Source organism: Sorex araneus, chromosome 5 (genome assembly GCF_027595985.1).
Source record: "Sorex araneus isolate mSorAra2 chromosome 5, mSorAra2.pri, whole genome shotgun sequence".
NCBI lineage: Eukaryota > Metazoa > Chordata > Mammalia > Eulipotyphla > Soricidae > Sorex > Sorex araneus.
The window spans coordinates 3,995,030-4,108,135 of record NC_073306.1 but is presented as its reverse complement, the minus strand read 5'-3'; the positions used below and the strand labels follow the sequence as shown (position 1 = coordinate 4,108,135).

At 59.2% G+C, this 113,106-nt stretch overlaps 1 protein-coding gene across 1 annotated transcript; it reads right to left on the bottom strand.

Annotated features, from left to right (window-relative positions):
* Positions 1-2,375: 2,375 nt before the first annotated feature.
* UBE4B (ubiquitination factor E4B) lies at positions 2,376-89,530 on the bottom strand. The gene is made up of 27 exons (XM_055138596.1): positions 89,020-89,530; positions 64,569-64,755; positions 56,563-56,698; positions 55,065-55,152; positions 53,619-53,763; positions 50,458-50,686; positions 42,990-43,131; positions 41,612-41,712; positions 40,004-40,118; positions 38,067-38,150; positions 34,265-34,321; positions 33,730-33,846; positions 33,536-33,634; positions 33,121-33,234; positions 28,979-29,177; positions 27,021-27,159; positions 23,002-23,101; positions 19,734-19,861; positions 18,177-18,275; positions 17,108-17,343; positions 13,241-13,367; positions 11,670-11,814; positions 9,599-9,733; positions 7,262-7,453; positions 5,054-5,228; positions 3,915-4,061; positions 2,376-3,700 (listed from the first exon to the last, which is right to left on the bottom strand). The coding sequence occupies exons 1-27, from the start codon at positions 89,041-89,043 to the stop codon at positions 3,639-3,641; spliced, it is 3,522 nt and encodes a 1,173-aa protein (XP_054994571.1). The 5' UTR covers positions 89,044-89,530; the 3' UTR covers positions 2,376-3,638.
* Positions 89,531-113,106: the final 23,576 nt, after the last annotated feature.

Below are 113,106 nucleotides of genomic sequence, written 5' to 3'. Positions count from 1 at the left end.
CCAGAGCACTGCCAGGTGTGGCCCCAAATGACAAAATCCAAACAAATGTGCTCCAGAGAAGACACGGCTTGGTGGCAGGCCAGGCTCTGCGCGTCGGTACCTGTGCTCTGTCCTAGGAGCTGACGGCTGACCCGGGGCAGGTTCTCAGGGCTCCGTTCCCGCCCGTCCATCTGAAGACGCAGGTCACAGCGCCACCTTCAGGCAGGAAGCACAGGGACAGGAGCCTCTGGAAGGCGCCCGGTGCTAAGAAACGTCTTTGCCGTTATTCCACGAGCAGCAAGAGTTATTGTCAAGCAAGGAGCTAAGGCCAGAGAGATGGGACGGGAGTAAGGCCACTGGCCGTGCCATGGCCAACCTGAGTTCGACCCCTGGCACCCACTTGGCTCCCCGAGCACTGTCAGGGGCTCTCAGCACAGCCGGGTATGACCCATAGCCGGCATTTTAGAGAAGGAAAGAAGGCGAAGGGCCGGGGGAGGGGCAAGCGATCAGCACACACGGGTGGGCCACGACACTGGGCCAGTCTGGCCCCGGGCCGCGAGGAGCGGGCAGGGCTCTGGCCCTCTCGGCCCTCCGGGCACCTCGAGGCTCCTGTGGCATATAGGGTTTGGCCTGGGCCACGCCCTGCATGGCACCCTGCTGCGGGACGGTGGCGTGTACAGCACGTCTGTAACTGCAGGACCGTGGCGTGTATGACACATCTGTAACCGCCCTGGGAAGCTCAGTGTGCATTCCTGGCGTGTGAAGGCACTGTTCAAATGTGATGCCCGGTCCCACGTGGTGCCCTGCCCCCAGGGGCTTGGGACTCGCCCGCGAGGCCCCGGGCACCGAGCTGCATGGCCAGGGGTCACCCCTCGGCACCCAACACCAGCCGAGGCTGCTTCAAGACTCTCACCGGCCCCAGCCCCACTGCCCAGATACTAACCAAGCAGTCTGGGGCCGGAACCGCTTCGCTGGCACAGTGGAGACCTGGGTTGGTCCCTGGAGCACGGCCAGGAGTGACCCTGGGCATAAGCCAGGATTGGGCCCTGAGCACAGTCTGGTGGCCCAAAACCAAGCCCCCCAAAATAATTTAAGGGGCAGAGTGATAGCAGTTGGTAGAGCCCTGGCCTTGCACACCACAGACCCGGGTTTGATCCCCGGCATCCCTTGTGGTCCCCTGAGCACCGCCAGGAGTATTTCCCTAGTGCAGAGCCAGAAGCAAGCCCTGAACATCACCGGGTGTGGCCCCCAAACCAAAATAACATCAAAAAGTGAAAAATGGAAAAGGAAATGTTGATGAAATGGTTGAGCTTAAGACAGACCAGACGCTATTTTTTTTTTCTTGCTTTTTGGGTCACACCCGGTGATGCTCAAGGGTTACTCCTGGTTCTGCACGCAGGAATTACTCCTGGCGGTGCTCGGGGGACCCTATGGGATGCTGGGAACTGAACCTGGGTCGGCCACGTGCAAGGCAAACACCCTCCCCGCTGTGCTGCCGCTCCAGCCCCTGACACATTTCCCCCCTCCCAGGGCCAGCAGCCACGCCCATGGCTTCCCAGAGACGAACGCTCTGCTCGGCAGTGCTCCACATGGCAGGCTCCTGGGCGGAGACCTGGGCCCCCTCAGGACAGCAGGGAATGAGCTGGAAGGAATCCAGTTCCCCCAAACAGCGGCAAGTTGGGAGCCGAGCTCCACCAGGCTGCCGCCCACACGGAAGGTTTTGTTCTTACATTTTAAAATTTTTTGGTTTTGGGGTTACGCTCGGTGTTGCTCAGGGGTACCTGGCTCTGCACTCAGCAATCACTCCTGGCGGTGCTCAGGGGACATACAGGATGCCAGGGATGGAACCCAGCACGTGAGGGCAGTGCTCTCCCGGCTGTGCTCTCTCCAGCGCTGGAAGTTCATTTTGTTTTTTTGCTTTTTGTGTCACACCTGGCGATGCACAGGGGTTACTCCTGGCTCTGCACTCAGGAATTAGCCCTGGCAGTGCTCGGGGGACCCTATGGGATGCTGGGAATCGAACCCGGGTCGGCTGCGTGCAAGGCAAACGCCCTACTCACTGTGCTATCGCTCCAGCCCCTCTGGAAGTGTGTTTTAAAAACAGCAGGTAGGCCGGAATGACAGGACAGCGGGGAGGGCGCTTGTCTTGCACGTGGCCGACTTGGTTCAATCCCCGGCATCCCACAGGGTCCCCTGAGCACCATCAGCAGCGATTCCTAAGCGCAGAGCCAGGACTAAGTAAGCCCTGAGGACTGCCAGGTGACCCAAAAAACCCAAATGATAAAACAACAACAACAAAACTGGCTCAGAAATGACACTCTGCTAAGGCGCACCCGGGGCTTGTGATCTCTGGGGGGCCCAGCCCTTATTTTCCACAAAAAGACAAGACTCGAGAGGCTGCTTCCGGGGGTGTCCCACCATTTATTGGAGTTTGGTCAGGAACTGAACAGAGCACATCGTCTGTGAGGGCGGAGAAAGGGAAGGGAAAGGGGGCTGTTTCTTGTAAGACTTCATTGCTTCGGAACACTTTATGGTTTATTTTTTTTTTCCCCACCCCAAAGGAAATTCAAAAATTCAAGTATGTGACATAGGCAGCGGTAATACAAAAGTCTCCCGTGTGTGTGTGTTGCGCGTGTGCGTGCGTGTGCGCACACGCCGAGTCTCCTCCCGGGACGCGTGCACCGTGTATTTGCTTTGGTCAGGCCCGTCCCCGGGGGCTCAGCACAGCCGCGGCTCCTGCCGGCCCAGACTCCGGCCGAGGGACGCGTCACCCTCAGAGGCCTCCCACTGTCCTTGAGCGTTAGAAAAACCACCCCCCGCCCCCCCGACCATCGTGGCTCGACACCTGAGTGCCCCTCGCCCCCGGCCGTCTGCTCCTGCGCCCTGGGCGGGCTGAGGACGCGGCCCCGCCAACACGGCTCTCTGCGTCTCCTTCAGAATTAAAAAGAAAAACAAAAAAAACAAAAAAAATAAAACCAGGACCAGGGACATTTCAAAAGGAGGGGGGAAAACAAAACTGAAATTCAAATTCTGAAAATATCTTGCCTTTTTTATTAATCATGTCATCTAACACCAATTAAAAAAACAAATACGTGAATATGATATAAAAATACGACCCCGGGATTGACACGCTGTTGCAGGCACAGTTATCTCACAGAATATGTGTTTGGGGGGGCGGGGGAGGAGGAGTTTATTTGTGTTTTTGCTTCTCTTTAAAAAAAATCCACAGCAGTGCAAGTAGGGCCCGGGGCGGGGGGCGGGGGGCGGGGGGCGCAGGGGTGGGGAGGGGGGAGATTCTTTAGCAGCAAAATGTCCAAGGCTCTCTAATCACCACCAAATCAACGGATACTGGACTGGGGGGGGGGACACAGGGGGGGTGCTGCCCGCCCGCCCACCTCGCTGCTGCGGCGTGTGGACGGCCCCGAGGTCGCCGGGAAGGACGTGCTTTATTACAGAGGCGACGCGGGGCGGCTCCTCCAGCTCTCATCACGCTGTCATTAAATATATGTACAGGAACCGGCTCCTCCTGGCGTGTCCTCGCGGCCCACTGCGTGGCGGGGGCGGGCCGGGCGCTGGGCAGGGCCCCAGGGCCGCCAGCGGGAGCGGCGTGGTCACCATGGGGGCTGCGGCTCCCGGCTCGGCGGTCGCCGCGGGCCGGGCTAGTGGTCACTGTTCTGCTTCTCTCGCATCCAGGCGTGGATCTGCTCCTTCAGCTCTGGCACTGCGGGCGGGAGGGGCGGGAGGGGCGGGCGCGTCACGGGGACGCCCGGAGGCGGGGCTGCCCGGACATGGAGTGGCCAGCCAGAGCTCACCGGCCTGCTCCGGCCCAAGGCCGCCCGCCGCCCCAGGTCACGTCTGGTGTCACAGACCCCCTGGGCCTGCACCCCTCCCCCGTCCACGCCCCCCCACCCGGCCCCGAAGGCCCCGCGCCCTACCCGGCTCCAGCATGCTCTCAGTCAGCGGCTGCCGGTTGAAGGGGTCCGTGGGGGAGTTGAGCAGGTGCCGCAGGATGATGGCGCGGTCCATGATGGTGCCCGAGGGCAGCCGTACGGGGTCCGTCATCAGGGTGTCCATCAGCGGGTCTGCGGGACAAGGCCAAAGCCTCAAACAGAGCCGCGGCCGGGTCGGACACTGGGGCCCTTGGAACAGAGGACGCTAGCCAGACCTCAGGGGCCCGTGCCCCGCGGGCGCTCCCGGGAGCAAGAGCAGAGAGCAGAGCTGTGACTGCTCAGCACTAGAAACGCCACGTCCCACATGCAGAGGATACGCAGAGGACACGCAGAGGACACGCAGGGGACACGCAGGGGACACGCAGGGGACACGCCGAGGACATGCAGAGGCAAAGGGCATGTGGCCTCTGGGCCCCGCAGGCGGGCTCTGCTCTGGGGTGGGGCCAAGGACTGTCTTTCGCGTGAGTCGGGGTGGGGGGCTGTGGTGCTCAGGAATGAGCCCTGGCCGTGCGGGCACTGGACGAGGTGCCGGGACGCGGAGCAGCGTCAGCGGGAGGCGAGGCTGGCGCTCCCCCGTCTGGACTGTGTGTTTGTGCTATTTACGATGAGTGAAAATTCAGGTCAAAAAGGCAAAAGCAGAAGGTGTCGCACAGCGACTGGGTCCCCCAGGGAAGGGCAGCGGGCACAGGAGCACCGTGGAAGGCCCCGGGAGGAAGGTGAAACCCGCGGGGGTGGCCTGAGCCAGCCAGCCAGGCCCGGTGGCCCCTGCCCCGGCGGACAGGAGGGTGCGGGCGACAGTCACGGCCGGGCCCACTGGCGTGTGGAACGCCCGTCACTGGGGCAACTGCAGAACTCAGGAAATGACGCCTCAGCTCGAGACAGCGAGGGAGGGAGGGTCGCGGAGCGGGTGGGGCGTGTTGGGGCGTGGGGGGGGTGTGGAGCTGGGTCCTGGACCCCTGCTGGGAGTGCAGGGGGGCTCGAGAGAGTGCAGGGAAGCGGCACCGCCGGGGGGCTGGTCCCCCCCAAGCAGAGCCCCGAGTGCCACAGGCCCTGGCCGAGCGCCCCCAGGGGGAGCGCCCCAGGGCCCCAGAGGAGGGCGGGGAGCCCCGGGCGCGGCCACTCGCCTCGGAACTCGTCGGGCGCGTCGCTGTAGTCGATCTCGGCGCGCGCGTTCTGGGCCACGATCTCCTCCACCTTCTCAGCCAGCAGCTTGAACTTCTCGATGGCGATGGTGGACTTGATGCCGGCCTTGCGCATCTTGGAGATGACCTCCTCGAACAGCTCCTTGCTGTAGGACCTCTGCGGGGAAGGGCGCACTCCTCAGGGGGCGAAGCCGGCTGCGGCCCCCCACAGCCGCCCGCCCCGACGCCGGCTCCACTGCAGACCGGGGGCAGAGGCGAGGCAGTGCGGGGCGAAGGTGTCGCCTGCTGGTGACCCCGGCTCAAGCCCCTGTACCGCAGGGTCCCCGAGCAGCACCCGGCCTGACCTCGAGCCCCCCGCGACCAACAGACAGACCCCTCTGACAGCTGGGATGTGCCGCCCCCGCCCCGGCCCCCCGCCAGCTGTGTGGGAACGTCACGCGGACCCCCTCGGGTCTACGGCAGCAGCACCGAGCACGTGACCGCCGTGACTGTTCCAAACACCAGGGGAGCCGGTTTGGTCACGGCTCCGTCACGCTTGGACCTGCACCGTCAGCTGCAGGAAGGACCCGCTCAGCCCTCGGCGCCATGGCCTCAATCCACCCACCAGACGCACAGGCTGACCCACTGCCCCCACGCTGGGAGGGGCCACAGCACACGCAACTCTTCACAGTAACACAAACACAAAGTTCACTCTTTTGGGAGGGTGGGACCCACACCCGGTGCTGCTCAGGGCTGACTCCCGGCTCTGTGCTCAGGGCTGACTCCCGGCTCTGTGCTCAGGGCTCACTCCTGACTCTGTGCTCAAGGCTCACTCCTAGCAGGGCTTGGGGGACCATATGGGGAGCCAGGGATGGAACCCGGACTGGCTGCCTTGCAAGGCAAGTGCTCTCCCTGCTGTATTATCTCCTCGGTCCCCAAAGAATCCACTTTTTCCCGATAAGACACGGGCCGACCAAGAGGCATCTCCAGAGACGGAGAAATGCCAGCAGCAGAGCAGGCTGGAGTGAGCATTCGGCGAGGCCCCGGGCCCGCCAGGCCGTTGGTTCTCCTGCTTCGTGCTCGGGGCTGCTCCAGGCTCCGTCCCTGGCCGCTGGTACCGGCAGTGCTCAGGGCCCGAGTGGCGCTGGGGCGCAGCCTCCCCTCCGCCTGCTGCAGTCGAGAGCAGAGGGGGCAGGGCGGGCTGATCCCCGGCACGGCATATCCCACCGAGCACAGAGCCAGGAGTAATCCCCCAAGCACCAGGATCCCCAAGCAAAAAGGAAACAGAACAAACAAAACCACCAAACAAACGCCGTGGCTGAGGTGCACAGGGCGGGAGCCAGGCTCTGCACACAGGGGCCACACGGCCCCAGGGCCCCGTCGGGGTGAGCCCCCTCCCCTCCCATCCACAGAGACGCTCACGGCTCGGGCCCACGCTCTCCCCCCAGTAAAAACTCCGAGGCGGGAACAAGTAACGGTAACGGCGGGACGTGACCAGCAGGGCCTCCGGGAGGCCGTCGGGCAGTGACAGGAGCACCACAGCGGCAGTGGCCAGGCGGGGTCCCGGGTTTAAGCAAAAACAAAACAAACAGATTGGAGCCGGGGGTCAGAGAAGCAGCTCAAGGGCGGGCCAGACTGAGGGGCTGGCACCGTGCTGCCGGCTGGAGCCACACGTCCTCCTGGCACTGACCCCCAGACCCGCACAGCCGAGCCGAGCACTGACAGGAGAGTCCCCTGGTGGCAGGATCACTTCCGGGGTGGCCTGTCCCCTCCCACTGAGAACTCAGGCTGGAGCTGGGGCTCGGCAGCAGAGCCCGCGTCCACGTGTGAGGGCCTGGGGCTGACCGCCAGCACCGAGGGGCGGGGAGAGAGTCAGCGGGAGACAGACCGGGAGCCAAGGCTGCACTTTCAGCCCCAAGAGAACTGGGGCCCTGCAGAGCTCCAAGGGCTGGAGCAGGAGCCCGGCCTGAGCCCCCACACCATGAGCACCAAGCCGGGAGACGTCCCTGAGCACTGGGCAGCGAGTCCTTGAGCATCTGCAGAGCTGGCGCCACAACAAACCAAAACTCACAGGCACATCCAGGCCTGCCACTCTGGGGACACGACCCGGCCACTCCCTGTGGTGTCCCCTCTTGGACGCCAGGGCCCACCAGGCACAATGGACGCGGCTCAGGGCCAGTCTCCCCAGAGGCGCAGGGTCCAGGCACTGACCTGGTCGTCGGCGATGGCCTTGGCGAAGCGTGCGCAGTCCAGCTGCAGGTAGATGTCCGTCAGCTGGTCCAGCAGCTTCTTGGGCTCGAAGCCGTATTTCTCGGGGTTCTCGACCTTGAGGTCTCGGCACTTGGGGCCGCAGAGCTGCTGGAGGTTAAAGTTCAGCATCGCGGCCAGGCGGGGTCCGAGTTCCTAGGAAGCCACAGGACAGCACAGGGCAGTGAGGCGCTGGCCGGTCCCCGCGGCCACCCGCAGCGCCCCTGCACAGGCCTGCCCGCCCGGCACTGCCGGCCCCACAGTCCTCCCACCAGGGCGACGGTGCCGGGACAGGCCGCCACGAGCGCCAACCGCAGGCGGACACCCCCCCTTATCCTTCCCGGGCAAAAGCATCCGCTCAGCGTCACTGAGAAGGGGTCGGGGAAAGCGACTGCTCGCCAGGTCACAGCCGCAAAGCTCCTGAGCACTCTCAGCCGTCTCTGCGCACCCGCCGCCGGCAACCCCCAGGGGCCGACGCCCCCGTCGGTGCGGGCCGACCCCACTCAGTTATGGCGAGAGGGGGCGGACAGCAGGACGTTAAACGTAGAGTCTTGGGCCAGAGTGGCAGGAAGACAACAGAGATGTAGAGGGCGTCTGCCCCTCCGCCCTGGACGACCCCCGAGTTCAGAGAGCAGGAAAGAAACCAGGGGGGTGGGGGGGGAAGAGAACAGGAAGAAACGGGCAGACAGGCATCGGGGCAGATACCCTGGTGACGTGGGGAGTGGCAGCGCCACAAGCCCCAAATATGGGTGACACCGGGAACAGGAGGTCTCAGCTGCAACCACTGGCCTTTGTAATGTGCCTGTCAGGGTGACAGGTGTGGGGGTGGGGAGAATCTGGGAGCACTGGGGGAGGGACTAGTGTTGAAATACCAACAGGCCTAAAGCTCAGCTCTCAGCAACTTCGTAAATCACTGTTCTTTAAAAAATAAAATTCAAAAAAAAGGGGGAAGCAGATAGGGAGCGTCTTGCACACTGCCAACCTGGGTTCGATCCCCAGCCCCGCACACGGTCCCCCAAACTCCGCCAGGAGTGAGCCCTGAGCACAGAGCCAGGAGTAAGCCATGAGCACTGTTGGATGCAGCGCCCCCCCCCCCAGCAAATTTTATTTATGTGTCTTATGGTCTAAATCTGGCCAGTGAGACAGGGGGACGTTAGTTGATAATCAGAACAAGCAGGAGCCCCGCAGACGAGACAGAGAGAGGGGGGGGGAGAGAGGGAGAGACAGAGAGAGACAGAGACAGAGAGAGAGTGGGCAGCTGGCCTTCCCGAGCAGAGTCGGGGACAGCGCAGGCGTCGTCAGAGCAAGTGGCAAAGGCCTCGGGTGTCCGAGGAACCTGGGAAGAAGAAACTGCCCGAGACGCACCAACGTCAGACTCCGCCTCCGGTGCCTTTTGAACGGAAGAATCTCGGTCTCAAACGGCCTTTGTGCTAAACCGGCCTCCAGCCAGCAGTTTCCTGCCCGCCCGCACCAGAGAGCCAGCCACGGCACCTGGCATGGCCCAGTGTCCACTCTGGGGTGGGGTGGAGCCGGGTGCGGCCACTTCCTGCCGAGCGTTCACGCCCAGACGACCACACGGAGGCGCCGAGGAGGAGACTCGTTCTGCAGCGGGGCTGGTGGCTGTCGGCCGGGGCGAGGAGGTGCCACGTGGGCTCCCCTGTGTCCCGCATCGTCCAGTCCACTGAGCTCTCCGCTAACAAAACACTCACAGTGCCAGGACAAGGGAGGGCGCTTGCCTTGCACATGGCTGAGCTGGGTTCGATCCCCGGCACCCCATAGGGCCCCTCAAGCACCATCCCGGTGTACAGAGCCAGGAGTAAGCCCTGAGCATCACCGGGGTGGCCCAAAACCCTTAAATAAGTAAAACGCTAGAAATAAAAACAAAGAAAGTTCTACACTGAGGACTGGGTTGCCCAGTCTCAGTTTTGTTACTTTGTCTCTGGGCCACACCCGGCGATGCTCAGGGGTCACTCCTGGCTCTGCACTCAGGGATCACTCCTGGAAGTGCTCGGGGGACCATGTGGGCTGCCGGGGATCGAACCCGGGTCAGCCGTGTGCAAGGCAAACGCCCTCCCCGCTGTCCTGTCTCTGCGGCCAACGGTCTGAGTTTGGAAAAAGGGACCCGGGCCCTCCAACTCTCGTGGAGGCCGGACACAACACCCCCACCACCCCGCCCGCCGGCTCCGTGGCCATCCTGGCTCCTGACGCCTTGGCCACCAGAGCCGTCGTCAGGGGCACAAAGCCCCGCCCGGGAGCGCCCGCCCCTACCACCCCCCCGTCACTGGTGCCGACAGCACTCACCGGCCTGAGGAAGGGCTTCTGCACCTGCTTGGTGAGGATGTGGAACATGTCCACCGTCTCCGTGGCCAGGGCCAGGTAGGACCGCGACACTCGCTCGTCCTGCGCCAGCTGGGACTGCCGGGCCTGCTGCTGGTCCTGAGGGCAGGGGACAGCGGTCAGCCGTGGCCAGCCCGTCCCTGGGCTTGGGCCTGCGGACCGTCTGGATGAAGGAGCCGGTTCCTTCCACTGACGCCTTGGGGGTGGGGTGGCTGGCCCTGAGCCTCACTTTGCTTCCAAGAGGTTCAGTGTCCCCGCCAGGCCCCGCAATGCCACGCCCTTACGGGCTGGACTCAGGGCGCTCACGTCCTATATGACGGCGCACACGCATCCTGGCTCACGGCTCCGTGTGTCTTCCCCGCTAGGCTTTCTGGAACTTTCCAACTGTTACACTGCTACCCCGGTGACGCCCAGAGGCCGCCTCGGACGGGGGCGGGAAGCAAGACAAAGCCAGAACGCGAGGGGCTGTGGGGTGAGTGAGCCCCCAACACTGGTGAGGACGGAACCGCCTCGGACCTATGACATGCGGCCGTGAAGGCAGGGAGCCGGGGCAGCTCGGTGGGGCCGGGCCGGGCGGGGGCTGCAGAAGATGCCAGGCGAGCCGGCTGCACGCGGGCCGACCCCTCGGGTCGCTCAAGTGTTTGACCAGAGTCTCCCAAAGGCGGGCGGTGCCCCCGCGGGGGTGCTCCCCCATAGGCTGGCGCCCCCGAGGCTGCAATCCGCAGGCACCGAGCCACGCGGGGCAGCCTGGAGAGAAGGTGGGCTCCAGGGCCCAGCGCCGGCCGTGAGAAGGGCTGAGAGAAATCTGGAACCCGCTGGGATTTTTCTTGGTTTTGGTTATTCTTTGCTTTTTGGGTCACACCCGGCGATGCTCAGGGGTTCCTCCTGGCTCTGCACTCAGGAATCACTCCTGGTGGGGCTTGGGGGAGAGGGGATGCCGGGGATTGAACCCGGGTCGGCCACGTGCAAGGCTGTGCTATCGCTCCAGCCCCAGATCCGGAACCCTCTGCAGGAGACAAACGCCCCTGGCCCCCGCCACAAGCCTGAGTGATGAGGAAGAAGCAAACAGGGGTGGGGAGAGGCGGGAATGGGGAGCCCCAGCGTGGAGGGGAGTGGAAACAGCTTCCACAGAGGCCTGAGCGCGTACCCAAAGCGCAGTCTCACGCCAACACAGGGGAACGGGAGCGGGGAAGGACCTTCTGGCCGCAGGGCAGGAGGCGGCGACGGACGCCCACGGGTGGGGAGTACAAAGCAACCTTGGCCCTGACCGAAAACGCTTCTGAGGACAAGAACCTCAGGAACCGAAACGAAGCCACCAGCGCTGTCCCAGAGCTGAGCCCAGGGACGCAGGAGGCGTCAGAGGGCGCCAACGCGGGTGGGCTGGGCCTGACAGGGACCCCCCCATTAACCAGCTGACAGAACAGCCAAGACGGGGCAGAGAGCAGTGGGAGGGCCCCACCAGTAGTGCTCCCTGAGCACTGAGGCAGTAGTACCCCCAGGTGTGGCCCCCAAACCAAACGAAAACAAAAACCCCAAAACCAGAAACAGAACCAACTCAAATAAAAGAAGCCAAGTGGGCGGCTGGAGAGAGGACGGGGCAAGGCCCCAACCCGGCCCTGCCAGAGCCGAGGGGCAGCCCCGGGCCTCGCTGACCGTGAACCCCCCCCCCCCATCAAGGACAACACAGCAAAGGAAAAGCCAAGACGGGCTGTGAGCTAAAGGGGACCCTGGGGGTCGCAGAGCCAGGGGACGGCCCCAAGGCCAGAGCACTGGCTAGGCAGGACGGAGGCGCCCAGCTCTGGCCCCGGCACTGCCACCAGGGGCCCCCTGAGCACTGCTGGGCACGGCCCCCAACTCAGACGCAAGACAGACCCCGGAAAAGAAGGCAGGGTCAGACCGTGGGCGCGGCTGGCAGCTCCTCCGGCCCCATCGGACAGGAACCGACTCAGTACCGGGAAGCCGGTGCCCTGGGCTGCCACGGCCCCCTCCCCCTCTCCCCTCACCCCTCCTCCCTCCCCCTCCCCCCGACCCTCACCCTTGGCAGCTGCTCCCACTGCTCCTTGTTCTTCATCTCCTCCTGCACCTCGTGGATCCGCTTCAGAGACTCCAGACTCTCGTCCAGCAGGAAGGTCGTGTCGTTGATCAGCATGTTGATGTAGCGGACGAACTGCTTCCCCGAGCTGCCGGGGCAGACACATGGCCGCGCTGCCCCACCGGCCGCACCGCCAGACACCCCACCCCGTGCCGCACCCCGGACACGCAGCAAACGTGGACGGGCTCCTCCCCCGCCCCCGAGAGGGGCTTTCTCGGCACACCTGCGCTCTCTGGTGTCCGGGGGCCACTCCTGCAGTGCTCGGGGACGGGACCCCGAAGCTCGCACACAGCCGGCGCCCTCAGGCCGGCCCCCGCGGTGTGGGAGAAAACACTGCCCAGACAGGGACAAGCCTCACCCGCAGGACACAGAGCACAGCCAGAGCTCCCCGCCGAGAGCGGGCGCCTCTGAACCAGCGGGGGCAGGAGGGAGCCCCAACATGGCAGGGCTGCCCGCCCGGCCTTCCCTCATGGAGCCCAGCCATCTCGGCCAAAGAAGGGCGGAGGTGAGTTGCTCCGGCCGGCAGGCTGGCCTCGGGTTCCACTGTCGCTGCTACTTTCTGAGCGACGCCCAGGGCTTACTCCCGGCCCTGCACTCAGGAATCACAGGCGTGCCAGGGATAGAACCCATGTCGGCCCTGGGCAAGGCCGACGCCCTCCCAGCTGTGCCCGGCCCTGGCCCGGCAGGCTGGCCCTGAGGAGGGGGCTCCAGCCCCTCCCACGTCGCCTGGGGCGTCTGAGACGGGAATGTTCAGGAAGAGCCGAACACCCGGCGGGCACAGCACAGACCAAGCCGGGGCCAGTCTGCTCTCTCGTGTGGGCGTCACGCGGGCACAAGAGGCCTCCAGGAAAGAGAAGGACCCGCCCGCCCCGCAGGAAGCCACGGGGCCCCGCAGCTCCACCGCCAGGAGACCAGGGCCGGTCACCTGGGCCGGTCACCGGGATGGTCACCTGGGATGGTCATCTGGGCCCGCAGCCTGGCCCCAAGACCGGACAGTGGGGGTGGGGGTGGGGGTGAGGAGGCCGCAGGGCTTTCATCCTTCCTTCCTACCCTGCTCTTGGGCTCGGGGCTGCTCCTGGCGGAGTGTCGGACGCGCCTGGCCCCGCACTCCCTGCGGCCCTGCCTTGCCCCGCCCAGCGGCACCGCCTCTCCGGCCCTCTGCTCTCCCTCCGGAAGCATCTTTAATTTTTGTTTTCTTTCCTTCAGGGGACACCCCCAGCGTACTGGGGTGGCTCCCGGCCCTGCTAAGTAAGCCAGATGGGCCGCGTGCAATGCTCAACACCCCCCACGTGGGGGCGCCGATCTGAACGTCCCCCTGAGGTCTCTAACTCGGGAGCTTGACCGGGAGCACCTGGGTCACCCCCGGCCCTTCCCTAATGCAGCTTCGGGAGGAGCCCTCTGGACGCCACGCGCCTCGGGGTCGCCACAAAGCAGCCTGAGCCATCTCAGACTCAGTGACGCTTCCGAGCGCAGACACTCGGGGTCCCGGCAGCAGTGCCCGCGGCCACACTCACTTGAACTCCTCCATGAAGGTGCCGTGGTGTGCGATGTTCTGCCACAGGCTTTTGAAGATGGTGCTGATGTGGTAGCGGATGGTGAACTTGTCGTAGAACTCGCTGGTGGCACCGGTGTGCTCGACGTCTGGGGAAGGCAAGGGGACAAGGGGCTCGGGCGTGCGCGCTGCCACGGTGCCCACACGGGGCCGGCCCGAGTCCCCGCGCCACGCTGAGCGCTCAGGACGGCAGCCAGGGCGGCATGTGTGTCCAGAAGCACCCACCCCGGCTGGAGCCAGCCCCTGGCCCTCGAGGCGGTTCTGGAAACCAGTTTTCACGGTGGAGACGCTGGGCGGCATCGAGGGCTATGTCACCCCAGCACTGTCACCCACAGGGAATCCGGGTGGCGCGAAGTGAGGGCTTCCCACGCCTGGCCCCTGCCTATGCCCCCGTCACCGGGCGGCCCCTAGGCTCGTACCGTGGCCCCCTGGTTGAAAGATCCGGCTCTAAGTGAGTGGCTTGAACACGAGGAAGGGGGCTCAGCCTTACGAAGGCCCATCATGTAACTGTCACTTTAAATGCGTGTGCACTAGTGCACAAGAACATGTTTCAAAGCACAACAGCGGCCGCGGAGTCCCCAGGTCTCCGTCACCCGCCAACCCCACACCCCAGCGCCGGGAACGGAACCAAGGCCAAACGGAGTTCGCCAGGGCAAGCAGTGCGAGCACCGAGACCCACTCCCACGCTGGACCCGTGTCTGAGAGCAGGACGGCTGTCACGTACGAGGAACGGAAGCACGTTCGCCCCACGCAGGGCCCGGGGCAGCCCGTCAGCACTGCGGGCGCAGCCCACCCGCATCACGGGCAAGCTTGCACGGGGCACACAGCAGGCGTGCCCACCTCCCACGGGGCAGGAGGGGTAACTCCGGCCAGGCGGAGACCACGGGTGGTGGAGACCTGCTGGGAAACGGCCCCCAAACGCCTCGAAGGACCCGGGGGAAAGCCGGGAGCAGAGGCCGGGCACACGAGCCTGCCGCGGCTTGTTCCACTACCCAGTGGACACGCTTTGTGATGAAACAAGGGGACGGTCCTTTCCCGGGGGAGCGGGTCCTGCGTGGGGGCTGCACGCAGAGGGAAATGCAGGCGCCCAGCAGCAGTCAGGACCCCTGTCCTGGCCCGGTGCCGGGGGCCTGAGGACCTCGCCCCCGTGGAGTGCACGCCCGAGGCTCCCGGGGTCCCCCACGCTGGCAGTCTCTCCCAGGCCCGCCACACGGGCCCTGCTCTTCCGTGGGGTCACTGCTTTGCACTGTGTGTCCAGTCACTGCTCCGAGGCCTTCGAGTGGTGGGGGATGGGGGGTGGGGGGGAGAGGGCCGGCTTGGGCGCCAGGGCCGGGGTCAGTGGCTCGGCTGTCCCCAGCCTCAGCGAGAGGCCAGGGGAAGGGTCCTTCCGCCGGGTGGCCCTGTGGGGTGGCTCCAGGTGCCCTGGCTGGCCTGGCCCCCTCAGGGAGCCCTGGTCAAGGCCCGTCCTGGGGAATGAGCTGTGGGGACACACCGGGCTGGCCCCCGAGACGCGCCTGCACGGCCCGGCTCTCCTGGGGCCCCCTCTCGAGGCCCGAGCCTTCCTCGGCCGGCTCCTGCCTAGCCCCAAGGTCACGGCCCAGAGCCAGCCAGTCTGGGGTGGGGCCTCCTTCCGCAGGTGCTGGGGGAGGGGTGGGGCCCCAGCGCAGGGCAGGGCGAGCTTCCTTTTCTCAAGCTCCGGCTTCCCGCGGTATTTATAGCCGGGGCGCGAGGCAGCTGTGCCGGAGCGAAGGGTCAGCGGGACCCAGACGCGGGTGTTACTGGGACGGCGTCAGCCATCCATGCTGGGGCCGGGCCTGGGGTGGGCGAGGACGAGGGCGAACGACCCCCACCACCAGCTTGCTGGGGGCTCCCTGGGCCGCCAACACCCCCCCTCCACTGCTTACCCACCTGATTCTGAGAGCAAGGCAGATAACCTGGGCGGCGGGTCACCCCAGCAGTGCTCAGGGCTGACTCCTGGCTGTGTGCTCGGGGTCACCCTTGATGAGGCTCAGGGCTGACTCCTGGCTGTGTGCTCGGGGTCACCCTTGATGGGGCTCAGGGCTTGTACGAGGAGCCGGGGACCAGCGGGGACCTCACTGCACTCTCTCTCTGGCCCCCAGATAACTTATTTTGGTGGGGAGGTCACACCCAGCAGTGCTCGGGGGTCACTCCTGGCTCTGTACTCTGGAATTACTCCTGGCAGGCTTGGTAGCCCATATGGGGTACTGGGAACTGAACCTGGGTTGGGGTGAGGCAAGCACCCTTCGCTCCAGCCCCATACCCTAATTATTTATTATTATTATTATTTTTTTGGCTTTTCGGGTCACACCCGGTGATGGCGGGGCGAGGCCTGTAGCATAACATGGGGTTTGTCCTTTCAGCCTGGCCGCAGGGAACTTACTTTACCTTAGTGCAATGTCCTTTCTGCAATAGCACAGCGGGTAGAGCATTTGCCTTGTATGCGGCTGACCTGGGTTCGATTCCCAGCATCCCATATGTCCTGCAAGCACTGCCAGGAGTGACCTCTTTGTCACTGGGTGTGACCCCCCCCCAAAAAAAAACAACCAATGTCCTTTCTATATGGACACAGGAAGACTGTGTCCTTTATGCTTTAACTTGGGAGCTGATTGACTCCAATAGTATTTACTCCTGGGCATCTGCTTTCTTGACTCAGTTGCCCTCAGTTCCTAGCACCCCAAAAGCAGGGTCCTGATGAGGGACGGAGTGGACCCAGGGCAAGCTGTGAGCTACCCTGGCATCGAAATGGGCCAGGCCAACTCGCCACAATACTCAACTACAAGTTGAAAGCATGGTCATAAACAAGTGCTGTCATGATCCAAAAGTAACGACGAGACTAGGACCCTGCTGGGGTTAGTAAGACTAACCTGGCCTGAGGACTGTGGTCTGGAATATACAGTGAACGTCCTCAGGAAGAAGCAAACTTTAAGTCTGATACATCTCTTACTGTGCTCATACAGAATGACACTGCTAGAAATATTAGAAGTAAATTCACTGTAACTATTTAAGCAGACTGAGCATGGCTGTGGCTAGTCTCCGGAGGTCTTCGGCTGCCGGGAGCTCTGCTGGGGTGGGGAGGGAAGCTGGAGCCCATCCCCTCCGAGGAGGCCCCGGGAAGACAGCCAGGCACTGGGCATTCTGGGTGACGTGACCCCGAGGGCCAGGCACGAGGCTCACAGGTGGCCCACAGGCCCCAAAATAAATAGATAAAACGGGTGGGAGGGGCCTGGGGAGTTGGGAGTGGGGGTGGGGGCGAGGAGGGGGCGGTCCGAACTGCCTCCAGGGCACCCAGGTGGGGGCCGTCAGCCTAGGCCTAGCCCCCTGCAGGACGGAAGCCGACCACAGACCACAGGGGACACGTGTCCCGCGTGGGCAGCTGGCGGGCCAGGGGCGAGACCGCACGGGGGAGCCTGCGGGTCAGCATGTTGTGTTTTTTTTGAGGGGGCGGGGTCCCACCTGGCCGTGCTCTGAGGCTGAGCTCAGGGGTCCCCCTGATGGTGCCCCGGGGACCCCGTGCCACGCTCGAGACGGAAGGCGTCTCACCTCCCACACTGTCTCCCACCCCCAAGAGCCACCGTCACAAACTGCCCGTCCCCTCCCCGGCTGAGAGCGCTCGCAGGCCAGCGCTGGGGAACAAAGGTCCCACGGCCGCGTGAGCCGGTGGCCGCAGCCCAAACCCTCAACTCGGGCTGAGAACACAGACCGGCTCGGTGGCGGCCACCAGAGGTGGGGGGCGCCCCCAGAAGCCCGGGGCGTAGGCAGAGGCAGGGGGGAACCCCAGTCCCCGCTGGGCCGCCCCCGGGAGCCGCACCTGTGTAGAACTTCATGAGGGAAGGGACCAGCAGCTTGGTGGACAGAGGATGGTTCTCGATCATCTCGAAGAACTTCTGGGTCCGCGGCTGCACGGCCGGGTTGCTCATGAACATGACCTCGACCAGCTTGGCCACCAGGTACGGGTTGCGGATGTAGTTCTGGTTGCACAGCATGACCACGAGAAACATGACGATGTCCTGAGTGCAGGGCTCGTAGAGCGCCTGGGGGGAGTACCTGCGGAGGCCACGGGAGCAGGGGTGAGGCGGGGGGGAGGGAAAGGTTTGCACCCAGGACCTTCCCTACCACAGAGCCTCGGAGTGCCGGATACCAGCCCTGTTGTCATTTCTGGTCTGTTTGGGGGCCACACCTGGAGGTGCTCAGGAATCACTCCTGGCGGGCTCGGGGGACCCTCCGGGGTGCTGGGAACTGAAGGCAGCTTGGGTGCGAGCAAGGCCAGGGCTGAGCTACCCCCTGGGCACACTCTGCAGTTTTAAACTCTCAGACGTCATTTTAAAAACGCCACCCGGCCCCTGGAAGCGTTCTTCCATTCCCGAGCTGAGAATGTGGTCACATTTTCTTCTTTTTTCGGCCATACCTGGCAGTGCTCAGGGCTTTGTCCCGGTTCTCTTCAGGGATCACGCCTGGCGGGGCTTTGGGGTGCTGGGGAAGGCACCTGAGTGGGCTGTGTGCAAGGCAAGTGCTTTAACCCCTGCACTGTCTTTCTGGCTGCCTTGAGAAAGATTCTGGTGGGGAAAAATCTGCCGATGTGGGTATTTCTCCGGCTATGCAATGTCCACTCAGACATTCATAATCTTCCTTTTGTTTATCAGAAGCAGACTCCAGCGCAGTGTCCCAGGACACGTCACTGTCACTGCCAGCACCGCCAGCCTCGCCTCTGCCTCTGAGCTGTGGCTGGGCTTGGTCTGACACCTCAGCCGCCCTGATTTTCCAGGAACCCGCCGACCCCGACCCCGCCAGTATCTAGAGCCTCAGGCCCCGACACCGTCGGTAATATGGAACAAACACCAAATAGCAGAAGCAAGTGTGTAACGTGCTAAGGTACTCACTGTACAATGAAAAATAAAAATTCAGCAACATCTTCTACATAAAACTCGGGCAATGCTGCGAACACCTTGGGGACGTCTGGGTTCAGGGGCAGTGTCACACTGTGGGAAAGAGAGGCAGAGTCACACGACGGCGCGCGCCCCCGACGGCCGACCCCGACTGCCGGGATGGAATCGGGGCTGGCCTTACCCGCCGTCTTATCTCCCCGGCCCCCCGCTTTCCCTTTGCGCGACCGCCTGCTCAGGTCACTGGGATAAGTGAAGTGGGAAGGGAAACTCAGGGGACCTCTCTGGTCATGTGACATTTGGTCACTCGTGCAGGTTTCTGCTGACCTTAGCGACTCTGGTGACCCGGAGATCTCGTGGAAAGAACAGTGAAGTGCAGCAGAAGCGGCTGCAGAGATGCCCGCAGCGCGGCCAGCCCGAGCCCTGACTGCGTCCAGCCACGCGAGGCCAAGCCCCGTCTCCCGCACTTTCCTCTGACACGCGAGCTCTTTCCGAGCAAAGGGCTTGTCGTTCTTTCCTTTATTAAGCGATGCTGGTCACAGCGGCTAAGGCGTTGCACTGTGGGTAGGGCATTTGCCTTGCACACGGCCAACCCAGGTTCTATTCCTCCGTCCCTCTAGGAGAACCAGGCAAGCTACCGAGAGTATCTTGCCCGCACAGCAGAGCCTGGCAAGCTCCCCGTGGCGTATTCGATATGCCCAAAACAGTCACAGCAAGTCTCACAATAGAGACGTTACTGGTGCCCGCTCGAGCAAACTGATGAGCAACGGGAGGACCGTGATACAGTGATACTGGGTCACAGCGGCCAGAGCCTGGGAAGCTGGACCAGCCAGGCCACTCTCTAGCCCCAACCTCATTTCAAATTTTATTTCATCTATACTAATGTGTGTATAAGTATTTAATTAATAAGTTATTTTGGGGAGATTTGGGCCACACCTGACGGTGCTCAGAGCTTTCTCCTGCCTCTGTGCCGAGTCCAGTCCTGGCGATGCTCAGGGGACCATGTGCAACGCCGTGTTTCGAATCAGGGTCGGCGGCACAGATGGCAAACACCTTTTGTTCTGGCGAGCAGGCACAATGGGTGGTGTTCGAGGGACCAGAAGTGGTGCCAGGATTAAGCTGTTGTTGTGGGCCCAGCGGAAGGCGAGGGAGGCCTTGGGCCAGTCTGGCCTCTGCAGCCGCCAATTCTTAACTAGCCCCGCCAATAATTCTTTTATTTTAAGCTTTTTTTGGCCACACCCAGTGATGCCCAGAGGGTTCCTCCTGGCTCTGCACTCAGGAATTCCTCCTAGAGGTGCTTGGGGGACTCTGGGATACTGGGACTCGAACCTGGGTTGGCCGCGTGCAAGGCAAACGCCCTCCCCGCTGTGCTTTCGCTCCAGCCCTGGCCCCGCCAACTCTTAACTAGCCCCGCGTCCAGATCTGACCCCCAGCAGGGACTCAGCACTGTGACTAAGGGCAGGTTCCGCACACGGGGACCTGGGCCGGCCCCCGGCCCACTGCCCGCCCCCAAGCCACAGGCCCACTGAGGAGCGGAGAGTGGGCGCCACTCACTCGGGGTAGGCGGGGTCCAGCACGCGCAGCAGCAGCTGGATGACGAGGCCGTAGAAGTTGAGGCACCGGCGCAGGAAGCTCTCGTCGAGCAGCCCCGCGTCCGCACAGGCCTTGCATCGTACCAGTTTCTGTGGAAGCAAGGGGGTGCCCGGGGATTAGCCTCTGAGGGAGCCCCTCAGGACAGCTCTCGATGCCGCCTGACAAAAGCTGGGTAAGCGTCAGTCTTCGGAAGGTACGGAGACAGCCCGAGTGTGCAAGAGCCGGGGAGGACAGGGACTTTGGACTGTCTACACAGTGGAAAACCACTGAGCTGCAAGGAAAGACGGAATCGTGCGTTTGCTGTGAGGAGGGGTCCGAAGCGTGGCAGGCGGAGTGAGGCTGGGCGGGGGAGGGGCGGTCACAGAATGAGCTTTCTGGCTCTCCGCCGAGATACGACCCGGGTGCCCACACGTTTGTGTGGCCGCTCTGTGGCTGACTGACCATGATCCGGAGGCCAGCTAGGCTACTTTTGGTACCAGCAGGTGCTTGCAACGATGTCTCTAGACTGAGAACTAAGCCATAGCCCCATGCTGCCCCAGGAAGGGAAATGATGAAATTTCTAACATAAATCTCCCTGGACTTAGTCACTAAAATACAGAAATGTCAAACCGCGCAGCCACTATTGCGGCTATGCAACTTCATATCTCTTCATTCTCAGCAATGGAAAACTTAATTATCAAATGCTTCCTTTTCAGCAGGACTGTTTTTTTGGGGGAAACTCCAACAACAATAGTGAGTTTTGTGTTGAAATATAGAATATAATCAAGGTAAAGAGAAAGTGAAGTGAAATTTATCAGCTACGCAGGCGGGGGTGGGGGGTAGGGAGGGGTAGGTATACTGGGGTTTTTGGTGGTGGGATATGTGCACTGGTGAAGGGACGGGTGTTCAAGCATTGTATAACTGAGACTTAAGCCTGAAAGCTTTGTAACTTTCCACAGGGTGTTTCAATAAAATAAATAAATTTTTTTAAAAATGAGCTTTCTCTTGTACCGGGGGCGGGGGGCCTGTAAGTATCCCCCAAGTACAGGGGAACAGCAAACGCCCAAAGGTAACAGAAACAACTGCTCGGAGTGATAGTACAGCAGGCAGAGCATTTGCCTTGTATGTGGTGACCCGGGTTCGAAGGCCAGCTCCCCATCTGGTTCCCCAGTGATTCCTGAGTGCAGGGCCGGGAGGATGCCCTGAGCATCGCCAGGAGAGGCCCCCAAACAAACAGACAGAAACAGAACTGGTTTCCAGTAGGAAGGTTGGGGGTGGGCGACAGGCACACAGACCCTGGGGTCCGATGCGTCGGGGGGGGGGGCAGCGGGCTGTGTCATGCACGAGACCCTACACTGTTAGCATCACAGCAGGCTACGGTGCCTAAGATGAAGCTTAAAAAGGTGATGTTACAGGGAGAGCCAGATACCCAAACCCAAGTCGCCAACGCTGACCTCAGGAGACCCAAAGGCAACGACCCAACTCAGAGAGGTGCCGGCCAGAAGCCCGTATGCCTAAAGCTCAACTACCCGTGACTCCGTGTTACAGCACAGAGCTCTGATACAATTAAAATAAATAAATAAACAGATGGCCTAAGCTTCGTTTTACTAACAGCCCAGAAAGGCATTTTGCAATAAAGATTAGCAGGTCAAGAGATTTTGCTTTTGAAAATCATGTCTCTGTTGAAACTCAAGGAAAACTGATTTGGATTTTTAAGCACTGATCGTGCTTCTTGTATTTTGGAAACTTGTTCTTAGTTCTGAGGCCACAAGCAGAATTTCTCAATGAGTATTATATAAATATGAAAAAAAAAAAAAAGAGCTGAAGAGGCAGTTCGTTTCAGACCCAGCAGCAAAGAGCATCTGACTGGAGCATCTGCTTTATCAGCCCACACCCCGGGGGGCACGCGAGAATCTCTCAGGCAAGGGGAGGCGTGAGTGGGCAAAGGCTGGGTCGCCCGTGCGTGCCTCACGTCACTGTCACCTCGGGCCGGGGGTGTCTGCAGTACCAGGGTATCAGGGATGGTCAGAGGGACACAGCCAGACAATCGGCCACTGGAGCCCGGGTCACCCGCGGCCAGCCAGGAAGAGCTTTATGGGGCGAACACGCCTTTCCACCGGGGCCCTCGGGTCCCTCTCCCACTCACACCGTCACACAGTCTGCACAGTCAGGGAACTACAATCCTCAGGGAAGACGGTTCCTTTAGTCAGAAATAATGGCAGTGGTGGTGGGATTAGCTGAAATACTGTCGTCATCACCGTCATCCTAATTAGCTGAAATACTACACGCCCCAAACTCAACTACCAATAACTTTGTAAATCACAGTTCTTTGATCAAAAATATATTCAAAATCTTAAAAAAATTAATCACTGTATCACTGTCGTCCCGTTTTCATCAATTTGCTTGAGCGGGCGCCAGTAACGTCTCCACTCGCCCCTGTCACATTCAGGGTCAGGGGAATGAGGCCCATTGTTGTTACTGTTTTTGGCATATCAAATGCACCACAGGTAGCTTGCCAGACTCTGCAGCGTGGGATTAAGAAAAATTAAAAAGCTGGGGCTGGAGAGAAAGAACAGCGGGTAGGGCGTTTACCTTGCACGCGGCTGACCCGGGTTCAAATCCCAGCATCCCAGATGGTCCCCTGAGCACGGCCAGGGGTAATTCCTGAGTGCAGAGCCAGGAGGAACCCCTGTGCATTGCCAGGTGTGACCCAAAAAGAAAAAAAAAAATTAAAAAGTAAATAAAAATAAAATTTAAGGAAAAAAAATTAAAATAAAGGAATAAAAAAGATAAAAGATGGTTCCCTGGCACCGCAGAGCTGCTCAGCCTGCTGGGGTGATGCTCAGTGGCAGCGCAGGCCAAAGGGTCCCTGTGGGCGTCCTTGGGACAGGAGCGTGACCGGCCACCCCGGCCCCCGCACCAGCCCCCACACAGGTGAGGTGGCAAGTCTCAGCTGGGCTCCGTGGGCTGGGGAGTCCCGAGGAAGCACGAGGAGGAAGGGGCCAGGGGCAGCGCCGGCCACCGCTGCACAGCCACGGCCACGCGCCACGGCCAAGAGGCTGGGCCGGGCCTGATCCCAAACACAGACCTTTAGCCTGGCCTGACTCGGGCCACAGGTGGTTCTGGAAGGGGTCCCTCATTCTGTGGTGGGGGGTGGTAGTGGAGGGAGGTGGGGGCGGGGAGCAGAGGGACAGCGCGGGGCAGGGAGGGCAGGGCGGGGCCGCCCGCTCGCTGGCTCCGAGGGACGCACCTTGAGCTGAGTTTTGCAGCGCTTCAGCATCTCGCGGTGCCGCGTGGCCAGCGGGGAGTCCTTCCACTGGCTCTCGTTGTTCTTCAGGTCCTCCACCGTCCTGCAAGCACAGGCCCGTCAGAGAAAGGCGCCTGCCGCAGTACCCCTCCCCCGGCTCCCCGCCCCCGAAACCAGAGGAGCCGAGCACGCGGCCCCCGCGGCCGGCTGAGGAAGGGGTCCTGCTCTCTGAGCGAGCAGCCCCCAGTGCCGGGGCTTTACACGGGACGGGCCACCAGCATGCCCGGAGCAACACACAGCTCCGCTCCTTCTGGGCGGGAGGGAAAAGCCGGCTCCCACCTATGTCCACTGACCCCTCGGTCCCTGAGCCAAGCAGCCACCCACCCGCCGGGCCCCCCGCGCTGCCCAGGCCTCCCCGTTGCACGCGGAGCCCCATCCTGACGCCCTCCTCGAGGGCTTCCCGGGCCAACGACGGCCAGCAGTGCCCGCTCCCACCAGGAGGCCGGACCCTGCTGAAGGCAGAAGTGAGGGGCGGGAAGCAGCAGCCACAGAAGCTTCCAGAAGCACGGGGAAGAGGGCTGCTGCCCGCCGCGGCCTCCTGCCGGGCCACGCACGGAGGGGGGTGTGCAGGCACGTTCTTTTCCTAGCGAATCCAGGCAGTCGGCGTGGCAGAGGCGGCCTTTAACAACACCCTTGTTATTAGGTGAACTGAGGTTTAGAGAACACCGGGGTCAAGCTCAGGCCTCACACAGCCTGGCAGGTGGGGCACCACGTGGCCCCTGCACGGCTCTGTCCGTCCCTTGGGACGTGAGTGGTGTAGCCCCACGCGTGTCCTTCCGGGGTGCAGGCTGAGTGGGGCAGGGGGCCCGGGAGAGGGCGCGAGTGGCAGCGGGGCGAGGGGACGCGCAGAGCAGGGGCCGCCGTGGGGCCTCGGGCCAGTCCTCATCTCAGGGCTCTGCGCCTCAGGACACGACTCGGGGGCGCGGAGGCTGCAGACACCGCGACAGAACCGGTGGCAGAAGCCACAGCCCAGGGGCCCGGGCACCGGGGCAGCTGGGACGGCCGCGGAGACAGAGCGGCGAGCCCGCGTGTGGCCCGGGATGAGGCGGTGGAGGCTCGCGGCGCGAGGCCCAGGACGCCAGGACTCAGAGGACCCGCGGGCCTGACCCCCAAGCCACGGCCGGCGGAAGGGACATGCTCCTTCTGGAACCTTCCTGGGGCTCACCGGCCCCCATCATTCTGAGCTCTGCGCCTGCCATCCCAGCTGTCTGAGTCTTACTGGGGGAAGGGGTCGCACCCCGCTTGGTGGTCGGGGTCGCACGGTGGCGCGTGGGGTCAGGGCAGGCCTCCCCACGCAGGGCACGGGCTGCAGGCCTCCGAGCCTTCTCCCTGCACCCCACAGCACGCCTCCTTCTCAGGGGCACCCGCTGCACTGCCATTTGGGATCCCCCAACACGGCTCCGGGTGGGGTCCCCCGAAAAGGTGGAGTGACGGGTTTTCAGCATCACCCCACCCCGGGGTGAAGAGACGCACCATCGGGGGCCGGGGAGCGGTCCCAAGGGCTCGCGCCCACGCCGCACAGCTGGAGGCCTGGGCACTGTCCCTGGTCCCTCACCTCCGAGCACCTGGCAGGAGCAGCCCAAGGAGAGCTGCTGTGGCCCCAAAACAAGTCAAAGAAACTGACAGATCTCGAGGCAAGTGGCCGCCCACGAGCTGCGTCCCGGGTGAGAGGCCCGTGGGGCTGGCCAGGGCTGTAAGGCCGACACGGGTGGACCGAAGGGAAAGTCTGGGAGAGAGAGGAACAGGCTCGGCTGGACGGCGGCCCTGGGCCGCACCCCACCACCGGGAGACACTGTCTTCGGCCAGCCGGGCCTCTCTCGGCAGAGTCTGAGCGCAGAGGGTGAGGGGCCCCGGCCGCCCGGCGCCTCCTCGCTGGAGTAACCGGGGCGGGGACGGCAAGGGCGACACGGGGGAAGGGCCAGACCAGAACAAAGCGTCTGGCTGCAACCTAACTCAGCGAGAAATTATTACCGGAGCGGAAACAGATCGCCTTGAGAATCCGGAGTGTAAAGGCTATGCCCGGAGGTGACCCAGGGTCAGGTAGGAAATCACGAAATACTCTGAACTGGGGAAGAAGACGGACGTGCCCAAGCGCTGGGCCGGCAACAGCCCCGTCTCGGGTGAAACAGGCTCCAGTGCAGATGTCAGGAAGGCGGGACAGGAGCGATTTAAGGATCTTTGTCACACCGTCCCCTCGGGCTGCGGGTCGCCAGAGCACACGGCACTCGCCAGGCACCTGCTCTACCGATTAGCGACATCTCAGACTCCTGAAGTGTCTCGCCTTCAGAAGCAACAGAGCAGGAATTAAAAGGCAAATTAAGCAAAAGGGAATTTGGGGACAGCGATTAATCTACAAAGGCTAAAAGGAGAATATTGTATAAACCGTGTGATTCTAGCTCTTGTGAATAAAAACTGCCTGAGATGAAATCAGCATCCAAACAGTCCCCCAACAAGGGAATAAAATGCATTATGAAAAGCCTCCCTCGGAGAAAGCCCTAAGCTCAGTTCCAAAGGTGAACCCCCCCGGTCATTCCAACAAACACTTCTTACAGGAGAGCTCTTCTGGAGTTCAGTCTGTGTGGCACGCAAAGTGTGGATGCCACATCGGAGAGTTAAGAAGAAATGAAAGTCACTCTAAGATTTTAAAATCCTAAACAGAACATTATTACGCTGAACAGCAAATGATACAGAGCAATGATACAAAGGCTGAGTTTAAGGCCGACGCCACTCCACCACAAAGAAGGGTGGGGCCGGGGGGACCCTCACCTAGTAGAGCTCAGCCCAGTGAGGAATAAAAACCAGGCAGCGGTGACAGCACCCGGGCCGTGTGCCTGCTTCACACGCGGGCGACCCCGGGGCCCGCATCCTGGGTGTGGCCCCCAAAGCATAAACCACTAACACTGGGCGGCGCCCACACAGGATCACACAGCTAAGTGGGGGGTCATCATACATTTGTCTTAAAATATATTTTGTGATTCATTTCGATCTGCCCACCTACTGTGCGGGCCAGGAGCCAGGGCTGTGGGAAGAAGAGGGGGGTCCGGGGAACCCTGAGCACAGGACCACCCAGCTACCAGACACGGCGGAAACCGGGCCGAGCAACAGGGCCACAGGGCGGGCACTGGCCTTGCCACGGCTGACCCGGGTTCCGTACGGTCCCCCAGGCCCCGCCAGCAGTGAGCTCAGAGTCAGGAGTCAGCCCTGAGCCCCTCAAACCAGCCCCTGCCAGCACAGAAGGTGAAAACTAACCTCTCCCGACAAGGTCACTGAGGTGCTCACGCTATGGGAAAAGCCTGGCGCTGAAGAACACAGGCGCCAGGGACAGTTCAGGGGGCGGGGCCCGGCACTAGAGGGTCCCGGCACGGGGGGGGGGGGGGGGGAGAGACAGAGACAGACACGGAGAAACAGAGAGGGGAGAGAGAGAAGGGGAGGGAGGGAGGGAGGGAGGGAAAGAGAGAGAGAGAGGGAGAACAATGCGCTGGTGCAAGTCTTTCTCGGCTGGGAAAGCTGAGCCAGTGGGGAAGTCCTTCCATCACAGGCCAACACGGTAGGGGCAGAGCAAAAGAGAGCAGAGGAGGGCAGGGAGGGAGGGAGGGAGGGATGGAGGAAGGAAGGAAGGAAAGAAGGGAGGGAGGGAAGAAGGAGGGAAGGAGGAAAAGATAAAAGGAAGGGAGGAAGGAGAAAAAGATGGAAGGAGGGAGGGGGGAAGGAAGGGAGGGAGGGAGGGAGGGAGGGAGGGATGAGAGGGAGGGAGGGAGGAAGGGAGGGAGGGAGGGGGGAAGGAGGAAGGCCGCCTGGGAAGCACAAGGCGCACCCCCCCGGGGCCCAGGGCCCTGGCTGTGCCCGCGTGTGTGCTGCACTCGGGGCCCCGGGCTCGACGCCCTCCCGTACTGCAGGGCCCAGCGCTGCCAGGACTCCCCTGAGCACAGCAAGCGGAGCCCGGGCCGGCCGCGGGCACCCACCTGTTGAGCTCTCGGATGGCGCGGAGCCTGCGGATGTAGCGGCGGCAGCTGGGCAGGACGGAGAGGTGGTGGGCGTGCAGGGTGAGGAAGAAGCACTCCGTGGGGAACTTCGGCTCAGAAAACGGAGGCTGGTCTCCATCTGGGAAGACAACCCCGTCACTCAGTCCCGGGACCAAAGCAGAGCAGAGAGCACCGAATCCTGAAGCACAAACTCCCCCTGGCCGTGCCAGAAGCTCAAGCTTGCGCATCTGTCCCTGCTCCTGGACTCAAGTCACACTGAGAGGGACGCTGTGGGCGCCGCGTGGAACTGGCCTGGGTGGCCGTCGCTCGTGGCGGGCCTGTGTCTGCCCTGCCGATGCGTTTCACACGGCCGTTTTCACATTCACACAGACCTCGGGCGTTTCCAATGTGGCCTTGGGTGACGGGAAGAAACTCCCCTGGGCGTTTCCTCCCAGCACCAGTGTCCGCTGCTCTCTCCCCACTACAGCTGGGACCCGGAGGGGCTTTATACAAAACACAACACCCCTCACCTTTCAACTTCGGAAGCACATTTCATAGAGTGGAACTATTGACAATGGTAACATTACTGTTTGTCGTGGGGCCACCCCGGTGGTGCTTAGTGCTGACTCCTGCTCTGCACTCAGGAATCACTCCTGGAGGTTTCGGGGACCCATATGGAATGCTGGGGATGGACCCCAGGTCAGCCACCTACAAGGCCAACGACTCTCCAGCCCTGAGAATGACAGCAGCATAACGGCTGCGGATCAGCAGAATCCTTCACTCTGTCGTCCGTGTCTTCATAAACTTACTTTAACAGATAATTTGCAGTTTAATAATGACAATGTGAACCATTCTGTATCTAATTCCTCCATGTGCTCTTCCCCATAAAAATGCTCATTTGCTGGGACATACGCTGCTAACAGTGCCTCGGTGATGGGCCCTACAACTTATAGATTTCATTTCCAGGTTTTGCTTGGGCCTTGCCTATTTCCAACAGCTCTGCTACTGCACACCACAGCATCTGCTACGTCTTTGGCACAGGGATAATTACATCGTATCTTAGGAATGTGGCTAAATAACATGGATTATAGTATAGAAGAGAAGATGAACATTTCGGATTCCTTTAAAATAATCCTACTTGAGGCTGAAGCGACAGTAGATAGCACAGCAGCTATGGCGTTTGCCTTGTAGAGGCCGACCCCGGTTCAACCCCTGTCAGCCCATATGGTCCCCCGAGCACCGCCAGGAGTAATTCCTGAGTGCAGAGCCAGGAGCAACCCTGAGCATCCTGGGTGTGACCCAAAATACAAACAAACAAATAAATAAAATAATCCTTTCTGGGGGCTGGAGAGATAGTAAAGGAGTAAGGAATTTGCCCTGACAAGGCAGCCGGACCCGGCCCTGGACAGCTGACTTCTGCCAGGGGTCACTCCTGGACACACAGCCTGGGACAGCCCCTGACCACCACCAGGGGTGGCCACCTCCGTCCCAAATTACAAGTGTACATAAAATGATGTCTTCATATTTACAATTTATCAAGAAAATCCACATGAGCAAACGAGAGCACAGCAAGCAGCTTTGGCCGATGTCTGTGTGTGTCCACACACACACCACACCTGTACCTCGCCCGTTTGCGCCGCATCTGTTTGGTCTGGGCTAACCTCAGCCACTCCTGTGGTATTCACTGTGTCGTGTGTCTCTGGCCTACCCGTCCCCTTCTGCAATGGCGGAGCACCAGCACCCGGAGAGAGACGTAAGGGGCTGGAGCCAGGGGACAGCAGGGAGGGCGCCTGGCTTGCAAGCAGCCATCTGGGTCCGACTCTCTGGATCCCATATGGTCCCCAAGCCCGCCCGGAGCCAGGCAGGCCCGAGCACCGCCAGGAGCGGCCCCCTCCACAAGGGAAGGTCCGTCTCCCGGCGCGGGAAGGCGCCTCTCCCACGGCCCCAGCAGCACTCACAGAGCTCGGCCAGCCACTCGGTCACATCCTCCATCGTGGCGTTCACCCGCGTCTCGTCGCTGGGGAGCACGATCCGGCACCGCGGGTGGAATATGTACGTGGGGTCCACGGTCTCCAGCTTGATCTTGGTGCTCAGCTGCTGCAGCGCCCAGAGGAAGTTGAGCATGAAGCCGTCCGTGGACACGAGCCGGTCATCGGCCTGCAGAGAAGGGAGAGGCGGCTTCGGGGTGAGGGGCTGGGCAGAGACGGAACCCAACTTTACAAGCAAGGTGAGGGCGCCTTGGAGGACAGGCTGTACTCGACAGAGATACCACAAGAAAGGAAAATTACAGGCCAATACCCCTGAGGAACACAGATGCAAAGATCCTCAACAAAAAAATTAGCAAGTAGAATCCAACAACTCATCAAAAAGATCATACACCACGACCAAGCAGGATTCATCCCGGGGAAGCATTCGCAAGTCATTCAACATAATCCATCATATCGATGAAAGCATGATCATATCAATAGACGGAGAGAAAGCATTTGACAAGTTTATGATGAAAACTCTCAGCAAAATGGGAACTGAAGGAACTTTCCTCAATATATTCAAAGCCATTTATCACAAGCCCATGGCAAGCATTACTCTCAATGGGGAAAAACTAAAAGGCTGCCTTCTAAGATCAGGGACAGAAAACGGAGGCCCCCTCTCGCCACTTCTATTCAATATAGTACTGGAAGTACTTGCCATAGCAGTTAGGCAAGAAAAAGATATTAAAGGTATCCAGATAGGAAAGGACGAAATCAAGCCCTCACTATTTGCAGATGATTATGATACTATACTTAGAGAACCCTCAAGCCTCCACAAAGAAGCTCCTAGAAACAATAGACTTGTATAGTAAAGTCGCAGGCTACAAAATCAATACCCAAAAGTTCCTGGTTTTCCTATATGCAAATAATGAGAGAAGAAAGTGATATGGAGAAAAAAAAAATCCCGTTCACAATCGTGTCTCAGAAAATCAATTACCTCAGAATCAGCTTAACTAAGGAGGTAAAGGACCTGTACAGAGAAAACTACAAAATGCTACTTCAAGAAATAAGAGGACACATGGAAACACATCCCCTGCTCATTGATTGGGAGAATTAACATTGTCAAAATAACAATACTTCCCAAAGCATTATACAGATTCGATGGATTCTATAAGGATACCCATGACATTCTTCAAAGAAACTGATCAAACACCCCTGAAATTCATATGGAACAAAAAGCCCCCATGAATAACTAAAGTAATTCTTGGGGGAAAAAATGATGGGAGGCATCACCTTCCCCAACCTCAAACTGTACTTACTACAAAGCAGTAATAATTAAACCAGCATGGTATTGGAAGACAGACAGATCCACAGACCAATGTAATAGGGTTGAGTATCCTTACAAACACCCTCAAATATATAATCATCTAATCTTTGATAAGCAAGAAATACAAAGTGGAGCAAGGAAAGCCTCTTTAACAAATAGTGCTGGGAAAACTGGATGGCTAAATGTAAAAAAATCATTCAGACTTCTACTTAACACCATGAACAAAAAGTCAGATCAAGATGGATTAAAGACCTCAACATCAGACTAGAATCCATAAGGTACATTGAAGAAAAGGTCGGCAAAACCCTCCACAACATTGAAGCTAACGGAATCTTCAAAGATGAACTGCCACTGACCAAGCAAGTGGAAGCAAAGATAAACAAATGGGACTATCTTAAACTAAGAAGCTTCTGCACCTCAAAAGAAACAGTGACCAGAATACAGTCTACAGAATAGGAAAAGACATTCATCCAATACCCTTCTGATAAGGGGCTAATATCAAGGATGTACAAGGCACTGTTGAACTCTACAAGAAGAAAACATCCAATCCCATCAGAAAATGGAGCAATGAAATGAACAGAAACTTTCTCAAAGAAGAAATTCGCGTGACCAAAAGGCACAAGAAAAAATGCTTTTCATGACTAATAATCAGGGAGATGTAGATCAAAACAACAATAGATATCATCTCACACCAGAAACTGGCCCACATCCAAAAGACCAAATGCAACCGGTGTTGGCATGGATGTGGGGAGAAAGGGACTCTCCTTCACTGGTGGTGGGAATGCCGACTGGTCCAGCCTTTTTGGAAAGCAATATGGACATTTCTGAGAAAAACTAGAAATTGAGCTCCCATTTGACCCAGCAATACCAATCTAGGAACATATCCTGAGAGTGTAAAGAAACACAGCTGAAATGACACCTACACCTGTACATTCATTGCAGCACTGTTCACGGTAGCCAGAATCTGAAGACAACCGGAGTGCCCGAGAACAGGTGACTGGTTAAAGAAACTGTGATACATCTACACAATGGAATACCATGCAGCTTTTACAAAAAAAGTCATGAAATTTGCTTATAAGTCGATGGACATAGAGAGTATCATGCTAAGCAAAATGAGTGAGAAAGAGAGGAATAGATATAGAAGGACTGCACTCATTTGTTGAATATAAAATATCATAATATGAGGGGCCGGAGCGATAGCACAGCGGGTAGGGCGTTTGCCTTGCACTTGGCCAACCCGGGTTCGATCCCCGGCATCCCATATGGTCCCCCAAGCACCGCCAGGAGTAATTCCTGAGTGCAGAGCCAGGAGTAACCCCTGAGCATCGCTGGGTGTGACCCAAAAAGCAAAAAAAAAAAAAAAATCATAATATGAGACTAACACCCAAGGACAGTAAAGACAAGGGCCAGGAAGAGTGCTCCACGCCGGAAAGCCTGCCGTATGAGCTGGGGAGAAGGCAGCTGGGATGGAGAAGGGATCACTGAGTCAGTGACGGTTGAAGGGATCGCTCGGGATGGGAGATGTGTGCCGGAAGTAGGGAAAGACCAAATGTGATGGGCTCTCAGTATCTGCATTGCAAATTATAATGCCCAAAAGTAGAGAGAAAAAGGGAAATTGTCTGCATAGAGGCAGGGGGAGGGGGGGCTGGGAGGAGAGGGATGCTGGGGACACTGGTGGTGGAGAATGTGCATTGGTGGAGGGTTGGCTGTTCCCTCATTGTATGACTGAAACTCAAACATGAAAGTTTTATAACTGTAGCTCACGGTGATTCAATAAAAAAATTTTTAAAAAAGGGGCTGGAGCAATAGCACAGCGGGGAGGGCGTTTGCCTTCAACACAGGCGACCCAGGTTCGATTCCCAACATCCCATATGGTCCCTGAGCACTGCCAGGGGTAATTCCTGAGTGCAGAGCCAGGAGTAACCCCTGAGCATTGATGGGTGTGAAACCCCCCCCACACACACACACAAAAAAAAAATTAAAAAAAAAAACAAAAACAAAAACCAACAACCTGAAGATAAAAGAAGTACAGGCTGTACCAATACCAGCTCCTCACTGGCAGGGACGAGCCCGGGCGGGAAGCCTGCAGCCCTTTCTGGTCGACCCTCCCGGGGCCCCGACAAGGCGCAGGTCACGCTTTACCTCCAGGGCAAACTCCGAGAACTGAAACGGCCAAGGCCCCCGAACCAGCAGAAACACAGCGAATGTCGAACGTCACTTCCTTCTCTCTCCCCCAGCTCAAGAGTGTCAGAATTATTTGCACGAGCTGCCGGGTGCCCCTCACAGCCAGCCTGAGAGTCCTAACGCCACCGCCCGACACCAGGTGACAGCCTGACGGAGGGTCCCTCACAGACAAGGTTCGCTCCCCCCACTGGGCGAGCGGGCCACTCCACAGGACACCCGGAGACTTGGCAGGAGCCGGCCAGGTCCTACCACCCGAGATGGGGTCCAGGCTGGGGACAGTCACACCGGGACCACAGGAGCACACGGGCGCCCCGTGCAGTGCAGACACTCACCCCAGTGCTGGCCACGGCGTCAGTGGCCCCTTGCAGAAAGTCCTCCCGCTCCAGCCCGTGGCCCGCTCTCTCTCCTGCCCACGGTCCCGACCCCCAGACAGCAGGCGGGCTTGTCCCCGGCCCACTCCTCCCCCCTTCCCGCTCATACAGCACCCCGGAAACGCAGCGTCCAGCTTCGCAACACGGAGCCCAAACGGCAGCTCCTCAGCGGCCCGGGCCCTGGCTTCAGCCCCTTCCCTCCGGGCAGGAGAGTGGACGCCCCGCCCGCCCGGCCGCTTCCAGCCCCCTACCTGCATCTGGGCCTTCTTCATGTTGGCGTTGACCACGGCCGCCATGTAGCTGAGCGCGGCCTCCCGCGTCTCCCCGTTGAGCAGGATGCTGTGCAGGATCTTGAAGAGCTCTTGCTAAGGGCGGGAACACACGGGACGGCTCAACGCTCACAGCGCGTCACTCCTGGCCCGAGAACAAGCTCGCTCGGGCTCCTGGGCTCGCTCCACCCCAGAAAGCTGCCCCTCACGACAGAGGGGAGAGAACGCGAGGACGAAAGGGACAGACGCGACAGGCAACGGTGGAGGGCGGAGTGGACACACGTGGTCAGGGGTTCTGTGCAGCAGCTGCTGCTACAAAGCCGCCCCTGTCCTGGAAGCGACCTGCACTGGCTCCGACCCGCCCGCGAAGGCGCCAAGGGCAGCCCCGTGCTCTCACCCTTCCCAGCTCCAGGTAATGCTGCAGCGACTGGCTGACCACGCGAGTATTTTCCAGGGTAATGGCCGGCCCTGAGAAATATTTTTCGACCACTTTAGCCTGCAGGAAGGAAAGAAAACCCAGTGAGCTGGAACGAAGGGCCGGGCAGGGAGCCAAATGCTGCACGGCCAAGTGCAAACGGTCACGGTACTTACGTCATCTTCCGCAAAGACCGAGAAGCTGAAGAAAGCCCCCAAGTAAGACAGTCTCTGCAGCTCCCGCCCGGAGCCGGGGCTTAAGGCTTTCGGCAACCACAGCGGCAAAGAAGCGACCTAGGCGCAGAAACGAAACGGAAACAGAAGCGGGGGAGGAGGGTCAGGCCAAGCTGGTGCGGCAGACTGCAACGCAGAGGTGGCCCTGACCAAGGCTGCGCCCGCTCCAGCCCCCACCCGTGGCTGAGACGACCCCCTCACTGTACAGGCAGTGTTCCTTATTCGAGAGGACCTTCAGGCCACGGGCAATGGCCACTGAGCTACATCCTGGGCCCCAGGATATTCTTTCAGGCTGAAATGGGCTACTAGGGCTCGAGGAAACAGTCCCCTGGATTTCCCTGGGTGACTTGTCCAAAACACTGTCACTAAAAGTAAACAATAGCCTCACCCCAGGAAAGGCCCGCACGGTCCTCGGAGACACGCGAGCACTGCTGGGGCCCCCTGCCCCGCCTGGCCAGGGACTCGGGGAGGTGCTTACCAGATTGCACACGGGGTGAGTCTTCCCAAACTTGGTCTCACACAGCTCCCCCAGAGCCTGGAAGAAGGGGAGAGGGCGTCAGCGATGCCCGCCCCACCTGTTAGTAAAAACGCTGACGCCAACTCCGAGGGCTAGTGGGGAAGGCTGGTGCCCGGCACGAGTGTCTGGACAGACGAATGGACAGACAGACAGACAGACAGACACACACACACACACACACACACACATACACACACACACACACACACACACAGGAGCTGTGGGAGCAGATGGTCCCCCAGGCACCACGGCTTGGCTTGAAGGCCCCGACAGCCATGGACCAACTCCCCCCGGGCCCCCCAGAATGCCAAGGGCTCCGGGGCGCCTCTGGTTCACCAACATACGCTCACACACCACGAAACGCTTCACACCCTAGACACTCGGAACAGAAGATCCCTCTGAGATAAGCTCAAAGGACATTTCAGCTACCGGCTCTCCAGACACGATTTTAAAGAGAGACCCCACCCCCACCCCGTGGAGATCAAGGAGCCTATTTGAACCTATAAATGGGTTTTCCCGAGCATCTCCCTCTGTCTGAAACACGCTCCCAAGCTCCGGGTGACTCGTCTCGCCAGTGCTCCCAGGGACATAATTACTCCGCTGAAGCTCAAGCATTCAGCACCCCAGGGCGCGTGCCTGGTCCCCATCTCTGGGTTCAGGGCTCCCCTTTCCTCCAGGGCAGGTCCCCACCCTCCGGGAGAGAAGCCGGGGAAACGCCCCTGCACGTCAGCCCCCGAGATGTGGCTGCGGGAGGTCCAGCCGGGCCCACGCGAGCTGCCTGTGAATAATACAACTGTCCTGGTGGCCTGGACGCTGCTACGGCACGGGGCCAGCCTGAAGCTCGGGAGTGCTGCACGGGGGGCAGGACACAGGCCTGAGACACCGCAGGGCTCCAGAGAAGGGATGCGTTCGGGCGCCAGGTCCCAGCCCAGAGCACAGCGGGGAGGGCGCTTGCCTCGCACGCAGCCGAGCAGGGTTCAATCCTCAGGATCCCATACGGCCCCTCAGCCCTGCCAGGAGTGACCCCTGAACGCTGAGCCAAGCCCTGAGCATCACCCGTGTGGCCCCTAACCAACCACCCCCGGGGGCGATTCCAATGCCATCATCACAGTGTCATCGGGCCCTCGCCGCACCGCAGGCCGCCGATCTGGACCACGAAAGCCTTTGGCTTCTGACAGAGGATGCTCTGGGGACACCCGACACGCACATGAAGCAGGACTTGGGAGAGTGACAATGACAGCCTGGACGCGGGCTACCAGGCTTCCCCCGTCTGTCACGCAGCAGGGCTGGAAGGTTCTGTTAGGGAACACTGAACCCCAGCCCCTAGAAGGCCTTCAGGACTGGACTCACGGGCCCTGCTCCCCTCCGAGGGACCCCGCTAGGGATGCTCACGGGCCCTGCTCCCCTCTGAGGGACCCCGCTAGGGATGCTCACGGGCCCTGCTCCCCTCCGAGGGGCCCCGCTAGGGGGCCTCACCAGCTCCTGCTCCCCTGACTCCCCCGCTGGGGTGCTCTCTGCTCTCACGGTGCCGGCTGACCCTCTGGCGCCCAGCCTGGGCATCTGCCACAGGGGACCACTGGACTGTGTCTCCGTCGCTCTCCCAGCTGCCGTGCAGCACCCCGAGGGGAGGCACCCTGTCCCTCCAGTGCCCGTGTCCCCAGGCCCCGCCCAGGGAGGGGGAAGTCAGGGACTGGAGGATGGAGAAGGCAGCAGATCCAGGACAGAAAGGGATGGGGACCCCCCCCCCGACTCTGGGTTCCAGGCCCACAAGTTCTGAGTTTCGCTGTCAGCCTGTGGGTTTCTGAACCACCTGTGATACCTGAGGGGAGTTTTCTCCTGAATTTCAGTGAGGCAACTCGAGAAGGAAAGAGCCGAGTGCCTCGTGGGTCCTAAAGTCTCCGTAAGAGCTGCCAGCAGGCCAACCTGTGCCCGCGGGGCGGGGGCATCAGCAGCCTGATGGTGCCTGCAGCCTTCCTGACACCCCAAGTGCCTCTGGCTAGACCCCAACAACTTGGGACCAAGTTTCCCGGAAAATTAAACAGCCAAAAGTTAGGTATGTGGGAGTCATGCCCACAAACCACCTCCAGTACATACAAGCTCAGTTATGGGCCTCGCTTCAGAGACCCATAAATAAATCTTGAAAGAGATCAAAATCAGAGAATCTCAGAAAAGAGCAGCACACTGCAGAGATGTCCCCCCACCCCGTGCCAGGCTTACTTCACCAGGGCACCTGGGATGGGGCAGGTGTATCCCGGCAAACGCAAACCTCCAGAACCCAGTCGCTGCCACGCTCACAGCCGACCTTCACAGGCTCGTCCCAAGCCCCAAGTGTAAGAGAATGAACCTGCTGGAAAACCCACATATGCGGAACCAGTGACTGACAACCCCAGGCTTCGCGCAGTCAGGGATGGGCAACCTCCCCCCATCTCCCCGCCCTTCCGGTTCCCTGGCAGTCCAGCCCACAAACTGCCTCTGGGCGCCATTTAAGCACATTAACCACCATGACTCAGACTCACAAATGAATCTTGGAAGAGAGCAGCATGCCACAGGGATGCCTCCGGACCCCAAATATTTAAAAATTTTAGAATTCCAGGAGCTTTCCTCGGCCATGCAACATCTTATACCATTCATAACAAGCAACACAAAACAAACTATTTAGCATCTGCCTATGGGGCAGGCTTGGGTAGTGGTGGGAAATTTTAAAATACCGGTAGTGGGAAGGTGTAATGGTGGTGGGACTGTGTTTAAACGTAAACAATTACTGTGAACAAATTTATGAAAATAAAATATAAAAATTTTTTTAAAAAAGCCGCTGTTCCTGAGGACATTCAGGATGGACTGTCCTCTGCCCTGCTGGCCCCAGCCTGCCTGAAGAAAACCCTCAGGAACCAGGACGGCAAGCAAGAAAACCACCGTGAGCCTCCTTCAGAAAGTCACGACAAAAAGATGAATAATAGGGGCCGGAGCCTAGTACAGCGGGGAGGGCGCTTACCCTGCATGCGGCCAGCCCAGGTTTGACCCCCGGCATCCGACAGGGTCCCCTGAGCACTACCAGGAGTGACTCCTGAGTAAGAGCCGGGAGCAACCCCAGAACACCGCTGGGTGTGGCCTAAACCCCCTCCCCACACACACACACATACACAAAGGAAAAGTAAAAATGTACACCTGCATTTTTCACATGCATTTTTCATCTTTAAAAAAAATAATAAATTCGGGACTGGAGCAATAGCACAGTGGGTAGGGCGTTTGCCTTGCACGCGGCCAACCCGGGTTCAATTCCCAGCATCCCATATGGTCCCCTGAGCACTGCCAGGGGTGATTCCTGAGTGCAGAGCCAGAAGTAATCCCTGTGCATCACCGGGTGTGACCAAAAAAAAAAAAAAAATTCTGGGCCAGAGGGTGAAGCCAGGTGCTAGAATGTAGGTGGGAGCCCCAGGCCCAATCCCTCGCGCCATGTAGTCCCTGAGGACCGCCAGGAAGGAGCCCCCTGCACCACGCTGGGAGCAGCCCTCGCCACTAAGTGGGGCCCAAACACTCACCCCTAAAGGAGAAAAACAAAACCCATCTCAGAGGGCAGGGCACCAGGATCCTGCCAGCAAGATCGCCCGCAGGCGCTCCCGGGGAAGTCCCGCCCGTCCCACTGGGACAGAGGCTGGGGCGCCGAGGGGCCGGGCCAAGCCGTCACCAAGGCCTCTCCCAGCACAACCCACACCGACACGTCACAGCGGGCACCTGCCGACTGGGACAGCGTCTGCCGCCTTACCATGAGGGGGTACTTGAAGTAGTCGCTGTCCAGGGAACACTCTTTGGCAGCAAGAGCCAGGCCTTGTAAAACGGGGATGAAGATCTGCAAGACAAGACAGCAGGAACAGCGGGGAGGATGAGGAAGGGCAGGAGCCACGCGACACGCGCTGTGTCCGGACCTCGTCGCGTCCCCGCAGCCCGGCCGATAAAGCTCCGTCACATAGAGGGGTCCGAACCCAGCCCCTGCTCATGGCTCTGCTCTCCTGCAGGGCCCCGAGGTCCTACTGGAAGGACTCAGGAACTCACAGACTTGGGGTCTGCTGTGGGCCCCCAGAACCCAAACAGCACCCACGGCCAGCCGCTCGCTCAAGACTACCAAGAGCAGCTTGTTTGTGAAGCAAGTGGACATGATGCGCCAGCATTTTCTCGACCCGATCAGTTTTGAAAAAATAATTCTTCTTATTTTTCCTCTAATTCTAATTCCTCCCACCTCTAATTCTTTCCTGTGTTCCCTGTTTAGTGTAAAGAGAATAAGGGGCAGAATACGTATGATTTTTCACTAATTATGGGAACAAAGAGACAACTGGTGATGTTTCAAAAAAGGATGGGGGGGGAAGGCTTTAGGGGGCTGTAGCGACAGCACAGCGGGCAGGGCGTCTGCCTTGCACACGGCAAACCCGAACCCGGGTTCGATTCCCAGCATCCCATATAGTTCCCTGAGCACCGCCAGGAATAATTCCTGAGAGCAGAGTCAAGAGTAACCGTTGAGAATAGCTGGGTGTGGCCCAAAAAGCAAAAAAGAAAAAAAAAAGGCATCTGTCCAGCATGCGACAGACTCCCGTCGGACCCCTGGCACCCCACGTAGTCCCCTAACATCCCTGAGCACAGAGCCGGGAGGAGTAAGTCCTGAGCACTACTGGGTGTAGCCCAAAACACAAAAAAGATAATTGGGAAAAAAAAAAAAAACCCTGAAAAACTGTCTGGACAGTTTGGGGGCGGTGAGGTAACTCTGGACACCAGGACCACAAATGTCAACACTCCAGCACGTGACCTAAACTATAATTAAAACAAACACAATGAGGTCAGAGCAACAGCACAGTGGGGAGGGCGTCTGCCTTGGAGGTGGCCAACCCGGGTCTGAGCCGAGCCCCGCCCGCCCGGAGTGATCCCCGAGTCAGCCCCGAGCACCTCCAAAAATAAAGCAAACCCAAACCAAAATATCAGCCCCGCTGCTTACGCTGGAAGGAGCCTCTGGACCAACCAACCAGCCTGACTACCAGGGGCCGTGTCTGCGCTGGCCCTTGTGCCTACAAGATGCCACACGTGAACACTCGACTCAACGGAGGAATCACGGCGTGCGAGCCAAGACCAGGGCCGGCGGGGAGAAGACACGGAACTCCGGCCGCCAACACGCCAGCGGCAAATGCACGTCCCGCCATAGGCTCGGCCCTGGGTGCTCTTGGGTGAAACTCCCTGCTGGGCCTGCAGGGGGACAAGGTCCCAGCCGGGGTCCAGGCCACAAGTGACCCTGAAGCACCGAGCGAGCAGTAGCCCCGAGCACCCCAAACCAAGAATAGCCACCCAGGGGGCTGGAGCGACAGCACCGCGGGGAGGGCGTTTGCCTGGCATGCGGCCGACCCGTGCTTAATCCCAGCATCCCATAGGGTCACCCGAGCACCGCCAGGAGTGACTCCTGAGTGCAGAGCCAGGAGTGACCCCTGAGCATCACAGGGTGTGACTCAAAATGACAAAAAAGAAAGAAAGAAAAAAACAAACAAACCCCACCCCAATGAAGAAGCTCGCCACATGCCTGGCCTGATGGCGCATGCGTGGAAGAGGCAGCTGTCATGGGCATCTTCGGGCCGGCCGCTCTGCAGGAGCCACACTCAGATCCCGAGGCAGAAGCCTGCGGGACACGCCTGGAAACCCGCCCTGGCACCATGGTGGCAGACTCACCTGCTTGAACACGTCTTCGTCCTGGTGAGTGGTTCTCACAAGCTCCTGAATGAAGCCGTACGGGAGATTCCGGCAGAGCATGTAGGGCACCAGGAAGGAAGGCTGCTGCGGGGACCTGGGGCCAGGCGGGGACAGCGGTGAGGGCGTGCACACGCCAAGGCTCTCCAAAAACCGCCCAGGCCTTCGGCGACCTCGCCCGTCCCAGCTCTAAGCACCACTTTTTTTTTTTTTTGGTCTGACAGAAAAAAAATGCTAAGAGAAGTTTCGAAGAATGGATCTTTCTAACTGCAGCTGTTAATAAAACACAAAGCAATCTCCTTCGGGGCCTGGGAGGCAGCACAGAGGTGTGCCTTGCACGTGGCTGACCCGGGTTCAATCCCCGGCATCCCACAGGGTCCCCGAGTCCCGCCGGGAGTGATCCCCGAGCACCACCTGGGGAGGCCCCAAAACCACCAGTGCCAAGCAAGTCTCTCCAGTTTTTCTGCCTCATTCAACTGATAAAAAGGTCAGCAGGGGCTGGAGCGATAGCACAGCGGGTAGGGCATTTGCCTTGCACGCGGCCGACCCGGGTTCGATTCCCAGCATCCCATATGGTCCTCTGAGAACCGTCAGGGGTGACTCCTGAGTGCAAAGCCAGGAGTAACCTCTGTGCATTGCCAGGTGTGACCCAAAAAAACAAAAAACAAAACAAAAAAAAAGGTCAGCAATGGCTAAGGACTGAAGATTTCCATTCTGTGGTACATACATATCATTTTTCTTCTTGATTACTTTCAAAACCCCTGGCTACGGGACAGAAAATGATAGCGGAAAAGTTACAAAAGAAAGGCTAAAAGCTTACCACTTCTCCTTTAAATCATTTTGCATACAAGACATGAAATACACAAATAACCTTTTTCTGAAACTTGAAACCTTTACTTGTAGAAACATTTAAAACCACAGTACTTGGACGTGTGCTCAGTTATCTGACCCGTGAGTGCTCCTTAGCAGAGCCAGGCTCAGACTGGCCGCCTGTGGGCAGAGAGACCTGTGTGCTTCTGTGGGCCCCTTCTCCGGGGCTCAAGCAGCTGCTTTCCCCACCCTGGTTTCTGGGTCAGACCCAGCTCAGCAGTTACTCCTGGCTCTGCACTCAGGAATCAACTCCTGGTGGCCTTGGGGACCATAAAGGATGCCAGGGATTGAACCCAGGTCAGTGGCCAACCTGCTATATCGTCGGTCCCCAAAATGAGTTTGATTTTTTGTTTTGGGGTGACACCTGGCGATGCCCAGGGGTCACTCCTGACTCTGCACTCAGGAATCACTCCTGGCAGTGCTCAGGGGGACCATAGAGATGCCCAGGATCAAAACCAGATCAGACACGTGCAAGGCCCTACCCACTGCACTATCTCTCTGGCCCTCAAGTAGGCGGTTTTAAATGAAAATACAAATGTGCTGCCTCGGTGTCTACCCACGTCAGCAATGACGTAGCTCCACGGAGGAAAAGAGAGGACAAAGAACTCAAACAGCACCACGTTCTTCTCAGAGAGGGTTTCTGCTACCTTAGGAGCAAAGCGGGCTGGGTACTGGAGAGAGGAGGCCAGGAGTGGCCAGACGGCGCGGGGCGGCCCCTACCTTGGCTGCGTGAGGGAGCCCTGGAGCACGAGCGCCGTGTGCGAGATGCACTGGGAGCGGATGTTGCTCAGGAGCTGGCTGACGGCGGGCTGGCTGCACATCTGTAGGGGAGGGGACGGCAGGTCACCGACACTCGGTCCGGCCGCGCGACACGCCCGCCTGGCTGCAGCCTCAGGCGTCCCCAGCACCCCGCACACGGGCACAGGCAGGAAGCAGTGCGGACGGAGCGGCCAGGGGCGCCGCCAAGATGCCCACAGCCTTGGCTTTTCTCAGGCTCGGGCGACAGGCCCCGAGAGGCGAGGGAGTGGACGGGGGACCCCAGATTAGCTCCTAAGGGAGCGAGAGGGAGGCACGGGACAGGAACGAGACGAGCGAGTCGGGAGTCAGCAGGAAGAGCGAGACGGGGCGCTCCCACCTCGGGCGCCGGCTGTGCCTTTCAGTATCTCAGTGGTTCTGGCCATGTCCCCTCTGCCCCAGGTTCCTACTCATTCGGGGAAGAAATACTACAGTTTCCCGCTCACACGGGGAGCAGCGAAGCAACCGAAGCGGCTCAGCACTGGGCCTGGTGAGAACTAGGATGATGGTGCCACGTCGGGGTGACAAGGGCCCGCCCACGGTCTCCGGGGGCAACGCCACTGGGCCCCGGGACTCCTCCCTCCACCCAGCCTGGGGCCCAGAAACTGTCCGCTGGTCTCTTTCTAGTTAAATCAGTACACGGACACTCCACGGGGAAGGGGAATTACTGATGGACCACTAACAAGGGGGGGGGGGGGTGTGCGCGTGCGCACACGCACACACGCACTATGTCATACGGATACTCCACAGGGGTGGGGAATTACTGATGGAACACTAACCAGGTGTGTGTGTGTGTGTGTGTGTGTGTGCGCGCGCGCTGGCGCTATGTCATACTACCTTTCTTTTCTGGCGTGAGGTGAGGAGGGGTTGGGCACACCTGGTGATGCTCAAGGCTTACTTCTGATCTGCACTCAGGAATTACTCCTGGCAGTGCTTGGGGAACATATGGGCCGCCGAGGACCAAACCCTGGCCCGTGTCCGACTACCTTGAGGGGGACAATGGATAAGTTGCCAGACTTGTGTGCATGTGAAAGAGTGGGTGTGCACTGGATGAAAGAATAGTGTGCGCACTATTATCCTGAGGAGGGTTATTGGTCACTAACAGGGTGTGTGTGTGTGTGTGTGCGTGTGATGAAGTTTTATCACGTTACTTTGACAGGGGTTACTGATCACTACCCAGGCTGTTTAGTCAACGACTGTGTGTCTGTATGGAGCTATGTCCCGTACCTGGAGGGGGGTCACTGATCACTAACCAGGAGAGTGTGTGTGCGTGTGTGCGTGCGCGCGGAGCCGTGCGCGTTACCTTTGGTGCTTTCTTCTCCTCTATCCCCACTCGGTCGAAACACTCGATGAGGTAGTTGAGCATGTCCGTCTCCTTGCAGGTGTCGATGGTGAAATGGTCGCTGTAGGAGTCCCAGGAACTCGCCCCACCAGAGGCTCCCAAACTTTCGGGGAGAGAAGAGAAAAGGGGTCATTCTCACCTCTCGCTCGCTCACCCCTCGGGACAGACGGACGTGGCGGCAGCACACCTGTTAGAAGGCCCGAGCAACGGCCCTGCCCCGGCCCCGCCGGCCGCCCCCCTTGGCAAACACGCTGCTGTTAGCAGAGGCCGCCAGCCACACAGCACCTGCCCGCCAACCAGGAAGACAAAGGCCGGGTCCAAGTGCTGGCCCGGGAAGGGTGTGCCCACACACAAGCCACACTGGCCGCTGCACGCAGGGGTGTGGGGGAGAAGGGCAAGACCAGGCCCCAGGGAGCCGCCACAGCACACCTCCTCTCCCGGCCACAGGCTCAGCACGGAGCACACTGCACACACACACACAGACACAGACACACAGACACACACACACACACACACACACACCCCTACCTCAGGAAACACACACCACACACACACACACACACACACACACACACCCTGGGCAACACACCACATGCACACAGACACAGACACACAGACACAGACACAGACACACACACACACACACACACACACACCAGCACTTTCTGCGAAAAATCCATCAAAGGCCTGCGTGCGGGGCCGGGTCTCCCCAGGTGGCAGGAAACTTCTCGACCAGAGCCAGACACAGTTGTGGGAGGGGGAGGCGACACCAAGTCTCAGTCACCGTAGCCCAGGGGCTCACTGGGTCTGAGCCACGAGACACAGACTCATCTCGGCACCGGAGGAGCCGGCTTTGGAGCGAAAAGGAAACATGTGGAGAGAAACTTCCAAGGTGAGAGGCGAGGAGAGGGCTGGGAGGGCACGGAGCCCGACTCAACCTGGGCGCACGCAGAGGCGGACGCGGGCAGCAGGCGGGGAAGGACAGGGAGGCGCCTGCACCACGGCCAGCGTGGGCTTGGTCCCCAGCGCCCCGCGAGGTCCCCCGAGCCCGGGGCACCAGCCGGCACAGCAGCGGTAAGGCCAGGTGCCCGACACAGGCGCGGGGAGAGAGCCCGGGCGGCAGGGGACACTCATGACTCACTCAGGGACGCAGGAAACCCAGCGAGCTCGAGGCTGAAGGAAACCTGGGGCGCGGCCAAGGGGACGGGACGCCGGGTTTCCCGCCCGGCTTTCAGGTGAGACCCGGACACTGGGATTCCTACGACTTAACTGCAGGGGCTGGCAGAAGGGAAGGCCCACGTGCTCCTGCTGGCGACCGACCAAGCACCCCCTGCCCCGCCAAGGCAGTGCAAGGACAGGCAGCACCAGGGGGAGCCCTCAAGAGAACATCCGGAGGAACAGTACCGCGGGGGGGCTCCTGCCTCGCAAGGGGCGGGCTGGGTTCGATTCCCGGCTTTCCAAATGGTCCCGAGCCAGGAGGAAAGGAGGAGGAGGAAGGGGGGGAGGGGGGGGAGGAGGAGGAGGAGGAGGCGGCGGCGGCTGCTCCCAGGGCTGGAGCACGGATCTGCATGTGGGAGCCCAGGTTACATCCCATGGCCCCAACAGCAACCCAAGAAAGCCGCTGTGGCTGGTTCTGTGACTCGGGAGCTCAGGGTTCTGCCTGCCGCTGGAGCTGACACCCGCGCCCGAGGCCCAGGCCCGAAGCTGCAGCGAGGAGCGTCACGGGGTCACGAGCCACTGCCCCGTGGGCAACGTCGGGGCCGCTGGAGGCGCCCGCTTGGGAGGGAGACTCCGCCCCACTGCAGCGAGGGTGTGGCCAGGGACGGGCTGGCGGACGGGTCCTAGGGCTCACCAGGGCTACTCCCGGTGGGTGGCGGTTGGGGCAGGGGTCCTCACACGCCAGGAAACGGAAACGAAAGGTCGCCCACACGAGAAAGGCCGAGCAGAGCCCAGCACTCGGCCGGGAGAGACCAGGCCGCCCCGGGCCGAGGGGAGGGCGGGCCCCGGGGCCCCAGCAGACAGGGAGGCGGCACGCTCCAGCCACACACAGGCGTCAGGGTTCTCCTTGGCGAGGCCACGGCCAGCAGCGCCCAGGGTGACACCCGCGGCGCCGGGCGGCAAGGGTGCGAGGGATACACTCGGGCCACAGTGTCGGTCTCCCCAGACGCACAAGGGCTGACGCTGTGAGGGCAGGAGGGACAGTCCAGCGGGGAGGGCACTTGCTCGGCACCTGGTGGACCCTGACTCGATTCCAGGCACCCCATATGGTGCCCTGAACCCTGTCAGGGATGATTCGTGAGCACAGAGCCAAGAGTAACCCCCGAGTACCACTGGCTGTGGTGCCCCTTCTCCCCGAAACAGGTATTCGGATTCTGCCTCTGAAGCAGTAAGTGGCAAAGAACCAAGACACGAGACTAAGATGCTTCCGGGAAACTTTTGTTTCTGATCTTGAGCCGCAGCCAGTCGTGCTCAGGGGCTATACACGGGCTCAGGGCTCAGTGCTCAGTACTCAGAGGTCGCCAGTGGTGGTGCGTGGGGAACCCTATGGTGAGGGCCTCACACCCGCACAGCCCACAGCACATCATTAGCTGCCACCCACTGAGCTATTTTTCAGGCACTCAATAAACATTTTGATACACTTTTTTTTTTTTGCATTTTTTGGGGGGTAACACCTGGCAATGCACAGGGGTTACTCCTGGCTCTGCACTCTTAAGTTACTCCTGGTGGTGCTCGGGGGAACATATGGGATGCTGGGAATTGAACCCGGGTCAACCACGTGCAAGGCAAACTACCTGAGCACTGTGCTATTGCTCCAGCCCCTTTGAATTGGTACAATTCTTTTCCCCTTAAAATTGGTACAAAATCCGTGTCACTTTACTACTGTGACATGTGGAATATCAGAAATATGGCAAGGCTGGGGCTGGAGTGATAGCACAGCGGGAGGGCACTTGCCTGGCACACAGCCGGCTCAGGTTCAATCCCAGCACCCCACAGGGTCCCCCAAGCACTGCCAGGAGTGATCCCTGAGTGCAGAGCCAGGAGAGACATGGAAGCATCTCTGGGTGTGGCCCCCGAACAAAAAAATAAATTAAAAAATGGGGTGGGGCGTCTTCCCAAAGGCAGAGGGTCCGAGGGCCATTCCCGTGACACTGGCTGACCAGGCTGAACGGCTCATCCAGCCCTGGGGCCCAGTGACGTGGCGTGCTCGGGCCTGGCACTGCTGAGGTCACCAACGGGGCATGGGGTCCTGCCAGGGGCCACAGCCCCAGAGGCGTCTGTGCACCCCTCCTCCCGGGAGAACAGAACCACGTCCCAGTACCAGCACCAAGTCGCGTTTATAACGCGTATCTGTACAAACTGAATTCCTCCCTGGGCCACGCCTGGCGGGGCTCAGGAATCACTCCTGGTGGTGCTCGGGGGCCACATGGGTGCCGGGTCGGCCGCGGGCAAGGTAGGCGCCCTCCCCCCGTAACGCAGCTCCAGTCCCTGAATTCCGTTTTAAATGTGCCAAGAAAACTTGTTTCTTGCACAATTTCCCTGCAGCTTCTTGGCTGCTGCCACAGAACAGTGACTCCCTCTTCTCGGTCGCCCTTCCCGCACCGACGCTGGGGTTTCGCGCCTCCCCAGCGACGTGAGAGCGGTGCAATACTCCGTGGCGTCAGCGCCCCAGCCCCGCGGGCGGGTGGGGCGTGGCCCCCAGACGAGCAGGGCGGCCTGTCCCCGGGCTCTGAAGGACAGACAGACCAAAGAACACGAAGTGCCTGGAAAAACCCAAACCAGAAAGTCTTTGCCTGTTTCCTGTGCCAGTCACCTCGATGGGGTCTGGGCACCCCTCAACGGCGGCAACCTGAAGAACGAATCCACAGCGTGTGGGTGCGCGTGTGTGTGCACGTGTGTGAGTGTATGTCTGTGTATGTGTGGGCATGCATGTGGGTGCCCCAACAAAGGAGGTGTGTGCATACTGTGTGTGATGTGTGTGTGTGCACCAGCTAGAGGGTCATGTGGAACGTGTGTTGTGTGCATGCATGCCCACAAGAGGGCGGGGGTCGCAGTGTGCCGTCTAGAGGGGTGTGTATGATGTGCACGCATGCGTGAAAGTAAGGCGCACACCAGGTGTGGGGGGTTGCTGCCAGGGAGAGTCGGGACGTGACCCCGACATTGCACCAGGACGCCCCCACCTGGTCGTGCGTCTCCTGGCGGGAAGCCACCGAGCAGGGTGCAGGAACACGCCGCACTGGCCCCTTCCTCTCTGGGGCGCGTGACGCTCGGCTGTCTGAGCAGGAAGAGAAAAGCCAATTTCCTGGGAAACCGCCCGTGACCTCTCTGGAGGGACTCTCGCTCCTGTCACCTCCACGGAACTTGGAGAGGTGGGGCAAGCCGTGAGCTTTCCAGGGAAGGACGCGGCACGGCGCGTCTTCTCGAAGGTTCCCCTCCGAGGGCAGAACTGCTCGCGTCAATGCCAGCGACGCTCTGGGAGGACGAGCCTGAGGGGACGCGAAACCCGCCTCTCGCCCCCGTGACCGAGGGTCTCTGCGCTCACCCTGCCCCGCACGTGCCTCGGGTCCGAGGGTTTCCCGGCTTCACATGCCTTTCACTCAGCATCTGCAGAACCCGGACCCGAGCACCTCCTTCAGGTCAGGACAGACAGACAGCCTGGCGTCGGGGTGAGACGGGGCCCTTCCTCACCAAAGACCAAGGAACGACGCGGAAGGAAAAAGGTGATGAGAGTCCCCCAGAACCAGAGTGTAGCAGGAAGGTGACACAGGTGGGGGTGCAGGGGCACACTGCGAGTTCCAGGAGTGACCTGGGGTGCAGGGGTCAGAGGGGTGACCTGGGGTGCAGGGGTCAGAGGGGTGGCCTGGGGTGCAGGGGTCAGAGGGGTGACCTGGGGTGCAGGGGTTAGAGGGGTGACCTGGGGTGCAGGGGTTAGAGGGGTGACCCGGGGTGCAGGGGCGAGCGGGGTTTATAGGAGCAAGCTGGAGTTTAAGGGGTGACCTGGAGGTGCAGCAGTGACCTGCGGGTACAGAAGCTTCAGGTTATGGGGTGACGGGGGCAGGCCAGGTAGGGTGCAGGCTCTGGGGGGCTCAGCGGAGCACGCATTCTGCGCCTGCCACGCTGCTGGGCGCCCAGCACGCAGGAAGTGCAACACTGTCGCTTCCTGATTCCACGATGAGAGTCGGTTTCTGCGCAGCTGCAGGCGCTGACTTCTAGGGCGAGTCCGGAGAGGGGAGTGAAGCTGAGAACTCTCTCCCTTAGGAACAGCCAAAGCCGGTGGGGGCTGGGAGATCCCGCACCCCAGCCAAGCCAGCCTGCCCTGGAGGGGGCAGGGACGGCACCGCCACAGAGTGTACCACCAAGTCACACGCAGAACAGGCAGGGAGAGCCCGGGGTGCTGCAGACACTGGCCGGCGGGCACCGACAGCCCCTGCTCGCCCGTGGCCATCCACCTTAATGAGGCACCGACTCCCGCCGCGCGCTATTTATAGCCAGGAGCTATTTCCGAACAGAGCAGGCACAAATACCAACGGGTCCGAGGAAATTTCAATTTAAGAGCGCATCCGAGACAATGAGTCAGCACGAGGAAGAAGGTGCTATTATTGTAAGCTCTAAGCTCAGGTCAAAGTCACCTGGGAAACCTCGGCGCCGGCCTGCCCAGGGGGGCTTCAGCTCCGCCAAGGTCAAAGAGGAGATGCTGAAAACCCAGGTCAGCCATGGAGGCCCGGCCCCCGCCTGCCCTGGGGACTCACCCCCACACGCTCTCCCTGGATGGGGGCGTGAGTCTGGCCCCAGCGGGTGCCCCCGGCCCCCTCCCGCCAGCCTCTCCTACAGCCCGGGGGAGGAACATGGGCGTGTCCCCGAGCACCAGGCACTTCTGGGAGAGGGGACAGGGGGTGACCTGCTGGCTAAGGCTCCAGCCGATGCTCCTGCCTGGAAAACCACCCGCCTCAGCTTCCCTCCACACCAGCGCCCGTGACCACAGACAAAGGGTCTCCCTGCTTTGGGGCACGCCCGGCTCAGTGCCTGGGGGCGAGGAGAGACCACGGGGAGCGGGGGTGCAAACCCGCGGCCTCCGCATGCGAAGTCTGCGCTCCAGCATTCTGAGCCCGCCCTCCGCCCTGCTCCTTCCCTGGCGACACCCGGCCACCTCTCTGCACCGGGGTGCTGAGCACCCCCTAGCCAGGGCGCAGACGTTAGTTTCTAAGCGCGGAGGCACATGCAGGCATCACACTCCTCGGATACCTGGGCCCAAACTGGACACAGGCAAACTCATCACCACCGCCTTCATCCTCTTCTGCGCCATCTTCATCACTACTGTCCCCAGAAAGCGCGAGGAAGAGGAAGGAGTAGGGGCTGTCGTACAGACTAGCGCAACAGAAGCAGAAAAGGTCATCAGGGCACAGAGGAAAACCCAGGGCAGCCTCCCCCCCCCCCTTAGCCAGAGTCCCCCAACCCAAGCACACATGCAGCCAAGCACGGCCCGGCGTGGGGCTGAGTGGCGGGTGGGTCACCAGGGTATCTCTAAGAGGCGGACAGCACAGCACCGGGAGAGACGGGGCCCACCCAACCAGAGCCAGCAGGAACCCCCCCCCACCACCACCACCACCACCAGAACTGCATCCCATGACCTCTGGCCACAACGAAGTAAAACACCCAAGTGTGGTTCTGTGAGCCCCGACCCTCCAGCTTAAGGCCCTGCCTTGGCACGTACCTCAAGGGGACAAGGTGGGGCATGAGGGGGACGACGGGGACAGGTGTGGCCGCAGCAGCCCCCACCCCCCCAGGTTATACGGAAGCTTGGCCGAAGCAGCGAGCCGGGCAGCAAGGTCAGGGTCACACACTGGGGCGCCCGGCCAGTGCTCAGCCCCTTTCTCCGGCGACCAAGTACCTCGGGGCGATCCTCAGGGAGGGCCGTCTGCCGGCGGTGGCGGCCGGGAGCGGGGGCCCGCCGTCGGGGCCCGTGTGTGTGGATGGGCCAGCCAGGGCGGGCAGGCTGGAGGCGCCCGGGGGCCGGGGCGTGGCGGGGGCACCCCAGGGGTGCGAGACCGTGTAGGGCCGGTACCGGGGCGAGGCGGGCTGACTCCCCGCGGCTGTGCCGGGCCAGGGGGCGGCGCGGGCGGGCGAGGCGAGACAGGGGCAGGCACCCGGGCTGGGGGTGGGGCTAGTCTCATAGAGGCTACAGTGCGGAGAGAGGGGGGAGAGAGGCTGAGGACAGAACTGCAGTGCACAGCGTCCGAGGGAAGCCGTGGCGTGAAGGCCAGTGCCGCACTGCGGGGGGCGGGCGGGCGTGTGGAGCCCCCGCGCTGACCGGGAGGAGCCGCTGACGACTTGCCGGAGAAGAAACCTGCCCCCGGCAGAGCGCCAGCAGCACCCCTCCCCGGGCCGGACGAGAGGGAGCTGGGGCGGCCGCGCCCTGGCCGCCCGCACTGACCTGGACAGGGAGCCGGCCCCCAGCGAGCCGACGCTGCAGAGCATGGGGCTGCTGCCCGGGTTGGAGCCGGCGTTGAGCAGGAGACTGCGGTCCGGGGACCGAGCGGCCGCCGTGATGGGCTGCGACGTGGCCGTCAGACTGGCAAATGGGTTTTCATCTCGAGTCTGGGTGGACATCATTAGCACTTCCATCAAAATCTGGCCGATCAGATCCTTGAAGTCGGAGAACACTGGGGAGGGGCAGGAGAAAGGCGGGGTCATGAGCAGTCGGGCCCAGGGGGTCACACGCAGCCCTGAGCAGTCGGGCCCAGGGGGTCACACGCAGCCCTGAGCAGTCGGGCCCAGGGGGTCACACGCAGCCCTGAGCAGTCGGGCCCAGGGGGTCACACAGCCCTGAGCAGTCGGGCCCAGGGGGTCACACGCAGCCCTGAGCAGTCGGGCCCAGGGGGTCACACGCAGCCCTGAGCAGTCGGGCCCAGGGGGTCACACAGCCCTGAGCAGTCGGGACCAGGGGGTCACACACAGCCCTGAGCAGTCGGGACCAGGGGGTCACACACAGCCCTGAGCAGTCGGGACCAGGGGGTCACACACAGCCCTGAGCAGTCGGGCCCAGGGGGTCACACACAGCCCTGAGCAGTCGGGCCCAGGGGGTCACACACAGCCCTGAGCAGTCGGGCCCAGGGGGTCACACAGCCCTGAGCAGTCGGGCCCAGGGGGTCACACAGCCCTGAACAGTCGGGCCCAGGGGGTCACACAGCCCTGAACAGTCGGGCCCAGGGGGTCACACAGCCCTGAACAGTCGGGCCCAGGGGTCACACAGCCCTGAACAGTCGGGCCCAGGGGGTCACACAGCCCTGAACAGTCGGGCCCAGGGGGTCACACAGCCCTGAACAGTCGGGCCCAGGGGGTCACACAGCCCTGAGCAGTCGGGCCCAGGGGGTCACACAGCCCTGAGCAGTCGGGCCCAGGGGGTCACACGCAGCCCTGAGCAGTCGGGCCCAGGGGGTCACACGCAGCCCTGAGCAGTCGGGCCCAGGGGGTCACACGCAGCCCTGAGCAGTCGGGCCCAGGGGGTCACACAGCCCTGAGCAGTCGGGCCCAGGGGGTCACACGCAGCCCTGAGCAGTCGGGCCCAGGGGGTCACACGCAGCCCTGAGCAGTCGGGCCCAGGGGGTCACACGCAGCCCTGAGCAGTCGGGCCCAGGGGGTCACACGCAGCCCTGAGCAGTCGGGCCCAGGGGGTCACACGCAGCCCTGAGCAGTCGGGCCCAGGGGGTCACACGCAGCCCTGAGCAGTCGGGCCCAGGGGGTCACACGCAGCCCTGAGCAGTCGGGCCCAGGGGGTCACACGCAGCCCTGAGCAGTCGGGCCCAGGGGGTCACACGCAGCCCTGAGCAGTCGGGCCCAGGGGGTCACACGCAGCCCTGAGCAGTCGGGCCCAGGGGGTCACACGCAGCCCTGAGCAGTCGGGCCCAGGGGGTCACACGCAGCCCTGAGCAGTCGGGCCCAGGGGGTCACACGCAGCCCTGAGCAGTCGGGCCCAGGGGGTCACACGCAGCCCTGAGCAGTCGGGCCCAGGGGGTCACACGCAGCCCTGAGCAGTCGGGCCCAGGGGGTCACGCAGCCCTGAACAGTCGGGCCCAGGGGGTCACGCAGCCCTGAACAGTCGGGCCCAGGGGGTCACACAGCCCTGAACAGTCGGGCCCAGGGGTCACACAGCCCTGAACAGTCGGGCCCAGGGGGTCACACAGCCCTGAACAGTCGGGCCCAGGGGGTCACACAGCCCTGAACAGTCGGGCCCAGGGGGTCACACAGCCCTGAACAGTCGGGCCCAGGGGGTCACACAGCCCTGAACAGTCGGGCCCGGGGGTCACACAGCCCTGAACAGTCGGGCCCAGGGGGTCACACAGCCCTGAACAGTCGGGCCCAGGGGGCCACACAGCCCTGAACAGTCGGGCCCAGGGGGTCACACAGCCCTGAGCAGTCGGGCCCAGGGGGTCACACAGCCCTGAACAGTCGGGCCCAGGGGGTCACACAGCCCTGAACAGTCGGGCCCAGGGGCCTGAGCAGGGAGAGGCGCTGACACAGGGTCAGCCCAGATTCAATCCCCGGCAGCCCACAGGGTCCCCCAAACCCACCAGGGATGACCCCTGAGCACAGAGCCAGGAGCGAGCCCTGAGACAGGCAGTTGACAACGTCCCAAAAGAACGGAATCCGGAGACTGATCAGACACGGCCATGCAGGCTGCGGAGCTGCTGCCTCCCCTGGGCTCTGGCCCCGGGCTGTGGGAGACCCCGACCACGCGGTGCGGGAGACACGCCTGGAAGCACCTGCCGAGCTGGGGCGGTGGAGGCGCCCATCACCCAGCTCTCCCCGCTGCAGCACAAGGGCACCCGGCCCTTCTCAGGCCCGGCGGGGCGCGGTGAGCCGAGCCCGGGGGCCCCAAAGGCGGGGGGCGGGGGGAGCTGTCCATTCAGCCCCCCCCCCCGGGCACTGCGGCCACAGACAGGGCAAAAAAACACAGCAACGCGTCCACCTTGAGAAGCCGTTCAGTGAGATTCCCTGTGCCAGGCGCTGGGAGGGGGTCACGCGGCCAGGGCGGGGGCCCCTCCGCGCTCCAGGCAGCACCCTCCTTAAGAGAGAGTCCCGGGAGAGGTAGGGTGGCGGGGATAACGCCCTCGCACAAGGCTGGCGCGGGTTCCAGCCCCGGCCCCCCACTGTGCGAGTGAGCCCTGAGCACTCCCCGTGTGGCCCCCAAACAAAAGAAAAACAAAAAGGAAAATAAAGGTCTGGGGAGGGACAGGACGGCGGCGCGTATGCGGGCCTTGCAGACGGACGACCCCGGTCACCCCATACATGCATGCCAGGAGTGGCCCCAGGCACAGAGCCAGAAGGAAGGCCTCAGCACCGACCGGGTGCGGGCCAAAAAAATAAAAAGAAAGAAAAATAAACAAAAAATGGAAGGGAGAATTCTGTGAGGGGAGGAAAACGGGAAAATTTCCACCTGGAGACATTCACATATGGATGCAGTTTTCCTTGACGGAAACCAGGAAAGCCCAACAGTGTCTCCCGGAGAGCAGGGTGGGCCCCCCGCCCCCCTAGGGCACTGGCTCAGGACAGAAGCCCCACGGGGAAGACGCCCTCCCTGGGCCCCCGACCCACCTTCTTTTGGGTTCTGCTTAAACTGCGCGGAGAGGGAGGAGAGGAAGATGACGTCCCGGTCGCGGTCCTTCCAGGAGACGCGGAAGATCTTACAGACCAGCTGCAAGGCTTGTTCCTCGGACACCTCGGAAGCCGAAGGGGGCTCCTTGCGAGGAAGAAGAGAGCGGGATTAGCGTCGAGGAGCGGGCAGTCGGGGGCAGGGACGGCGGCAGAAACAGGGGCCCGAGCTGACATTCGGGGTCATGACCTGCTCCTCCCGTCACTTCTCCAGGACCCAACACTTCTTCCGCCTTGCACCCAGAGGAAATCACTTGATGAACGCACACAGCCTTTTCTCTAAACACGGGGCGGCGAGCTCGGAAAAGACCTGAGGCCTGACCTTGCCCCAAGCTTCCCTCTGCCCCGGGGCCGCCTCCTCTCGCCCGGCTGCCAACCAGCCCCGGGCAGCCAAGATCTGCGGGCTTGCCGGCTTGTGCGAAAGGACAACAGAAAGACTACCCAGCTGGAGGGGATTCCTTATAAAAGCATGGCCCCGGACAAATACGACTGAAGGTTTCTCGGCGCCAGGCCCGAGGGGGAAGTAGCGCCACACTGGAGCTGACCCGGGCCAGCGCCCACCCATCAGCACCGAGAGCTACACACGAGGCCTCCCGCCCACCCACAGCCCGGGCCGGCAGAGAGAGATGCCAACCTCGACCACCCAGCTGTGCTCAAGAGAAAGGGCCGGAGCCATAGGACAGTGGCCGACCCGGGTTCCATCCCCAGCATCCCATACGGTCCCCCAACCCCACCAGGAGTCATCCCTCAATGCAGGGCCGGGAGGGAGCCCTGAGCACTGCTGGGTGTGGCCTAAATATGAAAGAGAGCTAGGGAGAGGAAGGTAAAGAGAGAAGGGGAGGGGGAGGGAGGGGGAGAGAGGAATGGAGGGGGAGGGACGAAGGGAGAGGGAGTGAGGGAAGGAGATGGAGGAGAGGGGGAGAAGAGAAGGAGAGAGAAGGAGAGAGAGAGGGAGAGAGAGAAGTAGAGAGGGAGAGAGAAGTAGAGAGGGAGGGGGAGAGAGAGGGAGGGAGGGAGAGAGGAGAGAGGGGGATAGAGAGAAAGAGAGGAAGAGAGAGGGAGAAAGAGAGGAGGGAGAGAGGGAGAGTGAGGGAGGGGTAAGAGGGAGGGAGGGAGGGAGGGAGAGGAGGGAGAGAGGGAGAGTGAGGAAGGGAGGGAGGAGGGGGAGAGTGGGGAGGGAAAGGGAAAGAGGGGAGGAAGTGGGAGAGAGAGGGAGGGAGGGAGGGAGGAGGGGGAGAGTGGGGAGGGAGACGGAAAGAGGGGAAGTGGGAGAGAGAGGGAGGGAGGGGGAGGAGGGAGGGCTCTAGAGCTCCCCAGGCAGCGGCAGGGCGGTGGGGAGGCCTCTGGCGATGGATGGGGTGGGGGGGGGCAGGTGCCCGCATCACCGACCTTTTCCCCAAGGCTCCTTTTCTCGCGTCGATCGCTCTCCTCCACCTCCATGTTCTCGATCCCTGAATCCACGTCCACCTGGGACATGCTTAAGACATAAAGAACAACCGAGTCTTGCACCTGCCCGACTCCACCACCCAGCGCCCACCGCTGCTGGCTGGGTGAGCTGCAAGACACTGGCACTGCACCGTCGCCAGAGCAAACTGCGCCAAGTTCATCTCAATTTTACACCCGGCGCTTGAGAACACTTGTCCCACGCTGGCTTCTTTTGAGGGGTGGAGGGGGCGGCTCACCACCCATCAAAGCATCTCTCCAGCTGCTGATGGCTGGGGGCCTCCAGGAGGTGCTGGAGGTTGGGGGAGGGGCAGGTTGGGGGGCGGGGCTGTCGGGAACATGCTGGCGATGCTCACGGGGAGGTGCTCTCCCCCTGCCCCGTGAGCAGGTGGGCAGGTGGACCCGGGACCAGCCATGCTACTGAGTCGTCTTTCGATTTCCTTTTGTAAATTAGCTTTGTTTTGTTTTTCCCTCGTGAGCCAGGTGTGCTCAGGACTTGACCCCAGCCCTGCTCTCGGGGATCACTCCGGTGGGCCCCGGGGCCAATACGGGGAGCTGGGGGTGGAGTCCGGGTCAGCTGCCCCACGCTAGCGCCTTCCCACTGTGCCGCCTCTCCAGGCCCCGACGCCCTTTGAACTGTATCTAAATGTATGTTCCTCTCCCTGACTACTTCCATATCCGCAATCCCAGACCCTCACACCTCCGAGTGCACAATTCTGCCCTGACCTTTTTTTTGCTTTTGGTTCTTGGGCCACACCCGGCAATGCCCGGAGTTACTCCTGGCACTGTGCTCGGGAATCACTCCTGGTGGTGCTCAGGGGACCATGTGGGATGCCGGGGATCTAACCCGGGTCAGCCACCACGTGCGCTTGGCACCTCAGCCCCAGGGCGCCCTCCGTACCGGGGCAGAGCTAACTCTCGGCAAGCTGCCTCTAAGTGGGTCTCCTGACTCCCGCCTGTGCCAGCTTCCTAAGGCCATTGCCTGGGAGGCTGGGGCCTGCCTTGGCCCGAGGGTCTGCAGGTGGCAGCAGTGCTGGCCCCTAGAAGCCACCACCCGGCCCTGAAACCCGACCTGGACTGGCGGCTGCGGAGACGTTTCTGCAGAGCACAGCTAAGAGGAGCAGCTGGACCCCAGCCCCAGCGCCAGGGGGCATCCTCACCCCTCAGGGGGCCTCGGTTGGGGGTCAGGGACTGGGGTGCCAGCCCAGCCCTGCCACATCCTGGCATGTCGCGGACACTGCGCTGGCCACAGAGGCGGGCCCCAGGCCCAGTTCAGACAGGAGGAAGGGGCGCCCCGGAGCCCCGCCAAACCGAGCCGTTTCCCCGGCGGACGCGTGCGGGGACCGCGGTGCCCGCCAGCGTGGCATCTGCACGTGCCCTGCGAGGGGCCCCGACGGCTCCCGCATCGGGGAACCGGGGCTCCGACGTGCGCGGCTGCGCTCACCTCTTCTCGCAGGAGACGCCGTCGATGTCCATGCTCTGGGAGCGCGACAGCGACTGAGACTGGGTCTCGAGGCTGTTGGACGGCGAGCTGCTGAGCGAGCTGACGCCTTCGCTGCTCTGGCTCCGGTGGGCCACGCCTGCGGCAGAGACAGAAAGGGACGTGGCAGGGCGGGAGGCAGGGAGGCGCTGCAAGCTGCGCTACAGGTGGGCCGGGCCTGGACACCACCCCGGGTGGCCAGGAACAGCCCTCACCGCGGCCGGGGCGGCCGCTGACCGCCCGGCACCTCCTCGCCCGTTCCAGCCCCAGGCACCAAGGAGCTTCCTGGGGGCCCCCAAGGCCGAGACACGCAGGGCCGGGGACGGGACAGCGGGAACCACACGCAAGTCAGGCGCGGGAGTGTTCGCCGATGCTTCGCCATGCCGACAGACCGCTGACCCGGGCCCGCGGACAAAGGCCGTCTACACGTGGGCCAGACGCTTCTGGGTCTCTTTTGGGGTCATACCTAAGTGGTCACTATTGGCGGTGACCAGGGGACCACACGGGTCTGGGGTCTCCGACATGCACGGGAAGTCCACTATTGGGCTACGTAACTTCTCTGTGATGCTTCGGGGAAACCGAGTCACAGAGCCATCCCTGCTGCCAGCGAGACAGGCTGCTTCTGCGAGCAGCTGCTCAGCCATGCTTTGAGGATAACGCTTCGTGCGCAATGAGAAACTGAATTCACCCTGGAAGTATCTTCCTCAGAGGAGGCGGGGAGGGAGCGCGCGCGAGCACACACTTCACCCGGGGCCCGTGAACACTTCCAACAACGCTGAGTCACGGCGTGGCCCTTCCCCTGGCGGAGGGAGGAGTCGGACGCCCGGTCCCAGGAAGTGGAAGAGCCACGCACACAGGATGCAAACAACAGCGTGGGGGGATCGCACTGGACAGGGCACAGGTCCGAGACAGGGCGGGGGAGAGGCACGCAGAAGGAACGCTGCCTCCACACACACACTGACAGGCCGGAGGGGAGAGCCCACGGCACACCCAGTGAGGACTGGCCGCGTCCCCTCCGGAACAGCCCGCCAGCAGGGCCTCTCGGACGTGGCGGCCTTTCGTGAAAGGGTTAAAGGAATTCCTGCCCCTGGAGCGGCCCTCCCAAAATGACCTCGGGGGCTTCTGTGGAAGAGAGCTCCTCTGGGGAGGGGAAATGGGCCAGGCCGGGTGGCTCCTGGCTCTCCCGCCCGCCAGCCGCCCGTTCTCAACTGCTGTGTTTCACATCTCTTCCCCACCCAGGGCTCCATTTCTTCGGAAACTGAGGGCGTGCAGCGCTGCTCGCTTCCCTGTGGGCGATCACGGCACTGTTCAGAGGACAGGCTTGCCTCCCTCGCGTTGCCACATCAACCCACCACCCGTGACCCAGGGACACAGACGGGGCGAGGCAGGTCCATCGTGGGGTCACAGCGAGCCGCTCAATCTCATTCCTGATACTGGGAACTTCTCTCGGTGTTTCCCATCTCGTTAGCGGTTTGTATCGGGTTTACTGACCTTCTAAAAGAATCCTCTGGTGTCACTGATTTTCTCTGTTGTTTCTCTGCGTTCAATTTTGCGGATTTCTCTGTGCCTCTGGACTTTCTTTGTGTATAGTTAGTGGTGTGAATATGTGGATTTCTTTGTGTATAGTGAGGTTGGGGGGGGGGGTTCCCAAAAAGGCCCAGGGAGCCCCTTGTGGAGATCCTCAGCAGCAGGCTGGCAGCCGCTCGGGCACTGCCGGGGCCCCACCGTGCCCGGTGGGTGTGAGTTTAGTCGTTCCTGCTCTCCACTTCCTGTTCCACTCCTCCGTTTCAAGGGCCCTGCTGTGCTGCCCTTTCCTCGGTTCCTCACACGGAAACTCAAGATTTGAAACTGCTCCCTTTTTAAAAAAAAATAGGGGGGCTGGAGTGATAGCACAGCGGGGAGGGAGTGTGCCTTGCACGCAGCCGACCCGGGTTCGATTCCCAGCATCCCATATGGTCCCCTGAGCACCACCAGGGATGATTCCTGAGTGCAGAGCCAGGAGTGACCCCTGAGCATCGCTGGGTGTGACCCAAAAAGTGAAAAAAAAAAAAAAAAAAGGTACTGGGGCCAGAGACGAGCGCAAGCATTAAGGTGCTGCCTGCACACGGCCAGCCCGGGTCCCATGCCTGAGCACAGGGCCAGGAGTCAGCCCTGAGTACCCCCAGGTGTGGCCCAACACTCCCCCCAAAAAAGGCATTTCAATTATAAAAAATTTTTCTCCAAAACTTATTTATATTCTTTCAAAATATTTTCTGATTCCTCTTGGCAATTTTTGTTGTTGCTTTTGCGCATAGTGTACTGTTTAACGTCTAAAAACCTGCAAATTTCTGCAGCATTTTTCTGCTAATGAAACTTATAAAAAATGTTCCCACGTGAAATTGACCATACTGGACGCAGGAGCTCAAACCCAGGTTGTCTGCTCGCAAGGCAGATGCCCTACCCGCTGCACTACCACTCTGGCCCTTGACAAAATTTAAAAACAAAACAAAAAGTTCATGGGCCAGAACAGTAGTACAGTGAGTAGGGCACCTGCCTTGGGCACGGACATCTCAGCTTTCATCCCTGGCACCTCCTGGGGTCCCCTAAGCCCTACCAGGCCTGACTGCCGAGTGAAGAGCCAGGAGCAAGCCCTGAGCACGGCCAGGCACGGCCCCAAAACAAGAAGGAAACAAATCCGCAGAAACAGGGAAGGAAGGAAAGAAGAGAGGGAGAGAGAAATCGAGGGAGGGAGGGAGGGAGGGAGGGAGGGAGAGAGGAAGAAAGGAAGGAAGGAAGAAAGGGAGGAAGGAAGGAAGGAAGGAAGGAAGGAAGGAAGGAAGGAAGGAAGGAAGGAAGGAAGGAAGGAAGGAAGGAAGGAAGGAAGAAGGGAGGGAAGGAAGGAAGGAAGGAAGGAAGGAAGGAAGGAAGGAAGGAAGGAAGGAAGGAAGGAAGGAAGGAAGGAAGGAAGGAAGGAAGGAAGGAAGGAAGGAAGGAAGGTTGAGAGACTGAGGGGGAGTGCCTGCCAGAGACACCGTAGGAGGGGGCGGGAGGGACGTGAGGACGCTGGTACATCAGAGGTGGGAATCCTACACTGAGGAGGGGTGGGTGTTGGAACACAGCAAGTCTGCAACCTGACCGTGAACAGTTTTGTAACTTTGTATCTCACAGTGATCAATTAAGAAAAGGGGAAAAAACCTAACTCATATAAAAGGAATCATGTGGGGCTGGAGCAATAGCACAGCGGATAGGGCGTTTGCCTTGCATGCAGCCGACCGGGGTTCGATTCCCAGCATCCCATATGGTCCCCTGAGCACGGCCAGGGGTAATTCCTGAGTGCAGAGCCAGGAGTAACCCCTGTGCATCGCCAGGTGTGACCCAAAAAGCAAAAATAAAAAAATAAAAGGAATCATGTGATCTCACACACACACACACACACACACACACACACACACACACACACACACACACACACACACACACACACACCACCCCCCACCATCTTCTGTGTGACTTCTTTCCATCAGAGACAGGTTTCGGGCTTATCTAAACCGTGGCTGTTCTGCTTGTTCACTTCCCGTTGCTGAACTGGAGCCTCTGTTTGGACAGGTCACACTTTGTTTACCCATTCCCGAGACGATGAGCACTTGAGCTGTTCTCAGCGACGGGCTGCTCCCAGCGGGGAGGCGGGTCGCGGCACCCTTTGCGCGCTGTCGATACCCTACACAGGCCCAGGGGAAGTGCTTTAACATGCAAGAAGCTGGCAAGCTCTTATCTGAAGTACTGATGCCACCTTCGCTGCGGCCCCAGCAGGAGAGCAGGCGGCTGTTCACGCCACACCAGGCCGTGTTCCCCACAGCGGAGGGAGCCGCGTGACTCGCATCTGCATCTCCCGCTGACAGCGAGCGGCTTCTCATGAGCTCATCGGCAATACTTCACGGCTCGCTGAATGTTTTCTTTGTTAAAATATCTGTTCAAATCCTTTTCATCTCTTCCCTTTGAACTACTGAGTTGGAAGAATTCTTTGCACATAATCCTTCACAAATACATGATTTGCAATTTTTTAAAAAAAGGATATACACATTAAAAAAAAAGTATGATTTATAAAGCCAGCCCCAATATCACAATGATAATTATAAAGAGTTGCTTAAAAAAACCTGCTTGCAGGGGCTGGAGCAACAGCAGAGCAGGTAGGGTATTTGCCTTGCACGAGGCCAACCCAGGTTCAATTCCCAGCATCCCATAAGGTCCCCTGAGCACTACCAGGAGTAATTCCTGAGTGCAGAGCCAGAAGGAACCCCTGAGCACTGCCAGCTGTGACCCAAAAAAGCAAAAAAACAAAAAAAAAAAGCCGCCTGCCTACAACCCAGTTGTTCTAGTTACAGGACATGCCAGGACCTCTGACTGTGCTTACGCGCCACTCCAGGCCAGCCTGCAGTATCGTGCTGGCGGGGAGGGATTTTTACAAGACATCAAGGATCGCAGCCGAGCTCTTTTTTGTCCAGAAGCTTCCATGGGATGGCCGGATCCGCCAAGTCAGGTGATTCTTCCCAGAAGTCACTGATTCTGGCGCGTTTCCTCATTATTTGTTCACCCTCCCCCACCCAGGACCGCTTCCCGGCTCCTTTCTTCAGCCAAAAAAGAGACAGTTGTGCTGACTTTATTCAAATCAGAATAAACTGAATATCATGACTTGAAGACAAAGCAAGGCCAGCAGTTGTACGTGTTGAAAACATCACCGTGTCCCGACCATACACCCACCAACGCAGACAGGAAGCGGGACAGACCAAGAGCAGAAGCAGGAGAGGGACTGGGGCAGAGGTCAGGGGAGGGCCCACAGCGACAGTGGGGGGCAGGAGGGAAGCTGGGGACGCCGGAGAGAAGTGGACACTGGTGAAGGGACTGACGCTGGAACATGTGTACACCCGAGACTCAATCACAAGTAACTGCAATTCTGTAATTCAATTTAAAAACAAAACTCAAAAATACACCTCACACCACCCCCGCCAACACACACACACAAATTACATATCATCCCTCCCCTTCCCTCTGGAAGCCACAAACAATCAAGACTCAAACACAGACATCACCGCCTCCCACTCTTGGGAAGACGGGAAAATCCCTGCAGCAATCTGCAGGAGGGAGGCTGCGCGCACGTAACGCCCAAACCCACGTCCCCTTAGCAGACACAGCCTGGCAAGAACGCTGCCACGCTCTGGGTAGTCGAGTTGCACTGTGGGTTTATCTGTGTAAGAATATCTTCTGAGCACTGGAGAGCTGAGTGACAACCCCCTTTGGATAGCAAAGGGACCAAATTCCTATTCACACAAATTTTTTGGTTCTGAGGCCTACTGGTGCTCAAAAGTTACTCCCATCGGGGCTGGAGCAATAGCACAGCGGGGTAGGGCGTTTGCCTGGCATGCGGCTGACCCAGGTTCAATTCCCAGCATCCCATATGGTCCCCTGAGCACCGCCAGGGGTGACTCCTGAGTGCAGAGCTAGGAGTAACCCCCGTGCATCGCCAGGTGTGACCCAAATACCAAAAAAAAAAAAAAAAAAAGTTACTCCCATCTCAGTGCTCTGGGGAAGCATATGGAATAGGGAACAGACCCCAGGGCCTCCCACACTCTAAGCACTGAGTACTGAGCACAACTGGGTGTGACCCCAAAAATAAAGTATCTTCACGGACGCTGATCAAAGGCTTGAAGTGACCAGAGGGACACATGGAAAAACTGAAATGAGGAACTCCAAGCCTGGGGGCCAAAGAGACGGGACAGCAGGTAGGACAGCGCAGCTGACCCCCATATGGTCCCCCAAGCATCTCCACAGTGAGTCAGGAGTAACCCGGAGCACCACCAGGTGTGGCCCCACGGGAACCCCCACGGATTCACTGACACAATGTCTCAAACGCTTCGTGCAACCTGGCAGATGATGAAAGGTCAAGGCCGAGCACCCACTGCGCCCCCCTCAGAGAGCACTGTGCGGCCCTGCTGCGGGCGGGGGCAACTAGAAAATGTGTGGGCGGAAGCGGCTAGAACAAAGAGCCCAGGGGCTGGAGGGCACTTTCCTTGCATGTGACGGACCCAGGTTCGATCCCCGGCACCCCTAGGGTCCCCCAAGCACCGCCAGGGGTAATTTGAGTGTAGAGCCAGAGGTAACCCCTATCAACAGGTGTGGTCCCCTGCTCAAAAAAAAAAAATGAAGGAAGGAAGAAAAGAAGGAAAGACAGAAAGAGAAAAAGTAGAGGGAGAGAGGGGAGAGAGAGAGAGGGAGAGAAAGGAGGAGGGAGAGAGAGGTAGAGGCGGAGAAAAGAGAGAGGAGAGGGGGAGAGAGAAGGAAAGGGGGAGTGAGGGAGAGGAAGATGGGGGAAGAAAGAGAAGGAGAGACAGACGGAGGGGAAGAGAGGGAGGGGGAGGGAGAAAGGGGGGAGAGAGGAAGATGAGGGAGGGGGAAGGAGAGAGAGGGAGAGAGGGAGGGGGAGGGAGGGAGCTCGCACTCCCATCTGTGAGGAGCCCCGGGAGAGGACCTCAGGACGGGCTGGGGAACAGGAGCTGGAGCTTGAATGGAGAGGGCAGGAGAGGCAGGAGAGGGCAGGGAAGGGCAGGGGAGGGTAGGAGAGGCAGGGGAGGGCAGGGGAGGGCAGGGGAGGGCAGGGGAGGGCAGGAGAGGGCAGGGGAGGGCAGGGGAGGGCAGGAGAGGGCAGGAGAGGACAGGGGAGGGCAGGGGAGGGCAGGAGAGGGCAGGGGAGGGCAGGGGAGGGTAGGAGAGGCAGGAGAGGACAGGAGAGGACAGGGGAGGGCAGGGGAGGGCAGGGGAGGGCAGGGGAGGGCAGGGGAGGGCAGGGGAGGGCAGGAGAGGACAGGGGAGGGCAGGGGAGGGCAGGAGAGGGCAGGGGAGGGCAGGGGAGGGCAGGAGAGGACAGGGGAGGGCAGGGGAGGGCAGGAGAGGACAAGGGAGGGCAAGGGAGGGCAGGGGAGGGCAGGGGAGGGCAGGAGAGGGCAGGAGAGGGCAGGAGAGGGCAAGGGAAGGCAGGGGAGGGCAGGCGACTGGACGTAAGGCCCAAGTGCAGGCAGGCGGGCATCAGGGGAAAGGGAAAGAGGCCACCACCAAGCGGAGGGGAGGGGAGAGCTGAAAACTGGGGGGGGGGGAGGGAAGAGGGAGAAGCCACGGCAAGGAGGCTGCACCGGCACGCGGCTCCTCCCGGAAGCTCAGCTGCGAAGGGTGCAGCCACGGGCGGGCAGGGGAGGAAACGGATGGGGCTGGGGGGTGGGGGGCCTCCCAGGCAGGATCCCCCCTCTGGACGCTGCGAACCGGAAGGGCTGGAGGCAAGGCTCCAGGTGGCCGGGAGGGGGGCAGCGCCTGGGGCAGAGCCAAAACTGCACGGCCGCTTCCAGAGGGGCCTGGGGCCGGCTGCTCCTCCAGGAACTAGGAGGGTCGAGGAGGAGGCGGGCGGGGGAGTCTGGAGCCTCAGGGGGTCCGGGTGGAGCCTGAGGCAGGGCAGGGCGCGGGCTCTGGGTTCCTGCCATCCCGCCGCAGGGGTGAGAGCAGAGCAGCCCAGAGCAGGGGCGCCAAGTGGAAACACCGCCCCGCGCCTGTCGCAGACAGCCCGGCAGGGACGGCCCTGCTCCAGTGTCCGCAGGAAAAGTGACTCCGAGGACGGATTTTCTAAGGGTGTGAATGACTGTCACCACCGCCCGCGTCCCGCGTTCTCGGGGGCTGTCAGGAGTCACTGCACCCAGCAGTGGCCCCTCCCGGGCAGGGCAGGCCGGGAAGCCGTCACCAGAGGCTCTGCTCGCCCTGAAAGGGTCACCCGCGGTAACATCAGCAGAACAAGTTTCCCCTCGATTCGCCACTCGCGAGCGAGACAGAAGCGCAGGGGAGGAAACGATCCCGTACCCTAGTGATCGAGACTCACCAAGCCCCGGGTACTGACTTGGCCTCCAACCCCGGCGCCATCCCCGCCCCCCACCGAAAGTGCCCCAGAAGCCGCTCACCTGCAGCGCCGATGGGGGAGGTAGCTGGGGTCATGTTCTGGACGTTGAGGCCGAGGCTCTGCGAAGGCCCCGTGGCGGACGCAGCCAGCGGCGGGCCTGGGGGGTTCTCCCTCTGGGGAGACGTGAGCGGGGTGGTCGGCTGGGACGTCTGCCCCCCGGCAAGCCGTGCCAGGCGCCTCCGTCGGATCTACGGCAGAAGGGGGAGAGGCACGTTAGGGCACTCGCCGCCGGGCAAACACGGTCTCGCGGCCCGGCCGGGCGGGCGGCCGCACAGAGGACCCCCGAGGCCAGCGCGGATGGAAGGCTGCAGAGGGCGCCGTGGACGAGGCCTCTGGCTCCCCGCACCTTCCTGTCGTCAGACACACTAACGCTTGTTCCTAACACATCTGGCATCACCTGGGACCAAGCACCATTTCACAATCTTTATTTTTTTCCCCCGTTTTCGGTCACACCCAGCAGTGCTCAGGGCTCAGTCCTGGCTCTGCGCTCAGGGATCGCTCGGGGATGGGACGCCGGGGGTCGAACCCAGGCAAGGCGAGCTGGACTACTGCTCCAGCCCCGAACGCTTCTGTTTGTTTCGGGCCACGCCAGCGATGCTCAGGAGCGGCTCGGGCGACGCCAGGCCCTGCCCGCTGCACTGTCACTCCCGCCCCCACAGCCCACTAGCACGGAGAGAAACACGAGTGACACGGAGACACAGCCTCGCCGTGTCTTTCTGGAACACACGGCTCCGTTTCTTGGCTTTTCTCTGGGGGCGGCCACACCCAGCACTGCCGAGGGCTCCTCCCGCGCCGTGCTGGGGGGCCATCGTGTGCCAGGAACGGAATCCGGGCGTCCCCGCAGGCCAGGCTCGCACCCCAGCCGGCGGAGCCATCTCTGGCCCCTGATCAGAGGTTCTCCAGGGTGGGGGAGCAGGGGATTTGCTTTTTAAATACAATCTGTGACTTCTTCCCGACAGTCACATCCCTCCGTGCCCAGGTGACCACAAACACACCCAGCAGACCTCAGACATGTCACATTTCAAAAGCAAGTGTCCAGCTAGGAGCAGCCAAAAACTCTCGGGGGCCTCCCACTGGCCTGGGAGTGAGAACCCACATAGACTCAAGCCCCCAGCCAGATTCTTAGTGTGTGTGTGTGAGAGAGAGAGAGGTGTGCATGTGTGTGCGTGTCTGTGTGAGTGAAGAGGTATGTGTGTGAGGTGTGTGTGTATGTGTGTGAGGTGGGAGTGTATGAGGTTGTTGTGGGCAAGGTGTGGGTGTGTGAGATATATGTGTGTGAGGCAAGTATGGTGTGTGAGAAGAGGTGTGTGTGCGATGTGTGTGTGAAGTAAATGTGTGAGGTGGGGGGGGTGTGAAAAGTGTATATGAGGTGTGGGTGTGAAAGGTGTATATGTGAGGTGTGTGTGGTATGTGAGGAGTCTGTGGGGAGTGTGCTAGAAAGTGTGTGTGTGAGAGGTGGGTGTGTGAGATGGATGTGTGTATGAGGTGTGTGTGAGGTGTGTATATAAGAGATATGTGTGAGGTGTGTGAAGAGGGGGGTGTGAGAGAGGTGTGTGCGTGAATGGTGGATGTGGGTGTGAGGTGGATATGGGTGTATGTGTATGAGAGGTACGAGTGTGTGAGGTGTAAGAGGTATGTGTGTGAGGTAGGTGTGGGTGTGAGAGGTGTGTATGTGTGAAGTGTGTGTGTGAGGTGTATGCGTGTGAGGTCTGTGTATGGTGGATGTATCTATGGTGGGTACAGTGTGAGATGTGTGTGAGGTGTATGGTGCGTGTGGTGTCAGGTGTGTGTGAAGAGTGTATGTGAGGTGGGTGGGTGAGTGTGAGGTGTGTGGTGCGTGTGGTGTGAGGGATGTGTGTATGAGATGTGTGCCTGAGGTATGTATGAGGTGTGTGTGCGAGATATGTGATGTGTGTGGTATAAGGTGTGTGTGTGAGGTGTGTGCTTGAGGGGTGGTGTGTTTGAGGTGTGTGTCTGAGGTGTATGTCAGTTGTGAGGTGTATGCTTGAGGTGTGTGTGAGGTGTGTGTGGTATAAGGTGTGTGTATGAGGTGTGTGAGGTATCTGCTTAAGGTGTATGCCTGTGGTGTGTGCTTGAGGTGTGTGTTGTGAGGTGTGTGTGATATAAGGTGTGTGTGTGTGAGATGTGTGTTTGAGGTGTGTGCTTGAGGTGTGTGAGGTATGTGCCTGAGGTGTATGTATGAGGTGTGTGGTGTGTGTGTGGTATAAGCTGTGCGGAACGGGGGGTGAGGGGTATGTGTGAGGTCTGTGAGGTGTGTGCTTGTCGTGTGTGCTTGAGATATGTGTGTGAGGTGTGTGTGGTATAAGGGGGGTGTGTGTGTGTGTGTGTGAGAGGGATGTGTGCTTGAGGTGTGTGTGTGAGGTGTGTGTGTGTAGTGTGTGCTTGAGGTGTATGTGTGAGGTGTGTGATATAAGCTATGTGTGTAAGGGGTGTGTGTGTGGGGTGTGTGTGTGAGGTGTGTATGTGAGGTGTGTGTGTGAGGTATGTGCATGCGAGGTGTGAGGTGTGTGTGGTGTGAGTTAGTGTGGAGTGTGTGTGTGAGGGGTGGGTGCCCATGCACGCACACACAGAAGCAAACCTCCCATGGGTGCAGACCCCAATGACCCCTGACCCCAAGGGAGCCCAGCAGCTGGGGCTCCTGAGGGGAGCCGACAGAGCAGCGGCGGCAGCGTGGTGGCCACTAGCCCTCTGCACCAGGAGTGAGGACGACGGCCAAGGCAAAGGGGCACGGCGGGCGAGTGTCACGCAGGCCGTCAGCTCCTCGCCCGGCCCCGTCTCTCCACCCGTCTCTCCACCGTCTCCCCACCCGCCTCCCAGAGCCAAGGTACCCGGTTAGGCAGGTCAGACCCTGCAGCGGCGGGCAGGGCCCGGCTGTGGAGGGACCAGAGCAATGGGCAGTGGGGAGGCCCTGGCCTCGCACACAGCTGGCCCAGGTCTGATTCCCAGCGACCCCAAGTGATCCCTGAGCACAGAGCCAGGAGCAACCCCTGTGGTCCGAAAACCAAAACCTAAATAAGCAAACGCACAAACCCGGGTGCAGGCTGCGCTGGGGCACTCTGGGCGCCGTGAGTCAGCGCCTGCCCCCTCGCCCTGGCCGCAGGGGCATCAATCACGCCCGTTTCAGACGGAGCAAACTGAGGCAGCCGTGAGCCATCTGCCCAGCTAAGGGGCAGCGCTGGGGGAACCCCCACAACCCCCTCCAGAATCTGTTCTCCCAGAGAACCAGCGCCGGAGGCCCAACGGCGCCGTCTCTGGCCACAGCAGCTGAGACCACCCGACAGCGGAGGCTCACAGGGCGGAAGGCAGCCCCCCCACTCCGCCCGCACCCCCCACCCCATCTTTAGCTTTTTTTGTTTTGTTTTGCTCAGGGGTTAGTCCCGGCAGTGCTCAGGGGACCCTATGGGGTGCCAGGGACTGAACCCAGGTTAGCCGTGTGCAAGGCAAACGCCCTCCCCACTGTCCTATCACTCTGCACCCCCCCTCCCGTCCCCCCGCAGCTCCTTAAAGCGACCACTTTCCCCGTTTCCTGCCCCCGCTCCAGCAGTGCCGCGAAAACCCCCACGCGGGGAATACTCCGCTGACCCCCACACGGGGAATACTCCGCTGACCCCCACCACAGGAAACACTCCGCTGTCCCCCACACGGGGAATACTCCACTGACCCCCACCACGGGGAATACTCCGCTGACCCCCACCACGGGAAATACTCCGCTGACCCCCACGCAGGAAACACTCCGCTGACCCCCACACGGGACATAATCCACTGACCCCCACGCGGGAAACACTCCGCTGCTGCTGTGAGGCCCAGCGGGACGGTACCGGGGCGTGAGGGACCGCCCGTGCACGCGGCTGACCCTGGCACAACATACCGTCCCCCCAGCCCTGCCCGGAGCGACCTCTGAATTCTGCAGGGGGTGGCCTGACCCCCACCCCAAAAGACCAGAACATGCACGGAGCCGAAACTTCACTGCGGGCACGAGCAGCATCATTCGCTCAGGCAAGGCGCCCCCTCCCCTCCCGGCCCGACACCCAGACTCTGTGGGACACACCCAGGCCTCAGGCCAGTTCCCCACTCGAAGTGAGCACTGTGGGAGTCACCCCCGAGCACCCAGGCGGGAGCATTGCCGGCTGTGGTCCAAAAACAGAAAAGCAACCGCGCCAAACCCAACGGACTGAAGAACCGAGACTGGGCCCGAGAGCGAGAGAGGGGTGAGCGCGGGCCAAGGCGGGCCCTGCCGGCACCAGGCGGGCCCAAGTCGGCCGGAACTTCGGGTCCCTGAGCACCCCCGAGAGTGAGCCCTGAGGGCCAGGGCTGTGGGTGCGAGGCTGCCTTGCCCAAGGCCAACCCTGGTTCAACCCCCGGCACTCCAGAGGGACCTGGCGATGCCAAGGGCAAACCCTGAGCATCACCAGCCAAGACCCCTCTCCTCGCCCTCCCTGAGGAACCGAGAGGCAGGGTGGGCCCGGAAGGAGCGACAGGGAGACCAGCCACGACCCCGTGGCCCTCAGCAGAGGGCGCTGTCCGGACAGGACGGTCCCCGCAGGAAGCCACCTCCCTCTGACCACAAACACAACAGGAGACAGAAACACAGAAACAGCCCCAACACGCCAAGACACGACTCAAGCTTTCCTTCTGGGCTCCCTCCACTTCACAGGAAGCACAGAATCCTTTTTTAAGTTCTTTTATTTGACTTTTATTTTGTTTTTCAGCCACACCTAACTGTGCTCGGGGTCACTCCTGGCTCTGCACTCAGAGATCACTCCTGGAGGGGCTCGGGGAACCATAAGGGGTGCCGGGTATCGAACCCGGACTCGGTTGCGTGAAAGGCCAACGCCCTCCCTGCCATACTATCCCTCCAGCCTCTTTTCAATTCTTTTTAAAATGAATTTTCTCAAATGTCCAAGAGAAAGCACCCAACAGATAAAAGGGCTATTTTAAAAAATCAGTTTATCAATTTCTGTCCTAAAAATTAAAATTAAAAAAAAAATCAACGTTATCAATTTCTATTTTAAACCACAATTCAACCGCGCACACGCTGGCTACGGTCATATTCCTAGAGTATCTCATCTGTTTTGGTTATTTCACAACTGACACGAAAACTGGGTTTTCCCCAAATTGTTCTTTCCCGATATAACACTTCCTACCCTCACGTTCCTGGGGAACTGAAATAGATTCAAAACAGCTTCTGTTCCAAACAGAAAGGGCCGCGCTCGGCCACCGCGGGGCCGGCACAGCACGGGCCAAGCTGGTTTATTTTTAGCAGCTGGTGGAGAGGAATAAACCCACAAGGCATTGTTTCAAATTTAGTGACGAGCTCACTCCATCAGGGCATCCTACTTTTCTACCCAAAAAGACATAAATAAGTTCAGTGAAAAGAAAAACGTTTTCAAGTATTTACCCTGGCCTGGTCTCAGGCCCAGAGCCTTGACTCGGATGCGTCCTGTTGGGCCTACCCTCTGGCGATAGCGCCGGGGTGACCGGGCCGGAGGCGGGACCGGCCTCCATGGCCTCCCAGGCCAACAACAGAAGCCCCAAATAAGCGCGTTTAAAGGAGGCCAGCACAGCCGCACCCCAAACTCACCAGCTTCCTTTCTCGCTTGTTTTCGGGGTCAGACCCGGGGGTGCTCAGAGCTTCCTCTGGCTCTGCGCTCAGGGGTGAGTCCTGGCGGGGCTCAGGGGACAAACCCCGGGTCAGCTGTGAGGCCGCGTGCTCCCCGCTGGTCAGCCAGCTTCCTTCCGAAAATTTACACTTTTAAACTTATTTTCCCTCAAAAGTCCTGGAGGTCCTGCCATTTCCACAGCCATCCCGAGCGCCCCTCCCACGCCCCTCTCTTTGCCGCTGCTGCAGCAGCATACGGGGGTCCACACGCTTGGGGTGTAGGATCACGGGGGCGGAGGGGCAGGGGGACTCGGCAGTGTGGGGTGGTGCTGGGGCTCAGGAGAGGCCGAAGGCTCCGGAGGCAGAGGCTCTAACCACTGAGCCACAGGAGTGGCCCCTCGATACACCACACTCAGTCACAGGACACACATGAGGCCAAAAATGAGAAACTTTTCCCCTCCAGCGTCACTGCTGTGGGCCAAGGAGCTGGCACAGTGTGGCAGGAGCTAGTGGGATGCCGGGGTCCGACCCAGGGGCCGCAGGCAGTGACTTCGCCTCCCGCCAAAGACCTCACCAAACCCAGACACGCCTCACCGCCTCTCCCGGCCAGGTCAGGCCCAGGCTCGGAGGGGGCACGGCCGTCCCGGCTGCCCACAGCCCCTGGCTCCTCCAAGCGGCTAAATGCGGGACCAAGAGCCACACCTGACCCGGTTGGCGCTTCCCGGGGCCACTCCCGCGTGCCTGGCGCGAATGTTCAGGACCCGGCAGGCTGGGATGCTTCTTTCCCTGACACAGAGAAGGACCCGGAACCCAAAGGTGAAGTGACCTGCTCGGGGTGACGCGGCTGCAAGCGAAAGCAGAGACTTCCCAGCACTGGACAAAAGGGGCCTCGCCACACGGGAAGCCACGAGGGGCAGCGATGCCGCCGGAGGAGTCCTCCGGGGTGCAGAACATTCCGGGGGAGAGATCGCGGGCACTGACCCTGAGGCCCTATGCGCCCAGAACTAGTACGGCAGCTGGTGGGGGGGAGGGGATAAAGTGGCTCCCAGCATGTCCCAACAGCCTGGCATGGGCACGGTGCCAGGAGGGCTGCCCCAGAGACCTGGACAGGACGCCAAAGTCACCATCCGTGGCTGTGCGCTGAAACGGGGCCCCGGGAAAGGACATCAGCAAAGGACAAGGCCTCAGGGACAGCGGGGGAGACCTGAAAGCGTCAGATGCAAGAACAACGCTGGAGCCCGACTTCAGAACTGAGAGGGGCTGGGGCCAGAGGAGAGCACGGCACACGGGCAAGCCAGGACTAACCCCTGAGCAGCGCAGGGCATGGTCCGCCCCCCACCCCCCACCCCCGCCCAAGAACAATGCAAGAGGGGCTCAATGGCCCAAGAGAGAAGCGGGGGAGCCACCAGTGAGCTCCCAGGAGCAGCAGAGCCACCCAGACAGCAGGAAGAAATACCAAGAGCATGGGCCGGAGCGATAGCACAGCGGGTAGGGCATTTGCCTTGCACGCGGCCGACCCAGGTTGGATCCCCGGCATCCCATATGGTCCCCCAAGCGCCGCCAGGAGTAATTCCTGAGTGCAAAGCCAGGAGTAACCCCTGAGCATCGCTGGGTGTGACCCAAAAAGCAAAAAAAAAAAAAAAAAGAAAGAAAGAAATACTAAGAGCAAGGAAGCTAGGGGCTGGAGCGATAGCACAGCGGGTGGGCATCTGTCTTGCACGTGGCCCACCCAGGTTCAATTCCCAGCATCCCATATGGTCCCCTGAGCATCACCGGGTGTGACCCAAAACACAAAATACAAAAACAAAAAACAACAAAAAACCAAAGAGCAAGGAAGCTTAATACGCTTCTTCACAGGCCACACCAGACGCATACATAAATCTCCAAAGAGAACAAGCCACAGAGTCTCTCAGACCCTGTGCAAGGCTGAGTCATCCGGGGCACCCCGGAGGGAGCCCAGAGCCCAGCCAAACAGCACTGGCAGCTGAAAACCTCCACACTGACAACCCCTCCACACTGCACAACCCCTCAGGACTGCACATTCCCGCCCCCCTCCACAAGCCGTCCCCCTCCACAACCCCTCCCCCCTCCATGCCCCCAGCCCCTCCCCCTCCACAACCCCTCCTCTCTCCACTATGGCGGCCACGCCATCAGTCAGACTTCACTAAGAGCCTCACCCAGAAATTAATATATTGAAAAACTCAGTTATGCAGGCTTTGTGACTGAAAGCTCCAGGCTTCCACAGAGTTATATGGGCTACCTCCCCCCCATCTCCCTGTACTTCCGAAAGCCGGGCACTCACGCAAACACCCCAAAGTCACCACTCAGTTAAAAATTTAACTCCAGCTGTATCACCCCATCAAAAATTCCAGACTTCCTGGAGCAGCATCACAAATGCTACAACACTGATAGCCCAGGAGTAGCAGGCCAGGTTGGATGGGGTGTAATGAAGAAAGCAACCAATCTCGATTAACAAAGTATCACACAGGAGGCTCAACCTTTAACAACATCTTAGCATCTCTCAGACACGGGTTGAAGGGCTCCACGGTGAGATACAACAATCTTCACTAATTTTCTTCTAAGGAAAAGTTTTTTGATCATTCGATTAGCAAACTACTGATAACAAGCAATATAAAACAAATTATTGTGGGCCTCTACTGGGGCAGGCATTAGGGGTGGTTGGAAAAATGGAGACGGTGGTGGTGGGGTTGGAATACTGAATGCCTGGAACAAACCATCATGACCAACTTTGTAAACCACAGTGTTTAAAAAAAGTGTAAGAGAAAAATTTTAAACAAGAAGGAAGGAAGAGAGGAAGGGAGGGAGGGAGGAAGGGAGGGAGGAAGCTAAAGTAACAATGTAAGGGTATGATGAGGTGGCATCAGCAAGAACATTTACAGCACCGGGGTTTGGGGGGCAAAGAGAGAAATTATTTCATCAAATCTTTTCTTTGTTTAAAGAAATACAAGCTGAAAACATCCCCCTGCTGAGGCACCACCCGGCAGGAAGCCCACACAGGCGCACGAGGCTCCTCACAACGCAAACGGCAGAAATCCAAGTCAGGTTCGACCAGAATTCTAGCCCCAGCACCATCCAGAGGCTCCCCAAGGGCGTCGGGAATCACCCCTGAGCACCGCAGGGTGTGACCCCCAAACAAATAAACAGCAAACCAGAGTCCTAAAGGCAGCAAGAGAAAAGCAAAGGACACATAGAAGGAACCCCAGGAACCCCAGATAGAAGGACCCCGATAGGACTCCCGATAGAAGGAACCCCGACAGAAAGACCCTCTGATAGGACCCCCGATAGAAGGAACCCCGAAAGACCCCTGATAGGACTCCCGATAGAAGGAACCCCAACAGAAAGACCCCCAGATAGGACCCCCATTAGAAGCACCCCAGACAGAAGGACCCCCAACAGGAGAAACCCCCAATAGGAGTAAACTCCCCCCAGATCAAAGGCCCCCCCACGAGCCAGGGAGAGTCTGCTTCAGACCCCTCCCCCCAACACTCCTACACAGACCAATGAACTTCTCCAAAAGGAAATGAAACACCACTCGGAAGTAGTCAGGTATCTAAGAAACAAAAAAAAATGTTTTCACTTCTAAAATTCCTGTCTATACTTTGGCGTTATTATTGTTCTGTTTTGCTCCGCTTTTAGGTCACACCTGGCAGTTTGGAGGCGCACGCAGTGTCCGACATCAAAGCCAGGGCCCCGGGAAGGCTCTCTCCCAGATGAGCGCCCAGGAGAAACGGGCAGGGACCAACAAACGGGCAAAGCCACTGAGGATTCTGTCTCGAGACGAGCTTGCGGGGCTGAAACAGCACTGGAGCGGGCAGGGCGCTTGCCTTTCGGTCACTCGAGTCCACACCACGCACGACACAGGGGCCCCCAAGGCTTGCCAGGAGGAAGCCCTGAGCACCACTGGGTGTGGCCCCAAAAAGGCAAAAAAAAAAAACTGAGCTTACCTGGGGGTGGGGCTGTGATGGGGAGGGGTCCCGGGGCCCTCTGCCAGCGGTGTGGGGTTGGAATACTGCACGTATAATCAACAGGACCGTAGTCCAGTACCGCAATCACTGCATCACTGTCCTCCCGTTGTTCATCGATTTGCTCGAGCGGGCACCAGTAACGTCTCCATTGTGAGACTTGTTGTTACTGTTTACGGGGAGCTTGCCAGGCTCTGCCGTGCGGGCAGGATACTCTCGGTAGCTTGCCGGGCTCTCCGAGAGGGACAGAGGAATCGAACCCGGGTCTGCCGCGTGCAAGAGCAAACGCCCTACCCGCTGTGCTATCGCTCCAGCCCAATACCTCAATAAAAATGGTTAAAATAATAACAAAAAGAAAAGAGGGGCTGAAGGGATAGCACAGCGGGTAGGGCTGTGGCACCCCCACAAAATAAAAGCGAAAGACAGGAAAAAAACAAAGGCAAGAAGAAAACCACAGGGCACCCCACTGGCAGCCAAGAACGAACCCCACCCAGTTCATTCACTCCAACCAGGCCGTATTTCCTCTCGAGATTTCTCTTTCGGGTGCTTTTTGGGTCACACCGGGGCATGCTCAGGGCGTACTCCTGGCTCTGCACTCAGGAATTACTACTGGGGGTACTCGGGGCACCCTATATATATAAGACCCGGTTTATATATATATTATATATATTTATATATATTTTATATATATATAAAACTCGGGGCGCCCTACATATATAAAAGGGATCAAACCCGGTCAGCCGTGTGCAAGGCAAGTGCCCTCCCCGCTGTGCTCTGGCTCCGGCCCAGTTCTAGCAGATTCCTTACGGTACTCAGCACCGACCCTCCCCGTTCCATCACCAAATGCTGTTAGGTTGGGGGGAGGGGCCCTGCTCCCCCCTCTGGACCCCCCCTCCCGCCAAGAGACAGTTTTCTCCCTCACGCAGGGGATCCTGGGATAAACCATGGGGAGGTTCCGTCGAGGGGCTGGGGGGCGCGACTTCAGGGATGCAGGCCCGCGGCCCACAGAGCCAGCCCAGCAGGCACCACAGGTCCAAGCTGCCAGGGAGCGCGCCCCCCCACCCCCCCGCCAATCCCAGCACAACGACTTCCGGGACAAGACAACCAGAGGTCTGGGCGCATCACACGGGAGTGGGGGCACCCGGCAGGGGTCAGAGAGGGGCGCGGGTCCCAGTGCACAGCCACACGACTCTCCCGGCACGGTCGCGCCCCCCCACCCCCCAACACTCCCCACCCCCCACCCCTGTGGGCTCCGCACCAGGAACACGCGCTGTGCAGGCACCACCACAGGCGGCAAACCCCCGGGCCCCGAGGCCAAGCCCGAGGCACCCCCAGCCCCACAGCAGCCAAGGGAAGGTGGGGGGAGCAGGCCGCCTGAAGCGCAGGCCCACACCCCGTGTTCTTCCCTTGAGAGGGCGGGCCAGGCCCTGACTCCCCGCTGGCGGGTCTGCGGTCTGTCCCGCGCTGGAGCGCGGTGTCGCCTTGGTGCCGGGAGCCCTCGCTGTGCGGCGTCTGACTCCGACCTGCAATTGCGGGCCGGTCAGTAGGATTGCTCAGACAGCCGAGTGCAGAACTCTCCACCCGAGGCTGGGCCTGTGGCTCCAGGGGCAGAGGGCGGTGGAGGACACGCTCGCCTGTGACCCTGGCACAGACGGCCCTCTGGGCGCCACCCGCGTGGGCCCCCTTAAGAAGAAAGCCGGCACCGGGAGACGGGGTCTCCCAAAGCACTTGTGGCCGGGAAGCACACGGCACACGGATTAACCCCTCTGCTGCTTTCAGGGTCTCCGTCAGCATTCTTCAACCACCGATGCCGCACCCATCCGCAGGTGGAGCCAGGTCCAAACCCACCGGCCTGCCCCCTGGGTTGGCACTGCCGGTGTGCGGACTGGCCTGTGGGGCAGTGCCAGCTGCAGGTGGCAGAGGCTGGTAGACACGGTTATACACTGGCCAGAGTGAAAACATGGAGGTTTCAGGGTCCCCGGGCTGACGTGGTGAGCACCTGTCCTGCAAGCGGGAGGCCAGCGTGGGGACAGCGTAGGGCACATCAGAGCCCTACGCCCACGGCTGTCTGCGGCGCCACTGAGGCAGGCCGCCCAGACAAGCCCCTGGGGGGCCACGGATGGGCTCTGCAGGGCCGCATGCCTGGGGAGCTCCACAGCAAGCCTCAGAGGGCGCAGCCTCCCACACTCTGCAAGGCAGCCCCTGAAGGCAGCCCCCCCGGCAAGCTGTGCGCCAGCGTCTCCCCGACACCCCCCACAGGCCCCGCCAGCAACAGCAGCAAGAAAGAAACAGGCGAGGCAAAGGCGAATCTGAAGTCAATAAAAAATAAACATGATACCTTGTTAAATTAGGGGTTTTTTTGTTTGTTTGTTTTTTGGGTCACACCTGGTGATGCACAGGGGTTACTCCTGGCTCTGCACTCAGGAATTACTCCTGGCCGTGCTCAGGGGACCATATGGGATGCTGGGAATTGAACCCAGGTCCCCTGAGCACCAACAGCAGCGAACAGACGGAAAATCCAGGGAAGCAACATTCTGAAAAAGTCTTTCAGGGGCCAGAGCGAGAGTATGGCGGGGAGGGCATGTGTCTTGCATATGGCCGGCCCGGGTTCAACCCCTGGCACCCCATATTGTCCCCCCGAGTACCCCAAGGAGTGATTCCTGAGCCTCGCCGGGTGGGACCCAAGCCCTGCAGGCGCCCCCAGCACCCCTGCGGGAGACCCCGAGCATCACAGGGTGTGGTGCCCAAAGCAAAGTGGAGTAAAAGAAGCCCCACCGCGAGGGGCGGCTATCACGGGCGGCACAACTCTCAGTCCGTTTTTCCTTCTAACCTTCTGCTTCCTCTCTTGTGGTTTGGGGCCACACCAGCAGTGCCCAGGGCTGGCTCCGGGCTCAACACTCGGGGATCACTCCTGGCCGCTCAGGGGGCCACCCGGGATGCCGGGGATGGAGCCTTCCCCACGGACTCTCTCTCCGGCCCCTGCTTCCTTTCCCCTGACTCCCGGGCCCCTGACACTGGCCGCAAAGCGCGTTCACCTGGGAGTCCGCTCAGGCCCTCGCTCAGCCGTGACGCACGGCGGGGACGTAACGGACACACAGTCACTCCGATCTAGTGCTCCCTCGGCTATAGCGCCAGGATGGAACCGAGTCCAGACCCCCTTGTGGGCTGGAGAGGCACGGGACACGGGTGCAGGGGAGGCCAGGGGGCCGGCCCTGACAGCGGGCCCAGGATAAGCCCTGGGGGTCCCCCAACGCAAAGGAAGGAACACAGCAGGGAGAGGGAGCCAGTCCGGGGGTTAAGGCGCTGGCCCAAGTTCAAGCCCCAGCACCGCGTCCGGCCCCCCCCCACACACAGCCAGCCAGATGACTGAGCACGGAGCCAGGAGGAGCCCTGAGCACTGCCAGGCTCAGGCGCGGCCCAGACTCCTTCCCCAACACAAACGGTACACGAGCACAGCGTCCCCCAAGGCCCGCTCCAGCAAGGACTAGGCAGATCGAGCAGGGGCCACGCCAGCCACTTTTGATTTTTGCTTTGAGCGCAGAAGTGATTTTAAATTTCATAAATTATTTCTTTACTTACACACCTATTTATTCCCGCTTTCACTACTGTTGCTGCAAAAACAGGAATCACATACCTGGCTGTGGGGCTGTGCATGTCTGCGGGCATGCATGTCTGCGGGCATGCCCAGGATCATATACCTGACATGCATCTGTGGGCGTGCCTGGGGCCATATACCCAACTGGTGTTTGCACACACGTCTGCAGGTGTGCCCAGGGTCATATACCCAACTGGTGTTTGCACACGTGTCTGTGGGCATGCCTGGGTTCATATACTTGACTGGCATTTGCACATGTGTCTGTGGGAGTGCCCAGGGTCATATACCTGGCTGGTGTTTGCACGCGTGTCTGTGGGAGTGCCCGGGGTCATGTACCTCTTTGCATGCTTGACTGGCTATGCCCGGAGTCCTATCCTGGCTGTTTGCACGCCTGACCGTGGGCGTGCCCGGGGTCGTACCCTCGGCTGCAGGGCTTGCACAAGCACTCTCCCGGGCTCTCTCAGAAAGAGAAAATGCTGGCTCTGGTCACTTCCTGCTGGCCTCGTTCCTGGTGTGGGTAAAGGTTTCTCCCTCACACAGACCACGGACAGTGGAGTCCCTGCAAGTGGCTAGCACTGTCCCTCTCGCCAATGCCTCCGGGCCACGTGTATAAGCAGAACGGGGGGAGGGGGAGCAACAGTACAGCGGGCAGCGCGCTGGCCCGGCACCCGGCAGCTCTGGCAGTGACCCGGGATCGAGTCCCCAGCACGGCCCACGCTCCCTGAGCAGCAGGTTATGGGGGGCACCCTCGATCCCTCCCCCAACTCAATAAAGAGAACAGTCAGACCCGGAGACCCTCATGCAGCCAGCTCAGTCAAGAGACAGGGTACAAGGGCCCCGGAAACATTCCTTCCCACTCGGCTTTCCAGGAAAGCTCCCTCCGGCCGGAGACAGGGCAGCGGGAGGGCGCTGGCTGCGCACATGGCCGACACACGCTGGCTGGCCGCAAGGCTCAGGGGTTCCAGAACCCGCCCGGAGCAAGTCCTGAGCACAACTGGTGTGGCCCAAGAGCAGGAAACTAGAAGAAAACGGCACCAAAAACGTCTCACAGGCCTGACCAGAGCCGCAACGGCCAAGATGCAGCCCCCAGGACAGAAGCCACCGCCTGTCCCGTCACCACCTTCCCCAACGCCGGCCCCGAGAGGAAGCCTCGTGGCATGGCCCCGACTGACAGCCGGTGTGACGCAGCTTCGAGTCCCCAGTGAAAGATTAACCAGCGTGAAAGGCAAAGGTGACCGGGCCAGGGCCCCGGGCCCGGAGGGCACCGCCACTTGCGCATCCCGCAGGCGCCTGATGCCATCAGGGCGCACCCAGAGATGAGACCCCAGGTGGTGCCCCCCCGCCAGCGGCCCGTCCCCTAGCAACAACTAAGAACAGTGAGGAGCTACGGGACCAAGAGAGCAGGCCCGAGGGACAACATGGGGTGCTGGGGATGGAGCCCGGGTCAGCCCTCCGATGCTTCTTACTCTCGTCAAATTGTGCCAGACTCTGTCCCTGGGGCAGGGGAACCGTGCAGGGGCACAGCCCGTGCCGGGCATGTGACTGCCTGGGCGCCCTCCAGGAATGAGCCACAGCACCCCATATTCCACAGAACCCCAGGAGTGAGCCCTGGGTGCAGAGCCGACAGTAAGGCCTGACATGCGTGTGACGAGAGAGAGAGAGAGAGAGAGAGAGAGAGAGAGAGAGAGAGAGAGGGAGGGGAGGGAGGGAGGGAGGAAGAAAGAAAGGGAGGGAGGGAGGGAGGAGACAGAGGGAGGGAGAGAGAGAGTCTATCCTCACCACAGATTTTTCTAGATATCAAAATCCCAAGGACTGGGGCTGGAGCGATAGCCCCAGCGGGTAGGGCGTTTGCCTTGTACGCGGCCGACCCGGGTTCAAATCCCAGCATCCCCTATGGTCCCCTGAGCACGGCCAGGAGTAATTCCTGAGTGCAGAGCCAGGAGTAACCCCTGTGCATCACCAGGTGTGACCCAAAAAGCAAAAAAAAAAAAAATCCCAAGGACTAACGGGATTTCCTCAGCTGACTGCAGTCAAAATTCAGCGCCCACAGGCGCCCGGCCCCCGCCTAACTCCCTCCTGGTCAAGCTTCAGCCGGCCATGGGCCCGCACCCGGGCGGGGGCAGGCGGGAGCAGCAGATGAGACCACAGCGACACGAGCCAGCAGACAGCAAACACCCCGTCTTCCTGCTGAGGCAGAATTTTTAACTCTCAGGGTCGGGGTTTTTCCTTTAGGGTGGTGCGGGTAATCGAACCCAGTGCCCAACCCTGGCCAGGCGCCCACCGCCCAGACCCCTCCCCACAGGCGTGCGTGTCCCTCTGGGGGCGGGGAGCTCTGGCCAGCAGGGGCCAGCACCGCCGACGCTACTGCGCGGGTTCTCTGGGACCCCAGGCCTCCGCACAGCCGACCCGGGAGAAGCGACACATCTGCCCGCACATCTTTATCGCCCCGCCCGAGAGCACAGCGAGCGCGGAATGAATATTTGCTGAATGAACAACACAATCAGTGCTCACGAACAGTGCTCACCGTCAGGAAGAGTAAACGAGGAAATCTGTCGAGGCCGGAGAGAGAAAACAGCACACAGAGGGCGTCTGCCTGGCTCGCGGCTGACCCAGGTTTGACCCCCCCAGCACCCGATCGGGTCCCCGAGCACCAACGTGATCCCTGAGCACAAAGCCAGAAGTAAGCCCTGAGCACCGCCAGCTGTGACCCCAAACCCAAAAAGTGAAACAGAATGAACATAAACGGGCCAGAGATGGGGCTGGAGTGACAGCACAGTGGGGAGGGGTTTGCCTTGCACACAGTCGACCCGAGTTTGACTCCCAGCATCCCATAGGGTCCCCTGAGCATTGCCAGGGGTAATTCTTGAGTGCAGAGCCAGGAGTGACCCCTGTGCATCGCCAGGTGTGACCCAAAAAGAAAAATAATAAATTCTCGGGCCAGGGCGAAGCTCCCGGGCTGAGTCACTCTCAGAGAGACCCGGGGTCGGTCCCCAGCTACTCACAGAGCCCAAGCACCGCCAGGGATGACTCTAACTGAGCACCAAGCAGGGATGCCCTACCTGGTACGCCCCCCCACCTCCCCCCCACCCCCCACAAACACACACAAAACCAAATGAAAGTGAGGTTTAAGGGGCCAGAGCAATTGGATAAACAGACAAGGTCTTTGCCTTGCACACAGACAACCCGGGCTCAATCCCTGGCCCCCATATGGAGTCCCAAGCCCGCCAGGAGTCAGCCCTGAGCACAGCCCGGTGCGGCCCCAAAATTAAACAAAATCAAAAAAATTATTATTATTACTTGCTTTTTGGGTCACACCCAGCGACGCACAGGGGTTCCTCCTGGCTCTGCACTCAGGAATTACTCCTGGCGGTGCCCAGGGGACCCTATGGGGAGCCCACCTCTGCCCAGAGCAGGTGCTGGCTCGGCCCCTCCCACCGGGTCCCAGGCTCCACCCTTCACAGGGGAGGGGGGCCGGCCGGCTCTGCGCCCCAAGAGCTGATCACCCACTGCTCCCCCACCTGCCCCGGCACCTCTCCCGCCATCTCCTCGTCCTTTCCAGAAGGCCCCGACCAGGGCCCAAAAGCGTGCGGGCGCCTATCCGGACAGAGTGGACAACAGATGTCAAGGGCACCCCCGGGCCTGACCATGGCAGGAGGGACTTCCAGGCCTCCTGAACACCACCTGGGAGCACCCACACCCCCAACACACACACACACAGAGAAAGAAAACACAAGCCAGGGGCCAGGAGGGCTGGGTGGTGAGACAGGCGCACGGCCCCGCTTGGGGTCCCCAGCACAGCGACAAGGACAAGAGAACCACGAGGACTCGCCAGTGCCCGGGGCAGGGGGTCTGTCCGCTGCCAGGAGCCCGCCTCACACCAGCCACTTCGGGACCTGAGGACGGCGTGAGGAACGTGTGTCCCGCAGGCACTGGGCTTCAAATTTTCCGTTGGCTTTGGGGCCACGCCCAGTGGGGCTCAGGGGGCCATGTGGGCGCCAGGGATGGAACTCGGGAGCCAGGCGGTGGGGGCACAAGGGGAAGCGACACCCCCCCCCCACCCCACGACTGTCACCTTCGGCTGGCTGCTGTCAGTGGCGCAGGCCTGGCTCCACACCCTGCAGGCCGCCTCTCTCAGAAACGACAAGTGGGGGCTGGAGTGATAGCACAGCGGGTAGGGCGTTTGCCTTGCACGCGGCTGACCCGGGTTCAAATCCCAGCATCCCATATGGTCCCCCAAGCACCACCAGGGGTGATTCCTGAGTGCATGGGCCAGGAGTAACCCCTGTGCATTGCTGGGTGTGACCCAAAAAGCAAAAAAAAAATGACGAGTGTCCCCGTGAGCCCCTGAGAAGTGGAGAGGGCACCCAGGGCGCCCCTCCTCCCAAGCCGTCGACCAGGGCCGGACTCTTCACGCGGGCAGAGTGGCCAGCACGCAGCGGCCAGTGCAAAAGCCAGGTAGGGGCCAGAGCGATAGGACAGCGGGGAGGGCGCTTGCCTCACACGAGGCCCACCCAGGTTCGATCCCCGGCATCCTGCAGGAGCCCCGAGGCTGTCAGGAGTGTGCCCTGCGCTCAGAGTCAGGATAAGCCCTGAGCACCACCCAGGTTTGGCCCCAGAATGAAAAAAGGAAAGTAATAAGGATTTTCACTTCTGAGCCCCTCGCTCAGCAGGGTCCACACAGGCACCGGCTTTGCCATAAACTGTGGGACTGTGGCCCTTTGTCCACCGACGTTTTCTTTACTGACAGTCTGGGGGCCAGAGCAATAGGACAAGGGGTATGTGCCCATGGCCCACCCAAGTTTGATCCCCAGCACCCCGTACGGTGCTCAAAGCACTGTCAAGAGTGAGCCCTGAGCACAGAGCCAAGAGTAACCCCTCAGTATCGCGGGGTATGGCCCCAAAAACAATAATAACGATTGGAATTTTGATAGTGAACGCACTGAACCTATGTGCTGCTTTTAGTAAAACTGCTATTTTGATTATAATTGCCCCAGCCAAAAAGAAAAAAAAAAACCCATCAGTTCCCCCCTGGGGCTGTTCCCAGCGCCCTGCATACAAAGTAACATTTCTTTTCCTTGATCAAAGTGTACTTTGGAGGAAGTCATTCCCAGTGGCAACTCAATTTAACCCTTTGTGGAGCCCAACGGAAGCGGGTAGGACCCGGCTGTCAGAGAACACCCTTGGTGGCAGCTGCTGCCCCTAAGGGACCGAGGGGTCCCAGTAGGCGGAGGCCGGGTTTGCATACCGGGCTCCAGGTTCAAATCCTGGCACTTCCTGGGCCCCCGCAAGCACATGGTGGGGTCCAAAAACCAGAAAAAGAGGAAGAAGGAAAGGCGAGTGGGAGGGACCCCGATAGGGGCTGAAGGCCAGTGACAGCTGCAGCGTGACCCCTAGGAGAGTCCACTGGAGCCGGCCGAGCCCAGCTCTGGCTGGGTCTGGCTCCCCTCCACCCCCCGCGTCACCCCAAGGTTCAAGAGCTGCCTTCTAAACTCGCACCCAGCGCCCACGGCCTCTGGGCGACCTGGTCCCTCTTCCGGCTGGCCTGCTCGCCCATCTCCTCCCTGCTCGGGACCGGGACAGGGACGGGCCTCTGCCAGCCACAGCAGGTGGGTGGCCAGGGATGGACCCGCATGGAGTCAGGGGAGGCCTCCCAAAGGCCGCGGAAGCAGAGGAGAGGCCTCGGCAAAGGCAGGGAGGGGCAGGGCCCGCCAGAGCCGCTCTGCTAGCTCGGAGGTAGGCAGTTAAGGGCTGGAGGCCACGGGAATCACAACGGGAGTCCAGACTCGGCCAATCTGCTCTGCGCGCCTTGGGCAAGTAAGGTAACGGCTGTTTGCCTCGATTTCCCAATCTATAAAACGGGTGAAATAAGGTCACTCCTGCTGAGCAAGTGCCCCGAACCCGAGAGAGCGCCAAGGGCTGCGCAAGGGGTCGACCCACCACGGGAGCCGCCTCAGTGCACGAAGCTGGGAGCAGCCCCAGAGCACTGGCAGGTGTGACCGAAAAAAACCAGAAACGGGGCCAGAGCGATAGCACAGCAGGGAGGGCGTTTGCCCTGCATGTGGCCGACCTGGGCATGATCCCCGACGTCCCATAGGGTCCCCCGAGCACCACCAGGAGTGATTCCTGAGTGCAGAGCCAGGAGTAATCCCTGAGCATCGCCGGGTGGGACCCAAAAAAGCAAAAATAAAAATAAAAAACCAGAAGCCCAGAAACCTGAACGCCAAGTGGCCCCTAAATGGCAGCAGGTACTCCAGGGCGGAGTGACAGGCCCAAGGCCACCTCCCAGGGCTCTGCGCCTGACCCAGAGGGCAAGGCCTCCCCTCCTCCCGCCACGGCGCCCCAGCAGCAAACTCCGCACCCTCCGGCGGGTCTCCCACCCCCCTTTTGTTTCATCTTGTCAGGGGGAGGCTCACCGGGCCATGCTCTGCGGTCTGTATGGGCTGCCGGGGGCAGAATCCGGGTCAGCTGTGTCCACCTCGCCTTCCCGACCTGCTGGCCTTGGGCCCCTACTTCTAACCAGTCCTGTCCACACCGGCCAGCTGTGGGCTTGCTTTGGGGCCACAGACCTGGCAGTGCTGGGGGCACGTCCAGTGCCAGGGAGCGAACCAGGGGCTCCCACAGGCAAAGCCAGTGCTCCCGCCGAGCCCTCCGGCACCCAGTCACTGACAAAGCGTCAACCTGAAGTTTCCGGGAAGCCTCCGGCACTCGCCCTCAGGCACAGGCGGCTCCCGTCCCACTGGATCCAGGGGGGGTTCCCAGGGTCTCTTCACTGGCTGTGGCAGGGCAGTAGCCCCTTTGCTGGACCATTTCTGTCGCCCACCAGGTCCCTTGCTGGCTTCTCCATGCCACACGCCATCTCCACAGGCAGTCAGCATCCTGCCCCAAACCTCTCAACTCTTGCCAAGAAGTAAGGACGGTCCCCCGACCTCCCGGCACGCTGCAGGTACAAAGCATCTTCAGCCGGCATCCCCTACGGTCCCCAGAGTCCCACCAGGAGGGATTCCTGAGTGCAGGGCCAGGGGTCACCCCTGACTATCATGGGCTGTGGCTCCATAAGCTGCAAAAGGAGGGAAGAAAGGAGGAGGGAGGGAGGGAGGGAGGGAGGGAGGGAGGGAGGGAGGGAGGGAGAGGAAGGAAAGGGAGAAAGGAAGGAAAGAAAGGGAAGGAAGGGAGGGAGGGAGGGAGGGAGGGAACTGTGACACGGGCCCCTGCGCAGAACTCCTCTGCGGATGGAGCACGTGCACGCCCTGGGAAGGGTGTTTAGCCAGAACTGTGGTGAATTTATTGCCTGCTCTTAAGCAATAAAGGGCAGGCTGAGCTCCGAGCCTGGGTTTGAATTCCAACCCCGGCACTTCCCGGCGGGGTCACTATGGAGTTGCTCAACCTACCTCGAGCTGGCTCAGCGCTCAACAGCCATCAGCGGCCTGGGTGACGCGGTCCCGTCGGCCGAGGCAAAGGTTGGGGACCGACCGCGCCACGCAGGCCCACGTCAGCCGCCTCCCGGCCACAGACATTGCTCCCGAGACTAAGGTCGGAGAAAGGCTGGGCACTCCCACCTCAGTACCCAGAGCAGCGGGAAGGCGGGGGCTCAGCAAGATTTCAGGGGGGCTGGAGAGCCCCGCGAGGGCCCCGAGCACAGGGCCGGGAGCAACCCTGAGCACTGCGGGCAGGAGGAGGGGGGCGGAAACTCCCCCCAAAATAAACATTTCAGGGGAAGTGAAGCAAACTTCCCCCCCGCCAATCTCTTCACCTAGCAGAAACAGCTTCAAGTGGCTGCCCTGGGGTGGAGGGAGAATACAGCGCAGAGGGCGCTGGCCCTGCACACATCTGACCCAGGTTCGATCCCCGGCATCCCACATGGTTCGCCTGAGTTCAACCAGGAGTGATCCCCGAGCGCAGAGCCAGGAGTCAGCCCTGAGCACCACCAGTCGTGGCCCAAAACGAAAATTAAAAAAAAAAAAAAACTCAGAGATTTAACAGGGACTAAGGCACTGGCCCTGCCCGCAGACAGCGCTGCCACAACGCCAGCACCACAGATGGCCCCAGGAAGGGAGTCCCAGCACTGCCGGGTGTGGTCCCCATCCCAAATAAATAAAACACCTGCCCCCGTCGGAGCATCACTGAGCCATGAGCAACAAACGGCGCGAGCGGCTGTCAGAGTGCACGTGAGTAATGCTGCCTCGGGACGCGGGGCCGGGAATGAACTTCCCCACGCACCGCGGTGAGCTCCATCCGCATTCCTCAGCCTGCCCAGCCTGCGAGCCGGCACCTGTCCTGCACTCTGGTCCCTGCACCAGCAGTGTGGACCGAGGCGGTAGGCAGGTAGGTAGGTCAGTGGTTTTCAGCTTGTCTACACCCGCGGAGTGACTCCAGTCCACAGACTAGGGGCTGAGGAGCGCCGAGCTGCATAAAGAAACCGCAGCGCCGACGTTCAAGACGCTCTCGGCGTGAGGAGAGACTGCGAAGGGGCCAGAGCAGTAGCACAGCGGGGAGCAGCACTTGCCTAGCACGCAGCCGACCCGGGTCCGATCCCGGCCATGCCATATGGTTCCCCGAGCGCTGCCAGGAGTAATTCCTGAGTGCAGAGCCAGGAGTGAGCCCTGAGCAGCACCTGGTGGGGCCCAAAACAAACAAAAAACTGTGAGTGCACTGAGAAGAGGGACCGGAAGTGCCCAGAGTAAGAATTCTAGGGGCCAGAGAGACTGGCCAGCAGGTAAGGCAGTTGCCGAGCAAACACGCTCAACCCCGGCCCCATCACCGTTCTCACCCCCACTCTCCGCCCCAGCACCCCCAGGAGCGATCCTTGAGCCCAGAGCCAGGAGTAGCCCCCAGCACGACTTGGGTGTGGCACGAACAAGCCTCCAAATTTTCCTCCCGCTCTGAGCCTAGCTACCGGGACTCCCTTTCTCAAGGGCCGTGTCCTCACGCACCTTCACGTTCAACTCTGCCTCTGGGGCCGGGGTGACGGCACCCAGGGCAGCCCTGGACTCAGTCCCCGGCTCTGCCCAGCTCCCCCGACCACCCGAGGACTCTGGCCTCCCACTCTCCTGAGAGGAGAGGCCCCGTCCTGCCTGCCTGCCCCTGAGATGCTCGAATTCTCAGTAACACAAGCAAGTTATTTCCTAACGATGTACTCGAGCATCACCTCCCTCAGCGTTATTTTCCGGAGCTTGGTGGCCCAAGGTACCATCAAAAGAATTAATGATATAAAGGCAAAGGCTGGGGCTGGAGCAATGGGGCAGCAGGGAGGGCGCCTGTCTTCTCACAGCCAACCCAGGTTCAATCCCTGGTACCCCATGTGGTCTCTGAGCCTGCCAGGACTAAGCCCTGAGCACAGAGCAAGGAGTAAGCCACGAACAGCACCTGGTGTGGCACAAAACAAAACAAACCAAAAAAAGGCGCTAGAAGGTCTCTCTGTTAAGATCAACTCATTTTTAATTCCAAAGTTAAAAATAAAAAAAAAGAATCTAAACAAAGCTTCATTTAGAATTTGTTCCATTAGCGGATGAGAGGGAAATGACCCGGTATTGAACTGTTTTTGTGTTCAAGTCAACTAATTTATTGAACCTCATATCCTATTGATCTCACATGGGTGGATTTAATTTTCCACATTTATTTTGATACTCTGTCGACCTTGAAAAATGTTCTTCCAGCACCTCCACAAAGTCATTTGTTCCTTTACCTGGTCACTAAAGGAGTTCAACACCCTCCAAGCCACAGGTAAAGTGATTCTGATGATACAGCATCTTTGACAGGGTTACAGGGGTCAGAGAGACAGCACAGCTGGGAAAATGCTTGCCTTGCACACAGCCAACCGGGGTTCGATCCCCAGCATTCCTTATGGTCCCCCGAGCACCGTCAAGAGTAACCCCTGAGTATCGCCAGGTGGGGCCCGAAAACAAACAGCAACAACAGAAAGAGTTATATGTGGTACTGGTCTTTTGCACACAGCTGACCCCAGGTTCCATCCGGGGCACCCGGTATGGTCCCCTGAGCCCCACGAGTAGAGACCCCTGGGTTTAGAGCCAGGATTAAGTCCTGAGCACCACCGGGAATGGCCCAAAAAAAACAAATTAAGAAAAAAAAAAAAAGAAAACTCTCAATCAAGGGCAACTCAGAATCATTAACAAATTAAGTAATTTCTGAGTTAAGGACTTCTAAAGCACATCCCAGCCTCAAGAGAAAGAACCCAACAGAATTAGTGAAAAACTGGGGCCCGGAAGGGGGGATGATGACTACACAAAGGGCCTGGTCTGGGCTCCCGGGTGCTGAAGGACCTGATGCATTTGAGAAAACAAAATCAGAAAGACCCAAGGTGGGGGGGGGGGGGGTCAGGATTTTGCAACCACTGACGCCCCGCTTACCCGCTCCCTCTTCCCACCCCATCCTCCACCTGACCCTTCACTAGCCCCATCCCGGCGGGAATCTCAGTCCTGGAACCAACATCTGAACTACTCTGGGGCTAAGAGTGAAGCATGGAGTTCTACAGACTTCCCACCCCAAAAGAACTTTCCAGGACCCAGTAAGAGGAGGCAACTGAAAGAGGCGGGCGGGGAGGGCGGGGGTCTCCAAAGGAAGGGAAAAGTCAGTGGGAGCATCAGAAATTCCTCCTACGCTAAGACCCTGGTTGCCATCCGTGCGATGACAGTCCCGTTAAGTCCTGGAGCTGCGGGCCCCTTTCAGAAGGGGGTGGGGGCCGTCCCTTGCCTCCAGCCCAAGGCCCGCTCCTCCAGCACCCACCGGGGGGGACCAGAGCCAAAGGCAGAGAGAATCGCAGCGCGACGAACTCCTGGAAAGATCCGAGTCCCGCTCGACGCCGGGGAGCCCGCCTGCAGGCCCTCCTCGGCGGGGACTCGCCCCCGACCCCCGGGACCCCCAACACCGCCGCCTCCCAAGCCCGCCGCCACCCCACACCCCGCGCCGGCGCTACGCCCCGGACGCCCCTGCCAGCTCCGCAGTGGGGCGCGTGCACGGCGCGGGCGCGCGCCCACACGCGTCCGCCCGGAGGCCAGGCGAGCCCGGGGGGCCGCGGTGCCCCGAGGGGGAGGGCGCCCTGCCCGCCCCAGCCCCGAGCAGCCCCGGGAGCAGCCGGCGGAGTCCCGGACGGAGCGGGCCGGGAGCCCCCCACCCCAAACCCCGCGAGTCGGCGGGAGGCGCGGCGCCGGCTCCGGGAAACGTCACGGCGCCCCTGCCGCGGGCCCCCCCCGGCGCAGGACCCCCGGCCCGGCGCCCCGCGGCGCGCCGCGCTGCTCACCTCGTCCGCGCTCAGCTCCTCCATCGCTTTCCTCTTAATGGTGAAGGGCTCCGGGGCGAGCGGCGTGCGTCCAGGCGGGGCGGCGGCGGGGGCGGGGGCGGCGGGGCCGGCCGGGCGCGCTGGGCCCCCGCTCGGGGGACGCCTCAGAACTGCATCGTCAGGGGGAGACGGGGACGCGGGCGGCGCGGGGCCGCCCCGCTCGCTCGGGCCGCCGCGCAGCGCCCGCTCCCGGGGCCCCGGCTCGCCTCGCGCCCCACACGGCGGCTCCCCGGCGCGGCGCCCCGGCCCGGCCGCGGCTCCCGGCGGCCGCGGGGCCCTGCACAGCGGCGGCCCCGGCGAGCGGCGACCCCCGGCCGCACGGCAGCGCCCAGCTCGGGAGCGCGGAGAAGCCCCTCCCCGCCCGCGGCCGGCCGGCCACGCCCCGCGTCCGCGCCGGAGCCCGGGCCCAGGGGCCGGGGAGGACGGCGCCGCCGATGCGCTGGTGGAAGGGCGAAGCCTGCGAGCCCCGCGCCCCTACTCTTACCCCTCGCCCCGCCAAGTATTATTCATCAAAACAACAGGGCGGCCATCTTTGAAAGGGATCACGTGACCCCGCCGGGGGGCGGGGCTTCTGGCCCCGCGGCGCGGCGGCCAATGGGCTGCCGCCGTGGCGCCGCCGCTTCCCCGCCCCCCCCGCCGGCCGGCGGCGGCTCGGGGCCCCGCCCCCGCCCCTCCCCCGCGCCGCGCGGGCCGGGGGGGAGGGGCGCGCGGGCCTGGCGGCGCGCGGGGGGCGGGGCGCGCGTTGCCACGGCGACGGCGCGGGGGCGGCGGGCGCGGCCGGCCCCTGGACGCACCCGGGGAGGCGGCGTTGGGGGGCGGCGGGCGCCCCCGCCTCGCACGCGACGCCCGGTGCGCCCGGGAGCCCCGGGGGGCGCCGGCCGACCCCCGCCGGGGGCTCGTCACCTGCTCCGCGGCGGCCGGAGGAGATGGGGGAGGGCCACGGGGCAGCCCAGGGGCCGCTGGCCTGGCAGGGGGCGCCCCGGGCTCCGGCCCCGCCGGGAGGAGCCCCTGAGCATCGCCGGGTGTGACCCCAAAAACAAAGAAACAACCCCCCAAAAAAGTGATGGTGAAACTTGGACGGAGCGACGCGGCCGGGACGGCGTGCGCACGCGGGCACGCGGAGAGCGCCGCGCCGGCTGCCTTCGGGAGATGTGATTCGCGGAAACTTCCTTTTCTTTTCTTTGTTTTCGGTCCCTCTTCCTTTTGATCGCCTCTCGCCCAGCCCCGGGGCGCCCGGTGCCACGCGGTGCCCACGCGCCGGCGGCTCCCTCGCAGGCGGCCGGTTCGTTGTTCGGGACTCGGGCCACGCCCTGCCGCGCCGAGGGGTCTCCGGGCTGCGTGCGCAGGGGTCCTGGCCCCGGTGGCATCTCCCCGCCGCCCTGCTCGGCCTCGGAACCCGACGGACGGACGGACAAGTGGTGAAGTGGCGCGGTTATCCTCATCTAATATTTCCCTGGTACAGCCGGGAGGGCACTGGCCTTGCACGCGGCTGACCCTGATTCGTCCCCTGCACCCCCCGGGGAACCCCCCAGCCCGCCAGAAGTAAGCCCTGAGCACTGCTGCGTGCGGCCAAAATGCATATATAATATATATTATATATCATGTTTTCATTTTTTCCTCGTGCGAAAGACTTGGAAGGTCTGCAATCAGCAGTTCCTTACCCATCGTTATAATAACGTGCTGGAAACTGCGGGCCCCGCGCCAGGCATTCCAGAACTTAACTAGAAGTTTAGTTTTGGTTTGTGGGGCCGCTGCTGGCGCTCCCGGCTTACTCCTGGCTCTGTGCTCGCATCATTCCTGCCAGTGTCAGTGGATCTTATAGAGTGCAGGAGTTGAACCGGGGTCAGTCACATGCAGGACAAACAACCCCTGTAAACAGCTCTTCACACACACCCATTCCCCTCTGACTCTCCCCATTTGCTTTGCTTTAGGGTCACACCGGTCAGTGCTCAGGGGGCCATGTGGGATGTCAGAGATGGAACTCAGGTTAGCTGCATGCGTGTCAGGCAAACGCCTTACCCTTTGTACTTTATCTCTCCAGCCCAAATTTGTACCTTTTGACACCTCGGGCATTTTCCCCGCCTTCCTTCAACCACCAATATAGTCCGGAGAGACTGAAATATGCAAATTAAACCCAAGGGGATAAAGTAACAACATTATGAAAGTTCCAATTTTGCCAGAGAAAGAATGTGCTGTACTGGGTGATTTGCTAAAGGAAGGATTGCATTAAAGAAAAGTTACAATTATATATACTTTTTTTTTTGCTATATGCCTAAAATAGGAATGTCATGACTGGGTATGTGAGGATTTGAGTGAAATGATATCACCGCAGGTTCCTGATCTCCTGGAAAGGAATCCTGTGTAAGTCAGAATGTGGACTCCTGGCCACATTATTAGTACATTCACTCAAACCAAAAAAGCGTTATTGCCGTATATACGTCACAGGCCTACCACTCACCTATTTAACTTGTGCGCTGAAGCTCTGGAGAGGATAGTACAGTGGGTAGGGTCCTTGCCTTGCAGGCCGCCAACCCAGATTCCATCTGCAGCATCCCTGTGGGCCCCTGAGCCCAGCAGGAGTGCCCCCCGACTACAGGGGCAGGACTGAGCCTGTGTGCTACCAAATGTGGCCCCCAAACCTAAATGAACAAGGTGCCCGCGGAGGCTGCAGAGATCAGGGAGGTATATGTTTGCCTTGCATGTGATCGGCCCTGTTCGTTACCTGGCACCCCATATGATCCCCCCATCCCCACCAGTAGTAGTTCCAGAGTGCAGAGCCAGGAGTGACCCCTGAGCATCGCCAGGTGTGGCTCAAAATCGAAAACAACCAGAACATAATTTAAAATAATAATAAAGTGAGCCATGACCTTAGAGTTCTTACCTCATTGTTTACCCCCCATTGCTGATTCCCGGACATTTTCATCATCCCCCCAAGAAACCTGCTTATTACCTCACTCCCTGGTCACCACACGCTCCCCGGGGAAAACTCCTGATACTCGCAGGCTCTGGGCTGGTCTGACCTTCACGTTTCCCATCTGCGCCTGCTTAGCTGCTTCTCCAGCTTTCCCTGAGCGGGGCCGCAGCTGGGCGCGGCTCCTCCAGTGCTCGGTGGCTGCGAGTCAGCGTGTGTCGGGTCTTCTTCGGCTGCCCGTCGGTTCCTGGACATCTGGGTTATTTCCCTGGGAAGGCAGTGCTGCCTTGTGTGGCTGCAAGCTGCGGAGTCTGCCGCAGGTTAGACTCACTTTCCATCTCCTAAAGTACCTAAAGGACATTCCTTACATTTTCTTTTTTTTTTTCTGATTTTTATTGAATATCTGTGAGATAGACCATTACAAAGCCGTTCATGATTGGGTTTCAGTCATACTGTGATCCCACACCCGTCCCTCCACCAGTGCACGCGTCCCACCACCAGCATCCCCCTTCTCACTCCCAACCATCCCCCAACACCCCTCCCCACCTACCTCTGTGGCAGGCACCCCCCACCTCTCTCCTTTTGTGCGTTATGGTTTGCAATGCAGGTGCTAAGAGGTCATCATGTTTGTTCGGGGTGTTCAGTGTTTTCATCAGGAAGGTGAGGCTGGAGTAGCTTTTTTAACTGGGTGGTAGCTTTGGGGTGTGGACATGACTGCCAAGGCTTCTGGAAGTACAAGGAGGTGAGGGGCAGTAGCCCATACCAACCCCGAGAAAGCCTGGAGATTTCCATCACAAAACCCGCAAACCCAAATTTTCAGCACCTTATGCCATGGTGAGGTCCGTCCAAAGACTGTGGGGTCCACCTGGGGGCACGGCAGCAATTTTGGATTATGGGAGCAAGAGACTGGGGGGGGGGTCTCTGCTTAGACAGCCACCAGGGTGACCCATCCCCCTCCGATTTACCCTGTTCTGTTCAGCCTTGCTTCGGTCCGAGATTAACTGCGGCTTTTGATCTCTTTCTAGATTTATTTATAGGTCTCTAAAGCAAGGCCAATAAATGAGCTTATATAGCCGAGCTGGAGGTGATTTGTGAGTGCAGCTCCTACATACCTAACTTTTTGTCATTTAATGTCTCAGGAAACTTGGTCCCAAGTTGTTGGGCTCTGGCCAGAGGCACAGCAGTAATTTTGGAGTATCAGGAAGCCTGAAGGCCCCATCAGGCTTCTGATGCACTTGCCCTGCAGGTACAGGCTGGCCTGCTGGCAGCACTATACCCCCTCATTGCATTTTCTGTTTAATTCTTTTTCTTTTTGGGTCACACCCGGCAATGCACAGGGGTTACTCCTGGCTCTGCACTCAGGAATTACTCCTGGCAGTGCTCAGGGGACCATATGGGATGCTGGGAATCGAACCCATGTCAGGCGGGCGCGTGCAAGGCAAATGCCCTCCCCGCTGTGCTATCGCTCCAGCCCCCCTTCCTTTTCTTTTTGGGAATAATGCAAAAAGGGGAGGGAAGGGAAGGGGAAGGGAGTAGGACAGAGAGAGAGGGAGGGGACAGAGAGTTCCACAAAGTAGCACTGTATCACTGTTGTCCCATTGCTCATCCATTTGCTCGAGCGAGCACCAGTAACATCTCCATTGTGAGACTTGTTGTTACTGTTTCTAGCATATCGAATTCGCCACAGGGAGCTTGCCGGGCTCTGCTGTGGTGGCGGGATACTCTCGGTAGCTTGCCGGGCTCTCCGAGAGGGACAGAGGAATCAAACCCGGGTCAGCCACGTGCTATCGCTCCAGTCCGGCCATACCACCCTGAACGTGCCCGATCTCGTCCACAAAGTAAAGAAAGAGAAATTCCATGTATTTGTGAGCCACTTCTGACCAGAGCGTCAGGAAAGTGTCTTACCTGGAGGATTCGGAGCATCTTTCCGTGTGTTTATCAGTCACTTGGACAGGCTCCTTGGCAGAAAGCCTTTGTGAGCGGGCCCTGGGGAAGGCTCCGGGCTGAGCCCCAGCCCTGGCACCCAGGCTCCCCCAAGCTAAGAAGTTAAAAAAAAAGAAATAGGAGCTACTCACTTCTGCCCATTTCATCCTGGTCACCGTTTTCTGAAGGCTGCAGGAACTGTCTTCCTTGTTCTTGCTGGAAGAGGGGTTTAGTTGCGGGGGGGAGTGGGGGGGCAGATAGCTGTGTCCAGGGGTAGCTGATAAAGGACTCACGGGGGCTGGAGAGATACTGCAGCGGGGAGGGCGCCTGTACATAGCTGCTTCAGGTTGATCCCTGGCACCACGGCGGGGCCCCCAAGTCCCACCAGGAGTGATCCTGAGTGCAGAGCCTCAGGAATAATCCCTGAGCACCGCCAACTGTGGGCCCCGAACAACAAAGGCAAAAAATTACTAATAAAGGAGGCTGGAGTGATAGTACAGCGGGTAGGGTGTTTGCTTTGCACGCTGTCGAGCCGGGTTTGATTCCCAGCATCCCATATGGTGCCCCCAAGCACCGCCAGGAGTAATTCCTGAGCACAGAGCCAGGAGTAATCCCTGAACATTGCCGGTTATGGCCCAAAGAGAAAAATAATTACTAATAAAAGACCATTTCTGTTTGTTCTCTCATTTTGTTTCGGGGTCACACTGAGTAATGCTCAGGGGTTATTTCTGTCAGGACTCAGAGACCATGTGGGATCCCAGGGATCAAACCCATATGGACTGGGTGCAAGACAAGTGCCCTCCCTGATGGGCCATTTCTCTAGCCCTGATAAAAAGCATTTTTTAAAAACCTGTGTTCAGGGGCCGGAGCGATAGCACAGCGGGTAGGGCGTTTGCCTTGCACTCGGCCGACCGGGGTTCGATCCCCGGCATCCCATATGGTCCCCCAAGCACCGCCAGGAGTAATTCCTGAGTGCAAAGCCAGGAGTAACCCCTGAGCATCGCTGGGTGTGACCCAAAAAGCAAAAAAATAAATAAATAAATAAATAAAATAAATAAAATAAAAACCTGTGTTCAGGGGCTGGAGTGATAGCACAGCGGGGAGGGCATTTGCCTTGCATGCGGCCGACCCGGGTTCTGTTCCCAGCATCCCACATGGTCCCCTGAGCACCACCAGGAGTAATTCCTGAGTGCAGAGCCAGGAGTAACCCCTGTGCATCGCCGGGTGTGACCCAAAAAGCAAAAAAAAAAAAAAAACCTGTGTTCATATTTTCCTTTCTGTCTGCCCCCTCTCCACTCCCTTTGTTCATTTTTAATATGAATTTTCTTTCTTTTTCACATTTTTTTTGGCTTTTGTGGCTCACTCAGCAGTGCTCAGGGTCTACTCCCATTCATTGCTAGGGATGGAGCAGACGCCTTCTGCGTGCGGAGCTTGTGCCTTGCCTCCTGAACCTCCTGAACTATACTCGAGGACCCCTTATTTCTCCTTTTTATTGCTTTTTATCCAAGTTCTCCCTTTCTAAAAACCTATTTCTCATCATGCATATCATTTGCATGTACTTTTCTCTTCTGTGGGTTCTTTCCTTTTTCCTGTTTCTGTTCTGTTCTGCCTCTGCAGTGCCGGGGATTGAACCCAGGTCTCATGCACACAAGGCAAGTGCTTGGCCACTAAGCCCAGCCTTTTTCACTTCCTTTTTCAGGGGAAGGGGGCACACCCAGCAGTGCTCAGGGCTCACGCCTGGTGGGGCTCGGGGACTGTGTGGGGTGCTGGGGGGATCAAACCCAAGCCCGGGCTGGTTGCATACGAGGCAAGTGCCCTGCCTGCTGGACGATCGCTCTGGCACCGGCTGCTTTTTCTCAGTTGTGGCTGGTTGGTTGGTTGAGTTCTTTCTCATTATTAGTGTCACGCACAGGCTGTGTTTGTCAAAGGGGGTCACACAGCCTGGGGTGCAGGGAGCGGGGTCGCAGCTGTAAGTTTGGTGCAACTAGGGGGAACCTTCTGTTCTCTCAGGGAAGAGAAGTTTCTGGTGGCCACCCTGAGTTCATTTTTATTGATTTATTTGAGTTTTTTGTTTGGGGGGGCCATACCCAAGAAGTCAGTTTTTCTGAAGAGAAGCAGTAGGTCAAATAAGCTTGGAAACTCTAAGCTAAGGGGCAGCATTAGTTATATTTAGGGTTGAAATCAGAATTAGACTTAGGATTAGAGTTAGAGTTACAGGTTTTTTGTCATTGTTGTTGCTTGGTATTTTGTTGTTGTTTGTTTGTTTTCATTTTCTTGAGGTGTCATTTGCAGCAGAAAAACCATTCATGGGGGTGGGAGAGATGGCGCACAGGTAAGTGCTTTGCTTTGCATGCGACTAACTAGGGGTCGATCCCCAGCGCCCCATATGGTCCCTCAAGCCCACTGGGAGTGGGAGTGATTCCTGAGCTCAGAGCCAGGAGTAAGCCCTGACACTGGCCAGGGTGGCAAGAGAGACAAAAAGAAAGAAAGAGAAAGAAAGAGAGAAAGAGAGAAAGAGAGAAAGAAAGAAAGAAAGAAAGAAAGAAAGAAAGAAAGAAAGAAAGAAAGAAAGAAAGAAAGAAAGAAAGAAAGAAAGAAAGAAAGAAGAAAAGAGGGAGGGAGGGAGGGAGGGAGGAAGGAAGGAAGGAAGGAAGGAAGGAAGGAAGGAAGGAAGGAAGGAAGGAAGGAAGGAAGGAAGGAAGGAAAGAGAAATAACGAGGGGTTGGAGTGATAGTATAGCGGGTAGGGTGTTTGCCTTGCATGAGGGCCAACCTGGGTTCGATTCCCAGCATCCCATATGGTCCTCTGAGCACCGCCAGGAGTAACCCCTGTGCATCGCTGGGTGTGACCCAAAAAGCCAAAAAAAAAAAAAAAAAGAAAGAAAGAAAAGAAAAGAAAGAAACTGAAATAACTAAATCCCATATCCTGTCTTGCTTTCACAGCGTGGAAAGATACGGCTCCTGGGGAGAGGGGATAGTCGCACAGGGGGTAGGGCTCGTGCCTTGCACGCAGCAGACCTGGATTCACTCCTTATGGTCCTCGAAGCACCACCACAGCCAGGTGTGGCCCAAACAACAGGTCAAAAGAAAAGGATCTGTGCACACCTGCATTCACGCAGCACTTGCTGCAGCGGCCGAGACCTGGAACACCCGGGCTCCAGCAGCAGCTGAGTGGAGAGAGAAATTATGATGGACGCAGCAGGGAGGCACTTGCCTTGCACGTGGTCGACCCGGGTTCGAATCCCGCCATCCCATCTCGTCTCTGGGGCAACCGCCGGGAGTGATTCCTGAGTGCAGAGCCAGGAGTAAGCCCCGAGCATGGCTGGGTGTGGCCCAAAGAACAAAGAAAGAAAAAAGAAACTGTGGTGAACGCCCCCGATGGCCAACTATTCAGCTGTGGGAAAAGACGAAGCCCTGCACTCGGTGACAGTGTGGGGGTTCCCGGAGGTCACCACGTCCAAGGCAGTAAGTCAGAGGGGGAAAGACAAGCACTGGGGACCAGAGCAGTCGTCCAGCAGGGAGGGCATTTGCCTTGCACGCCGCCGACCTGAGTTCGATCCCGGGCATCCCATAGGGTCCCCTGAGCACTGCCAGGAGTGGTTCCTGAGCGCAGAGCCGGGAGTCAGCCCTGAGCGTCGCCGGGTGTGCTAAGCACCGAATGAGCACACTCAGATGTGGACTGTAAGGACCAGAAGGAAGCAGTGGTGTAGACAGTGGCCAGCGAGAACTAACCCGAAGGTTCTTCACACGGAACTGACGGTACCAGGCCGGGAGGGGGTGGGAGTGGGGAGAGTGAGAAGGCCCCGGGGGCAGGGGTGCGGGGATCTGGGCCCTGCTGCAGTGTTCGCCTAAAGCACGTGAGCTCCGGCGTCCAATCCCTGGTACCACCAGAAACACAGTTACCTGTTGGCCCCCAGACAAAACAAAGCCGTGTTTTCTTTTTTCTGTTTTTTAAGTTGAATCACCGTGAGCTACACTTGTAAAGATTTCATGCTTGAGTTTCAGTCACACAATGATCACACACCCATCCCCCACCAGTGCACATTCTCCACCATCCCCATGTCCCCAGTATCCCCCCCTATTTCCAACCCTCCCCCTGCCTCCATGGCAGACAACTTCCCCCATACTCTCTCTCTACTTTCGGGCATTACGATTTGCAATACAGATACTGAGAGGCCATCACGTTTGGTCCTTATCTACTTTCAGCACACGTCTCCCTTCCCGAGTGATCCCTCCAACCCTCATTGACTTAGTGATTCCTTCTCTATCCCAGCTGCCTTCTCCCCCAGCTCATAAGACAACACTTATAAAGCTTTTGTGTTTGCATTTCAGTCATACAATGATCGAACACCATCCCTCCACCAGTGCACATTCTCCACCACCAATGTCCCTAGGAACCCCCCCCCACCCGCCATCCCGCCCCTCTCCCTGCCTCTATGGCAGACAATTTCCCCCATACTCTCTACTTTTGGGCATTACTGTTTGCAATACAGAAACTGAGAGGCCATCACGTTTGGTCCTTTATCTACTTGCAGCACACATCTCCCATCCCAAGCGATCCCTCCAACCGTCATTGATTTAGTGATCCCTTCTCCATCCCAGCTGCCTTCTCCCCTAGCTCATGAGGCAGAAAGCCGTGTTTTCATGTACACAAAAATATTGTTCTAAATCCTGTCAAGAGAGCATAAAAATGTGACAGTGGCTAGAATGAGCTTGGGATCAGTGTTTTGCTGTTAAGGTTGGGGGAAGCAGGGCCAAGATAACGCCTATCTGAGGGGCCAGAGCCATAGCACAGCGGCGAGGGCGTTTGCCTGGCACGCGGCCAACCAGATTCGATCGCGGCCTCCCATAGGGTCCCCCGTGCACTGCCAGAGTGATCCCTGAGCACAGAGTCAGGAGTAACCCCGGAGCACCATTGGGTAAGGCCCAAAACACAAAAAAAGAAGTGAACAAAGAGGCCAAGCAAGAAGTCAAGAGTGGCCCCAGGCACTGCCAGGTTTGGGACCCTCAAAAAAATTTAAAAAAGAATTATTGGGGAGAAATAATAGCATGTGTTGCGTGTTCTTGAAAATTAGTAGCAGAGAGCGTGAAAACGGAAGATTTGGGGGAAAGCAGAGATTAACAACAGCAGCGCTGTTGGATTCTGTGAACTGTTAGTGTCCTTGCATCCTGGGCTTCTGAGAATCTAGCCTTGTCAGTTGGGAAAGAACAGTGGCTCTTTTTTTTTTTTTTTTTTTTTCCTTTTTGGGTCTCACCCAGCGATGCACAGAGGTTACTCCTGGCTTTGCACTCAGGAGTTACTCCTGGTGGTGCTCAGGGGACCATATGGGATCCTGGGGATTGAACCCGGGTCGGCCTCGTGCAAGGCAAACGCCCTCCCCGCTGTGCTATCGCTCCGGCCCCAAGAATAGTGGCTCTTGGTGGGAAGATGAGAGCAGCGTTTCCATACAGAAAGCTTCTTAGGACGAGGTCCTGTTTTCATTGCTGTTGCCTCTGGATGTTAGCAATTTCCTAGACTTTTTTCTTTTCTTCTCACGCGTAGTGGAGTGGTGGACGTGGGGGATCCTCCCAGCTGGTGTTCAGGAAGCCTGGGGGGTCCCACCAGTGGTTCTTGGCTCCCGGGCCATTGGCTCTGCACAAGGGCCAGAGGCTATGGAGCTGCGGGGGGCCTGCAGTGCTGGGACCCCCGGCCACCACCCCTAGTTCTTGGGGCCAGTGCGCTGCTGTCCTACTCCTGGCCCACGAGATTTCTTTCTTTTCTTTTTCCTTTGCCACTTTTCTTTCTTGCCTTTTGTTTTCGGGCCACACCTGGCAGTGCTCAGGGCTTCCGATCCCGTGCTGAGTGCTCTCTGCTGGGGGTGTCCCGGGACCGTCTGCGGTACCCGGGATCGAACCCGGTTGGCAGCAGGCCCGGCAAGCGCCCTACCTGCTGTCCTGCCCCTTTGGCCCCAGATTTCTTTCATAGGGGCCGCACCCAGCGATACTCAGGGACCGTGTCATACTGGGCCCTGGACTCGGGGACTTGCACACCTAAGCACGAACTGCAACTACGGCCCGAGCTTTTGGGCGTCCCCACGCACGGGATAGTGCAGGGCGCTGCCAGGGGCCGTCCTTGCTCAGAACTTGGGTTGTTTCCGGCAGTGAGCATAGCTGACGCCTGACGCTGGCTGACTGTTTCCTGCGGTGAGCTGAGCTGCCGCCTACAGCTGCCTGGACGTGCCCCAGAGGGGAGCTCCTTGGGATCAGTCCAGCCTGAGTGCAGCGGACGTCGGGTTCAGAACATCTCTGGCTCGCGATAGGATTTAATTTCCTGTATTCACTTTTATTGTTTACTTATGGACCTGGCGATGCTCAGGGACGACTCCAGGCTCTGCACGCAGGGATCACTCCAGGAGGTGCTTGGGGGACCAGATGGGGTGCCAGCGATTGAAACCTGGTGAACCCTGGCCGCGTGCAAGGCAAACGCCCTCCCCGCTGTGCTATTGCTCCGGCCCCTCAGGGCACCTCTTAAGCAGTGAGTGCTGCGGGGGGGGGGGGTTTGGGGGAGTCTTGGGGGTACTTGGCTAAGTGGATCAGACAGTTCAACGCTTGGGCCAGGCAGTTAGGGTCTAGGAGAGCTGGAGGTCACCAGAGCCATACCTGGTGACAACGCCTGGGGGGAGGGGCCGGGACAGAACTTGGGTCCCTGTGTGTCTCAGGCACGTGTGTCCCTAGGCCTCTTTCTGACCTAGATCTTATTCCTCGAGCTTGACCCGGCGATGCCTGAGGTCTGGGCCTTTCCGACGACGCACTCAGCTCTACTGGCCAAAGCCAGGACTGAAAAACCAGAGTTTCTGGTTTGGTTTTGTTTGGGGGCCACACCCTGCATTGCTCAGGGGTTACTCCTGGCTCTGCACTCAGAAGTCACTCCTGGGGCCAGAGCCATAGTACAGAGGGAGGGTGTTTGCCTGGCATGCAGCCGACCTGGGTTCAAGCCCCAGCATCCCATATGGTCCCCCCAAGCACTGCCAGGAATAATTCCTGAGTGCAGAGCCAGGAGTGTGCCAGTGTAACCCATGTGCATCGCCGGGTATGACCCAAAAAAAGCAAAGAAGAAAAAGAAAAAGAAAAAAAAATCACTTCCAGTGGTGCTTGGGGATGTCAAACCCAGGACGGCGACATGCAAAGCTAATGTCCTACTTGCTGTGCTATCTCTCTGGCCCCCCAGAACCGGAATTCTGATCCTGTGTCTCATCTGGGCAGGAAGGCAGAAGCCCTAGACTGGGAAAAACACTGCATGAGAGTCAGAGATGACGCCGCGGTTGGGCATTTGCCTTGCTTGCGGCTGACCTGGGTTTGATCCCCAGCGTTTCACGTGGCCCCTGGAGGCTGGCGAGAGTGCTCCCGAGCTGAGGCAGGAGGAAACCCTGAGACCGCCGAGTGTGACCTAGAAAACAAAACAAAAAGTTTTTTAAAAGAGAACTCAGATGGGGCTGGAGCAAATAGCACAGTGGGGAGGGTGTTTGCCTTGCACGCGGCCGACCCGGGTTCAAATCCCAGCATCCCATATGGTCCCCTGAGCACCGCCAGGAGTAATTCCTGAGTGCAGAGCCAGGAGTAACCCCTGTGCATCACCAGGTGTGACCCAAAAAAAAAAAAAAAAGAGGTTACAAATAAACACAGAGGGATTAGAGTGCCTCGGGAGCACTGTGATGGGTGCAACCCAGTAAACCTAAGCTCCCTGTGGCAAGGCAGAAAGACGAACCAATGTTATCCTACAATAAGTATATTCACCGAGTTTCACTGTCTGACTCCAAGCAGAGAGGTTATAATGCCATTGACGCAGCAAGCAGGCTCCTGAGAACTCTCTGGAGTGACAGATATACTCTAGCCTGACCCGGAAGGACTCTGGCAGAGATGCACATACTTACAACACAGTCGAACCAGGCACTGATGATCCCTGAGTTTTAGGGTGTGTCATTTATAATCCAGTAAAGCATAATGTTCTTTTTTTTTTTTTCTTTTTGGGTCACACCCGACAATGCTCAGGGCTTACTCCTGGCTCTGCACTCAGGAATCACTCCTGGCGGTGCTCAGGGGACCATATAGGATGCTGGAAATCAAACCCGGGTAGACCGCATGCAAGGCAAACGTCCTCCCCGCTGTGCTATCGCTCCAGCCCCAAGCATAATGTTCTTAAAAACACCAATAAGGGGGCTGGGGCGATGGTACAACAGGTAAGGCTTTTGCCTTGCAAGTGGCCGACCGGGTTCGATCCCCAGCATCCCATATCATGCCCCAAGCTACACCAGGAGTGATTCCTGAGTACAGAGCCAGAAGTAACCCCTGAGCATTACCAGGTGTGGCCCGAAAGACAAAAAAAAAAAAAAAACACCAATAAGGTGGCTGAAGAGATAGTACAGCAGCTGGGAGACTGCCCCGCATGGAGCTGACCCAGGCTTGCTCCCCAGCACCGTATAGATCCCTCAATCCCTGCCAGGAGTGATTCCTGAGCACAGAAACGAGAGTAAGCCCTGAGCATTGTCGGACATGGCCCAAAAACCAAAATATGAAAAAAATCCACCAATAAAAGTCATATTCTAATAAATTACATTTTGATGACCAACAAAATTGAAATGTTTCTCCTCTCCACTTTTTTCTATACCATTTTTTTTTTTTTTTGCTCTTTGGATCACACCAGCAATGCTCAGGGGTTACTCCTAGCTCTGCAGTCAGGAATCACTCCTGGTGGTGCTCAAGGGACCATATGGGATGCCGGAGCCCCAACCTGGGTCAGCCATGTCCAAGGCAAATACCCTGCCCACTGTACTATTTCTCCGGCCCCCTATACCTTTTGTTTTAATAATTAATTTTATAAACTCGAATCACAGTGAGATACACAGTTACAGTTATTCATGATTGGGTTTCTTTCTTTTTTTTCTTTTTCGCTTTTTGGGTCACACCCGGAGATGCACAGGGGTTACTCCTGGCTCTGCACTCAGGAATCACCCCTGGAGGTGTTCAGGGGACCATATAGGATGCTGGGAATCAAACCCAGGTCGGCCGCGTGCAAGGCAAACATCCTACCTGCTGTGCTATTGCTCCAGCCCTTCATGATTGGGTCTTCTACCTTGTTCTTTATGAGGAGCTGGCTTCGGGGCTTGGGCCACACCTGGCCATGCTCAGGGCTTACACCTGGCTGGGCTTAGGGGAACCACGTTGGTGCCAGATACCAATCCAATGGGGGCTGACTGTTCAGGCACTGCCCTAACCCTATCTTCCTCTTCAGCCTGCAATGTTTCGTTTCTTTGTTTTTCTAAGGGCTTTTTCTGTTTTGTTTTGTTTTTGTGCTCAGGGCTTATTCAAGACCCTGCCCTCAGAGATGACTCTTGGCAAGGCGGGATCAAATCCCCGGGTCAGCCAAGGGCCAGGTGAGTGTCCTACCCACTGTACTATCTCTCTGGCCCCTGTTGGCTTCCCATTTCAAGAGCATCCAGAGTGTTCGGGCACTGGAGGTGCCTCCTGGAAGGAATTCCTCTCCGCACGCTCTGCCGCTCCAGCACGTGTGGGAAGGGTGAGCTCAGGGGTACAGGGAGGGATTCCAAGGGAAGGTCTTCGGCCAGCGCTTCTTTGGAGCCCAGACAGAGCTGATTCCTGCGATGCTGCTTCCTGGGCCCAGGGCCACTGGATTTCGGCATTTCTCTTTGGTTTAGCTTTTTTGTTCAGGGGCCACACTAGTAAATGCTCAGGGGTGACTCCTGGCTCTGCACTCAGGAATTACTCCTGCTGGTACTCAGCGGACACCTGGGATGCTGGGGCTTGAAGCGGGGTTGCCTGTGAACAAGGCAAGCATCCTCCCTGCTGTACTGTGACTGGCCCCATGGCTTGTGCATTTCTGAATCGGTGCAACTTCTTAATAAACTGTTGCTTTGTCGGGGCATAATTGACATATTCACTGTATCACTGTCATCCTGTTGCTCATCGATTTGCTCGAGCAGGCACCAGTAACATCTCCATTGTGAGACTCATTGTTACTGTTTTGGGTTTTTTTTTTGTTTTTTTGTTTTTGCTTTTTGGGTCACACCCGGCGATGCACAGGGGTTACTCCTGGCTCTGCACTCAGGAATCACCCCTGGCGGTGCTCAGGGGACCATATGGGATGCTGGGATTTGAACCCGGGTCGCTCGAGTGCAAGGCAAACGCCTACCCGCTGTGCTATCACTCCAGCCCCATCATTGTTACTGTTTTTGACATTTCGAATATGCCATGGGAAGCTGGCCAGGCTCTGCCGTGCGGGCAGGATACTCTCTAGTGACTGTAACCTTGTTATTGATTCAGATTGGTGCCAGATGTGGCACTTTTTTTCTTTTTTGGAGGCGCACCGTTTTGGGGGGCGCACCCGGCGGTGCCAGGGGCTACTCCGGGCTCTGTCCTTATGAGCCATCACTGGCGGTGCCGGGGAGACCAGGTGTGGTGGTGCCTGGGACCGAACCCAAGTTGGCTGCATGCAAGGCAAGTGCCTCAACCCCTCGACTTAATTTCAGCTGCCAGTCTGGCTCGCCTTGACCTGGAGCTCACCCCGATCCGGGAGACGGTGGGGTGCCGTGTCACGGCTGCTTTGAAAAGGCCGGAGCTAAAAGTGAGAGTACAGGCACTAGCCTGGCATGCAGCTCGATCCTCGGCACCCAGTAGGGTCCCCTGCCCCGCCAGGAGTGATCCCTGAGCATCACCGGGTGTGGCCCCCCCACCCCCAAAAGAGAGAGCGAGAAAGGCTACGGGGACTCACAATCACTGAAGCTGGGGTTGCGTTTTCAGCTTTCCTTTTTTTTTTTTTTTCCATGTTTCTCTCTCTCTCTTTTTTTTTTCCTTGTTTGGGTCACACCTGGCGATGCTCAGGGGTTACTCCTGGCTCTGCACTCAGGAATTTACTCCTGGCGGTGCTCAGGGGACCCTATGGGATGCTGGGAATCGAACCCAAGTTGGCCACGTGCAAGGCAAATGCCCTCCCCACTGTGCTATCGCTCCAGCCCCGGCGTTTTCAGCTTTCTTGTTGAATTCTTTCCTCCCCTTGCCTCTACTGTTAGAGACCAACACATGAGAATTCAGGACCAGCAACAGGGAAGAAACCGCCCTGTGCCGTGGAGATGTGATGGAAGCACAGTTTTAGCAACCCTGAGCTTAAGTCCCCGGCACTTCCGCACACAGAGTGGCAAGGGGTCTACTGAAGGGTGGGGAAATCAGTCACTGCAAGGTTCCAGGAGGAAGTCGTCTTGGCTCAAACCCCCCAGGGCAGGGAGAGACCCGGAAGATCAACAAGCTGACTTCCTTACAAAGCAGAAGCTTCGCTGAGATTGGGGGGTGGGGGTGGGAAAGAAGCCTTGTGGGGACTGGAGAGATAGTGCAGTGGGTAGGGCGTTTGCCTTGCATGCAGCCCACCCAGGTTCGATACCCTGGAGTGATCCTGAGCATCAGTGGGCGTGCAGTACAATTGGGATTTGAGCCACACCCCAGCAATGCTCAGGGGCTACCCCAGTACATTGCTGGGTAGAGGGGAAGCTGCTGGTGGTGCTCAGGGGACCGTGTGGTGGCCAGGATAGAACCCAAACCTGGCCTTTCTGCTTTCAAAAATGTGCCAAACCCAGACCTCAAGGCATTCTCCTCCCGTTTTATTTATTTATTTTGTGCTCTGGGTGAGGCACCCCATTTATTTAATTTATTTATTTTTTGCTTTTTGGGTCATACCCACCTGGCGCTGCACTGGGGTTCCTCCTGGCTCTGCACTCAGGCATCACTCCCAGTGGTGCTCATGGGACCATACGGGATGCTGGGAATCGAACCCGGGTCAGCCGCGTGCAAGGCAAACGCCCTCCCCGCTGTGCTATCACTCCAGCCTCATACACCATCTTATTCTTCATCTCCATGTTCGCAGAGCTGGGGGAGGGACTGTGCTTGCAGCGGGACAGCGCAGAGAAGGGGGCGCCCGCTGCTTTGTTCTCCAGTCCCTTCTACTCCCCCTGTTTACTAACTCGGTGACTTTAAGCAAATCACTTAAAGGAACTTAGACAACGCGCTAAGCGGTCTGCGTCTAGACCGCCTTGTCTCTGCAGTGGTCATGAGAGAAGCGGCTATTTCACAAGATATGAAAATTAAAGGGGGGCAAGTCTATGTCAAGGAATTACAACATTGCGTGACCTCGCCACGCTCTAGGTACGTGTTCTGTTATCGCCTGATTCTATGTACTCGGTGGAGTGGGGTTTTAAGCCAGCCTGGCAGTGCTCGGGGCTTATATTCCTGGCTCTGCACACGGGAATCTCTCCTAATAGGGCTCAGGGGGACCATTGCTGACGGCAGGCAAGATAAGCACCTTACTGACTGTACTATCTCTCTGGCCCCTAGAAGGATTTTTCTTTTTTGGTGGGGGGAGGTGGGAGGGTTGTTTGTTTTCTTTGGCTTTCTGGGTCATACCTGGCAATACCAAGCAACTATTCCTGGCACTGCACACAGGAATTACTCCTGTCGGTGCTTGGGGAACTGTACAAGATGCTGAAGATGAAACCCAGGTTGATCGCATACAAGGCAAACGCCCTTCCCACTGTCCTATAGCTCTGGCCCCAAAGGATTTTTTTTAATTCATTTTTTGGTTTATTTTATTTGCTTTTTGGGTCATACCCGGCGATGCTCAGGGGTTACTTCTGGCCTTGCACTCAGAAATCACTCCTGGCGGTGCGCAAGGGACCACATGGGATGCTGGAAATCGAACCCGGGTTGGCCACGTGCAAGGCAAATGCCTTACCCGCTGTGCTATCCCTCCAGCCCCACCAAAGGAGTTCTTTAGCTTATTGCAGTGCCAGGAATCGAACCCTGGTCTCCAGCCTGCAAAGCATGTGCTCTAGCCTGCTGTTCTGTCTCTCTGGACAGACTTTTAAATTTGTGAATATTTCAGTGAGGTTTAGAAATGAGCAAGGATTTCAGGACATTTACTTATACCCTGAGTTAGGTAATATTAGGAACTGACGATACACATTTAACCAGTTTGGTTTTGTGCTCATTGTGGTTCGTTATATTAACTCCATCGGAGTCAAGACGTTATCATCACCACATATTGTGAATAAGCTCGACACTTCAATTTTCTGATTTGTTCCCATTATTAGATTATCAAACAACTCAAAAACACTTTAAGTGTATTCATTATATTTATTATACTTATTAAAAAATTGGACTGGAGTGATAGCAAAGCAGGCAGGGCATTTGCCTTGCATGCGGCCGACCCGGGTTCAATTCCTCCATCCTTCTCGGAGAGCCCAGCAAGCTACCAAGAGTATCCCGCCCACATGGCAGAGCCTGGCAAGCTACTCATGGCGTATTCGATATGCCAAAAACAGTAACAAGTCTCACAATGGAGATATTATTGGTTCATCGAGCAAATCGATGAACAACAGGATGGCAGTGCTACAGTGCTATTAAAAAATTACCGTTGTTGGGGCTGGAGCAATAGCACAGAGGGTAGGGCATTTGCCTTGCACACGGCCAACCCGGGTTCGATTCCCAGCATCCCATATGGTCCCCCTGAGCACTGCCAGGAGTAATTCCTGAGTGCAGAGCCAGGAGTAACCCCTGTGCTTCGCCAGGTGTGACCCCTCCAAAAAATTACCATTGTTGTTACTGTTTTTGGTGTATCGAGTATGCCATGGGTAGCTTGCCAGGCTCTGCCACGCAGGTGGGATACTCTAGGTAGCTTGCCGGGCTCTCTGAGAGGAACGGAGGTTTTTGGGGTGGCCTCTAATCGCCTTTACAGGTGTTCCCAGTCTACTGAAGGTAAGCTTTTGGTCGACTGGCATGTTGTAATGATCTGCACACTGACAAATGTGGAGAGCCACCATGGGACCATGCTTTGTAGCGCTCTTTGTAATCAACACCTGTGTGCTTCGAAAACAACTCCTAATAAGGAAACAGGATGTCTTGCCACGCCCATAAGCTGTGACTAACCTATCAGATGCGGACACGTGGGCATAAGCAGGCAGCAAGAGGTATATAAGGGGGGAGGTCACCTAGCTAGTGGGTTCTCCCTCATGCGTCCCTTTTTCCGCCTTACTCCACGTCCCCGTTCCTGATTTCTTCTCTAACGCATGAGAAAGTTCCTAAATAAATCGCAGCCAAAAGGATCTCCGAGTTGCGTGTTTCTTCGCTGGACGAAGCGGCGCGCGACAGACAAACACGCACCTGCCTGCGTCTCTGGGCAGTACCTGGGTCATCTGTGGCCTCAGGTGGATCTCCTTGAGGTTGATGGAGTGCGCCCGGAGGTGGTTGAGCAGCTGGCAGAGCAGGACCCTATGGCAGAGGGTCTGTGCCAGGTCGAACACCCACGCCGAGTACCAGGTCACCTGGTGGTTGGCTGACAGCACCCCACAGTGTGTGAGCCACTGCGTGCCCTGCTGCCACGGCTCAATGTCCAACGGCTCTGTGACTCCGCCCGGCCAGGGCAGGCGGCGATTCTGCGGCCACTACCGCAGTTTCTCTGTGCCCTGCTGATGCCATTCAGTCCGAATCTTGCAATACAGCTGGCGATGTCCATCAGGAATCAGGCATAGAGTTCCAGCAGGGGTCATGCGTAGGGTTTCATGTCTGGCGTGCCGAGCCACGCGTTGTCTGAGGTGAGATGGTGAGCCGGGTTCAGGAGCGTGCGAGGGGTTTGGGCGGCGTCAGTACCAGCTTGCCTCCAATCAAATATGGCGTGGTAATTATGGAAAATGAGCAGGGAGTAACAACGATGGTCCTCATTCCCTTGACCCTGAAAGAGCCCCCTATATGCCATGGGGCTTCACTAGCATGCGACAGGGACAAACGGAAACGTTATTGGCGCCCACTCGAGTAAATCGATGAACAGCAGGGATGACGGTAATGATGACTAAAAAAATTACCCTCGTTGTCAATTACTGCTTTGGGTCATAAATTCGTTCTTGATTAAAATTTACTTCTGGGGGCTGGAGAGATAGCACAGCGGGTAGGGCGTTTGCCTTGCACGCGGTCGACCCGGGTTCAAATCCCAGCATCCCATATGGTCCCCTGAGCACCGCCAGGGGTAATTCCTGAGTGCAGAGCCAGGAGTAACCCCTGTGCGTCTCTGGGTGTGACCCAAAAAAAAGCAAAAAAAAAAAAATAAATAAAATAAAATAAAATTTACTTCTGAATATCCATATGTTATTCAATCTATCAACTATGGTTTCTGGTGCTTGTTTTGTATTCTAAAGAAGTAGTAAAGAGGCTGGAGCGATCGTACAGCGGGTAGGGCATTTGCCTTGCACACAGCCGGCCTGGGTTCGATTCCCAGCATCCCATATGGTCCCCTGAGCACTGCCAGGAGTAATTCCTGAGTGCAGAGCCAGGAGTAACCCCTGTGCATCACTAGGTGTGACCCAAAAAGCAAAAAGCAAAAAGGCAAAAAAAAGTAGTAAAATATAGTCCACCCCTGAAAGAAGGCATGTTAGCTTGGATTGAATGCTTCTCATGGTGAACTTCTCACTGTGACCGAAACAATAGCACAGCAGGGAGGGCATTTGCCTTGCAAGCAGCGAACTCATTGCAAGCAGCGAACTCAGGTTCAATCCCCAGCATCCCATACGCTCCCCCAGGAGTAATTCCTGAGTGCAGAGCCAAGAGTAACCCTTGAGGATTACCAGGTGTGATCAAAAAAGTAAAAAAAAAAAAAAAAGAGAAGACAAAGGGGCCAACAGCACTGGGTCAAGCATGACCGTCCAAACTCCAAGGATCAAACTTTAAAATGTGGCGCATATGCTGCCTGAGCCCATGTGCTGCTTGTGCCATGTGGCCGAGCACATGTGTCGCCCGCATCTCCCCCCTTGAGATGTGTACTTTCATGCTTTCGTGTCCAGTGCTAGGATGTGTGTAGAGCTTCCTCCACCCTTGGAGAAGCCCGAGTTCTCCCTTGAGCGCGTTACTCCTACTGGTTTTTCTTCTCCACCTATCCTTTCCCCCTTCCCTAAGACCTTCTAAATAAAATCTATTTACTTCAAAAAAAAAAAAAAACTTTAAAATGTGCCTGTTGGGACTGGAGAGAGAATACAGTGGGGAGGGCGCTTGCCTGGCACCCAGCAGACCCAGGTTCCATACTGGGCATCCAGGGAGACCTTGGAGATGCTCCAGGACCGAGCCGTGAGGGATCAGCCTCCAGCACAGTCTGTGCACAGCTTGGAGCTGTCTCTGGCCCACGTCATCATTCTGGGGAACGTTGTGTGTGTGGGGGGAGGGGTTGCTCTGAGTCATACCACGCGGTGCTCAGACATCACTCCTGATCTCCTGGCTGGGCGATAGGGGTGCCGCGGGTCAAACTCAGGTCAGCTGCGTACAAGGCAAGGATTAGCCTCTCTGCTACATCTCCAGCCCTAAAATGGTAATCTTTTTTTTTTTTTTTTTGCTTTTTTGGTCACACCTGGTGATGCACAGGGGTTACTCCTGGCTCTGCACTCAGGAATCACCCCTGGTGGTGCTCAGGGGACCCTATGGGATGTTGGGAATTGAATCCAGGCCACGTGCAAGGCAAACGCCCTCCCCGCTGTGCAATTGCTCCAGCCCCTAAAATTGTAATTTTAAGATATATTTAATTTTTTTGCTTTTGGGTCACACCCAGCGATGCTCAGGGGTTACTCCTGGCTTTGCACTCAGGAATTACTCCTGGTGGTGCTTGGGAGACCATATGGGATGCCGGGATCGAACCCGGGTCGGCCGCGTGCAAGGCAAACGCCCTACCCGCTGTGCTATCGCTCCGACCCCAAATATTAATTTTAATGTATATTGTACATAACGCAATTGCCAGAACTGGAAAAACAAATCCTAAAATGCAAAAAAAAAATGCCCCTCAACTCCACCTCTGGTCTTTGCGCAGTGCCTGGTGGCCCCAGAAGGGGGCGCCGGGGTCCTGCCTTCCTGCAAGGGTTTCCCGCCCGCCCTTCACCTCGGACCCTCCCGCGCTCCCCGGGCAGGCCGAGCCCGCGTGCAGGGCCCGAGAGGATCGAGTTGGTCCACGTCCCGCCGCCGCCCATGGGCTCAGGAGCGCCCAGCAATAACCTCGGGGCTAGAGCCGCAGCGGCCACCCCGGCCCCGGCCGGCTGCCCGCGCAGACGCTGCCCCGCCGCCACGTGGCCACCCGCGGGCCGGGATCCCAGGGAGCCCCTCCCGCAGGCGCGGCGCGGCAGCGTCCAGAGCCCCCTTTCAGGAGGGCTCGCGAGCCTGAAGGAACCGCCCAGGGGACACTGGTTCCGGAACTTGCAGATCCGGGCCCCTGGGGGCTCGGATCGGAGCCGCAGGGGCGGGGCTCTGGGAGGGGCGGAACTGTGGGGCGGGGTCATTGTACGGGGCGGGGCCGGCGTGCCGGGAGGCGGGGCAGTATGCGGGGCACGGCAGCGTGCTCTAGGGTCGGAGCTACTATGCGGGGGCGGGACCACTGGGGCGGGGTCACCGTGCTCTAGGGGCGGGGTCGCTGTGTGTGAGGGGCGGGGTTTCTTGAGCGGAAGGGGCGGTGTTGGTTTCACTATGGGGCGTGGTCGCTGCGCGGAGAGGGCGGGGCACTGTTCCGGGGGCGTGGCCTATGCGTTCAAGGGGCGGGGCTTCTTGCACTACGTGGCGTGGTCACCGTGCGGAGAGGGGCGGGGCGGGTCCCCAAGTCTGACCCCAGAGCTCCGGAGCCTTGCCCTAGGCAGGGGTGCCATCGGGGTCTTTGCAGGCTGGGAAAGGCCCATGGCGGCCTCTGCGCGAAAAGCCGCGTTCTGGGACTTGCAGGGCGTGAACTGCTCGGGAGTCCGTTTCCAGCGCACGCGGTTGCGGCGCCCTTTGTTGTTTCCCAGGAAAGGGAGGCGGAGTGGGGCTTCTGTCCGGGAAGGAATTCCAGGATGAGGCAGAGTAGATAATAGTGGAGATATATTGTATTTATTTGGCGCTCCTTGGGCCACAGGCATCGGTGCTCAGGTCCTGGCTCTGTGCTCAGACATCACTTCTGGCCAGCTCGAGGGACCATGTGGGTTGCAGAGGATGAGACCTGGATCCGCCGCGTGCAAGGCAAGTGCCCTACCTGCTACGTGGCTCAGCCGTGGTCCCAACGTTTAAAGTACTGTTAATTTGTAAAATAAATAAAAACATGGTCCTGGGGGAGGAAATGAAATGTAATTGAAGTGCAATGGATGATGACTAACTTTGCAAGTGGCATAATTGCAATTGTTTCATTAGCAGGTGATTCATGAGTTACAGAGGACACAAAAGGAGCCTCACAACTACAACTACATTAATACAAGGGAAACATTTGGGTGTGAGTGTTGCCAGGGAATTCCTGAAATTAGCACAGTCCGGAGGCAGGAGCGTCTCTCTACAGGCAGGGATGCATGGATTGATGCTGAGAACGCCGCAGCCACCGTTCCCAATTGCCACTAGGCACTGTGTCAGAGAGATTTCTAATACTGGGGACTGGAGAGATTGCTCGGTGGGGAAGGCGGCAGCCTTGCCCCCAGCCCAGGGTTTGCAACACAGCCCACAGCCTCTACCTCAGACAGACCGGCAGACCTTGCTGACTCCCCCCATGGCCCCCACTGGAAACAATGCCCACTCTATACACGCGCACGCGCGCGCACACACACACACACACACACACACACACACACACACCCCTTTTTGACACCACTGTAGTGCTCAGTGGGGGCCAGACACAGCCCAGTGTCTGGGGACCATATGGAGACTGAACCTGTGGTGTCCTGCACGCAAAGCTTCTGTCTCTGGCATGATTCTTTCAGACTGGCTAAGTCACGGAACCTAAGGAGACCCACCCTTGTCTTGCAATTCTGTTTGTGATGAACCTAGAAGGCTCCCAGGGGTTCCTTGGGTGCCTGGTGGAGAGTGCGAAGGGCAGAGCGATGCCCCGTACGCGTGAGGCCTGAGCTCGATCCCCTGGTGGCACGTGGTCCGGAGCATGGCAGGAGTGACGCCCCCACTATAAAACTGGGAGAAGCTCAGTTTACTGGGAAGAAGCACCCGTCCCCCAGTGGTAGGCATGGTCCCCAACGCCCTCACTGGGTCAAGACGCAGCAGATAGGGACTCACCTCACAAGCAGCCAACCTGGTTCAATTCCCGGCACCACATATGGTCCCCGAGCACCGCCAGGGGTCACTCAGGAACATGGAGCCAAGAGCAGCCGGCAGCAGTGCCAGGAGTGGTCTAGCCCCATCCCTCAAAAT

Bases quoted from the DNA above. Each gene is read 5' to 3' on its own strand.
- UBE4B (XM_055138596.1), bottom strand. From the start codon at position 89,043: ATGGAGGAGCTGAGCGCGGACGAG. The intron at 19,862-23,001 runs GTGCGTCCCTCG...TTGCTTCCACAG, and splicing joins GCTGCAAAACTCAGCTCAAG to AAACTGGTACGATGCAAGGC. The intron at 7,454-9,598 runs GTGAGTGCTGTC...GTGGCTTCCTAG, and splicing joins AGAAGCCCTTCCTCAGGCCG to GAACTCGGACCCCGCCTGGC.